This window comes from Akebia trifoliata, chromosome 1, assembly GCF_017979445.1.
Source record: "Akebia trifoliata isolate Shusen 1 chromosome 1, ASM1797944v1, whole genome shotgun sequence".
Lineage (NCBI taxonomy): Eukaryota > Viridiplantae > Streptophyta > Magnoliopsida > Ranunculales > Lardizabalaceae > Akebia > Akebia trifoliata.
Genome location: NC_141375.1, coordinates 28456256 through 28566781, shown reverse-complemented (window position 1 = coordinate 28566781; position 110526 = coordinate 28456256). Strand labels below are relative to the sequence as shown.

Sequence of the window (110526 nt, the reverse complement as noted above, 5' to 3'; positions counted from 1 at the left end):
AATTAAAAACCTAATAATTTCTCCCTAAAATCATTCATCTTCGTTATACAACTAATCATAGTTTGCCCCCACTATAGGAAAATCCTAACTCCACCCCTAACCATAGGGTTGTAGAGGACAAAATACCATGAATTTTGAGAAAAAAATCTAAAAAATAATATTATATTTCATCGTTGCATTTTAATTTTTAATTGAAAAACTTCATGGAGATTCTTTTACCTTCAATTTTCAAATCTTTGGATGAAATTCAAATAATCTGAATTTTTCCATGAAATCTAGAAAGTTGTGATGTTAGATTCCAATGTGATAATCCATTTTAGCAAAACAACCCTAAGTAAGACTTAAAATCATATTGGGTAATGAAACTATTTCTCTCCAGCATACCACAATCCAATAGAATTAAGATGAGTGCGTGGATCGAGAATCTAATTAGGTTGCATATTTTTCAAGATTGATATCGTTATAAATGTGTTGTCATAAATGAAATGAAAGGTTTTCGACATTCTTTTTCAATGAATTGTGAATTCCTCAATCATCTTTGGAGGGCATTGGACAATCAAATTACTGAAGTTACAAAAAAATTAAAAATAAAGTAGTGTAAAAATGAGTTTAGAATTGGGTTTCCATTCTTTGGAAAGCACTTCTCTTTTGTAAATTCTAACTTAGGATGAGATCTTTACCACCAACCTCAAATTCGAGCTCTCTATCCTCATGGGTAGGGAACTCCAAACCCTTACGGTCAAACTCGTTACTCGTGAGGGTAGGAGGTTCGTTTTCTTAGGGTTAAAATCTTTGTTTGTGAGAGTAAAAGATTTACTCATAAGGATGTGATTAAAGAGCTCAAAAATCCTCATCATCGAACTCTCTACCCCTAAGGGTGCGAGTTCAACTTCTTAGAGTCGAAAAATCTCTTCCCGTGTGATAAATGTATAACAATCAAACAAAAAGAAAAAAAAAAGATTTAAAACGATTTTAAGATCAATTATGCTTTATAAAACTATATGTTAGACGATCAACAAGGATCATGTTAATAAATTGAACGTAACAAAGGTGAAAATATGGAGATGGATGAGTGGAAGACTAATAAAGATACATTTACAAATTATTTGAATTCCTCCATTTCACTTTGTCCAAAGTTTTGTCTATTTCTTTTTCTTTTTCTTAAATTACTTATACAAGAAAAAAGAAAAAAAAAAAAAGACTTAAATTGTTCTAAGTAGCAATCTTCGAGTGCTCATTTCAAATTTTATCTTTCTTCCACTCACCTATCCCAACAACAATAACAAAGTCTTATCACAAATATTTTACAATGATCAAAGTCTTGCCTCCTTATCCCAATATTTGTATTTGACCAAATGAATTCTTGTTTATCCGGTCCAACGGTCAAAGTCATGCCTTCTATCACTAAAAGAAGTTTATATTTTCTCCTACTATCTCCAACCATGTCCTGGCCTTCACCACAAACTTTAACCAATTGAGCATATGCTCACAAACCGTCTCAATGGGCTTTTGCGTATTTATTTATTTTTATTTGCTTTAATTATTCATTGAAACATGACCATTTCTTCCTTGATCTTTCCATCCTTCTTTATAATAGGCCCCTATATAGCAAAGACCATAATTATCATCACATCATTGTGAAATGCAATTTTTATTATTTTTTTTGAAGTGTAATCTAGACCTAAAATATAAACAAAAACACTTTCCTTATGGAGTTAGTAAGGAAATTTTCTTAATCGTACCACCTTGTCGCAGCAAAAAACATGATTGGATGCCACAAGGATATAGAGCACAAATTTATGAATTTTCATAAAAAATAATTTTAATATATATATATATATTGAATTTTAATTTTAAATTTAGGAGTTCGATCACTATGTGAAAACTGAAAATTTCGACAAAAAAAATTGACGGGCCAAGGCCCACTTATTTTAGAAACTGAATTTTGATGGTCTAAGACCATCGAAATTCTTGATGTTCCCAGATTTGATGGCTTAGAGCTGTCGAATTTCTCCCATCCTTCATTAATTTTACAGTTTTGACCCGTCGAAAAAAATATTTGACACTGAAAAATTCGATGCCAATTCGATCCCTTGGTTTGTCGAATTTTATGAAATTTAATGGTCTAGGGCCATCAAATTTAGGTTTTTTTTCACATTGTGGATAGTTGTCCATTTTCAAAACCTTGGATCAATTTTTTTATTTATTTTAAATATGAGTTTTACTATGAAATTTAGAGGGCTGGGGAGTTTGATTGCTAATAAATGACGCTTGGTAAGATTTGAAAAATAATCCAATTAGTTTGACTCACATAAAAAACCCAATCTCAATTTTTCTTATATATGGGTAAAAGATTTGCCAACTTACCTTTTTTTTTTTTTTTTTTGCTTTTGGGGGTCGCATGTACCAACCACCCTGCACGTGACAACAGTTAAATATAGTCACTTTTGTGTGAAAGTGCATATAGAAATTTGAAGGTGTGACTTCGGGAGCATACATAGTTGCCTTACCATATCAACTATGTGGAGGGGCATATAGAGATTTGAAAGTGTGATGTGGGGAGCACACTCAGTCGCCCTTACCATATCTACTATGTGGAGGGGTATATAGATATTCAAAAGTGTGACCTAGGGAGCACACTCAATCGCCCTTGCCATATCAGCTAGCCCTCCGTGGTTAAAGATTTGCCACCTTACATCCATTACTATTTACAACAAGATTGGACATGGATCATCAAATCATTACAAAGTTCTTGAGTTCATAAAGAGTATGAAAACCATCCCCTTCTCTCCCACTCTTAGAAGAACTTGATAGTATAGTCAACCGTGGTTTGAAAAATTAATCCAAGCCCACAAAGCAAGAGAACAATCATTTTATTAGAAGACACACACACACACAAACTTCATTTATGACCACCAAAAAGGCCATTAAAGAACTTAAGAGGCAAATACATGAAAAAGGGGAACTCAAACTAGTTTTTAGAAGTGTAAGACGGAAGAGATATGCACCCCTCCTATGCACGCACCCACGTGAAGCTTAAATTTTGATATTTGCACATCCTGTGCGCGCATCGCATGCGCACTAAGGTTTTTCGACGGGTTAACCTCAAACACAATGGATTTCAGTCTCATGGTGCCTTAGGCCCCCATGTGCGTGTGTGAGGCCCACTCTTTTTTCACTCACACTCAAGTAATAGAAAGAGAGGGATCCTATATAAAATGATCACCACTCTTTATTTATCCGATGTGGAACTAAAATTTAGAAAAGTTGTCTTTACAATTCTCACAAACAAGAAAGCTAAGAATACTTTTGACTTATGTTCCAACAATTAAGGAAATCTCTACTCTTTACAAGTAACACTCAAGAGGTCTTGAATTCAAACTTTATCCTCAAAATATATGAATAAACTATGACTTTTACAATATATTAAAACCCCACCCCTTTTTTTGCGTGATAAAGACTTTGAAAATGGATATGCTATTAAACTCCCAAATTAAAAGAGTTTTTATTGCCACACCAACTTCCACTAATGACACCTAAGATGTGTGTTAATTCGTTGGTGATTTACACATGAATTGAGGTGTCATTGGCACCTCAATTGAGGTGATTTCCAAGAGTTTAGAAATCCTATTTAGTTTTACAAAACGGTTTCTTTGTTAAATTAGAAAGTTTTTAATTAGTTAAAGGGTTATTTTTGGATTTTTTTTGTTTTTGCTTTTTTTGTTTGTGATTGCAAAGTGTAGGTGAGATCCATGACTTTTTCGAGGTATGTCACATAGTTGCATGGGAATTCATCAATTTAACAAATTACCATTTTATCCTCAAAAGCAAATTTCAATTTAAAAAATATATATTTTCTAAGGTCTTGGAGTGTTCCAAAATCAGTTTTTTTTTTTTTTGTTGTACAAGGAATTCATTAAAACTATTGTTTTAGATGTTCCAATGTTTTTCAATATGGAAGTTGTGTCATTTTTGGCAAGTTTTGCAACTTTTGTTGAAGTGATTTGTTTTCATAAATTAATGTTGTTTATGTAAGGTAGTATCATTTCATATTTAGAGTGGTGTCTAAATATATTTTGGTGCTAGTGCTATTTTGGTCTTTTTTTTTTTGTGTGTGTGTAGGTTTTACAAATTGTGAGGATTTGAACTTAGATATGTGGTTCCTATGTCTGAAAATGTATTAGGAGCATTGAAAGAGGATTTGAAGCCCTTGAAATAATCAGAATAAGTTGAAAAAGTCTAATGGATCTTCGTTCACTACTAGGAATCAAGCAACATTAGGGCGATGAGTGCAAATTAGGGTGTTTATAGATGCCCCTTTTCGCATAAGATACACGCAATGTGGATAACAATATCCAATGGTGAATAGTGCAGTGTAAGAATGTTAAATTTGGTAACATTTCATTTTACAGTTTGATTTGGCAACGAGCCGAGGTGTCTAGATCTTGAAGTGTGAACTCTCTTTGGACCAAAAAGGTATCCAATCCTAGAGTGAATTCTTATTGACGATGAAAATGTGATATCAAGTCTTAGAGCATGAGTTCTTGCTAACAATGGAAAGGTAATGTCAACTCCTAGAGTTTGAACTCTCACGTATGATGTAAAATGGTGTTAGTCCTTGAGTATGAACTCTCATTGGTGGTGAAAAGTACTCTCAGAACCTATAGCATGAGGCATGAGCTCACATTGACGATAGAAATTAAGTGATGTTAGGCACTAGAGTTTGAACTCTTACTAACGAAAATAAATTAATGTCAGACATGGTTCCAAATCTCGTCTCATAAATGGACAAGACCGAGTGGTCTCATATAAGTCAGTTCGCCTTGGACGAGATAAATTATTTAACATAATTTAAAATTATTTTACTAGTATAGATTTATATATAAATAATTATAATTTTTTATATAAAATAATTAGACTAGAAGATCATTAGTTATAAGATCATATTTAACTTAAATAATAAAAATTATTTTAATTAAAAATATAAAATTCCGACTGACTTGACCGTGTTTTATTGAGTAAGCCGAGATTTTCAAAATATTGTTCAAGTCATCTCAGTTTTCTAATGAGGCAATGTGTGAGGTGATTCATGTACAATATCATATCAATCAAGAATGATATTGAGATGACTCAGATGAATCTTCTTAGTCTCGAATATCAAAACCATGATGTTAGATTTCAGAATTTGAACTCTCGTTGATGATGAAAGTCAAGTCATAAAGTATGAATTCTCGCTAATGATGAAATTTACAAAAACATTAACTACAAATGCGAAATCAAAATTAGGTACAATGTGTTATGAGTGTGTATTGATATGCAATGCATGAAATGGGACTCAAAAGGCTTTTATCTAGATTCAAACATTTTTAATTTGACTCCTAAACGGAACTCACACCAATGATTTGATTGGACTCACACCTACATGGGACTTATATCGACGATTTTCAGTTGAGTAGGAATCCAGAATGGTGTCTCGTTCCTAACCAAGATCAGGTGGCACCCCATTTTATACCACGTTGCATTTTTGGTGACCCACTGACTGTATGGACATGTGGCGCCTCCCTTGGTGAATCTACACACAAAAGATCAGTTTGATTGGTGATGTACATTCTTTGATAATAGTATTGTCTTAAGAATGATTTCTAATCGTTGGATTTAAACTCTGTTTCAAGATCTTAGATGTAGTGGATACAAGTTATCAAACACTTTGATTTTTGGTATGTAGGTTCACCAAGAGATGGACCACATATCCATACGGTTAGTGGGTCCTCAAAAATGTCACGTGTTTGTAACAATCCTTAGGTTAAGACTTAAACTTTCCGCTCCATTGACACCTAGGTATTTTTGGAGCATTGATTTGGATCTTAACATTTGGTATCAAAGCCAACCTCACATTCCAGGTCATGGGGAGGTGACTATGGAGGGAAAAAAGGCTCGATTGTAGTATGGGATATGAAAATGGTTAAAAAAAGGAGGGGAGGCGTCACCATATTATGGGATATGGAAGTGGAAGGGTCCGTCATAGTAGGCCACTGTGATTAGTCTAGGAATGAACAACTTATGGAAAAAATGAAAGGGGTACCTATTACTTGAAAAGAAAGCCAAGGGACTGGAGGGCTTGCCACAAAGTAGGCCAATGAGAGCACCAACCTTGAAGCATGAAGGTATGCTACGATCCTTAGGTTATGACTTTAATTTTCTGCTCCATTTACGCCTAGGTGTTTTTAGAGCATTGGTTTGGATCTTAACAGTGGCATAAAATGGGGTGCCACCTGACCTTAGTTAGGAACGTGACCTCAGTTGGATGCCCACAAGGGACTAATATCAATGATTTGATTGGATGCCTACACATATCACTGAATTGATTGGATGCTAGCAGGGGAATCAAACCAATTATTTTTCTTCGGACGGTTACAAGGGACTCATGCCAATTATTTGATTGGATGCCTATATGAGAATATATTAATTTTTTTTTTTCATTGGATTAGCAAATCACTCGTGCTGACAGGATCATGAATTAACTCTACAATTTGTAAGTTTTTTCTTAGCGACATAAATATAATGATGGAAATAGTTCTCTAAGAGGAGAACCAAACCATGTTTCCTTTGAGAAGTGTTGTATAATACCTTTCCGCACCATGATAGTAGTCTTACATCTCCAATATTATCATTTTTGTGTTTTTTATAGGTAAACATGGTTTTAATTAGGATAGTAACTTGCGATCAACTAAACGATTTCTTATTTCTCCATTCCAATAATCAAATTTGTCATGCCTATCCTTATCCCAAATATTTGTGAATGGTGATTGACTAATTAACGAATTCTTTTTTCTCTGTTTCAATTAATAGTCCAACTCGTGTTTGCTATCACTATATCCATCCAATTTCTTCTAGACCTACACCACATATTATAAGACAGTGGAACATATTCACAAACCATTGAATGGGCTTTTGCTTATTTAATGTGCCTTAATTATAATTATTCAACTTTGAAATGTCGCCATATCTTCCTCAATTTGTTCATATCCTTATTTATAATAGAGCGCAGATTAGAAGCGAAGCCTACTTAAATAACTTAACCAAGCCTAGCTAGTCTACTCAAATAGGGCTACAACAAGCATCCCCTTCAAAGTTGTGGGTTGTACCTCACTGCAGGCACACTGAATGAATGAGTGGTTTCTTCCCTCTTGTTAATTATAAATAACTTCGTTGTCACTAGTGGCAAAAAAAAAACTCTACAATCCCACAAAAAAGGGAAATCGCTACCCTAGGTGCATATGATATCTCCTTTTTTAATTTTCCTTGATTGTGACTTATGTGACTTGTATTGAGGTGTGGGAGAAGGATTTCAATCCTCGACCCTAGGTGCATATGATATGGACTCTTTTATAATAATAACCCATATTTAGCAAAGATCATTATCATCGTCACATCATTGTATAGTGCAATTTAGACATTTTCATACATGGGATGTTGGTAAAAGCCTACTTACATCCATTACCATTTAGACATTTTCATCATCATCACATCATGTAAAATCATTTTTTTTCCAAGTAATCTTGAGCCATCCTCTTCATGAAGAGTATGAAAATCATCCCCATTCTCTTCCTTTTTAACTTTTAGAAGAACATAATAGTATCATGGTTGGGAATTAATCTAAATTCGCAAAACAAGAGAACAATGATTTTAGGCAAATTTACTAAAACAAGCACTACATTTCAACTATTTACCAAAATGGTAAATTGTAGTAATAAATTTACCATTTTCATAATTAATATTTTTTACCAAAACGGTAAAAACAATAATATATAATTTTTTTTTTTACTGAAAATACCCTTTCTTATTTTTTGACTAAAATTATGAAAAAAATCCTCTTTTCTTTCATATTTCTATTTAGTGTTGGGAAAATTAAAAAGAAGAGAAAGGTTTAGTTGGATTTTAATTTATTTTTAAGGTTAAAATGGTAAATACATATGTAAAACAAAAAAGGGTATTTTTGATAAAAAAAAATTACATTTTACTGTTTTTACCGCTTTGGTAAAATATATTAATTCCAAAACTGGTAAAATTATCGTTTTCAAAATTAATTGCTACAGTTTACCATTTTAACAATTAATTTCGAAAACTGTACCGTTTTGATAAATTATTCATGATTTTATTACAACATAAAAACCAGACATATATTTATTTTTTATTTTTATTTTTGTGCATCCACCCAAAAGAGAGACTAGTACACCACATCATTACAGCCAACGAATGCCTTTCAAGAAGAACTTAGAAGCATACACATGAGAAAGGGTAAGAAAACCAAAAGGGAACTAGTTTTCATATATGTATATATGAAGAGAGAGCAGAAGCAGAAGAGCCCAACTAGACTAACCCACCCACTCGAGTGATGACAAGGTGGATTGTAGCCTCATTATTGATGTTGTAATCAGCCAGAGTCTTTGCATCTTCAAGCTTCTTACCAGTGAAGACCAGAACCTGTCGATCCGGACTAATCCCTACCTTATCCTCGATCTTAGCCGTCACGCTATCAATGGTACCGTCGCTCTCCACAAGCAAGATGATTGTTTCTGCGATTAAGCTTTCCACATACATCTGCATCTGAAACCATAGAGAGAAAAAAAATGATCTTAAGTGGGCTCAGGATCTTATACTAAAATTTTGAAAGTTCTATAGCCAAAGCAACATGATCATCAAAATAGGTAAATTTAAACTTAATTTATTACAAGAACTAGAAACAAAGAAGAATCAATTATGAATTGTAAATTGCCATTCCACTTGCGCGCACTGAAAAGTTCCAGATCTGATCAACTATGTTACTTTGCGTAGATCTACGATGAGTATGTGCAGATCTACTATCATTAATAGGATGTAAAGAACACTGAGATCTTCAATCAGGAAAACCATCAAAATGAAAACCGAATCTGTTGTCAAAAAATCACACACATATATAGCAGATTTAGTTTCCTTCCTTAATTACCGTGAAAGAGAAAGAGAATGGGGAACTACTTTCTTTCGCAAATGAGAATAAGAAATCAGATCGATAATATGATGAACACGGAATCAAGAGCTTCTCTTTATAGCTGTGGTTGCAGACTCAACAATGCAATAATGGAAGAAGGGAGCAACAACTTACAGATCACAAGTCATCTCTTCCATCCTAATAATCTTTCAAAAAAAACAAAAAAAAAAACAATTTTTTAGTAATTTTTAAATTTCCACGAGTTGCATGAATAAGGCATAAGAAAAAGCAAGCGTTCACATGCAGACTTATCTCTTTCATCCCAATCTTTGAAAAAAAAAAACAACCAATTTTTTAATTATTTTTAAATTTCCACGAGTTGCATGCATAAGGAAACGCAGTGGACGCCAAATCCTGCAACATCAAACATTAACAAACAGGAAGTTATGTGGAAGCACGAGAGAGTGAGAGAGAGAGAGAGAGAGAGAGAGCAAATATAAAACAGCACTATAAGGGGGCAAAGGAACAAGAATAATGATTTTCTAACTTGGGGATGGGATGTTGTGTATCCCGAGGAAAAAGATCTATGTGTCCGTGTCCATGCCATGTCAGCTGAGTATTGAACGAGTGAAGACTTTCTAATTAGAAAATCAGACATTAAGGAACAAATGCATTGTTAAAGCTTACCTTCGTACCATTGGTTCATCAGCTTAGCACGTAACTTTCAAAACAACAAATCTCTGTTTTTCATGTATTTGTGGCGAAGCCAAAATACCATCATGGAGAACATAGATTTATTTGTTATTTCAAAATTTATATGCTAAGCTGATGAATCAATGACATGACGTCATATGTATTAAAAAAAATCACTAAAATAAAGCAATTAAAATGGTTCAAATCACATGAGTCCACCTGTATTGAATGACATTCCCAATTTACAAAATTGCCTTTGAGCTGTGTGACAAAAAATTCTGTAGCAAAAAATCTCTCGTAGGTAGACTTGACATATACATCAAAATTCTTTTGTTGACACTTTGAAAATTCAGTGGCCATTCATTTTCAAAGTCATAGATCAAACCTAAAAGAAGTTTTGTTGAATTATTATTATTTTTCTTCAAATCTAACCCATGGTCATTATTTAGATGATGTGTTAGTTTCTATTTTTCTACATGATTTGCCCACTGTTGGAAGAGTACTACTACCTATAAGAAACTAGAGGAATAGAGTTCTACAAACACCATGTGAAAAATGGGTTAATTCGACATCAAGATCCATTGAATTTGTTTGAATTTAATCAAATTCAACGGACGTTAGCATGAAATTTACCCTCTTTTTTTTTTCCACATAGTGAGAAAATGGCTTAGATCCATTGCTCATTTCAAGACTCTCCATCAATATGAATGTTGGGATTTGAGGAAAAAAAACAGATTTCCTACAGATTAGTACTTAGGGACACATATTTTTGGGGATTCCCTAACATCATGCTGAGGGATAGTCACAACCCATGAGTTGAAGGATAGCCTCAACATTTTCAAACACAGAATACATGATGAAATTGCCAAAATAGGTCAACCAATTAAATGAATACACATGTAAAGAATTCAGACTTGGCTATTGCATTTTTATTACAAAAGCTCCCTTAGGAGTTTTTTGACAACTCGAACCTTACATTATGGAGATATTATTTATCAAGTTTGTTACCTAGCAAACCTTGGAGTGGGGATCCACGTCATAAATTTCAAATTGATACAGTTCATTTGTTGTAGTTAATGTATTTTTGAATTGATATTAACCACTTCAATTTGTGGCATTTAAAAACAAGATCTGATGTCATAGGTTTATAAAGGACAAAATTCTAAGAATTTTTATTTATTTATTTATTTTTTAAATGTTAATTTTCACAGTTGACTTTTAATTCTAAATATGAGAGTTAAGTAGCCAGCTCTTTTCAACAACTTTGATCAAGCTTAAAATGGATTTTTTTTTTTTAATTGTTTAATTGTTTGTGTATGAATCTTAGTTTTTCCAAGAAATGTACAAGGCTGGATTGTCCATTTTATAATCTATGTGATCCAAACGAGCCTTACTAAGGCTAGAAATCTTACTAAATCATTCAACCCAGATTCATAAAATAAGTTTGAGTTTGGTTGAGTAACAAAATGATAAAAGTAAGGGATTCAACAGCTAAGTACTTAAGTCTGCCCGGTAAATATCTCTTGAAAGGTCTGTGTGCTATAATGAAAAGTTGGTGTGGCAACATATGCAAAGGTACCTTTACAGACCAATGAAACGACATACGACATGTTATCTCCTGTGCAGCTAAACGTCTCTAGCTGTCGCTGCCCACAGGAAAGGAAACTCTCTCTCTCTCTCTCTCTCTCTCTCTCATTCGACGAAAGAAACGAAGCTGGTTTCATTGGTAGGGTTTCTCCTGCTAAATCTACAGGACAAGAAGCTATGGCTGATTCAAGTGTTTTAGGGTTTATCTGAGACGACGAAGAAGAAGATCACCAAGACTTGAGAATTTCAGTCATGGCGGATTCTTCTAAGGAAGAATCAGTTCAGTTGCTCGAAAGATTCGACTCTTATCTTGCCCTCAAGATGTCTAATTTCTTATCGATCTCCCTCGATAATCTGGTTCTCATCTATCCTTCACTTCTTTTCATCTCAATTCGAATATATGTAGCTTTTAGTTACAGATCTGAAAGATTTTACATGTTTCCTTTATTCGGTAATTTGTTTGGGGTCTCTGAATTATCTGGTTCCCATGTTGTTCTGATTTCCATCTGAAAGAATTATCTTTTACCCTTTTAAAGTTTAGATTTTGTAAAATTCTTGCTTAACAATTGAGTAAATGCGATGGTATCAGAATTCTCGTTCTGTTTGGACCGTTATGGGGCTTGCAATTGCGATAATTTTGACTTGGAGATTATTGAGAACGCCAACGAGGCATCAAAGAAGGCGACAGCCTAATCGGGAAGCTTTGACAACAACTAGTGGTTCTGAAAATGCTCATTCAAATCCAACAGTTGAGGTCTCGTCTGGAATAACTTCAGAAGATTCGAAAGCGCAGCACGTAATTGATGAGTTCTTCCAGCCTGTAAAGGTGTCTATAGTGTTTTTATACTTAAATAAATTATATATTTATATTGGGTGAATTTTGACGTCGTGGGTTATCTATATTGCAGCCAACACTTGCGCAAATAGTGAGACAGAAATTGTATGATGGAAGGAAGGTATTGTATTCCCTTTTTATAACATGAAGCTCTTGTGAGTATATGTTAAATTGTTAGCTTCTTCAGTTTTTGGTTTCAGTTCTTTTAGTGTTGCGCAAAACTAAAAAAAGTTAAAAATCAGAATGCTGGGTTCAAACTTTTTTTTAGGTGGATTTAGAGAGGTCTTTGAGGATTAAATTTAAGGTCTGTAGAGATTATTAGAATGGTAACAGTAAGTTGGAGGTTTGGTTTGACTTTATAGAGTTTATAGCCTTCTTGTATGAACAGGATAGAAGAGTTTTAATGGATTTTCTAGGGTTGATGAATTGCAGATAATTAGCATAAAAATAATGAATGATAGGGAGCACTAAAATGAGAGAAAAATTGGGTCTCATTATCCAAATTCATAGTCTTGATAGTGTCAACTTTGAGTAATTCAAGTTTTAATTAAGTCAATTTTGGTGATTAGCATTTGAAATTCCTTGCTGCTTCAGTTTGCTTACTAAATCTGACTCAAATTCTAGCATGTTTTATTATGAGGTTTTGAAACCAGGTTGAACGATAGATGTTGGATACGTTCTTTATTACGATGGACATAAGAAACCAACACTGAATTGTTCCAGTTGCCCATCTGTCTGGGGGATGACTATTGGTTGAGAAGTCGAGACCCAACTAGATAAAAGTGCTCGGTCCAGAATCGTCCTGCGAATCTCAAGTCTTAGTACTTAAACTTTTCAAATTTCCTTTGTTCTCTCTTTTTGAATGGGCTAAGGGGTCATGGTTAGTGACTTAGTGGCTGATGGGTATGTTGGTGAAGACTGGTTTTGAACACATGTCTATGTTATGGATACTAACAATGGAAAATGATTGCCTGCCATGAGGAAATAACACTGTTTGATTTTATGACTGCAGGAAGAAAGAAAAATGAAGGATAGAAACTTTGATTCCTCGTTATTTAGGTATTGATGTTTGTAACTTAGAACAATGGATGACAATGTTTTAACTTGGTTTATGTAATTCTAAAAGGGGCTTCCAGGGATGTTCCTGGTTGTGAGCATGATGAGATATATTATTAGGGTTTCAAGAAGGATTATTAAAAGTGGTTAAAGAATTTTTCTTGGGCTAGAACTAAGGTTAACAGGGATTTAAAGGCTTTTGAATTTGTCACAATGATGGAGGATTTTGGTTGGTTTGTAAGCTGGGTTCTGAAGGCCAGAGCCTCAGTGTAGAATGTTCTCTTAACAAAACATGTGGGTATCCCTCCAGCGTATAGTGACAGCTTTGTGGCATGAAATTTCGCTGGCTTGTGTGACATATCAAAATCAAAAGAGAAGCTAGAGCTATAGGAAGAAAATAAAGTAGAACTTGGGTCTGCACTTTTCCGGGAGATTTTAGAGTGGAGTTGCACCACTATAGGACCACAAGTGGTTGACTCACATGCTCAAACTAGATCAATCGAACCCATTATATTGTGATTTGTTATAGAAGCATAATACGTCCATATCGTTCAATTGAATAGTAAAGTACATGTAAATTTTGTTTAAGAGATCAACAGATAAGAGGGGCTCACTTGGAAATTTTGTTTTTTATTTGATAAGACTTATATACATATGCATGGAAGACACAAACATATAAATGTGCCAAATGCACATTTCTATGTTTGTGTCTTCCATGTATTTTTGTTTTTTGTTTTTTTTGTTTTTTTTGTTTTTTTGAAATAAAAAACTTTTATAAAAAAAAACAAACATATAAATGTGCCAAATGTCCAGACATGATTTTCTAAAGCAAAGTTGTACTAACCAGAAGATACCCTCCATTGGCTTTTGGGTTTTCCCGTTTTTGACCTTTTCTTTGGGCATGAAACCAAATGTTAGCCGGTTTTTTTTTTTTTCTTCTTTTCTGTTCCTTATGTTTGTTGTATGCCAAGTTGTTAACTGTTGTCACACACTCACACTTAATGAAAGCAGACAATTTTCTATTTGGATGACACCCGACATCAACTATAAGTTACTCATCAAAAGAAAAACTATAAGGAAGTTGATTCCATCTGTGGGATAAAGTGCTGCATCTTTACTAAAGAGCTACAGCTTGTCAAATACGTTTTATATGCAAAATTTGATGGCAGAATGGCACCATGTATGATCTCGGTTAAAGTAGGTGACCACTTACATGAATGATTTTATTAGTTTATTCTAATCATATACTGCTCTCCTTGCATCTTCAATGATTTGGCTCAAGCTCACTTTTTTCATTTTGCTACTTATAGAGTGTATTTACCTGCTGCACTGATCTCGGTCCTAACATTTTCTAGTATGTATTATGAAGATAACTGTTACAAAATAGAAGCTTGTAATTTCCAAGTTTCACTAATTTTAAATTATGGTAATAGCACCTAACTGCACGCTGACACATTAATGGTTTTAGGAGTCAAGTTAACATAATGCAACTTTTGGGTCTCTTACGTAGCACTATTCTGTATCTTATGTGAATATTTGTAAAATGTCTTGAGATATTCTTTTCTTCATTCATTGCCATAAAATCTACATTGCAAGTTTCATACTCTAGTGACTTGTTTATAGGTTACATGCCAATTGCTTGGTGTTATCCTCGAGGAGAGCACACCAGAGGAGCTCCAGGTGAGTCAGAGATTCCTTTTCAGCTGTCCTTAATAAATTGGAATGAAAATATGAAAAAAAGTGACATCTTTATCTACTTCTTTGTCTTGGACAGAAACAAGCAACTGTGAAGTCGTCTGTGCTGGAAGTACTGTTGGAGATTACAAAGTTCTGTGATCTTTATCTCATGGAAAGAATTCTGGATGATGAAAGTGGGGTGCGTGCAAAATTTGTTCTTATACTGATCATGATATAACTTTAAAGTCAATAGCATCATTTTCATAAAACAAGAAGAGGGCTTTCCCTTATACGGAATTGCACAATTGCATTTCAGTGGTTAGAAATATTTTGAAAAGTATGAAGCATCCATGAGGCTTTTTACCTTTTGTGAGGTGTGGCATAAGCCTTGGGGCAAGGTATGAGGTTTAGGCCTTATATTTGGATAGAAAATAAAAAGATCAAAACATTTATCAAAGACATTATTAAATATATGAACAACTGCAGAAGTAAAGAAATAAATAAGAAAAAGTACTATGGGCATGTTCAACCTGTTGAGTGGTGGGTCATACCATGGGCATGTTCATCAAATGTAAATTTATGCTGTTGGTAGGCTGTTTCTACATTCTACGAGCCATGTACTCTGTAGTCTGAAGTTCCTCTGATAGTATACTTTTTGATGGGTAAGTTATCTGGAGTTCATTTCATATTTCAAGCAACTGCATAAGCAACCAGACCTAGAATGATGGGTGTGAACTCTACAAACCACTTCTGTTCTCCCACCCCAAAAAGGGAAAAAAGAAAGAAAGAAAAAGATGATCACTTTTGTACCAACACATAATTTTGATCTACCCATAAGGAAAACCTTATTTTGATCTATTTTTTTATCCTTGGTTAGAGAAATATGCTTTTATTCACCTGTTTCATGTAAATGCAACTGAATTTCAGTTCTTTGGGGGTGAATGATTTCATGCCAAAAGCCATGGAGAACTATTTTATTAGCATATCTTTTTCTTCCCAGATTTTATTCTCCAAACTTGAGCAGGAAATTGTGATCCTTATGCCATCCATGTTGTAGAATATTAGATTCCAGTGTTTTGTACAGATTTCTAGTTTCATTTACAAGAGTAAAATGGTGCAGGAGAAGGTTCTTTTGGCATTGGAAGAGGCTGGGGTTTTCACATCTGGTGGCCTGGTCAAAGATAAGGTAAAATTTGTTCTTTACATCGATGGATATAAGTGGTGACAATAAGCAAAACTGCAATGATTCTCTTACGTTCTTTATGGTGGGGTTATGGATGTCGTTACCGCTTTCTACTATAAGATTGCTTTTCCAATATGTAGCCCTTTGGGATATTTTCAATTGTGTAAAAAAAATTCTTTTTGTTTTATATTATCGTTTTTTTATTCTTACTTTTTCCCCCCCAAAAATCAAGACACGGCATTGGCTATATATATTATATTTTGGTAGTGGCATTGAATCCAACAATATTTGAAATCTTAAATCTTCACAATGATTTGCTTGAACTGCTTTACTCTCCATTGATTTTGGTAGAGTAGTGTTTCAGGTTCTATAGAATGATTACTAATCAAAAAGTTTTGTTGATATAAACTTCTATCTGAAGTTTTTGAAATCTTTGCAAAAACTCTTATGGAATGGAGAGACTATCCAATTATTAAGTGTTGGGAGCAGCTTATAAGGTAAAAATGAAACAAGCCTTCTGTGAAGCTGGCAACCAGAAAAGGCTCATTGCAGTAATCCCCACTTTTAATAGGCCTTCACTAGCTGACACTATTCCAAGTTCTACCGGCTAAATTGAGTACCAAGGAGAAGCAAGGGGGACAGTTCACATAGATGGTGAAAATGGCAATTCTTGTGTTTATGGAGGTTATCAGAAAATTCTGGATTAGCAAGATATGTCTTAGGTGGCAGCAGAACTTAACACATCGTCATCTCAAGCGTGTCAAGTGCCACAATGATATATTTGAAATGCTTAGATGTTTGAACCTAATCTCCTCCACCTGTCCAACATATTTAGAGATGGAGATGATCAAAACTGCTCATTTAGTTAGTTTATAATGTTTCATTTTGTCCTTGTAACACTTGTTTTATATATTTGATCTCACATGTCATAAATTCTCATGTGTTCCTACAGGTTCTCTTTTGTAGCACAGAAAATGGACGGTCATCTTTTGTTCGGCAACTGGAACCAGATTGGCATATCGATACAAATCCTGAGATTATTTCTCAATTGGCTGTATATTTCCCTTATACATCTCTATCACTTTCTAACTTGATCTAATATTATGTTCATAATGTTCTATTATTAATGTGTATTTAATTTAGAGTGTATACCCTGAGAGATTTTTTAAAATTCTTTTTTGTTAATTAATGCAGAGGTTTATCAAGTATCAGCTTCACTTATCTCCAAATAGGCCTCAACGTACTTCTTCTAATGTGTTCAGCTCTCCAAGCTTAGAACAGTTTTTCAGAATCCCGGATAGAACTTGAATCGTGAGTAGAAATATTTAATGCTCAAACCAGTGAAAATTGGTGGCCAATTATATTTTATGTTTTAATTTTTATTTTCCAGTTTTAGCTTTCTGAATGTCACTTGTTCATTTATCCTGTTTTCCAGATAAGAACAATTGGTCGGTCTTATACCTATTGTTCTACACTTGTGGTACTTCAATTTCCCGTAGGGAAATGTTACTGTTGTTTTGTTGGTTGTTGAGTTCACCCTCTGTTAGAAGGGAATGGCCTTTTCCATACCCAAAATTTGTGCACTAGATGTACTCATTTAGTTCTGAGAATCTTCTGTAAAGAATTCATAATGGTTAGCAATGGTTAAGATGCATTCGAAGATTGTAAATACTAAGCGTCGGAGTTTATATTAATGTCCCAACTGGTAATCTTCATAATTAAGAAACTCATTGGAAGAGCACAATGTCAATGTTGCATGCCAATTGCTGAATGATTCTAGTTTTGAAAGCAAGAACTGGTTGATCTACTCTTGCTACTTTATATCTGCACTGTAGAATTCTAATAAGATTTAACCTCAATTTGTGAGGTTCTTATCGATTTTTCGTGCTGTGAATTCCAAAATCCCATGATATTTCTGGGAAAAAAAACCAGCTATCTTCTACTGCTAAGATAAAATTTTTACCCTTGTCTTCAACCTAGAGATTTTCTCTCTTAATCCATCAGACCCCAATAACAAAATAGGGTTTTGGGGGAGGTTGAAGACAATTTTGATTGCATGGAAAGTCACTTTCCATGGAATTTGAAATCCATGGAAATTTAGTTGTGGAAAATAGGTAGGGTTGGAAAATCAAATTCCATTGTTTGATTTCACTTGGATTAAATCATGGAAAAATATGAGAAAAAGGAAGAAGAGGAGAATGAGGAAGAAGATGAGGAGGGGGAGAGGAAGAAGAAGATAACGAGGAAGAGGAAGGGGGGAGGATGTGGCGATGAAGGTGGCGGCAGCGACGGAGGTAAGTGAAGAAAATGGGGGGAGAACGTCGTGGTGGTGGTGGCGGAGGAGGTGAGGGATGGAGAAGAAGGAGAAGAAGGAGAAGAAGAGAAAGAAGAAGAGAGAGAGAGAAGGTGGTCGGAGACGGAGCCGACGGCGATGTTGACGACGGCGATGACGACAACGACGAGGTTAGTGTAATGGTGGTGGTGGTGGTAGGGAAGAATTGATGATGGAAAATATTGGTGAATTTCATTTTTCCACTCATATGGACGGGAAAGTGAAATCTATGATTTAGTGGACTTTTTGAATGGAGTGAAAAATGAATTTCCATTTCCATGTGCAATCAAACACTTGAAAAATGTCATTTTCCATGGAAATTGATTTTCCACCCTATTTTCCATGTGCAATCAAACATACCCTTAAAGTTTTCAAGAGAAAAATTGCTTGATTTTTGTGAAGAGGTCAAAACAATAGAAACTATTCTGGGGTTACTTCGAATCTATTCCATTCGTATGTTGATTCGTCGTTACTTGTTCCGGAAGAGTCAATATTTTCATTAGCTGGTTTTTGCTGTACCCACCGCTAGTACAAAGATGGTGTTTTGGTCATTTTATGTGGCTCTCTCATGCAAGACTGAACTCAATAAGCACGAAAACATGGGGGAGGCATTTCTAATCTTCATCAAACCAGGGTACTCGAGAATTATCCTTTCAAAGGTTCTATTATTGTTACTGTGGGGGGTAATATAACAGCCCTAAATGTACAAGGATTACGTATCATTTAGGAAATAGTTACATCATTTAGGAAATAGTTACGCAAACATTCATCTTGAGGTCTTTGTTTGCCACAAATCATGAACTCTAATGTGGAAACAAAACCCAGCCACTATAACGGAATCCTTGAAGAATCCAAAACGGTAGAACCTTTCATGTTAAAAACAAAATTGATAATTATTGTCCGGTAGGTTTATAAAAAGGTACATACAAATACAATGTTTTCCCAAAAGCAATCTGGTTCAATTAAAGCTTCACTTGTTGAAGGTGCTGCAATCTTTTAGTAGTAATGGTTATGGCTCTTCCTCTAGGCACTTGGGACATCGACATCTGAAACCATAATCTGCAAGTAGTGCTTGTCTCTCTTCGAAAGGAAGGTCCTCATCAATATATGAAATTGTTATCTGTAAATTGATGATAATACAAGTCATGTTACTCATGTTCATTTGATTCTGCTAAATCTTAGGCAGCAAAGCTCGTCAAACAGGATAGGAGTCATGACCATGGTTTTAAATCTCATCCAAGACCGAGACGACTTGTCCAATACGTCTCGGTATCGTCCACCAATGATACGGATAGACAAGTCAAATGCATCGGACAAGACTTAAAACCATGATCATGAGATGCTTATTTTGTAAGTTGTAACTGGCTATCAGACCATAAATGCAATAATATTCAAGGTAAAAAATTACCTCCTCTCCCGGGGAAATGGATCTGAGTGCCAGTATTGTTGCCTGGCCATCTCTATCCTGCAATTGGAATCTTCCATGATTTAAAAGGCGCATGATGGAAAAAAGTAAAAGGCCGACTTTTCTCATATTCACCATGAGAGAAAATCTACACTTAAGTTCTTGTGGTTGGGACTTGGCTTTCGATTGGTCCTTATATTCTGTTTACTTAAGTAAAAAAAAAAAAAATTCATTGTTGCACTTGATATCCAAGTGAGGGGGAGATAAGCTTGATGGGTGGAGTACAGTTTTTTTTTTGCCACACAAGCAATGTAGTGGTTAATGACGGTGAAGGTGGGTTCTATGGGATTTGTCTTAATATAAATCACATAAAGGTTGCATTTTGTTGGATGTTTTGATCTTCAAATGGATCAGAATTTTTATGTTTTGGAAAAAAAACATAAACCCCAAAGAGCTAAAAAGAATTCAACTAAACCATTCTTCTTGGAAGAATAAAGCTTCTAATATTTGCAACTCCAATTTTTCGAATTACCTCCTCTCTTTTAAATGCTTTGGCATTAGGACAACAGGAATGGTTCATACAACTCTGTAATGAGAAGAATGCTGAGCCTGGCACAAAATAAAGAAAAACGAGGTTAGATATGTTTATAATTAAATCTGAAACATTTAAGGGAAAAAGAAAAAACAATTATGCATTTTTCTTCCATATGACAATCAATTTGTTCCACAAAAGAAGAAAATAATTGCGTTTCGATATGTGAAACGCATGAACTAAAAAAATTAACTTACTCTCAAGATTCTTATTTTGAAGAGTAATTATATGAAGTAGAAGGACAGTTTACGTTGTTCAGATCCTTATACGAAGACAGCTATGAAATAGGATTACAAATGGAGAAGGAAAGTAACTGAAAGAGACAATATCAATGCATAATACTTAAGCTTTCAAAATTTTATCATTTATTAAGATTACATTGGGTTTTTCTTTACAAAGTGGTCAACAAATTATCTGAAGTGATTACATGGATATTTACCATTTATATCATTGAAACTCTTTGGGTACAAAACAGACTAGAAATCCGCACATTATATTAATGGTAAATCAGTGTTTCTATTAGAGTATTAAATGTGATGTCAAACAATAAGGTGTATTGTGACACACTAAATAATTATTCAAAGGAACAACGATTGTGAGAGGGTACTAGAGTGTTAGATGTGATGTATTATAATACAGTGTATACTGCTACACCAAATCATTATCTTATATTAGGATTGGATTAATCAATTATGATAGTTATACAACTACCTATTATTTATTTATTTAAAGTAATCTCACGGGATATCATCCTTTCTCTTGGTTATTCAGTTCAATCGAAAGTTTATCAGTTTCAACCATGGAATATGATGTCTTACACAGTATACTACAGTGTAAACAATATTGGGAGAGCTAAATGTACCATAAAATAGCTAAAATATGCAAATGCTTCTAAACTCTATTATTATAGTGTTAATGAATTATATCTTGTAGAAGAGAATCCTATCGAGCATTCTATAAAGGAAAGATTCTAAATAATGGAAGTCATCAGTACTTTGTCATAGTGGTGCAGTTTTGTTCGAAACTAAACCTACCTTGACAACAGACTGAATATTCATCTCCAAGAGCATCCAAAAATGGTTGTGTAATTTGCTCCGCTTCTTCCTGCAGTACAATCTCTAGTCAAAAATGATAATAAGGAATGACACCAGTAGACCAATTACAAGGGGGGTGAGAGATTATTGTTCTTACCTTTTCCACTTTTGGAAGATCATCAATATATAAAAAATAATCCTCCACTGGTGATGCTACAACCAAATCACTACATATACAATAAATTATGTTAATTTTTATGAACTAAAGGCTTAAATAATCGTAGACATACAAGAGCCTTCAAATGGGGAACTCTATAATACCTTGTAAGTAATAGATAATTAGATATGTCTTCATACGTATGATTCTTATTTTAAGCAGACTAGGCAAGTAACACGAGTAGAAAAGACCAATTAAAAAAAAGATGAGTAGATATGGGAAAAACATTAGCCTTGAAGGAATTCAGAACTCACAGATTATTTAGCTCAAACATGCCAATAATATGCCCATAGAGGTCGAGTGAAAATACTAGGTGAAGTCAAGGATCTTAACTAAAAGAGAGTAATAATTGCTTTGACAAATGTTTCTGCACTTCAAAGGATACAGGGTGCATATTCCTTGTCAAAGATAGATTCCTTTAGGAGCTGCAGCGACTGGAACATTCAAACTGAGCCATTAAAATAACGACTCTAAAAAACATAGTTGCAGCATAATTCCAAATCTAAATACACCTAACACTAGAGGTTCACCTCAAATATTTCACATGATGAGAATAAATATTAGTAATTAACCTGCTTTTGAAGTTCATGATAATATTATGTTAACAAAATGAGAAAATGAAGAACTGTCCACTTGTGACTTGTATGCTATGCAATAAGTATAGCTTAAATTATTGAGTTCACGATGAACAATTCCATAGATTTCAATAACCTTTAAATTCAGATCGAAGACAGAGCCAAAATGCCAATTATTATTACTATTATTTTTTTCTAAGTTGCAAGAACCTAATGAGTTGAAAGATTTCTTGCAGTCTAGACATACAGTATCCAAAATTGACATGTTAATCAAAGTTGTGGAGTTGAACTTGTGCAATATATCTTGATATCATTGATTAAATACTTAAATGTAACAAAGAAACTTTGCAATGCTCATGTAGGTAAAATTTAAAGATCATATCATCAACGAAAACTAGTCATGTTGTAATGGGTTCTGCAAAACTTTTACCATAGAAGTCTGATTTTTAATTATGAAAGAGAGACTTTTCTTATAGTTCCAAGGTCCTATAGAAACTAGTATCATTAGCAGAAAAGTAAATTAACATAGCATACACCAACCCTTTAAAGAAGCTTACCGTGAATGCTAGTTCCTTTATTTGCATTCTAAACGAAACTTCATTGCAACGATCAATGTCATCTGGCAAAGACACACAGTCCCACCACCTACCAGCAAATCATAAGCACGTGAGCATCCTAATATGCAATGAAAAATAATGAAGACTTCTTCTGTGTGCAGAAAAAAAAAACAATGTATTAAAAGCAATATACGAAGCAAAATAAATAAATAATAGCCGTTGGCACCATTTATTCTATTTCACCATTCAATTAATTATATTAGCCAAGGATGTGTCTTCCTATCTTTAGTTACTATTTTAATAGCAAATTGGCATAGCCAAAAAAATCTGACTATAGTTTCAAACTTGAAAAATGCACAAAAATAAAGAGCAAATATAAGAGAAAATTTAGAAAATAAGAAGATGAAAGGGAAAGTTGTATTGATAAAGAGAGTGGGAACTCGCGTGAATGACAGGGGTTAACAAGAAAATGTGGTGGATGTAGAAAATGACATGATCTGAGATGGTAAGAACATACATGGTGACATTTGAATTAATGATAAAGATGGATTTAGATAGAATTAAGGAACTTAATGATGACGATGATGAATGTAAACATTTTAGTTTTTGTCTTTCCTAATCTTAACACTCATCCATCTCAAAACCCACGAGATTAACTCTCTTGAGACTATCATATGCTTATCTATGTTAATAAAAACCACGTGGAAATTCTTCTATAGGATACAATGGGAAATTATTAAGGACAATGTACTATAATTGTTTGTGTTCACAGATACATTTACGATAGATATTTTTATAACTTGTGTACATCTTGAATAAAGGATTGTAGCTAATTGACAAAAATCTATAGTGGACCATGACACAAAGGTAAAATAAATGGAACCTTCGCTTGTGTCCCATTGATAGTGGCTTCCAAGCTTCCAAAAGAAGAGAAAAACCAGATTTGTCCATTCCCTTTTGTCCAGTGAATGATTCTTGGTCTCCAAGATCAGCTGCTTTCAACTTTTTGTACCTTAAAATGGTGAATGAAATTGCCTGAAAGTTGAGGCCAAAAAAATGTTTATCCAAGATCAGTTGTTTCAGTTTATAATTATTTTATAGGGAACACACCGGGTAGTCACTGTACTAACATCTGATCAAGATGATTTCCAGTCAACTAGGTCTTTCACATGGGACCAACAGATCAGACAGTCCCGATTAACAAAATAAATCAGCTGTGAGATATATAGAGTAATTGACTACCAAATCTACGGTGGTACCGTATTTTATGTACATATCTTACAATCTAAAAAATAGTCCATTTTTGAAAATATTACCTTTGGAGGCATATATAATTTTCAGACCCCAACTGGATAAGACAATCTTAATGATCGAAGGTTGCTATGCCAGAGGTGTATTTCACACATGATTTTATTTTTATTTTTAGATAAGCATGCTGAAGAGCTTGCAACCCTCATCAGTATATAACATATTTGCAAGACATATTGAATTTTTCAGATTTCCCACAAATTAGTGAAAGGTGGACCTCAAGAGGTCAAAACCCCTCATCAGCAAGGTAGTTTTACATGTTTGTGAGCAAGGTTGAATTTTTTCAGACACCAGAAAGTGGTCAAAGGGTGGGCCTCAAGAGGTTGAAAACCCTCATCAGGGAGGTCATACATGCCAAAGCTCCACAAATTTGAACTTGAGATTGTTTTCTTTGAATGAAGTATTTCACCCAACAATACTAGTTTATAAAAGATGGGACTACTAAACGTCCTAGATAAATCATATTTGAACAGTACGTTTGTGATGTAGAATTACTTCATACCAGCACCGTACAACAAGAAAAAAAAAATTCTTATCCATGACTGGTGCAAATAATCATACCTTAGCAGCAAGAAGGAAAATATCATTTGTTTCTGGGAAAAAGAAAAAAAAAAAAACGAACAAGGATAAGTAGAAGTGAAATGAGAAATATGTAATAATAGCATAATAACCTGCTAAATTATACAATTAAATGGATTGTAGCATTGATTTCTTAGTGTTGAAACCTCACCATTAGCATGTTCAACAAACTTTAAAAGTGCCTCCCTGCATAAGGATCCTGATCGCTCCCCAGTACATAGTAAAGAATGAAACAATTCCCAATCTGCCTCTGCGCATATTTTGCTGCAAAAAGGTTGTTAATTCAATATTATTTCAAAGCACCTTAAATATAGACACAGGAAGAACATTGTCTTTATATGGTGTGAATTAAACCGGATACTTCACACAATGTTGTTTGAAAAGAGACTAATTTTGCTAACCTGCAGTAGTGTGCTTCACCACACCCACCACGACAAGGCATTGCTGAAGGCAGAGAGAACTTCTTTGAGTAAGGAAGCACGATGTCGCCATTCATTATTGACTGTAAAACTTCCTTGGGGAGAGGTATCTTCTCTTCCAGACCACTAGAAGAGCATGAACCCAAATTATCAATGTCTGTCATGAGGGAGTTGTCATCTCCATCCGATGAATAAGTTGCACATTCATTGCTCTTCGATAATCCTAAATCTTGCAAATAGAGTTTCCTTCCAATTTGAAGTTCTATTGAGCCAATAAAGCGAAAACAATAGCTACAAACCAAGCAATCAACCTATGACACAAAAGAAGACATACACTTAGAAAAACTTGTAAACACATGGGTAAGGTATCAAATGATAATCCACATAAAGAAATAAAACATAATCAAAGAAAAGTTGATCAAAGATGAGACCTTATTAGAACTATGTTGAGCACCGACAAGCATTTGATCCTTCAAAACAAGTTCCCCTTCTCTGAATTTCGACTCCGCATATACCCCTGTACTTCAACATTTGAATCGGAACACATAATATAATCCAATTAAAATACTAAAGAGAACCCAAACGCATAACAATCTTGGACATGCAGTATCTAGCTTCCTAAACAAATTTCCCGCATCTCAATTTTCATTCATGGTTTGTTCCTTCCGCTCTATATGCAACAACTATACAGGTTTCCTGGCTTAATAAAATAAAATAAAAATCAAATTATATGTTAATGGGTGCATCAATTGAGTCTTGAATTTATTGCCCAATTCAATAATACATCGATTAATGCAAGTAGCAGCGAAATGGGGACATGGTTTGGCTCCAAATCAATAGTTTTTCAATGATATTCACTTATTCAAACCTGACCATAGAATGTACAACATGTGAAAAAAAAAAAAAAAGGATGATATTTACAGACCCTTTCCGAACTCTCCCTCGTTTTTTATTTTGAGACCGTTGCATTGCCTTGCTATTATAAGTTGATCGAAGTATTCCTGTTTAGAAAAAAAGAAAAAAAAAAACATATTTTCTACATCATCACTAGTTAAGGAAAATCAGACAGATAATGAGATCAACAAATCAACCTAACCCAAGTTTAGTTGGGGAAGAAACAATATAAAATACAGTTTTTTTTTTTTTTTTCAGTAATTAAACTATAGTTTTCATATTTAGCCCCATTTGAAGTTCAAGAAGAAAATAGAGATTAACAAATTAAAATATAAATATAAAAGCTTGCCTGAACTTGTTGAGGAGAAGGAGGTTTAAGAAGAGCTGAGATTATTTCAGAGAACTCTGCATCGAGAGGGCAGAATAGAGTATCCATTGAAGAAGACACTTCAAATATAGAACCACCACCACCTCACAGTCGCACACACGGTGGAGGGTTGTACTTTGGAGACTTGGGACTTGGGCGTCATTTGTTCTTCTTTCTAGGGCTGTTAATGGATCTGAGTGTACCCGATGACCTGATCCAACAACACAAGTTCAGACCCGAAATCAATAACTTCTGATCCAGATTGGGGTTATAGCTTAATCATGGATCTCAACTGGGTAGACTTAGTTCCGATTAGGTACCAATCTATACAATTAATTGTACAGTTTAGATTGTCTTGATTTTCGATATTGTATCGGAATCAGGACACACCATATTTTATAGGATTGGATCTGGAACTTAATGTGACCGATCCAATTCGGTCCGGATCTAATTAAGTTCTTATAGGATTTGGTACCAACTTATTATCATTTCGGTTCGATCCTGATCCATTGACAATCCTGGATCCAGTAGATTGTCATTCTGGTTTGATACAGGTATCAGTGAAAAAGTTCCCAAACTACATAGTAATCAGAATGGGATCCTAGGTAGCATTGGTCAATTGAGTACCCATTTATCCAGTTTAGCCCATGATAACAGACTTAAGCAATGCAGCCCCAAGACTGACCTAAGAATAACTGACTGAGTGAGAAGAACCCAAGCCCAATCTAACAATGAGTTGGCCAAAAGCCCATTGGGCCATCCCAGCCCATAAAAGTCACAATTGTTTAATTAGGTCTAAGGGATTAGATCCAAGAAACACAATCAAACAACCTACGTTTTAACTAGGGTGCAACTTGATCTAGTTCAAACCAAGAATTGAACCAAACCGATAACTTTGGGGGTGATTTGGTTTAGTTCTTGGATAAAATTTGTATAGAATATATATATATGTGTATAATAATTATTATGAATTATTTTAGGAGTTAAGACATAGATTAATGATCTTTTATGGATAAACTAATGACTTTTTATGTATAGATTAGTGATTTATTCATGGAACTGATTTTAATTTGGTTTGGGTTGATTTGATTCCAATGAAATTATGTTCAGTTATGGTTCTTATTTAGTGGAACCGACCTATGTCGATTTAGTTCAAATTTGACTTCAAACCAAACCAACTTGCATCCCTAATTTTAACTGACTTATTATAAAACAAAGTACTGTAAACCGAAGTTAAAACTTATATTACTTCTAATCTTATGATTACATATCAATGTTTTGTCACTTCTACTGAAAATTTACAAGTGCCCAATTATCATCAAGAAAATTAAACTTTACGTTATATTTGTTCATGTTATAAAATTACAATTAAAATGCAATGCACTTGTAATTTATTTGGTAGAATTTTTGCTTTGTTATAAATTATGAGTGTTGATAATTTGACTATCCCACATGGCATACTGAATCTCTTGATGTGACATGTGATAGATTCATAGATTTGTATTCCTTGGGATACAAACTGCGCATCCCCAAAAAGTGCAATTGTGTATCTCGAGAAGTACAAAGATACAATTCTAGCACATGTCACATCAAGCAGAGTCGATTGGCATGCTCAGTTGGAGTTCAAAACACCTTGGACTCATAACTAAGTTGTGCACGCAGCCCAATGTGCATATTTTTCAATTCAAACTACCATGTAGACACGTTCTAGATCACTACTCAATTATGAACACTAACAAATGTGTGCAACCAATAGATTAATTTATTAAATTTTTTTCAATGAAAATGTCAAATTAATGTTATTTTTAACACACAAAGCAAGTAAGATTAATATTCAATAAAACTCTCAAACTTCTATGAAAAAAATAATTTTGAATAATAAAAGAAAAAGATCTTAAGAAGTACTAATTATAATTACAGGGTGGGGGTATAAAGAAAGATACAAGAAACTTAAAATTTTTGAATAAGTATCACCATTTAAGAAAAGAAAGAAAAGAATGTATTGTTGGAGTAAAATATATATATATATAATAATTATTTAATATTTCATGTGTAACTCACGTGTAATGTTGAAGTAAGATTAAATAATAATTATTAAAAGGTCGTTTACGTTAAAAATTAAATTAAATTAAATCGAGTCGTTCAGCAACATCAGGTGTCTACGTGGTAATGTTTTATTGGAGTTTGAAGACATTGGGCTGAATGAACGGCTATTAAAAGCCCAAAGTATTTTAATCACCAACTAATCCGTGCCACGTAGAGACCTAACAACGGGACACCGTATTGGATCCTTAGTCAAGTTAAAATACTCTAAAAAGAAACCCCAAATATACCACGTGGTCTTCAATGATTGGTCAAAAGAAAATAAGATGTTGTTTCCTGTAATTTCACTCCACTTCATTTCAACCCAACTGCGCGTCATTGTTATTTAAAGCGAATGTCATTTTCGATGTAGAAACTCTGTTCCGTCAAATTCCTCCCTCCTCCCTCACTTTTCTCTCTTCTTCTGCTCTCCAAACTTCATTTGTAGGCAAAGCGAAGTAATACCATACAACGACACCATCACCCTCTCTTCTAAGTCCCAAGTCCTTTTCCCCACAACAACCTTCATGCCTAGAAAAAATAAAATAAAAAAACAAATAAATAAATGAACTCAGTATCCTTGTATTTCTATTTTCTAGCCTAAATGCTAAGCAAGGTTAGGTAAAAGACAGCAACCTTTACACCAGACATAGCTCCTCCCCCATATGGGTTCTTGGATTTGAAACCATCTTTTCAGCATTCATCCTCAATTGAAGTAGAGAGGGAGACGAAGGAGGGACTCGACGAGTATCATTGTGTGTTTCTTCTTTTAAATTTTTTTTTTTAATCACAAAATGCAGCTTCATATATCACCGAGCTTGAGGCACGTAACTGTTCTTCCTGGGAAAGGAGTTCGAGATTTTATAAAGGTGAAGGTTGGTGCAAGACGGGTTTCGTATCGAATGGTGTTTTATTCGCTTTTAGTTCTTACGTTCTTGCTCCGATTTGTGTTCGTGTTGACGGCCGTGGATACGATCGATGGTGAAACCAAGTGCTCTACCATAGGTACGTGCGTCATGTCATCTCATCACTTAATTTGTTCATGATCATGTATGCTTCTCAAGAACAGCATCAAGTTCTCAAAGCTTCAAGTATATTTATTAAAGAAATCTTTGGTTAGAGCTTGGACTTATCTCCATACATTCTAAGCTATAAATTAAAATTTGTAGTTTAAAGAATAATTATATAGTAGTTTATTTAATGTAGACGTAGTTAACTATGCATTAATCGTATTGTGTCTCTTCTATATTGAAGAAGTCGCCTGGAATTGACCTCTTCCATACATCATCATCTGATAGAGGATTATAATATTTTAAAAGAGAAATTTAAGGTAATCATATTAATGTAGATGATAAAAGACAGTGCAATATTAATTGAAATATGTTTGGATGATCAAATCAATAAAAATTTAATTTTGTAAAGTAAAAATGTTATATTTGAATAAATTTCATAATTTTACTTTCACTTACCACCATTTTATATATATAGAGATGGTATTATATGGACCGAGGGACTATCTCTCTCTATGGATCACATGTCAAGGTGGTGCCCAAATACACCATCGGGGTGGCACGTGTCTGTAGAGCATAAAATTTTATCAACTCTCAAAAAAATAGAATAGAAAAAAGAGAATTTTTTCACCATTGGATTTAAATTTTGAATATAGGAGTTCACGACAACAAATACTTTTTTGAGGGGATTTTTTTTTTCAAGCCAATCTAAACCACAAACAAGAGACCAAGTTGTCATTTGGACAAATGAGACAGTCCATGTCGCTCAAATGTGGACCTCGGTCTATGCAACCTTTTCCCATATATATTTTTTGAATTATCTATCATATCTTATGGCTTCCTGTCAAGATCACCTATGGATGAGATGGTCATTCATTTGTAGAAGATCCAATGTTGTTGTCAATAGAACGGGTTGGTTCGTTAACAGGCCCACCCAACCCGAAAATCAGGGACCAGGGCTTTGATCTTGAGCATGCATACTAGGTCCAAGATATAATTTCAAGCCCATAAAATTTGGATCAGGTTAAGCCTTAACTGCCTACATTTATATTTGAGGTAGTATATGATAATTACTTAGTTCTTACCCGCTTTTATATAACCCATATAGGTATCAAACCCACCAATGAAATGACTACCCTTATAAAATTTTAATCCATGATTATTCTGTTCATAAATTCACTAAATATTGATTTGAAACTAAAACATATTGACTATTTGCTAACTTGTTATTATCGATCAATTTTCTCATGTAAACAACAATATTGCAATGAATTGAGTTTTTTAACGTTAACCATGGTGAGAATGACTCAATATATAGTTGATTGTATGATTTAAAATATCACTTATAAGACCCCAAAAGTTGGACTCGAAACATAGTTGAACTTGGCTCGAGTTTATTTGGGCCTAGGAAGGGCTTGGCCAGTTCAGGCTCTATAGGGCTTTGGAACAAAGGAATGGATTAGCCGAGGTACTAAACATTCTAATTATTGATTTTGTGATTATCATCGTTGTTGGTATATAATCATGAATTTTGATCCCCTTATAGGATGCGTGGGGAAGAGACTAGGACCAAGAATTTGGGGAAGACGGCTAGACTCAATGGTGATCTCCAAAACGCGTATTATCGATACAAAATTTAATTTTTTTTCTTTAATCATATCTATATATTCTATAGAATTTGGAACAAATTTAATTAAATTAGAAAATGAAAACTGCATTTATTTGTTTTGTTGATGATCCAAAAAGGTGCCAGAAGATATGTATCGAATATTAGAAGGAAATGGGAGGGAAGAAGATATGGAAGTGGCAGGATCATCAGATGTCCCACAGACATTAGAGGATTTTGTTGCTGAAATGAAAAGCAACAAGTCAGATTTGAAGACCTTTACTGTGAAGCTCAAGGCCATGGTATGAACTATGAACCCCCTATTGAACTTTTCTTTCACTTTTGTGACAGCTAGCTTTAGCTTATCTTGACAAAGCGTATTTTTTGGTAGGGCTATTGGTTCGGCCCGGCCCGCCTAAAATTTTAGTATTTTCAAGCCCACTAAATCAAGTCAGCTTGAAATTAAATCGAGTCAAGTCAACTTGGTCGAGTTTTGAGTCGACTCAGGGTATCTTAAAACTATGGTTTTAAGTAATGAGTCTACACTATTGAATTTTGAGTTGACTTGAAATTATAACTCGTTGGAACCAGCTCGGCGAGTCAACCAAGAAACTCATCATGACACATGGAGTACTTAAACAAGTCATATTAGAAATTGGACTGAAATATAATGTTATATTTAATAAGTACGATCCTGAATTTTATAATAAAAATATTTTTAAATCTTTATTTAATTTAATTTAATTATATAATTGAAGATCGTATCTTGACTTTGTTAGGTCAAATTCCTTGAACAAAAGACAAGAACAGCTAAAATCCAAGAGTATCTATACCGCCACGTGGCATCAAGCAGCATACCAAAACAGCTCCACTGCCTTGCTCTAAGACTAGCCAACGAATATTCCACCAACGCTGCAGCAAGGCTTCAGCTCCCAGCACCAGAGTGCGTCCCATACCTCGTCGACAACTCTTTCTTTCATTTCGTCCTCGCTTCGGATAATGTCCTCGCCACCTCTGTAGTGGCAACCTCACTTGTTCACAATTCTTTGCGTCCCGAGAAGGTTGTGCTTCATATAATTACGGATCGTAAAACTTACTCTTCAATGCAAGCATGGTTCTCTTTGCACCCTTTAACTCCAGCTATAATTGAGGTCAAGGGGTTGCATCATTTTGATTGGTTTACTAAGGGGAAGGTCCCTGTGTTGGAAGCAATGGAGAAGGATCAAAGGGTTCGGTCGCAGTTTCGTGGAGGTTCATCGGCTATCATTGCAAATACTACTGAGAAGCCCTATGTCATTGCTGCGAAACTACAAGCACTTAGTCCCAAGTATAATTCAATCATGAATCACATACGTATATATCTACCAGAGGTAAGTTAGGATGTTAATTAATGATTCAATTTTTATTGCTTTATTAAGCCTAGATATTAATGAAGTATATTAGGCATAGATGCACATAGATAACGTGGTGTTTGGTATACCATATCATCTTTACATTGAGATTATTATTGTGTTATAAGAGATTTAAAAAAAAAAAAAATTAAAAGATAGGAGATATCCACAGTAGGGTAATTTTTTTTATTTATATAATAATTATTACTGTATTTGCATTTTATTAAACTTTAATTTTGTATAGTTTTCTTGGGCATTTATTTAAAAAAAATGGTGCAAAAGTAAATTTAAGTACAATATATACTATTTTTGATAAACAATTTTCATTACCAAATTCACAAGATCTCTTTTATGCTAAATGTTTTAAACACAGTAATGTTGACTTCTCGGTCCTTTTAGTAAAATACTCATAAAGCTTAGATTAGATTAATTTTATCAGTTAAGAGTATAACTCCAGAGGTTCTTCGAATGGTGCAGCTCTTTCCAACCCTTAATAAGGTAGTCTTCCTGGATGACGATATTGTGGTTCAAACCGATCTTTCACCTCTGTGGGACATCAATCTTAGGGGCAAAGTCAATGGAGCTGTGGAGACGTGTAGAGGAGATGATAAATTCGTTATGTCGAAGAGACTCAAGAGCTATTTGAACTTTTCTCATCCCTTAGTAAAAGAGAATTTCGATCCGAATGAATGTGCATGGGCCTATGGCATGAACATCTTTGATCTAGAGGCATGGAGGAAGACTAACATAAGCCACACCTACCATTACTGGCTTCAGAAGGTAAACTCCATCACAGACAATTTAATAATTTAATAATTTAATGTGCTTGGTATTATAGTGAAGCTGGCTTGACCAAAAATGATCCAACAGGGCCATTGATGGATTGAATCAGACCTGAAATCTGATTCGAAAAACTGGGGTACAATTCAAGGATATGAATCCCATAAGAACCCGATTTGGTAACCTTATTAAATATCATCCCATTCCAAAAATCTACGAGAAAATATATAATTGTATTTGATCAATGTCAATGGCTTGGCGATAACCAGTGAGACCTATTCAAGTATTAACATAAACATGATTTGGTGCATTAATATATTCTTTATTCCTACACCTTATTATAGTGCATCATATTAGTACTCTAATAGCTTCTGGCTAATGACTCCATGAATAGGCATAAAACTCATTCAAAGCAGAATCAATTTTCTATAAAGAAGTGCGACTTTTTTCTCTTCAATTTTTCTATGAAATTGTCTTATAAAATAGTTTTGTGAATTTATTTAATTTCCTTCTTGCAGAACTTGAAATCAGATCTGAGCCTTTGGCAGTTGGGAACGTTACCCCCGGGTCTAATAGCTTTCCATGGTCACGTTCATGTTATCGATCCCTTTTGGCACATGTTAGGGCTTGGTTATCAGGACAACACAACTATGTTTGATGCTGAAAGGGCTGGTGTTATCCATTTTAATGGCCGAGCGAAGCCTTGGCTTGACATAGCGTTCCCACAGCTCCGACCACTATGGGCAAAGTACATTGACTTCTCAGATAAATTTATCAAGTCCTGTCATATAAGGGCTTCTTAGATTGGAATTTGAAGAAGAAAATGCTGTTTCTGTTGTCGTTAAATGTTGATTGATGATGAGAAGAAAATATTGTGCATATAGATGGGAAGGAAAACAAGAGACATAAAGACCTTAAAAGAGTTTATGGTTGGAGAGAATTAAGGCATGATGGAAAGAGCACAGGTTCCTGTCCTATGAAGTATGTAAATTCAAATTCCTTTGATGCTTAGAATTATTTTTTCTGACTTAAAAGAGATGAATTTTAAGGATTTTGAGGCTCCCATTTATATTATATGCGCAAAGTACACTTATGTAGAGATTTAAGTGGCGGGGAAATAACAAAACAGGGCATTTAGAAGCCAAGATGGAGATATCTTTTATATGGTAATGAAATATTTTTTACCAAACAAGGTATCTGTCGTACTTGCATTTATTTAAATTTACTTTTATACCTTTTTTTTCTTCAAGTTTAAATAAAAGAATAATGATTTTTTTTTATGCCCCCTCTAATATACACCCCATCACAAAACCATAGATCATTTACCTCGAGATACATAGAATCATAAATCTTTTTCTTGTGTATCCCGAGGCAAGTGATCTAATTTTTTGTGATGGGGACGTAAGTCAGTGGGTGTCAGATTATCACCACTCTTAAATAAATCATTGTAGTACAGGTATAAAAATAAATCTAAGTTAATATAAATGCAATATGTACCTTGTTTGGTATAGAAATTTTCAATACCAAATATAAAAGTCCCCTACAAGCTAAATATTTTAGAAACATATTTAGCACGACAATATATTTAAGTTGATATAAATGCAATATGTACCTTGTGTGATCTAAGGTTTTGTGATGGGGGCGTAAGTCAGAGGGGTGTCAGATTATCACGACTCTTAAATAAATCATTATATTAAAGGTATAAAAATAAATCTAAGTTAATACAAATGCAATATTTATCTTGTTTGGTATAGAAATTTTCAATACCAAATATAAAAGTCCCCTATAAGCTAAATATTTTAGAAACATATATAGCACGACAATTTTGGCCTTGGCTCACCTATTTGGTAAAACACCCGTTGTTCAATCCTAGTGCCAAGTAGGGTTGTCAATCAATACCCATTTAATTGGAATTGAAAACCCTAGTTACAAATCCCTTTTTATTGGAACCAATTAGAGTCGGGTCTAAAATGGAAGTGAACCGATAGGAACTGGAACCATTAGGTTCTATCCAATAGATACCCACAAGTACCCGGAATCATTTATTTTGTCATTTCTTTTGCTCACTTGTTTGGTAAAACACCCATTGTTTAATCCTAGTGCTACGTAGGGGTATCAATCGGTACCTATTTAACCAAAATAAAAAACCCTACTTGCAGATCCCGACAAGTACCCGAAACCATTTATTTTGTCATTTCTTTCCATACTATAGATGATTTAAGCTATTTTTTATTTTAAAATAAATACATCTTATATAAAATTCTTCAATTTTTCATATAAATTATTGATTGGATTTTAAAATGAATTACTCTTCTAAAATTTAATTTATTATTTTTAACAAAGATGAATTTTATTTTTGAAAAAATTCATTAATTTATACCTGTAGTATATAAATTATAACTAAGTTAATAATTTTGTTGATAATATTTTTTGAAAGGATTTTTATTTATTTATAATGATTTGACATACCTTTTTTCTAATTCAATTCTTGAGAATCGGAATTGATGGGTACCTGTGATTTTTGGCAGATCCAGTTCCGGTTCCATTTATTTTGGAATCGGACCCAGAATCAACAAGAACTGAAATCAAACTAAATATCATGGTTATGGTTCTAAGTTCCTTAGGAACTTACCCATTGACACCCCTAGTGCTGGGTCCAAAAGATGAGTTTCATTCCTAAAATCTTCTCGAAAAAAAAAATGATTAATAAAGAAGATTTAACCAATTAACCAACTAACAAAGCCTTATATTAATGAGAATATGCAAGTGGTTGGAAAAACAAGTAATTCGTATCTCGATTCCAACAACTCTAAATTCCTAACCCAACAAATTCAGTCTTACCAAGGCTTTTGATCGCATCAATTGAAGGGAAAATCAACGATAGCTAATTGTCCCATACTAAGGCTTCTAATTGACCTCATGAAGGAAAACATCATCTATAGCCATTTTCCCTCCATGTGATATGCCCAAAAGCCTTAGTAAGACTACTAGCCTTACTAACATAGTCAGGTTAGAGCTTTCCTACAATACACAATAATTCAATGTTTATTTGAATGGTGAACAACTTTTTTAGACGAGTCTCTAACAACCCCACATGGCATACTTAATCCACTAACTGACGTGACAAGTTTGGAACCATAGGTATGTGCTCCTCGAGATACACTTGTTTATGGGGAAGTGCAACTATGTATCCCAAGAAGCGCAAATATATGATTCTCAAACTTTTTACGTCAAGGTATTCGATTGAGTTTGCCATCTAGGGTAGTCAGATTATCATGATTCTTTTTAGACTTTCCTACCATAACACTTTACTTTTATCTTTAGGGTACATTAAGGTGGATTAAATACACCTTGGAAAGAAGCATTTGAGGGTATTTTTTGTAGAAAAATAAAATTTCAAGGTATGTTTAATGTGCCTTAACGTGTGCCCTTAGGACATAAGCTAACAAAACCCTTATTTTTAAGTGATAAAATATTGTTGTTTTTATGACGTATCTTTTGAGTATCCATATAATAAATATTTTATCCCAACAATATCCATGCATCATCAAATCGTGACTTTCGACAAAATTGCTATTTCGAATAAAATGTACATTATTTTAGTTTGTTTGAATCCTTGATAGGCCTACCTACTAGGGCTGTCAATGGATTGCTTCTGAATCAATTTGAGACCAACCTGATAAGGATCGAATCACCCCTAGAACTGATTTGATAATCATCCAGGTCTCTCAAAGGATCAGGTTTTATTGGATTTCAATACTAAGATCAAAACCCTATCCAATAATTTTTGGTCCAGATCAAACCTGATTTGATCACATCATATCAAAATCTAAATCCTCAATCCAAATATTAATATTAAGTTATTGGATCATAATGGATTGGATTTCGGGTATGATCCAATCTTTCGACATTCCACCAAGAGAAAAAAATTCTTGGTGGACTAATGTACCAAAGTTTTGAAAATCAGCATATTTGATATAAAAAAAATGTCTGTTGAGCTGTTAAATGATCACCAAACTACAAAAGTAGCACACAAGACACTTTTCCACCACACCCATTTTTATTACGTTTTTTCTTATATATTTATAGCAAACTTTCTAAAGAGTGCTTATATTGCCACATCAACTTTTACTAAGAGCACTCAAGAATTGACACACAACTTGAGGTGCTCTAAATAAAAGTTGGTGTGACAATAGAATCTCTTTTTAAAATTGAGATATGTGAGTGTGTGATTTTTTATTTAACAAGTGACAGTCTTTTATATTCCCTTCTAACAGCTTAATATTTTCCGTACTAACAAGTACCCTAGAATGCTTGATTCACGTGTCGTAAGCTTTCGATAATCCCGATAAAAACGACACCACGTTTTTTACTTATTTCTGTTTAATTGTGGGTACGAGACACTACGAGAGCGAGTAAAAGGGCAAGACCGTACGAGTGGGAGGCATACGTCAGCAGTACGAATGGGTTTCGATTACTCTCATCTTGCCACGTGTCCAGCAGTTCTTCCTTGGATAACGTGTGTGAATAAATAAATAGCAAGCCTGACCAACTTAAGGTCCTCCGGTGTTACGTACGTAGATTCACAAAGCTTAGAATTAATCTAAATTAATTTGATTAAATAAAGATAAAGATAGCGGTGAAATTTCTAAGTTCTTCCATGGATGTCCGGTGAGTTCTCTGTTTGATTATTGGAGCTTACGCCCTGCGTTGTACACTACAAATCAGCTGCATTGCAAATGTTTTCAATGCAAACAATTTGCATAGATTATTTCTTTATAACTATTGAGAAATCTCTTATATTATTTTTTACTAATGATAATTTGACACTCTTTTTTCAGACACTCTCATTCGCTTTGTGATTGGTAGTTACCGAATTATAAATCTTTCTTTTATGTATGTTGAAGCAAATGATTTACGATTTTGTGATGGGACGTACAAGGGTGTTTGAAAAAAGAGTGTTAAATTATCACAATCCCTTTTTGTTGTTGTTGTTGGTGGATATTTGCAATAAATTTTTTTTAGTTGTAATTTCTTGCTAAAATAAAAAATAAAATCAATTAATTAATTCAACAACATCAAATAAATTATTAAAATAATAAATATAATCCCAATACTTGCTACATTAAAATACATATGAAGTTACAAAAAAATCTTCATCAAAAGGTATAGCAACCTATATATTAAAATTATAAAAAAAAAATTGTCATTAAAGATACTATTAAAATTTCAAAAATACCTTTATTACTTGTTACAAAAACAAGTGTATGAATTTACAAAAATACCTTCATGAAGAGGGATCTTTTTTTTAAAATAAAATTGACGAAGAATATGATGTAATTTTTATATGCAAATAAATTTTATGATGAGAAGTTTGAATTCATATGTATGTTATTACATTAAGCATTGAGGACTATTCTTATAATTTAGAAGTTGCTTTGATGAGACTATGTTTGTAGTTTTAATAGGCAATTTAATGTATTTAGGAGGTGGGGCATTTTCATAAATTTATATGTCTATTGTTGTACTTAGTGAGGGTATTTTTATAATTTGATAAATAGGTATTTTATTAATTTTGATATGTATAGGTTGGAGTTGAATGATTTTGCAAAGAGCCCCCTAGCCTTTTAAGTGAGGATTTGCACTCACCTCTAGGCATCGAAAAGCATGATCCGATGCATCAAGGTTATAGAGGATGAAATTCTATGAATTTTGAAAAAAAATTCTTAAAAAAAGTTAATTTTCACCATTGAATTTCATTTTTAAGTTTGATAGTTATGTGGAAGTTCGATAGCCATTCATTTTTCAAAACTTTCGATCTTGTTCAAAAGAAATTGTCTTTTGAATATATATATATATATATATGGGTAGCGTTATTTTGCCAACAGTTTGGCAAACATTTTGGCAAACACATTTTTCAAAACATGGGTTAGAGATCTTGGAATGGGCTGATTTTTGGTGAGGATGATCTCTACGGTGAGGAGATCATCATCACTAAAAATCAGCCCATTCCAAAACTTCTAACCCCATCAAAAATGGTTTACAAAAAATGGACGGTTCACGATTTTTCAACTTGTAAACTGGGGCTAGAAGTTTTGGAATGAGCTGATTTTTGGTGAGGATGATCTCCTCACCGTAAAGATCATCCTCACCAAAAATCAGCCCATTCCAAGACTTCTAACCCATGTTTTGAAAAAGTGTTTGCCAAAATGTTGGCCAAATAACGGGACCTTATATATGTATATGGGAAATGTTCAGCAACAAACATTTTGGCAAAATATTTTTCAAAACATGGGTTAGAGATCTTGGAATGGGCTGATTTTTGTTGAGGATGATCTCTACGGCGAGGAGATCATCATCACCAAAAATCAGGCCATTCCAAAACTTCTAACCCCATCAAAAATGGTTAACAAAAAATGGACGGTCCATGATTTTTCAACTTGTAAACTGGGGCTAGAAGTTTTGGAATGGACTGATTTTTGGTGAGGATGATCTCCTTACCGTAGCGATCATCCTCATCAAAAATCAGCTCATTCCAAGACCTCTAACCCATGTTTTGAAAAATGTTTTGCCAAAATGTTTATCAAAATGTTTGTTGCTGAACAGGACCCTATATATATATATATATATATATTATATATGGGAAATGTTCAACACCCTAAGCTTTACCCTACATTTTAACAAACGTTTTTGTCCTACATGGGTTAGAAGTTTTGGAATAGGCTGATTTTTGGTGAGGATGATCTCTATGATTAGAAGATCATCCTCACCAAAAATCAGCCCATTCCAAAAGTTTTAGCCCCATGTTTACAAGTTGAAAAATCGTGGACGGTCCATTTTTTGTAAACTATTTTTGATGGGGCTAGAAGTTTTGGAATGAGCTGATTTTTGGTGAGGATGATCTCCTCTTCATAGTGGAGATCATCCTCACCAAAAATCAGCTCATTCCAAAACTTCTAACCCATGTAGGACAAAACACGTTTGTTAAAGTGTAGGGTAAAGCTTAGGGTGGGGAACGGGACCTTTTATATATATATATATATATAAAATTATAATTATTATATTTTATCGGAGTTTTTTGGTGAAACTTAGAGGACTGAGGTGTTGGATTTCTGATGTGATAATTCATTTGAGCAAAACGACCCTTAGTAAGTCCTAAAATCTTACTATGTTATTAAGGAAAGGTTTCACTTTTGCAAAATTTCTTAAGAATTTAGGTGATTGCAATTTTTTTTGCAATGCAAATGATTTGCATTGCAGAACCAAACACCATAATTTTCGAAATTTATTTGCATTTGCAAATGATTTGCAGCATACCATGCAGGGCCTTAACTGTTTTGATTTAAGTGTAATTGGGATACTATCTCTCTCCAATTTTGCATAAAAAATCATTAATTTCACACATTTGGTTTCATTTAATTTATTCTGCATTACTGACTTTATTTCCTCTGTTCTTCCAAAACAGAGAAAGATTTGTAGTTTGTGATATTAGGAATTAATTTTAGGCTGAATACCTAACACAAGCTTAGTTAAATTTTCAAAGAGTAATCGAGTATTTGCAAGTATGGATCCTATGTGTGAATTCTGTAGAGGGGTGAGGGCGGTGATTTACTGTAGATCAGACAATGTCCGTCTTTGCTTGAAATGTGACGGTCATGTTCACTCTGCAAACCCTATTTCACAACGTCATCTTCGTTACCTCATATGTGATAGATGCAACTCGCAGCCAGCAATTGTTCGATGCTTGGAAGATGACGTATCTCTATGTCAAATCTGTGACAGTAATGGGCATGGATGCTCGGGCCGTGGGCATAAACGACACCCTTTAAATTGCTATTCGGGATGTCCATCTCCCCCAGAGTTCTTCAAGATTTGGTTTTCTGTTCTCGAGGCTACCTCTTCTTTAGAGCTTAGTACTAGGCCGGGCCAACTTGGGATGATGCCAACAAGCGAGAATTGTGTCATCAATTGTTGGGATCCTGGGAAGAACGCGTCGGAACCTTGTGCTAAGTTTGAACATGATATGGGTACATCATCTGCAATTCTACCTAATCCAAATTTGATTCGATACAATGGAGATCAACGACCATTCTTTAAGGAGTTGAACCCATCGGAGGTGATTTATAAACGTAATTACTTACGATAGTGTTCTTAATTTGAAAGAAACCAATCACTAGTGATATTTTTGAAGTCAATTTCTTTCAAATGTGGCCACTTCTTATTGAGAAAATTTTGTATGTGGTTTTATGATTTTTTAAAATCTTTTTTATCCTGAAATGCAGCGATGTTTTTCTCCATTCAAGGATCTCGAGATATGTGATGGAGACAATTTTTGTGAAGGTTTCAACATCAATGATCTTGGTTTAAATTTTTGGGATAGCAATGAGATATTTGGTTGCTCACAGAGTCGTCCTACATACCCTAATGAGAATACGATGGAGGTTGGCTCCAAAATCTCAAACTTCTCAATATCCTCTACTTTTATTTATCCAGATTGATTATTACCTTCTATTTTCAGTTTTATTGTTTCTTCCATTCTTTCATATAAGTTCAAATCTTTACATCTTTTATCCACAATTTTTTTTTTCACATTTTGGCTCTCCTAGACAGTGGTGGAAACAATTATAAAATCCTTGCATTTAATTGGTATCCACACAAGTGACGATAAATGACTCAAGTCTAGTAATTGGAGCTCTTAATTTCATCTCAATTGTTATCCTCTGTTCTGTTTCTTGGACTAAATTAACTTAGTTGCTTTGACACTATAATGATTTAAGTTTCATTAGTGTCTTCCATGATTTAGAAATCCTATTAATGCATCCATGTAGAAATCAACATTAAAGCATAAGAACAAGACATGTATGATATATATTACCTATCAAAAACACGTTTGAAGAATAAATTATTTAAGTTCCATTGCCTACATGTTTTCATTCTTTCCATGTATTTGACTGTCTCCTTTGCTTCTTCATCCAGGCATTATCATCAAGACACCATGATGGCATGGCTCTACAATCTTCTTGCATTGCTGGTTCAGCCAGTGCAGTGCACAGTTCAAATAGTAGTGCAGATCGAGTACTTCTAAACACTAGTGGGAGCGGAAACATTAACTTAAGTTTTTCAACTGGACAAGAACATTCAAGTATGTCACTTTCATTCTCCAATTTAACTGGAGAAAGTAGTGCAACTGATTATCAAGATTGCGTAGTGTCGCCTATGTTTCTGACAAGTGAATCACCATTATGGGATTCAAATTTGGAAACTATTTGCCCTCAAGCCTGGGACAAAGCAAAGATGAGATACAAGGAAAAAAAGAAAACCCGCACGTAAGTATTTCAATAATTTTTTTTCCTTATTGTGTGTATCCCCACCCTTCGGGTGAGACTAGTCCCAAGGTCACATGCACCGCCCCCTCGAAAAGTCCTACGTGCAACTAGTTGAGTCTAGGGTAACTTGACCCTGAAAAGTGGCCCCAAGGAATTCATTGCTCCGTGGGGTTTCCAACTCTTGACCTACTCTTCCTGAGGAGCTTATCAAGGCCCGGCTTGCCACTAGGCCATTCCCTTGGGGTTGTAAGTATTTCGATTCCATATTAATAATTTTTTTTAATACATGTTAAGGAAACGAGCATACTCAAGAAATCTTTGTGCACATTTGTTGGTCTTTACCATTATTTTCATGTTACATAGTTCCTCAACTCTTTGTACATTTGATAAGTTTTTATCTGGTAAATTCTTCTTATTACCTTCTTACGATTTTATACATATGTGATTTGTAGGTTTGGGAAACAAATACGATATGCTTCTCGTAAAGCCAGAGCAGATACTAGAAAACGAGTGAAAGGTAGATTTGTGAAGGCAGGTGAAGCTTATGGCTATGATAATCTAGTGGAGAAAAATTTCTGAGCCAGACCACAAGATTCTCCATTCCTTGAAATTGCAGAGCAAAAGCTAGATACAATTTAACACGCAAACTCAATCCCTGAACTGAAATACATATCAGAAGCTTGTTGAACTCATAAAATATAGCTTATATATAATTTTTATTTTTATTTAAAAAAAGAGAAGAAAAGCAAACGTAAAAAACAAATGAAGATCTCCATGAATATAGTTTAAACTGCTTAAGTTTTGTAGAAGTAATCAAGCAATCTATCCTTAATAGAGAACTTTTTTTTTAAGTGTAAAGTTTGCAATGGCCTTTTCTTTCTTCACTTATATTAAATGTCTTTTGGTTGGTAGAAACTTATGGTTAGACATATTTCAATTTTTTACGTGCACCTTTATATGTAATCAAATATGATTTATATATGTTAAAGAACAAGATGCATCGTATTAAGGTGCAGGAGATACACTGCTTATTATCAATGTATCTCATCACAAATGGAAGGTTGTGATGGAGGATATTCTAGAATATTTATTGACAATTCTTGGATCAATTTTACATAAATGCTAATAGGGTGATTATAGAAATTACATCAACCAAGATGTATGGAAATAGCTTAATATAATATTTTAGAATATCCTAATTGATATATTCTAAATATCAATAAATATTCTAGAATATCCTCCATCACAACCTTCCATTTGTGACGAGATACACTGACAATGATACAGTATAGAAATATGAATTTTGGATGAATATTACATGAATCATGATAGGATATTTACAGGAAATACATCAATCAAGATAAGAAAACTAACCTAACATAAATATTCTAATTTATTAGAAATTCCTAATTGATTTTATTAAATGTATTATTCTCTAACACTACCTTCCTTTTGAGATGAGATACATTGATATGATACAATGTATCTCATGTGTCATAATATGATGCATCATGTTTTCTTTTATCCTCCCTTAATTGCATGGTCTTTTGAAGAAAGAGTATGCAATTGATTTAATTAAATAATTGTTCTTAATCTCATAAAAAAAATTGATGATGGAATGTCTCAAACAACTAATTGAACTTTTTGGTGGTCACTATCTGTTTGTGATGTTCATCATTGTCATATCCCACTCATTTTGAGTCGATCGAAGCCGGTGGCACACTACATCAAGTCCGCTGTGATCTCTCTTAAAAACATATGAATTAGGATTGAGTGGCTTAAATATAAAATATCTCTTTGAAAAGATTTTAAATCAAAATGATAATTGGGATCATGAAACATGAGTTTTTAGACTAGAGAGATTTGTAGAAACACAAATAAAGGTAAAATTTTTATTGAAAGAAACAAAAATAATAGTGAAGAAGAAGGAAAAAAAAAGATTTATGTCCAGACGCCATCTCCGAAAAAGCGACACACCAAGATCTTATTCTCTAATTAACAATATCTATCGGTCTCATGATATGGTTTTCAGATTGAAGAAGGCAAAGTATGGTTGAAAGCAGCCACCTCAATCTCGGATTCATCAATATAAAAATATGTTGGAAATTAACTAAGAGAATCATTTTGAGAATAAAGATTGTGGGACTGCTGCTTCTTTTGAACTAATGATTTAATGGAGCAAACAAAGGAATGGTCTATATCGGTTTAACATAACTAAAAATTTGGTGATTCTTGTGGCCTCCATTACTCTTGAGTGATTCTTTTTGTAAAAACATGGTGTCTATATGTGACGATCCCTTCTGAATTTATTAAAAATTTATTTTTCATTTGGGTTGAGAGATTATATAAAGTGCGAATTATTATCAACACAATGCAAGTGTGCTGAAGATCCTTATAGCCTACCTCCCTGTTTTAGACTGCCCATTCTGTAACGTGGTACATCAAACACCTTATATAGTCTTTGTGAATATGATCATCAATTCTTCCAATTCCAGGGTCGAACAAAAAGTAGGAAGTTTTGACAATAGTGAACGATGATTCCATGCTTCAATAATCTGATCATGAAATCGTGTTTCAATTTTTACTAGATGGTTAAGAAAATTAGAATGAACCTAAGACACTACGTCATAATTCGCCAAAAACGACTGCCCCTACAGTCGCAAATGGAGTCGTTTTAAAAGGAGTGGTTTTTTAAAAACGACTGTACAAGACAGTCGGAAAAAAACGACTGTCAAAGACAGTCGGAAAAAACGACAGTAAAATAAGGATATAGCGACGGTCGCCGACCGTCGCTATAGGGTATTTTAAAAAAAAAAATATATTTTACACCTGCCCCCCCCCCCCCTTCACATGTTGCTAAATATTGGAGATACCCCTATGTTTTGACATTGATGTCCTAGACCCCAACTAGCAATATGAAAAGACCCAAATACCCCTCGTCTTCAAAGTTTCCTCTCAATCCAAGAATGGATATGAGATTTGTGGGCTTAGACTCTCATCCTCTGTTCTCGAAATTGCAGCAGATGCTGGATGTCTCAGACGAAGCAGAGAAATCACTGAGCGCTCCAACACAAACATATGTTCGAGACCCATCTCTAAGATGGCTATTCGTAATAGAATAACGAAATAATCAGATCCGTGATGGTAGATCCAAACTGGTGTATAACCTGTGGAGCAACCAACCAAGGATATGGGATGTTTGCTTAAATTTAACCTATGTTTACTCATTTCTTGAGTAAAAAAATATTTTTACTCTATGTTTACTCATTTCTTGAGTAAATGAACTAGTTTGCTTTCTAAAGATAGTTCTGATATGTAGGATACGGGATGTTTACGTTACTTTGCTACCTCACCCTCAACTATCCATGCCTCGAGCTCATATGTTGAATCAGAAATGAGTCAATGTACTTGCCTTGTAATTCAGACTCGATTAATTGACTCGAATGCTTGGGATTTACTTGAATCCCTAGGTACGATGTGTAGTCTTGCAATATTTCGGAAGTCTCTTGAAGTAAGATCCATCCTTAGGTGATCGAGATGAAACCTTTACATCAACAATATTTTAATGGTGTTAATAAACCAACGAAATAATAATAAAAGAAGGTAGGCAAAGAAAAAAGAAAGAGAGGATTTGCAATTTCTGGTAGTAAGAAGATGAGATCCATCTTTTAAAATGTAACTAACCTTGAAATCTGGAATTTTTACATATACTGGCGAAACAAGAAGTATGTTCTCTGGCTTCAAATCAGTATGGATGAGACGCAAATCATGCATAACTGCAAATTTTATAAATACAATACCAAAACATAAGCACTTGTAGCAGTGAACACATAATTCAACATAACAACCATCTACTGATTAAACAATTTAACTGATAATAGCAAGCATAGGCAGAGAGGACTGCCAATGATAGTCAAACCAGTTCAGTATTTGCACACAACTGCAAAGAATAACCTGCTTAACGGCTTATGTAAAAAAGAAAAAAACCTTGAATCTACTAAAGAACACGGAAAACATTACAAAATATATGATCAATGGGTAAAACGTTTATATAAAAAATAATAATACTCACCGAGACCCACTTTTATCATGCTTTGCAAGATATTGTAGCACATCAATCTCTATCAAAGCTGCTTCACGATACTTCCCAACTCCACGGACAATTTTGATGGCGACCATTTATTTCCTTTCTCTATCCCAGCATTCCAAAACCTGACCGAAGGTACCTGGATAAGAGAATAGAAAGGAATGCATGGATGTGAGTGAAAAGTAGAATTGAACTTGTAAGGCAAACAATAATTCTAAAAAGAATACCTCGACAAGCTTATTAATATTTAAGGCTATATTAACATCACGAGAAAAGACGATAAAATCTATAATCATGTGCATTATGTACTAACCATAATGAGAATCCCTTTAAAATTACATATTTTACCTGACCAAAACCTGCATTCATGAAAGCATTAACGAAGGTTGCTGCTAAGTTCTGCCTTGCTGAATCAACACTTGCACCAGCACTTGCTCAGCCATCAATCAAATGCACCTAAGTAAACAAAATGTAAATAAATCATGCAAAAAATTAAGTTTAAAGCACAGACTGACACAACATCTGCTGGACAACTCAAAGTAGTTGCTGAAAGACCTGACATGATGGATGCCAAGGTGTGAGCATATATATTATCCTCACAAACCTGGTTTTGGATAACAAAACGCTTCGCATGATCATAACAGGCTAACTCTCCCATATTTACCAAAAATGCTCTCTGGACATTGGGGACAACTCCTTGCCATAATCCCCTAAAACCTTCTGTTTTTACAATTTTGTTTAAAGCATCAAATGGACCAGTGTACCTTGGTTGGAGGCCTTGACTCACCAAGCGACCGTCCGCTTGCATCCTCACTTTTACGAGATCAGCAGGGCTTGCCACAACCTGTAATTTTTTTGGTAACCAAAAGAAATTACAAAGTGAACATAGAAAAAACTTTGAAACCAATAAACATTGGGTTTTTAAGAAAATGATAATGGGCAGCCCCATTGAAAAAAATTTCACAAAGCACTTAGAAGTATACTTGTAAATTGCGAAACACAATAATGTTTCTTGAATAGATTAAAGAAACGACATAGTCATAGAATGACAATAGGTAAAATGAGCACGTTGAGAAAGAGAATAGTTGGAAGAAAAATTAGAAACAAATTCATAATTAAGTTAGACAGCATTGAATCCTGAGGAAGGGAATGGTTATCTTCCTAGCCTGTGGTGCACGTTTGAAAGTATTGCAAGAATTCGGTACGGTCAACAAACAATCTGATAAGATGATCATATTACCCAACCCATCACATTCTTTTTAAAGGTCAGTACAAATTAGGTAATGATCCAACAAAAACCCAAGAGATTGGAAAGCTATTGCCCCTTGATAGGCTGATCTTTACTGCAGTAATCTCTTAGACTCTCCAAAACTGCTTGTCTCCTCTGACATTTTCAATTTCTGATTTAGTCAGCCACATACACCAAATGAAGGGCAGCCACATTCATCAGCCATTACTGCAATATCTTTCACAATGTTCAAGGGATTTACATCTCATTTAACCTCCATTTTCACATCTACATCCCTCTTTCCAACTAATGTTCACACACAACCTTCTATAAAAACCCTCCAGCTCTCTTTAACATAGCAGCAGCACATGTGCTACTTTTTGTTTTGCTGCCATGACAACTTTGTTTTGCCACCTCCACCTTTGCTGCCATGTTCTTAATAACCAGCTGTTATTCTCATCTTAAGCCACAGCTGCAGCCCACACAACAGCTCATACTGCCAAGCAAGCACACAGTTACCACCTCTCCAATGACTTGACACCCATCTCATGCTACCAACACCCACTTGCCACTTCATATTGTCATTCCTTTAATAGAAACAACTCTTGACACCTCTGTTTCTCACAAGCTGCAGCCACCATTTGCTTTCTGTCATTTCATTCTTTCCATTTGTTGGCACAACAACTGTTGTCACCTTCTTTTGATATTAGCTGCTACCCTTCCAATTCCATTGCATAGTGTCGAAACTCAACATTGGGTTGGCCAGGTAAGTCAGTCACTAGATCCTGGTCACTTCCCTGTAACTTCACCCCCCTCTCAAATGACCATGTTCCATGTCTAGCACCCACCACAGGTTCCAAAACAAATAGAGAAATAATAACCAACATGAGAGAATCCATTTGTGTAAAGAACTCAAAAGGCATTATAGCTTTATGATATGAGAGAACACACAAAGACCATGCCATTATATACCCATTAGAGTTGCTAGTAGCAGAGGTTCATGTTCAAACAAATTGTATATTAAAATCAGATATGGATGAAGAGTCTTACGTGGCAAATAGTTTCTATTGAAACTAAATAGTTTTAAGCAAGCAATCATAATTTTTTCTGAACCATATATGAATCACAGAAGATGAAGAAAAAGCTAAAAACCCATTTCTACATTATTCTCAAATATAAGAGATAAAAGTTTTCCAAGGTAAGTAACAAAACCTTCAATATGTTTGGGTCCTTCCATGGACCCTTATCAGACCTAAGGCAACCCCCCTGATCTGCACAGGTACACGTACCACTGAGAAATTCTGGCAACTCACTGAAACCAAAGACAATCCAGAAATTTTAAAACATATATGCAAAATTAAAATATGAAATAGAGTCATACTGAGTCTATTCCGATATTTCTAACTTTATAAACACTTCATCTAAAATTAATTAAGATGCCAAATTCTTAATTTCAACAAAACATTTCTCGAGCTTAGAGAAGTTGGAATGAATTAGAACTTCTTTCCGAGGATGGTTGGACTGTCCCAACACAGAATCATGTGGGCTGCACAAACAAACACATACTGAAGAAGCATAAATAAACATCTTTGACCACTGTAGTATACATTTTCATCAATTGGAAGTGTTGGGAGTAAGGAGCCAAACTATTTGATGAAAGCGAAATCTGCATCCTCAAGAACAATGCAAGCATCTTTACCTCCCAACTCCATTTGAAGAGGGATCATACCTGCCTTCTTTGAAATTGCAATTCCAGTGTCTCCACCAGTGAAGCTATACCAAGAAAGGAAATTTGTGAGGCAACAGAAGGTTCTTAGATAAGAGGGAAAGAGGCTTAAGAAGAATTGTAGACATGAAGACGAGTCAAAGATTACCTTATGCAGTTCACCCCGGGGTGCATTGTGAGGAAATCTCCAATTTCAGAACCCTTTCCAGTAACACAGCTGATAAGGCCTTTGGGAAAACCGGCCAAGTGAAAGCAATGCACCATATGAAGGGCAGCTACGGCACCCTGCAAGGAATAAAAGTGAGCTGATGAGATTAACCTCCTCCACGTTATCATCAAAGCCTTATCCCAAGTATCCATGCTCGGCAGAAAATCATGTTCTTCCTTTCTATTGTATCTAAAGTGAGTTATTACAAGATAATATATTACCCAAACTTACTGAAATGGAAGTTGATATCCATCTCCTGTTGATTACCCATAATTGATATAGTCGATATTTTTTCAAGAAAAAAAAAATCTGATCTTGTCAAGCTGATGCATTCTTTCCTCCTTTCTTCATACATGACAGAAATAAAGGTAGGACGACAAGGACCGCGGATAATGCCTAAAGCTCAACTAGAAGAAGGAATTAGAATAAAACAACAATCCAATTTAATTCAAAACAATTAAACCAATGAACACTTTCTAAATCTTATCATTAGTAAAGTAGCATGAGAAGTTTGGTACAAGCGTGTGGAGGATAAATTAGTCAAACAGGTGGCCAAACCAGTGGAATAGGGGATACTATGGATACAACCAAGGTTATGAAGGCTATGGATATGCTCCTCCTCCTCAAGATCCTAACGATTCCCTTTTTGCTTGATCAAATTCCATTCCGAATGCAGGGATAGATTAATGAAATAATGTCTTTCTTCATCCACATAGGTTAGATTGGAAACCTGATCTCACCATTGAATCTTATTTTAATGAAATATGCCTCATTATACACATCCATGTGAACAAACAATTACTTCCATATCAATGGCCTAACTATCTCCTAAGTGCTACAACCCATGGCTGATGTCGATTACATTTTTCACACTACACGTGACCAATAATGGATCGGGAACCAATACTAGGAAGACACCATTTGGATTCACCATAAAAAAAGACTCAAATGAGTCCTTATCCCACATCAAACAATGAGTAGATTTTCCTTCCAGCTAACTAACTCTTGAAGCTTGGTGGAAAAGGTCACCTTGTCCTACTATGACATAATGAGGTAGCTCACATAAAACTGTTGAGAAATCCAAAAATGATTCCTCATCTCATAGTAGGTGGTGGTGTCGCACCAAATAAACTTTAAACGAGGCATGGGATGACAAACATAGATCTAATGAACACGATCATTTCTTGGTTCAGGGTCACCTGCTCCATAATTTTTCAAACCATTTCTTGATCCATCATCTGGATACACATTATATAAGACCTAATGAACACGATCACATCTACAACAATATATGGAGATATTCTATTCTATATGAATCAAAACACCAAAAAACTTAAAATCCTCAACAGAAAACTTATTAAAATAAATCAATGGATCACAGATTTCACACTCAAAGTACTGGAAGAACAATCAAACAAAGAAGAATTATAACAAAACAAGTTAGAATGATTATAACAAAGATATACATCAAATTGTATGCAGAGAACACAGATTAACAAAATCAAAAGTACTCAAAAAGGTCCAAACACTACTAATCAAAGAGATCCAAAAAGAAATCAAAATCAAACAATAGAAAAACACTACTAATCAGAGAGATCCAAAAAGAAATCGACTCAAACAATACAAGTTATTGCATTGCATCTATTGATAATACAAGTTTGCTAAAGATGTTTTCCTCTGCTGAAATTTGTTACTCTCTTTTCAAAACATTTTTCCATTCCACGATCTATACATTTGAGTTGTTTTTCTATTTATGTTTATCTATACATTTGAAACCCTAAATTAATTATGGAAAATCTAAGATTCAATAAAAAACGTTAACATACCTGAAAATTCGATCCCAAACGAAGCAAAGGGAGGCAGATCGAACAAAGCCCTAAAACTTTCGATCAAACGCCGATCGATTCTGCCCTAAAACTTGTAAATCGAATCTGATTGCGTCTTCAAAATCACAGATTCTTTGAGGAAGAGATCGAGCGAAGATCTTTCGATCAAACTCCGATCGATTTGTTTCTAAAAAAAAAATTCCGATCGATTTGTTTTTAGAAAAAGAAAAAAAAAAGAGTGAGAGCGAGAGCGAGAAGAACGAAGGAATCGAGAGAGAGCGAAAAGAGCGACGGTGTAGAAAGGGAAGATCAGTCGAGTGAGAGTGAGAGTGTGTGAATGAGAGGAGAGAAGAACTTCGGCAGTGGCGAAGACGAGTTCTGTAAACAAAAGGTTCTGAATTTTTTTTTTTTGCGTGGCTATTGGCACCCCAACTTTTACTTATTTCCATTAGTGCGTTGAAACGACGGTTTAACGACTGCTTAAAACTGTCGTAATTAACGACTGCCTTTAGCAGTCGTTTTTAGCGCAGGTTTGACGTCGCAAAAACCGCAATATGACGTAGTGAGAAAAGCCTTCCCTCCCTCCCCCCACCCCCTTTTCTTTTTCTTGTTTACGATTCTTTTGCTTTTCTTTTTCTTAGAAATCAAGATATTATGGCCTTTCAAAAAAGAGTGTGATACAGGTGCTGAAAATTCTTTGATGATCACCCCTTTTAAGTAGCTCTATCATGATAGAAACGAGCTACTAGAAAGAAATGTAATTTCGTTTGCGACGTTCTATTGATAATTGTTGAATAACTAGTATGCCTAGAACTCAATCAAATCAAATTCAATACATATAGATTACACCTCATAACAACCTCTAGCACCTCGGCGATGCGGAGTGTGTGTGAGTGAGTGGGTAATTGGGAGTGGTCAAACTTTTGTGGGAAGAAGATGATGGTTGGTAGACATGTTTCTTTATCTTCAAAGGGTTGTGCATGAGTAGTTTTCTCAATCTGGCCATGCTTGATCGATTAAGAATGATGCTTAATTTTTGGTGATGGGCTTGTGAGCTAATATTCTTTGAAGGTTTGGCATTTTTCTCCCTGGGTTTCACACTTGATTGATTGAAAATAATACAGTTTCAAGAAAATGGCTTGAGTGCTTAATCACCTCTTGAGCACTTGAATTGTGTTTGAGATTTTTCTTCTCCATGGACTTTATGCTTAATCAATTGAGAATGTTGCATTATCTCTAGAGGAGGACTTTCAAGCTTGATCTTCTATGGAGGTTTGAAGTCGAAGTCTTATTTTGGAAATGCTTTGCTTTTCCCTAGACACTGGGTTCGACACAAGGTCGAAGTCTTTAAAGAACCATTGATGTTTTTCACTCATATATCGAGAAAAACATCTATGGTTCTTTTTACACGTCCACATCAGGTCAGTATCGAATGCAATGTCGTGAGAAGTCAGTTTAGCATTTTTGAATCCTAAAATTAGAGTGGTTTTTTTACTCACAGTGCTCAAAGATTCCTCGGTGCGTGGGGATTCCATTCAATACACACATGGGTATATGTGATTGGTGAATCCAAGATTTCTGTGAGCAAAATTCTTTTCCTTAAATTGGTTTGAGTCTTGCTAATATGACTCGCCAAGTGGCATACTCAATCAACTCCCTGACATAACAAGTTTGGGAATCATAGATTTGTACGTGTCAGGATACATGATTGCAATTCCTCATAAAAAAGTGTATCCGGAGGGAACCGTGTATCTTGAGGTGTACAAATCTATGGTTCCCGAACTTGTCCATGTTAGGGAGTCAATTGAGTATGCCACTTGGTGAGTCATTATTAGGACTCAATTGGTTTCATTCTAATTTAACGGTTTCATGAATTTGTATGGCTATGACCAAGCTATTTGGTTCTTGGAGTTGGGACTAGCCTTTTTTTTGCTAAGCAAGTAGGAGTTTTTGACTAAGCTCAAGCAACATTTGATCTTTCCATTTAACCTATGGTTGGGATGAGACTGTATTCAACTTCAGGTTTGATTGCCTGCATTGGCCACTAGGTTCAACACAAGCTGACCAGATAGTGCATAGAGAAGCATTGATTTTCTAACTTTTATCTCAAGGAAATAAATCTATGGTTATTTGTGTGGAGTAACATTAAAATTGACATTCATTCTCACATTGTTGATGTAGAGGTGCACACATAGCCATAGATGCATTTGACTCATATCTCAATGAAAAGCATATATCAGCCATGTGAGAATTAATCTCAATTTTATCTAAAAATGCAGTTATTGATTCCAGGAGAAAAACACTGCTCTCTAGGAAATCTGAATTGTTCCCCTTATCTCAACCGTCTCTACAGGTGGAGAAATCTAGAAGCCCATATCAGGTTTGAAAAGTCTTTAGACCTAGTCGGTTATTAATCCATACCTACCTATAAATAATGAAGTGCTATTAATTTTAGGAGATGACCGCAATCCTACCCAAAGCGTGTTGACTCTTCGTTTTGTTGAACAAATGCGTTGAAAAGTCATAATACGATACGTGTGTATAACAAATAGTAGAAGGAAAATGGTTACCTATAACTTGAAAGTCTTCACTTGGCCAATACTGGGCTGACATGTTACGAACACAAACACACGGAACATCTTTTCTTCGAGATACTCAACAGGACATCTCCCTGAATGACTTGCAGTTATGTATTCTTATGTAAAAGATCTATGGTTCGCTGTCCCATGCCACATCAGCCGAGTATTGACAGAGTGAAGACATTTTATGTAGAATATCAGCACCATAAATAGTAATATAATCTTCCATTTCATCATAAAATTATAATTCACAAACAAACAGACAAATTAACAGAGAAACAATGGGTTGGTTTGATATGATCTTCTTAGTTTCAGCCATTCTCTTCGTACAACACCTGAACCTCAACTCAGCCCAACCACGAGCATACCGTTATCACTTCTGTGGGGGAGGTAATTACACTAACACCAGCACATATGCATCAAATGTCAATCTTCTCCTCTCTTCTCTATCCTCGAATGCACCAGGTAATCGTGGGTTCTATAATGAATCCATTGGCCAGAATCGAGATACGGTCAACGGTCTCTTCCTATGTCGAGGTGACGTTAGTCCTCAAGATTGCCAAACTTGTGTCAAGGCTTCAGGTGAAGATCTCAATAGTCGTTGTATCAACACAACAGGGGCAATTATATGGTACGATTTCTGCATGTTACGATACTCCAACGAATCCTTCTTCTCCGTTATGGAGCAGAATCCCGGTGGGGCTCTGATCGGTTCTGATCATGACTCTGACCCGCTTCAGTTTAATCAGACTTTGTGGAGTTTGATGGATATCCTTATTAACAAGGCGGTCTCTACAACTACTACTACTGCTACTACTACTGCTACTGTTTCTGTTACTCCTACTTCTACACCAATGTTCGCCACTGGAGAAGCAAAGTTAACCAACTTTCAAGACTTTATATATGGTTTAGTGCAATGCACTCCTGATATATCTCAAAGTGATTGCCTCAACTGCTTACGAGACGCAGTGAGTAATTTTCGATCGTGCTGTAATGAAAAGAAAGGTGGGTTTGTTTTTCGACCCAGTTGTAATTCGAGGTTCGAGACATATCTTTTCTATCAGTTTGAGACTCCTCCACCCCCACCGTCAATCAACACGAACACTCCAGACGGTATGTATGTATGTTACCTTGAGATTTTGAATTTATTTATATGTTTCAAGTACAATCCTCTAGAGTCTAGCCTCCCTTGTGCTACGAATTCTGAGCTCATCTCTGTAGTTTAATTTACAAATTAAACCAATAATTAATGGTGTTATGCAATGACATTTTTGTAAATAACTTTTTGAGATTATAATATTTACAACAATTCTCATAAAACGTATTTTGCACGCACTAAAAAGTAAAATAAAGAACAACTGTTGGTGGTAGATTATGAAAAATGCTAATAGAGATTTGCTGTTTTGAAATTTATGTACTAAGCTGATGAAATAATGGCATGACCCCATGTATATCGGAAAGAGAAATTTCCCAAAACATGATCAACTTTTGATGAAATTCTGATTCCAGCTTACTATTCATTTTACTATTCAAGTGACTATCTCATAATTATAAAGTACCTAGATTGCTGATATATTTTGCTTTCGAAGTGACAATTTGCTGGTTATAAAAGTGACGATCTGGCAGGTTCACTACTTCTTAGCGAGATCGTCACTATATATACCAGCGAGATTGTCACTTTGAAAAAAAATATCTGCGATTCAACTATGAGTTAGATAGTCACCACTATGTGAAAATTGAAAATTTTGACAAGAAAATTCGACAGGCTAAAACCCACAAATTTTAGAAAGTGAATTTTGCCGGCCTACGGCCATTGAAATATTTTATGATCCCCAATTCAATAGCTTAGAGCCATCAAATTTCTCCCATCCTCCATTAATTTAATAGTTTCGACAATGAAAAATTTGATGCCTTGGCCTGTCAAATTTTATGAAATTCAATGGTCTTGGGCCGTCAAATGTAGGTATTTTTCACGTTGTGCACTTGAAAAACTGCGATATCACTATTCATGTTTTGGGAATTAAAATGAACAGTTAATCGGAATCAGAATTTCTTCATATTCAGCTCACAAAATAGTAACTACCATATTGAAAAATCAAGTAAAATCAAGCACTTAAGCTGCTTGGAAATTTTCTCTTTACTAACCAAGCACTCTTGTTTTTTTAAATACATGTGGCGTCATGCTGTCATCAGCCTAGCACATAAAATTTAAACCAACAAATCTTTGTTCCCAAAAATACATGTTTGCGGATGTTTGTGACGTCTCATTGAAATCTTCGAGGTTAGCATTCCTTTACACACATTGCGTACACATTTTAGGGTTATGTGAGTGAAATCGAAAGAGTCGTGATAATATGATGTCCCCCTTCTGACAAATGCCCCCATCACAAAACCATAGATCATTTGCCTGGGGATACGCAGAATCATAAATCTTTTTCTTGTGTATACCAAGGCAAATGATCTACGGTTCTGTGATGGGGGTGTAGGGGGGTGCTTGTCAGAGTAGAGCATTATATTATCATGGTTCAAATCGAAAAGGAAAACTAGGGGTTTGGGGTTCTTGAAGTCCCAGGTTGTATGTTTTCTAGTAAATCACTCTCATCTCATCATGGTTGTGGGCACACTAATCTTTCTCGAGTACAATCGATACTCTTTTATTTTTATTTCCTTTTGTGATTTTATCTATGGTTTGATGTTCGCATTTTCCTTTGGTGTAGAGCTTACATGAAAATTCTTGTTGCTCATTTAGGAAGTGGTGGGAAGTCATCTTCGAATGTTGTTGTTATCGTTGTTCCGACAATTATTGGAGTGTTGCTCTTATCCGCCTTTTGCGCATATTTGTTAAGGAGGAAAAAAAGGAAAAAACCAGAAACATATACTACTGGTGGGTAGCAGTGGATTATGCTACATAAGTAGTTTCATTCCCAAATTGAGATTCAATTTGAGTAGATAAATAAGTGGTGGGGATTTGATGTATTTATTGTAAAACATGCCTCAAGGACTTATTGGTCACTCTTGTGCAGATAAAGATGAGATCGGAAGTGCAGATTCCTTGCAATTTGACTTGGGTACAATAAGAGCTGCTACGAACAACTTTTCCCATGAAAATAAACTTGGAGAAGGTGGATTTGGCGCAGTATATAAGGTAATAATAATTATCCTTGATTAAAACCTATTACTTATGTGTATCTTAAGGACGATTAAATTTAATTCGTGATAATTTAAGGTTGTGAGGATTTGCTTGAAAAAGTTTATAAGTACATTCGTAATCCTTATGAAGGGTGAGCTTGTCGATGGGCAAGAAATAGCAGTGAAGAGGCTCTCTAGGAATTCAGGACAAGGTTCACAAGAATTCAAGAACGAAGTGGTCTTACTACACAAGCTTCAACATCGCAATCTTGTTAGGCTTTTGGGTTTCTGTCTAGAAGGAGAAGAAAAACTACTCATCTATGAATATGTTCCTAACAGAAGTCTCGACAAATATCTATTCGGTTTGACCCTTTACACATTCTTTTATGCTTATATTAGTTCTCTCATACTAATCTAATTGAAAGCACTGTACATTCCTGTACTATTAGTTTGATAAATTAATCTTCTTATGTTTATAAATGTATAGATCCTAACAAAAGAGCATATTTGGACTGGGAAAGGCGTTACAAAATCATCGGAGGGCTTGCTCGAGGGCTTCTTTATCTTCATGAAGATTCTCGACTTAGGATTATTCATTGTGATCTTAAAGCTGGCAACATTTTATTAGATGGGGAGATGAATGCCAAAATTTCAGATTTTGGCATGGCAAAGCTTTTCGTAGTCGATCAAACTTAAGGCAATACAAATAGAATTGCTGGGACATTGTAAGTATTCGGACCTTTGAACTTGAATTCTTCGGAAGATTTTCATTATTATTTAAGATCAAATTAGGAAAATAAAATCTATTTATTTGAGATCAAAATCACAAATGTCAAATATTATTGGTGTGCAGGGGATACATGGCCCCGGAGTATGCATTGCATGGATTGTTCTCTGTTAAATCAGATGTTTTTAGCTTTGGGGTTTTACTTTTGGAAATTGTAAGCGGTCAGAAGATCAACAGTTTCCATCAGTCAGGTCCTTCACGAGACCTTCTAAGCTATGTAAGTATGATTCTCTAATTATGAATTATTCAATATTTTCAAGAGTCAAAACCAAACCCCATATTTTAAAGTTCAAACTTACGAGGATAAGGGTATGGATAATTATATAACAAGGGAGAGATTTCTTTTCGTGTCAAAAGATTTTCTTTTGAACTTATCAAAAAAGATTTTCTTTTGAATAGAACTGCTCCTAAAGTTTGAAATACATTTTTTTTTTTAAATATTTAAAGGGAGAAACAAGCATGTTTGCAATGAAATTAGAGAAGAGTCTTAGTTTATGAGGTCATCATCAATTGTTTAATTTTTTTTTTTTTAATTTTTAAAATTTTTAAAATTTAAATTCAGTGAAGAATTTTAAAATATTTATTTTGAGGAGATCACATTTTAGGTAGGAGATGATTTGATAAGCTGGTTTTGATTGTTAGGCTTTGCATATGACATGCTTTGTTGCATTTTTTTTCCTTCTCTTTTCACATCTTTCTGGTTAAATTGAATTTACACTTATAAAATAAACGACATGATAAATCTTTACAGACATGGAAACATTGGAGAGAAGGCACTGCTTTAGAATTGATGGATCCAACTTTGGCCGATAATTTTTCGACAAATGAAGTGATGAGATGCATCCATATTGGACTGTTATGTGTTCAGGAAAACATAGATAATAGACCCACCATGTCATCGGTTGTTTTAATGCTCAGCAGCTATTCCCTTACGATCGCTTCTCCTTCACCACCAGCATTTTTCTCAGAGAGTAGAACAGGACCAGATGTGCCTCAAAGAGAGTCGGATTTGGATCTCTTGACAAGTAATTCAATGACATTTTCTGGAAGTGGAGTATCCCTCCCTCGATAGAAGTTCAACTATCATATTTGTTTTCAATATAGATTGTCGTGAAACTATGATTCACATTTTCCTCAATTGATGATTACTTCATGAGTCCTGAAAATGTGATTTTAGCACGTGGCAACTCAATGGACTTATCTGATCTGATGTGATAGGCTTGGGAATTGTTGATGCACTTTCCTCGGGTTACAGCACTATAGTTCCCCATCAAAAAGTGCAGTTTTGTATCACTACATGCTCAAGTCAGATTATCACGACTCTTATTTTATTTGTCTTCTATTTGTTAAGACTCGGAATTTTAATATAAATTTGTTGATTAGTATTTGTTTTTTTCCATTTTGATTTGAAAATTCAGGATGGAAAAAATATTGGGTTAATTTAGACTTGGAAATGAGTAGATACTGTCGGGGTCTTTAAGAAATGGTTCTAGTTCCTAAATATTGCAATTTTTTGTGTAATTGGGGGATTGGAAAAGTAGAATATCGGATCAAAGTCAGCCCTAGAATTTGAATCCGATATTGAACCAAAACAAAGAGTAAAGTGAATGTGGACACGGGATTTTCAATGTTTTAAAAAAACATCCCTCCACTTTGGGGTGTTTTGGAGTCGCCACCATTCAAATTTGACAAAAGGGTGTGAATGGTCACCCGAAGTTGTATTTCTTGAAAAACATGTCACTTTGGACATATGATGACTCTCATTAGATAATGCATGTTTGGTCCAACCTTGATTCAAGGTAAGGGGGTCCATTTATGGAGTAGGGAAGGTGTTAGGCACCCTACTCCATCCACATAATGTGGTAACCTCGGATTCGATTTTTTGAAATAAAATGAAAATGAAGATGAAAATAAAAGAAAATCGGTGTGTGCCCTCAAGTGTGAGGGGCTTCGATGTTGGTTCAAATCATTAAGGGCACCCTTATGAAGAAGGGGCCCTTTGGTGATTTAAACCATAGTGGGGTGTGTGGATGTGTAGAGAAAGGGGAGAGTAGAGGAGGGAAGTTGAGGGGGGTGTTCTTGGTCCAAACCCACCTTGTTCCTCCCTTGACTTCCTTTGACTTTCTTTGATTTCTTTTTCCTTGCTTGACTTGTTTGAGAGAAGGTTGAGAGTTGAGAGTTGGGTGTTGAGAGTAGAGTAAGAGTAGAGAGTTGAGATGAGTTTTGATTTTTTAGAGTTTTTGTCAAATTTTCATTAGGGATTGAGAGTTGAGAATGATGGGGTTTTTATAGAGGTTGTGGGGTTATTTTAAGGGTATAATGGGGTTAAGTGAAGAAAAGAGATAGAATGGTTATGAGTTTGAAAGAGAAGTGGGTGTAATTTAGAGGAGATTGGAGGGTATTTAGGAAAGGGGGGTTAAATGGGTGAGTTTTGACCCAAATGATTTGGATCCAACCCAACCCATTTGGGTTGAGTGTTTGGTGAGGTGAGTTTAAGATGGTGGTTGTGATTAAATGATGTTTGATTTGAGAGAATGGGTGATTTAATGAGGTGGTTGATGATATTTTGGGAGGGTGAGGGAGATGATGACATGTGTCAAAGTGGGTGGAAATGAAGGGTTGAGATGGATTGATATGAAAGGATGGGTGTTTGATTTGAGAGAATGGGTATAGGTGTAGATTGTAGAGATAGGTTTTGTAGGGAATGATGGGAGTAGATTAGGGGGGAGGGGTGATAGGTTATAAGTGTTTTGATTTGCGAGAATGGATAGGATAGGTTAGGGTAGGGTTATGGGTTGATTAATTTTTGGAATGAAGTAATGGAGTTGGTTGGTGATTGAGAGAGGTGGAAGGGAGTAATGACATGTGTCATATTGGGTGATTGGTTGTAATATTGGCTTGGGTAGAGAGTTGGGCTTGGGTCAATGTGTTGGGTTGAATAGGAATGGCTTGGGTTTGTATTGAATGGGCTTGGGTAGTGAGTAGTATAAGAGTGGGTTTGAGAATTGAGTTGAGTGGGCTTGGGTTTGGTTAGAATAAAAATGGGTTTGGGGGTTGAGTTGAGTGGGCTAGTTTTCGGTCCGTGGGCCACGTGAGAAGCCTTGGGCCGTTTATTGAAATTAATATGACAAAAGTTATTGGATTTTTGTAGGTTTGGGCTTCGGAGTCCATTCCAATTTTTGCTATTTTTGGGGCACTTTGCGTTGAGGGCCCGGTCAAATTTGGGTGTCTACAGTGAAGAATAGTATCTTCTTAATTAATTTAACCCAAAAAAAAATAAAAAACAAATAGAGCTGCTATTGGCACCCCAACTTTTACTTATTACATCCCAATTTCTTAAATTATTTATCACGCTCCTATTTTAAATATTAAAATACACTCTTTAAACATTACAAAACATTATAACATTCATTTAAACAATTTCAATAGTTAGTTACAATTATGACTAGGGACATATAAAATCTTAAACTCAAAAATAGAAGTCCAGCAACAAAATAAAAAAAAATTATTGGCACCCAACTATTACTTATTCTCAATCACTCACTTATTCACTTTATTTTTAAATGGGGAAGTAAAAGATGGGCTACCCCATCTTTCTGGGTAGGGTATTTTTGTAAATTAACCTGGATTTTTCCTTTTCAGTAAAATTTTAATTCTATAAAATGGTAATATACAATTTTTTAAATTAAAATAAATAGTGTTCTGAAACTGTTTCACAACTTTTGGCTAAGGTTTTGAAAAGAATCCTGATAATCTGACTTGCACATGTGACATAGTCAATCGACAACCTTGACATGACAGACTCAATAACCGTAGATCTGCTCTCCTTTGGATACAAAACTATGGTTCCTCATAAAAAAAGTGAAGTTTTGTATCCTAAAGAGAGCAGATCAATGATTTCCTAGCCTGTCATGTTAGGGGTGTCAATTGAGTATCCCAAATGGGTAAGTTAGATTATCACGACTCTTTTAATAAAGCAGCCTTAAATATTTGAGGGAACTGGTTCCCTAACCAATATTTTTCTTCCCAACCCTTGGGAAAATAATATCCAACATTTATTTTGGTCCATTAACATTCTATCAAAATAATATTTGGATTTGTTTTGTTTTCCATATAAAGGTTTTCTCATTCAATTAACAACGTTAATATTTTATTTATAATTTTTTGAAATAATGGTTGTCACAGGATTGTAGTAAAGTTAAGGGTGCTCCAAGCATGAAAGTAAAATGTGAATTATTTAAAAGAAAGACCCTAACAATATGAACAAACCTTCTCTTCATTTTCCACAAGAAAACTCATTCTGTAATTGCTAAAAAACATATTCTAAAATGACTTAAATGATAGTGTAATTCCATGGAACAAATATCAATCATTGAACTTGACCTCATAAGGGAAAGCCCAATATTGCTTAAGGGATAGCCCTTAATAAAATAATTATTTAGGGCACATGCAATAGGATTGACTACACAATATTCATCGACCTATCACTTGGAGACTGATCAAAGAAATTGTGGTGCAACTATGGCCATTCTCTATAATTTTGTGTTGTGTATGAAATGTCTTGTATTTTATTGTGTTAGGCATAATTGTGGGGGGTGTAGGGGGACAATGCCCACATAGGGCCAAAGTTTTTAAGGGTACGAAAAGGGTAATTGTGTAATATTTTTCTTAAGGATTTTCTATTTTTGAGGAGATAAACACATTTTAGCAACTCTTGACTTTATAAATAAAGATCTCTAAGACTATTAAACTTAGAGAGAAAATAATTATTGTTCTTGTTCTGATCTATGGATAGAGGCACACTATCAAATCATGTAAATCCTTGCATTTGTGTGATTTCTATAATCTTTGCTATTTTGTTTTTTCACATTTTTTATATATGTAGGAGTTCAATGGGTGTGGATCTTATTGAGTTTGATCTAATTCATTTTCCACAAATGACTATAAAAAGTGGTACATCATCGTGTATGTTTGGTCTTGGAATAAATGACCGAATTCTTAGCAAGATTTTTGAACTTTGATTGTTATTATATAGCTAGGTCTTCTCTTGCTTATTGTGAAACTCTTCCTCAAAAGTTTATAAAAAGATCATTTTAGGCTTATTTATGTTCAAATCAATCTTGGAAGCATGACTTCCACAAACAAGCTTGAAATGAGGTCTTTGCAAATTATGTCTAAAAGCTAAAATCAATGGGGTTCTCACTACGAGAAAACTGGAAAATTCGACAAAAAAAATTGATGGGCCCAAGCCCACAAATTTTAGAAATTGAATTTTGATGGTGTAGGACTGTTGAAATTCTTAATGTTCCCAGATTTGATGGTTTAGAGCTGTCAAATTTCTCACATCCTTCATTAATTTGATAGTTTCAACCCGTCGAAAAAAAAAAAATTTTGAGAATGAAAATTTTGACGCCAATTCGATCTTTTGATCCGTTGAATTTTATAAAATTTGACTGTCCAAGACCATCAAATTTGAGGTTTTTTCACATTGTGTCTTATTGTTATTATCGGTGAGTTGTGGGATTAGACTCCGTTCTTTCCTTTACATCGATGACTCGTCATCATTATCAATCTTTATCCCTTTGAAAATATCCATTATTTCATTCAATGAGCATTTTTTTTGCATTAAAAGAAGTCAATCAAAGATTCCATATAATTAGAGTTAACCAATAATAGGATGTCGCGTGCATTGACCATTGAGAGCATCCTCAATTTACCAAAATACCCTGTCTAAAGGATTCATTTAGACTTATACTATATATTTTAATATAACAACAAACTATTGAGTTTTAGACTTGTTCACAATTAGGGGACTCTCCATCGCAGAATATTGCGTTGAACCACTTGAAGTTCCATTCTTTGATACAAATGCTGGTGGTAAAGGAGATGGGAGAAGAAGGGAAAAACTGCTTAGCATTAGAACCACAGACAACATGGTGGATCTATCGTGTACGTTTTCCTGAACACATAATAATCCAATGTGAATGCATCTCATCAATGCATCTATTGAAAAATTATGGGTGAAATTTTGATCCATCAACTCTGAAGCTGTACCTGCACTCCAATGTCTCCAAGCCTGCAATCATTCACCAAATATTTTTTAGGCAGATTTACCAAAACATGCACAACATTTCAAATATTTATCAAAACGGTACACTGTAGCAATTAATTTCAAAATCGGTAAATTTACCATTTTCGGAATTAATTTTTTTTACCAAAACGGTAAAAACAGTAAAATGTTTTTTTTAATACCGAAAAAATGCCCTTTTTATGTTTTGACTGAAATTACGAAAATAAAATTGATTTCGGTAAAAAAAAAAATTATAAATACATATGATTGTTGGATTACGAAAGAGAGTGAATCTTTTTAGTTGGATTTTCATTTTTTTAAGGTTAAAATTGTAAATATATATGTAAAACAAAAAAATGGTATTTTCGGTATAAAAAAAATATTTTACTGTTTTTACCGTTTTGGTAAAAAATATTAATTCCGAAAACGGTAAATTTACCGTTTTTGGAATTAATTGCTACAGTGTACCGTTTTCGGAATTAATTTCGAAAACTGTACTGTTTTGATAAATTATTCTATTATTTAATCATACATTTGAAGCTTAATTAAGGGTCTGTTTCGATTACCATTGTTACAAGGCCAACGCTTTATGATGGACAGTCGGTTTAGTTAATATACAAGATCATAGAGTGTAATAGATTATTAGATTATGATGTATATTAAAAAGGTACATGTACAATGGTACTCCAAATCATGTTTTGGGTTGATCAATAATCAGAAATCTGACAATAGTTATGATTAAGATCAGTTAGAATGGTTAGGATTTTTGTTTATTTTCTATGTACATCAAATATTTTTTTTGGGTCATTGTATGTAGCCCTTATAATGAAGTTTTTATGTCAAAAGCTGTTAAAACACAATATCTAATGGCCAGGTTTTATCATAGGTATATTTATTATGGGGATATGTATTATAGGACACCCATAATCTGGACTGACTGATTTTTCGTTTTAATGGTTGGACTTGACCCGAAATTTGAAGGATCCAAAATCGTATAGAGTTGATTTGGATCATTAAAGTAAATTAAAAAAATAAAAAAAAGGGTCAAATATTGTTTGGTGTCCCTTGATTCACTTGGATCCGAGTCAAATATAGATCCATTCCTACATCCACCTAGATCCGAATTATATATTGATTTGAAAATTATATTTTTAGATTTTTCAAAATATTTTTTTCTACTACTTTAATTCAAAATTAATTCTTACAAAATGACAGGATTATAATATGATAAAATATAATAATATAACAATGAGCAAAGAAGTAAAGCAAAAAAAAAAAAAAAAAAAATTTAATTAAATGGTCTCAAACTTATTAACTTGACTCAAATCAAGTAAATTGGGTCAGGTTGGATCCGGTTTAAGTGAAAGAAAAATTGTTGGGATATGATTTTATCAAATATGATTAAAGTCGGATTCAAATCCAGATAAAAATTTTTGGATTTGAATATAGATATACTCAGATCAGGCCTCTACCCACTTTGAGCCCTAGTCAATGGGTTGGCATTTGGCCCAGTTCGGTTCGGCCAAGCATCACTGGACCCGTTTGGTTATTGGGCTAAGCGTGGACATAGGTGATTTTTATTTTGCCCATATAGGTCATTAGACACCTTGTTTGGACTAGGATTTTGATGCCAAATTCACACCAGGCCATGGATGGCGCCTGGTCCAAACTTTAATCCTAAAAAGCTTTTATAAAATGGTAGAAAAGATATGTTTGGATTAGGTGATATTGAAATTTCACAATTTTCTTTGAATGCTTAGAGTCCATTTGGATAGAAAATAAAAAGTAACTAGAAAGAAAATAGCTTTGGAAGAAAGTAGAAAGTCATTTGTTTTTTACTTTTTAAGAAGTAAGGATTTTTACTTTCTACAAAGGAAAATACTGGAATGACATAACCGTAGATGCTTTTTACTCGTATCTCATTCAAAAACATCTACGGTAATGTGCACGACATCACATCATTGTGTTATTCCAGCACGACTCAAAAAGAAAAATGCTGGAGCATGATTCTTTTAAAAATAATTTTCTAAAATGAATCCAAACATTTTTTTTTTTTACTTCTTAACTTTTAAAAATCAAAAAATAACTTTTTTGTCTATATCCAAACGGGTTCTTAGATAAATCAGCCTCGAGTCCGACTTTGAAGCAGGCAGGTTGCTTCAAAATTTCGAAGGAACTCTCCTTTCAACATGGTATCATAATTTTTTGTATTCATTTCAAACCCCTTCATTTTCATTAACATTTGGTATACCTCCTTATGGACACTACATGTCATCTAATGGAGTGGGTTTCTTCAAAATTTTGAAGTGACCTAAAGTTTTTTTTGAATATGTCGTCTCGAGATTCATACTTACATGGGTAAGAAGGTGTTCTGTACGACCTGATCGCTGGTAAGTGATAACCTTCCGACCACTTACGATTTCCAAAACCAAAACCCCAAAGCTAAAAACATCGGATTTGACTGAGAATATTCCATGCCAAGCATACTCATAGGCCATGTATCCTCTGCACACCAATAATCAATAACGAGAGACAAGTGGCTCTAACTTATGATTTTGTTCAAATAATCAGATCCTATTTTTCTGATATGATCTTAAAAGAATGAACAACTTTCTAAAGAGTTTATCAACTTTAAAAAGCTTTGCCAAGCCAAAATCTGAAATTTTAGGGCTCATACCTGTATCTAACAAAATGTTGCTAGCTTTGAGATCCCCATGGATAATCCTAAGTCGAGAGTCTTGGTGAAGATAAAGAAGCCCTCGAGCACCGCCTTCTATGATTTTGTAGCTTGTTTCCCAGTCCAAATTCTCCCTTTTGTTTGAATGTATATATATACACTTATAAAAAAAACAGAGGATTAATTAAGAAAGTAATCATCAAACTACTAATATTGTGGTCAAATATGTGGACAAAGAAATATTTTTAACTCAATTAGATCTTTGAATGTGTAATGGGCCACACCGAATAGATATTTGTCAAGACTTCTGTTAGGAACATATTCATAGATGAGTAGTTTTTCATCTCCTTCCAGATAGAAACTCAAAAGCCTAACAAGATTCCGATGTTGGAGCTTATGCAATAACATCACTTCGGTCTTGAACTCTTGTGAACCTTGTCATGAATCCCTAGAGAGCCTTTTCACTGCTATTTTTTACCCACTTACAAACTCACCCTACATATATAAGGCCAACAAATGACTAAGAAACTATATAAACTTGTTCAAGCAAAAAAACTATCCCAAGGTTTGTATTTTGTAAATTTTTTTTCTTTTTGATAAATATGAATTTCATTAAAATAGCAACGCTGGCCGAGGTGACCAGCCAAACAAAGAGAGTTACTCAATAACTAAACTACATACCTTTCTTGCTTAGCAAAAAAAAACGTGTTCAAGCAAATCCTCTCACATCACAATCATCAGTAATAAAAAGAAAAAAAAAAAAAAAACCCCTCAAATTATCACAAAGTAGATTTAATTATCATACATAACTATATAGGTTTTAATCTGAGATATAATTATTATTACCTTATATACTGCACCAAACCCACCGTGTCCAAGTTTATTTTTGTTCATAGCGACTTTGTTCGTAGCGACTTTGATTGTATCCAAATCAATTTGCAAGGAATCGGCATCGAATTCGATCTCCTCTCCATCTGGAAGAGGGTGACAGATTATGGGAATACAATCAGTTTCATTAAAAGGAATTCAGCATGACTACCATGCACCAAAGGTAGTACCAACAAATGGAATTCCTCCGAGGCTGATTTTACAACAAACACATCAAACCCATAACTTTTCTACTCGAAGTGGTTCTCAATTTGGGGAGAACTAAGTTTTCTTAAAATATAGGATAATCTATGGTTACCAACCAATAATAAGTTGTCTTTGTCTTCCTCCTTATTAATAAATATGTGAAAACAACGAACAATGACAACACTCCAATAATTGTTGAAACAACGATAACCACGACTTTTGAAGAAGAATATCCACGACTTCCTGCATGAGGAATAAGAATTTACATATAAGCTCCAGTCTTGAAAGAACATACATACCTTGACTGAAGATATGGTTCGTTATATGGTTAAATAACAAAATTACATGTATAGCCACCATTAATAATTCGGATAGTGTTCTGTCGTGCTACCAAGTAGTAGAGCTAGTTGTTAAAGTTATGAATTAGGATTAAGGATCTTATTAAGGCATGGATGGTAAATTAAATTTGATTTAAGTTTGGATTATTGATTAAATATGACTATAATAATTTAGCTTTGGGAGATTGACCGTGGACTACCTTGAATCAACCTTCCATTTCTCTCATACTCTTTCGTTGTTTTATTTTTATGGGAAGGTTGTAGATGAGGGTATTTATGTCATTTTCCAATATCAGAAGGCTTATATCTTTGATTTGAAAACAATGGATATATTTCTAATATTTACCAAAATGTATGGACAGAGGTCTAAATCATCCATGTTTTTATTCTAAAATCTATATAATAAAATAAGACGGCTCTCATCCAAATCTTTATTTATCCCTCGCCCTCATAAGTAGGGGTTTAATCCCTTCACAAATCTTTATTTATTCCTCTAATTTTATTCTCTTTCCTCTTCTCCCTATTTTTTAATATTATGTACTTTGTCCAATTTTATCGCTCTTACCCTTTTATACGTTTTCCAATAACACCCATCAATTTTATTCCCCTTCCTCTTTTACCCCCTTAGCCTCAAGGACAATGTAAGACTCTTAATACCTTAAATAACCTTATCCAGTGATTTTAGTTAGTGGAAAAATTGATATTCTACTGTACAGGCATTTGAATCAACTGTTTAAAAACAACTTATTTACAAAAATAACAATTTTTTGTTATTCAAATATAAACTCATCCTATGATTTGGTTGTTCGTAGTGTATTTATCTTTACTATTATAATAAGAGGGCAGAGTAGAATTGGTTTGACACTAAAATTTGAGTATCCCAAGGAAAAAGATCTATGATTCCATGTCCGTGCCACATGTTAGCTGAGTATTTATCAAGTGAAGACTTTCTAATTATAAAATCATTATTCTTAAATAAAAAATAAAAAATAAAAACATTAATCTTTACGAACTGCGGTAAGTCAGCTTTAATCTCGGAAATTAAGCCAAACGAAAGTAGCTCAGGAATTCCTCTGAGTCAAATCTTTACTGAATTGTGTTTTTCAAATTAAACAAAACGAAAAAAAAAAAAATTCAAGACAACAAACATACCATCTTTGGTGCTGATTAACGATTGGAGTGGAGGAAGTTTAGACGGACCATAGAAAGGAGCCGGTTCGTACCTGAATGAACAACTGGGTCGAAGAATATGGGCCGCTTCCTTAGTAATGCAACACCCAGGAATACTACTCACAACCTCTTGTAAGCATTTATGACAATCAAGTTGAGATATATCAGGAGTGCACTGAGCTAGCCCATATGTATAGTTTTGAGAAGTTGTATTACTCATCATGACTTCTCTAGTCGCAAACAAACGTATAGCATCGTTAGCAATATAAGTAGAAGAAGAATTACCAAAGGCCGCCTCTTCAACAAGGTAATCTGTCAAAACCTTCAAATCTTTTTCAAACAGATCTCGGTTGATGGTATTATTCAGTCCGGTTTGATAAACATCTGGGTTCTGCTCCAAAATGGAGAACAAGTATCGATTGGAGTATCGTATCATGCACTTATCATACCATATGATTGCTTCTTTCTTTTTGGAAGAACAAAAATTCGTGAGATTATCACCACAAGAGTTGAGACAAGTCTGGCATTCTTGAGAGGAAATGTCCCCTCTACATAGGAAGAGACCATACACCCTATCATCTGGGTTTTGACCAATTGTGGCATTATAGAATCCTTTAACAGCTGTGGCATTATAGGATTGAGGTGAGAGGAGAAGTTTGAGATTTGATTGGTATGTGCTGGTGTTTGTGTAACTAATTCCCATACAATAGTGGTAACGGTAGAAAGGTTTTTCTTGGGCTGTGTTGAGACCCAAGTGTTCGATCAGAATGGTAAAAATGAGGAAGACCATATAATAGCAACCCATCGTTCGATGAGAGAGAGAAGATGTAGGGATGAAATAAAGGAGGTTGCCTAGTCCACAGTTCAAAATCTCTCAATCTTACCCCCTTTCAGAAAATTGAAGCTCTTTTTTTTTTCTAAGAGAAAATTGAAGCTCTTAGTTTTGAAGACCTTCAAACAAGTTTGGCTATGAATTTATACCCCTAAACATAAGGTTACACGGCAGAGGAATTTTTTTTTGAGTGATTTACCCGGCAGACCTAGCTGTTGCATTTTAATTGAAAAACCTCCCTTGGAAGTCTGACAAATCCAAGGAACCTTATTTTATGAAGTTTGTTACCCACCAATCCAAATGCACTCATAAAATTCAAATTAATGCAGTTAATTTGTTACTTAGCATACCTTCGAGAACCATATCAATTTTGGGTATCTAAAAACATGATCTGATGACACAAGGTTATAAAGGACAAACTCACGAGGGTTTTGCTAGATTTCTATTTTACGGATTTAGAATTTTATGAGGCTAATCATAATTATAAACAACAAGTGAAATTGTTTGAATAAGTGTTATAATGTTGATATTATCATTTAAGTCAAACATTGGTAATTTCTGAAGAGTGTGTTTTAATCTTTATTGGGTCTTTAGGATGATAAATAGTTTAGGAAATTGGGAATTAATAAGTAAAAGTAGGGGTGCTGATAGCAGTTTTCTATCTTTATCTTGTGACTTTGACTTTTCAACCAATTTGCGTGTGGAAATTGTTGACGGGCATATTGTTGACCTATAGTGACTGTGCAATCTTATTGGCGGATTGCTTGGAATTTCTTCTTTCAGCAGTTTCTCCTTCTTAATTTTTTTTACAATCCTTATACTATTTATTAATTAAATACAAATTCAAACACTGTCATTTTCAATTGAAATAACAAAACACTTATCTTTTTAATGTGGTAAGATTTTAATCATTACTAAGGGTCTTTTTACTCATATGGATAATTACATTACCAATCCAACACTACCACAACCCTCTAAATTTCATCAAAAACCTCAAATAAAAAAAAAAAAAAAATTCAAAAAATAATTTTTTTTTTAGCTTGATGTAAGTTTTTGAAAATGACCGAACTTCCAAATAGCTTCCAAACTTAAAATTGAAATACAACAGTGAAAAATAACTTTTTTGGGGATTTATTTTTTCAAAGTTCATATACTTTTGTCCTCGACAATATTGAAATATCCGATCATGTTTTTGGATGCCACAAGCTGAGCTCAAAGTTAGTCGAAAACAGTAAAATATTTTAGAGAAGTATTTTTCCTACTAACTTAGTAAGATTTAAAATTTTACTAAGGATCATTAAAGCTCAAATGGATTACCAAATTGGCAATCCAAAATTAAGGTTTATGATTGTGAAAAAAAGAAAAATTAAAAAAAAAAATTATGAATAAAAAAAAAAAACTACAATTTTTTTAATGAAAATCATTTTCTTGAAAAATTCAGATAAAATAATAATAATGAATGAAAAATATTTTTCTAATTAACCTGCAAAAATAAAAGGAGGTCTTTCAACTTTTTACTATGAGAGATATTTTAGGAGAGGGGCTATTGACACCCCCACTTTTACTTATTACATCCCAATTACTTAAATTAATTATCACAACTGAATTAAAATCAAAACACACTCTTCAAATATTGCTAAGTTTGTCTCAAATTACAATCTTATCATAATAAAATATTATAGCACTCATTCAAATAATTTCAATAGTTTTTTACAATTAAAAAAGTTCATATAAAATCCTAAACATAAAACAAAAAGAATCTAAGAAAAAATAAATGAGAGTTTCTATTGACACCCCAACTTTTACTTATTCTCTACCATTAACCTATTTTTATTTATTTATTACTAAGATTTACCTCTAATTACAATCTCAACAGAATAAAATATTATAGCACTCATTCAAATAATTTCATTAATTTTTTACAATTAAAAAGAGTTCATATAAAATCTTAAACCAAAACAAAAGAATCTAAGGAAAAAAAAATGATAGTTTCTATTGGCACCCCAACTTTTACTTATTCTCAACCATTCACCTATTTTCTTTATTTATTATTAAAGTTTGCCTCTAATTACAATCTCAACAGAACAAAATATTATAGAACTTATTCAAACAATTTCAATAGTTTTTTACAATTAAAAATAAGATTCATATAAAATCTTAAACCTAAAACAAAATAATCTAAGAAAAGAAAATGAGAGTTTCTATTGGCACCCCAACTTTTACTTATTCTCAATCATTCACCTTTTTTTTTTTTGTATTACTAAGATTCGACTCAAATTACAATCTTAACATACTAAAATATTATAGCACTTATTCAAATAATTTTAGTAGTTTTTTATTATTAAAAAAAGGTTCATATGAAATCCTAAACCAAAAAAAAAAAATTTAAGCAAAAGAAAAGAAAAAAATGAGAGAGTTTCTATTGACACCTCAACTTTTACTTATTCTCAACCATTCAATTGTTTTCTTTATTTTTAATTGGTGTGTAATAAGCAAAAGTTGGGGCGCCAATAACGCCTATCTTAAAATATCTCTCATAGTAAAATGTCGAAACACCTCCTTTTATTTTTACAGGTTAATTAGAAAAATATTTTTGATTCATTATTATTATTTTTTTTCATTTTTTTATCTGAATTTTCAAGGAAATCATTTTCATTCAAAAAAGCATAATTTGTTTTAAATAAATTAATTTTTTAATTTTTTTTTATAATTGAAAACCTTGGTATTGGATTGCCAATTTGGTAATTCATTTGAGCTCAACGACCCTTAGTAAGATTTCAAATTTTACTAAGTTAGTTGGAAAAGTGTTTCTCTAAAATACTTTATTGTTTCCAAGTAACCTTGGACACTCCTTGTAGCATCCAAAAATATGATCAGATGCTTCAATATTGTAGTGGACAAAAGTATATGAACTTTGAACATACAAATCCCAAAAAAATTGTTATTTTTCACCGTTATATTTCAATTAGTTTGGGAGTTATTTGAAAGTTCAGTAGGCATCAATTTTCAAAAACTTAGATCAAGCTCAAAAAATAATTGTTTCTTGAATTTTATTTTTTTGATCTAAGTTTTTTATGAAAATTAGAGGATCGTGGTTGTCTTGGACCAGTGATGTGATTATCCATATGAGTAAAACGACTTTTAGTAAGGATTAAAATCTTACCACATTAGTATTAGTAAGACAAGTGTTTTGCTATTTCAATTGAAAATGACGGTGTTTGGATTTGTATTTAATTAATAAATAGTATAAAGATTGTAAAAAAAATTAAGATGGTGGAACTACTGAAAATAAATTCCAAGCAATCCTCCAATAGGATTGCGTGGACACTATGCGTCAACAATATGCCAGTCAACAAAATCGTACTTGTGGAAAAGACTTCAAAAATCGGATTTTGACAATAAGGCAAATACACATCTCACGGCAAAAGATTTTCAATTTACGCACCAGATTTGTCTCTCTAGTGACGCATTATTCTTAGGGATTTAACAAGTAAGGGGAGATTTAGGATTTAATAAGTAAAAGTAGGGGTGCCAATAGCAGTTTTCTATTTTTATCTTGTGTCTTTTAGTTTTCAACGAATTTGCGTGTAGAAATTAAGGTATAGCGTGTTTTTGATTGCAAAGAAATCATTTTGGAAAAGACTTCAAAAATCAGTGTTTGACAATAAGGCAAAAGATTTTCCATTTATGTATCAGATTTGTCTCTCAAGTAACGGCAAATCCATTCTCACCCCTGCCCCTTGAAAAATGATTTTCCGCATGAGACCAACATTTGGTTCTCATAAATGCCCCTACAATTTTGAATTTTGGTCAAAGATCAACAAAATTGAAACTCACGATTCTATGATCCCTATAATTAAGGTGGTTAGTTTTCAAAACTAAAAAAATTATCTTTTTTTTTTTTTTTTTTTTACTGCATAATCGTCGAAATTTCCTCTAAGTAGTATTTTAAATTACAAATAATCCCTTTTGACACACGTGCTTTTGCACATACCAACTTCTAGTTCAATTTTTTATTAAAAAAAATGAAAAAAAAAAAACGTAGAAGTTGATATTCTTTAATTAATTTAATTTAAAATAATAATACAATTTGTTTATTTTAGAAAATTTTACAAATATTAATTAATGCTGCATTTTTTAAGTGTTGTCATTTTTTTAAAAAGAGGTGCTATTGGCACCCCAACTTTTACTTATTACACCCCAATTAATAAACAAAATGTATGAATGATTTGAGATTAAGTAAAAGTTGGGATTCCAATATAAGCTATCAAGTTTTTTTTTTTTTTTTTTTGGCTAGATTTATATTTTTCGTGTTTATGATTTTATTTGAGACTAACCATAACTGTAAACAACTACTAAAATTGTTTGAAAGAGTATTATAATGTTATGTGATGTTGAGATTATAATTTGAGTCAAACTTTTGTAATGTTGAAAAGTGTGTTTTAATCTTTAATTGGTGTGATATAAATAATTTAAGAAATTGGTGTGTAGCAAGTGAAAGTTGGGGTGCTAATAGGATCTCCCTTTTTCAAATGTAATTTATTTTTAATAATTTTTAAACGATTTTTTAATTTAGGCGATAAACCTAAATAAAAAAATTATTTAAATAATTCAATATATGAATACGTATATTAACATTCAAAATCACACATAAATTTTATTTCTAGTATTTTTTTTTAAATTTATTTTATCAGGCTTTTAAGAAAATTTATTATCCTTCTGGTGCGACTGGTCATCTTGAATTCCGTGAAAAACCTCTTGTAAACCTCGGCCCTCAAGCATGTGTTTCACGAGCCCAAATTTGATTTATAGAATGATTTGATGCTACAATGCAGTAGAGGACAAAATTCTAACTTTGAAAAGGAAAGCTAAAAAGTTAATTTTCCTCATCTAATTTGACTTTTAAATTTGAGAGTTTCATGGCCGTCCACTTTCAATACCTTGGATCCAACTCAAAAAAGATCATTATTTAAAAAAAACAACTCACTACGAATTTTTCATGAAATCTAGAGGGTTATGGTATTGATTTGCCAACATAGTAATTCATGTGTGCCCAATGAACTCTAGTAAAACTTAAAATCTTATTAAATTAGTCAGCCTAACCTATCTCCACACAAGTTTTGCTTATGTGGATCTGAAGTCTTATTTCTATATAGATTTCACACATTTAAGTAATTCAAATAAGAGAAGTATTTTTCTTATTAACTTAGTAAAGATTTAAGCCTTACTTAGGGTTGTTTTGCTCAAATGGATTATCACACTAACAATCCGACACTACAATCCTCTAAGTTTCATTGAAAAACTCAAATCCAAAAAATAATAATACAAAAATCAATTTTTTTTTAATTTGATCCAAGGTTTTGAAAATGGATGACTATCAAACTTCTACATAATGCCCAAACTTACAATTAGATTAATACCCATTAACCTTATATATATATATGGAAACAGATCAAGGGAAATATGAAAATATATATGTAAAAACAATATAACATTAATAAATTTTCAAAATATAGGTTAGAAGTTTCTGATTGGGCTGATTTTTTGTGAGGATGATTTCTATGATGGGAAGATCATCCAAAAAAAAAAAAAAAAAAATCAGTCCAATGTGAAACTTCTAACCCTATTAAAAGTGATTTAGAATGTGGACTATTGATTTTTTGTCAATTTTTTCCAATAATTTGTAAAGCACTTTTGATGGATGTAGAAGTTTCAAATTAAGCAGATTTTTTGTGAGGATGATCTTCTCATCATAGTGACTATCCTTGCAATGAATCAACTTAATCCAAAACCTCTAACCCATATCTTGGAAGACCATTGTTTCTACATATGTCCCATGAATCACCTCCTATATATGGGAGTGGTTCGGCAGCCCTAAAATTTGTCAAGTTTGGTGCCAAACATTTTTTGTAAATCACTTTTAATGGGGTTAGAAGTTTTGGAATAGGCTGATTTTTAAGTTGAAGAATTGTGGACCGTCCAATTTTTGTAAATCACTTTTGATGGGGTTAGAAGTTTTGGAATAGGCTGATTTTTGGTGAGGATGATATTTACGGCAAAGAAATCATCCTCACCAAAAATCAGCTCATTTTGAAACTTCTAACCCTAGTTTACAACTTGAAGAATCGTGGACCGTCTAATTTTTGTAAATCACTTTTAATGGGGTTAGAAGTTTTGGAATATGCTGATTTTTGGTGAGGATGATCTCCTCATCATAGAGATCATCCTCACAAAAACTCAGCTCATTCCAAAGCTTCTAACCCATGTTTTGAAAAATGTTTAGCAAACTTTAGAGTTGCTGAATCACCCCCTATATATATATAAGTGGCGTTTGGCAGTCAACGTTAGGGAGCCAACAAATTTATCCTATATGACTTAAAAGATTCAAATTGAGCTATATTTTGTGAGGATTATCTCTAGGGTGAGGAGATCATCCTCACTAAAAATCAGTCCAATTAGAAACTTCTAAATCCATCAAAAATGATTTACAAATTATCGATAAAAAATCAACAATTAACAATTCTAAACCACTTTTTATGTTGTTAGAAGTTTTAGATTGGGCTGATGTTTTTGAGGATGACCTCCTCATCATAGAAATTATCCTCACAAAAAATATCCCAATCCGAAACTTTAAAGTCATATAGGACACTTGTGTTGGCTCTCTAACGTTGGGTGCGAAACCTGACCCTATGTATATATGTATAGGGTTGGTTCATGGGACAACAATTGTGACAACATCTATGGAAATTGTTATTGTCTTATATGGGTAAGAAGTTTCAAAGTGGGTGATTTTTGGCGATGATCATTTCCTCACCAAAAATCAGTTTCTTTCGAAACTTCTAACCCCATCAAAAGTAGTTTACAAAAAAAAATGACTGTCCACGATCTTCTACTTGTAAATTGGGATTAAAAATTTTGGAATGGGCTAATTTTTAGTGAGGATGATCTCCAATGTTTTCGGAATGCCCCTAATAACCAACAAATGGTAAGTGTTTTTCCTTGTGTAGATCATATTTCAAAGAGAACTTGATGAGTCGATCCGCCTACACGTCTTGCTTTTTATGCTATATCGAGAGTTGTTCCACGTATTGCTTGATAGCTAGTTTTGGTGAGGATGATCTACCTCACCAAAAATCAACTCATTCTGAAACTTTACAAAAAATCGTTATCATAGATGTTATCAAAATTGTGTCTGTGAAAGAAAATTAGATTTAATTTGTGATAATTTGAGGTTGTGAAAATTTGCTTGAAAAAATTATACGTACAATCTCTTAGTAATTCGTTATTCACAATCATTTTTTAATAAGTTAAATTAAAGTAAATCTTATCAGCTGGTCATCTAAGTATAACCCTTATTAAAATAATGAATATTTTAGATTTAGTCCTTTACTAACCCATATAAATAAGAATCAGGATCAAGTAATATAGAGTTATTATTGTCACACCAATTTAAAATCTCCAATTAACAATATGGGGTGCGAGGAGTAAAAAAAAAAAAAAAAAACTAGTTTATGTGTCTTTCTTTTCATCCCTCATCCGAAGAGAAGAAAGTTGGAACTAGGAACTCTCTCTCTCTCATCTTCACCATGAAAGCTTCTATTTTTCTTCCAAAAATCCGAAGTTTCTTATCAAGATCGGAGATTTGGAGAAACTCCAGTCTATAAAGCCTTTGGAGATGGGAGATCTAATGACCAAAATTAGAGATTTGGAAAATCTCGTGAGGGATCTAAGTACCTTTTCCAAGATCGGACTCCTCCTTCTTCGTCATCAAGGACTCGGTCCTTAATTTCCAAAACTGAGGTATTCTCTCTCTCTTTCTTTCCCTCTATGTATGTATGTATCTATCTGTGTGTGTGTGTGTGTTTTCACTATTGCGATTTGGGGACTAAGTTACCTAAAGGTAAAAAGACTATTCTTTTGCAATAACAACTTATGCAAAATTTTATTTTTCATTTCCAATTTTCGCTCCAATCACTACTCACTAGAGATTCAAAGGTGTTTGATGAATTGTGTAAGAGAATAATGGATGCATATGAATCTCTATTTCATTGTATTGTTTCTCATAGTTTTGAATGATTTTGTTGGACTATTAGTTAAAAATAAATTGACGAGTCACTCTGGAAATTTTCACTTCATCATCTTGCCAAATACTTCTACAGATTTTCACTTTATCTCAGATTTTTGGTATTTTTTTTATTGTTTTAAAACATTGGTGTGTAATACAAAAAAAATACTGTGTGCATTTGTTTTTTCAATAAATGGTGCGCAGATTCCTTTTTATTGGTGTGGCTCATGTAATTTCATTAATTGGTGTGGAATAGTAAAAATTGGCGTGGCAATAACAACGCTCTAAATTAAAGTAAATCTTATCACCTTGTCCTCTAACCAGTATCAAAGTAATGGTGAAGTAATATCTTAGAAAACTTTTCTGACTTTCAATTACGTTTGACGCACAACAACCACCGTACGGCTATGATGATTAACAAGTAACTCAGGCATCCTAGGGATCCGTTTTGTCCCTAGGAATATCTTCCCATCTCAATGACCATAAAAAAAACGTAGTTGGAGACAAAAAAAAATTTCCTTTTAACTTACATTTTCGAAAGTGAGTCGTCTCAACAGATTAATTAGAAGGAAAATCAACTTTACGAAAGAAATAATGACCAATGAAGTCTTTCCGAATCGTGTTGACTCACTGTCTTAGTTGAACAGACACGTTGAAACGTCAAAATAAAATGTGTATAATATATAATACTATAACAGTATGATCTTCCAACCATTTCATCCTAAAATAATTCTCAAACAAACAAACAGAGAAACAATGGGTTGGTTTGATATGATCTTCTTAGTTTCAGCCATTCTCATCGTACAACACCTGAACCTCCACTCAGCCCAACCACGACCCATCTGTGATCACTTCCGTGGGGGAGGTTATTACACTAACACCAGCACATATGCATCAAATGTCAATCTTCTCCTCTCTTCTCTATCATTGAATGCACCTGGTAATCGTGGGTTCTATAATGAATCCATTGGCCAGAATCGAGATACGGTCAATGGTCTCTTCCTATGTCGAGGTGACGTTAGTCCTCAAGATTGCCAAACTTGTGTCAAGGCTTCAGGTGAAGATCTCAATAGTCGTTGTATCAACACAACAGGGGCAATTATATGGCACGATTACTGCATGTTACGATACTCCAACGAATCCTTCTTCTCCGTTATGGAGCTGAATCCTGGTCGAGAGCTGGTCAATAGTAATCATGTCTCTGACCCGCTTCAGTTTAGTCAGACTTTGGGGAGTTTGATGGATATCCTTATTAACAAGGCGGTCTATGGTAGTTCTTCTACTACTACTGCTACTGCTAATGTTTCTGTTACTCCTACTTCTACACCAATGTTTGCCACTGGATAAGCAAAGTTAACCACCTTTCAAGACTTTATATATGGCCTAGTGCAATGCACTCCTGATATATCTCAAAGTGATTGCCTCAAATGCTTACGAGACGTAGTGAGTAATTTTCAGTCGTGCTGTAATGAAAAGAAAGGTGGGTTTGTTTATCAACCCAGTTGTAATTCGAGGTTTGAGACATATCCTTTCTATCAATTTGAGACTCCTGCACCCCCATCTCCTCCACCCCCATCGTCAATCAACATGAACACTCCAGACGGTATGTATGTATGTTACCTCGAAATTTTGAATTTATTTATATGTTTCAAGTACAATCCTCTAGAGTCTAGCATCCCTTATTCTACGAATTCTAAGATTATCTTTAAACCAATAATTAGTGGTGTTGTGCAATGACATTTTTGTAAATAACTTTTTGAGATTATAATATTTAAAACAATTGCCATAAAACGTATTTTGCACGCACTAAAAAGTAAAATAAAAAACTACTTTTGGTGGTAGACTATGAAAAATACTAGTAGAGATTTGCTATTTTGAAATTTATGTACTAAGCTGATGAAACAATGGCATGACCCCATGTATATTGAAAAGAGAGATTTCTCAAAACGCGATCAACTTTTGATGAAATTCCGATTATGACTCACTAATCATTTTAATTCTCAAAACGTGAATAGTGATATCACAGGTTTTTCAAGTGACTATCTTATAGTTATAAAGTACTTAGATTGCTGATATATTTTTTTTCAAAGTGACAATTCGCTGGTTTTAAAAGTGACAATCTGGCAGGTTCACTATTTTTTAGCAAGATCATCACTATATATATTAGCGAAATTGTCACTTTGAAAAAAAATATCTGCGATTCAGCGATGAGTTAGATAGTCACCATTATGTGAAAACTGAAAATTTTGACCAGAAAATTCGATAGGCCAAAACCCACAAATTTTAGAAAGTGAATTTTGATGGCCTATGGTGATTGAAATTTTTTATGATCCCCAATTCGACGGCTTAGAGCCATCAAATTTCTCCCATCCTCCATTAATTTAATAGTTTCAGTCCGTCGAAAAAAAAATTTGACAATGAAAAATTTGACGCCTTGGTCCGTCAAATTTTATGAAATTTGACAGTCTTGGGCCATCAAATATAGGCTTTTTTCACATTGCGCACTTGAAAGACTGTGATATTGCTGTTCACATTTTGGGAATTAAAATGAACAAGTAGCCGGAATCAGAATTTCTTCATATTCAGCTCACAAAATAGTAACTATCATATTGAAAATCCAAGTAAAATCAAGCACTTAAACTGCTTGGAAATTTTCTCCCAACATTTTCTCTTCACTAATCAACCACTCTTGTTTTTTTAATACATGTGGCGTCATGCCATCATCAGCCTAGCACATAAAATTTAAATCAGCAAATCTTTGTTCCCAAAAATACATGTTTGTGGATGTTTGTGACGTCTCATTGAAATCTAGGAGGTTAGCATTCCCCTACGTACGCTGTGTACACATTTCAGGGTTATGAGAGTGAAATTGAAAGAGTCGTGATAATATGACGCCCCCTCCTGACAAATGCCCCCTACGCCTCCATCACAGAACCATAGATCATTTGCCTGGGGATACGCAGAACCATACATCTTTTTCTTGTGTATACCAAGGCAAATGATCTACGGTTCTGTGATGGGGGGGGGTCTGTTTGTCAGAGGAGAGCATCATATTATCATGGTTCAAATCGAAAAGGAAAACTAGGGGTTTGGGGTTCTTGAGGTCTAAAATGGTATTGACTTGAGAGAAATCCTGGGTTGTATGTTTTCTAGCAAATGACTCTCATCTCATCATGGTTGTTGGCATGCTAATCTTTCTTGAGTAAGATTGATGCTCTTTTATTTTTATTTCCTTTTTTGATTTTGTTTATGGTTTGATGTTCACATTTTCCTTTGGTGTAGAGCTTACATGAAAATTCTTGTTGCTCATTCAGGAATTGGTGGAAAGTCATCTTCAAATGTTGTTGTTATCGTTGTTCCGACAATTATTGGAGTGTTGCTCCTATCCGCCTTTTGTGCATATTTGTTAAGGAGGAAAAAAAGGACAAAACCAGAAACACATACTATTGGTGGGTAGAAGTGGATTATGCTATACTTCAAGTAGTTTCATTCCCAAATTGAGATTCAATTTGAGTAGATAAATAAGTAGCGGGGGTTTGATGTATTTATTGTAAAACATGCCTCAAAGACTTATTGGTCACTCTTGTGCAGATAAAGATGAGATCGGAAGTGCAGATTCATTGCAAATTGACTTGGGTACAATAAGTGCTGCTACGAACAACTTTTCTGATGAAAATAAACTTGGAGAAGTGGATTTGGCGCAGTATATAAGGTAATAATAATTATCCTTGATTAAAACCTATTACTTATGTGTATCTTAAGGATGATTAAATTTAATTCGTGATAATTTAAGGTTGTGAGGATTTGCTTGAAAAAGTTTATAAGTACAGTCTCTTAATCATTCGTTTTTCTTATGAAGGGCGAGCTTGTCAATGGGCAAGAAATAGCAGTGAAGAAGCTCTCTAGGAATTCAGGACAAGGTTCACAAGAATTCAAGAACGAAGTGGCCTTACTGCACAAGCTTCAATATCGCAATCTTGTTAGGCTTTTGGGTTTCTGTCTAGAAGTAGAAGAAAAACTACTCATCTATGAATATGTTCCTAACAGAAGTCTCGACAAATATCTATTCGGTACACATTCGATTATATTAGTTCTCTCATACTAATCTAATTGAAAGCACTTTACATTCCTGTACTATTAGTTTGATAAACTTTACATTCCAGTATTATTAGTTTGATAAATTAATCTTCTTATGTATATAAATGTATAGATCCTAACAAAAGAGCATATTTGGACTGGGAAAGGCGTTACAAAATCATCAGAGGGATTGCTCGAGGGCTTCTTTATCTTCATGAAGATTCTCGACTTAGGATTATTCATCGTGATCTTAAAGCTGGAAACATTTTGTTAGATGGGGAGATGAATGCCAAAATTTCAGATTTTGGCATGGCAAAGCTTTTCGTGGTCGACCAAACTCAAGGCAATACAAGTAGAATTGCTGGGACATTGTAAGTATTGGGACCATTGAACTTGAATTCTTCAGAAGATTTTCATTATTATTTAAGATCAAATTAGGAAAACAAAATCTATTTATTTGAGATCAAAATCACAAATATCAAATATTGATGATTGGTGTGCAGTGGATACATGGCCCCCGAGTATGCGTTGCATGGATTGTTCTCTGTTAAATCAGATGTTTTTAGCTTTGGGGTTTTACTTTTGGAAATTGTAAGCGGTCAGAAGATCAACAGTTTCCATCAGTCAGGTCCTTCACGAGACCTTCTAAGCTACGTAAGTATGATTCTCTAATTATGAATTATTCAATATTTTCAAGAGTCAAAACCAGACCCCATATTTTAAAGTTCAAACTTACGAGGATAAGGGTATGGATAATTATATAACAAGGGAGAGATTTCTTTTCGTGTCAAAAGATTTTCTTTTGAACTTATCAAAAAAGATTTTCTTTTGAATAGAACTGCTCCTAAAGTTTGAAATACATTTTTTTTTAAATATTTAAAAGGGAGAAACAAGCGTGTTTGCAATGAAATTAGAGAAGAGTCTTAGTTTATGAGGTCATCATCAATAGTTTTTTTATTTTTTATTTTTATTTTTTATAAATGCAAATTCAGTGAAGAATTTTAAAATATTTATTTTGAGGAGATCACATTTTACGTAGGAGATGATTTGATAAGCTGGTTTTGATTGTTAGGCTTTGCATATGATATGTTTTATTGCATTTTTTTTCCCTTCTCTTTTCATATCTTTCTGGTTAAATTGAATTTACACTTATAAAATAAACTACATGATAAATCTTTACAGACATGGAAACATTGGAGAGAAGGCACAGCTTTAGAATTGATGGATCCAACTATGGCCGATAATTTTTCGACAAATGAATTGATGAGATGCATCCATATTGGACTATTATGTGTTCAGGAAAACATAGATGATAGACCCACCATGTCGTCGGTTGTTTTAATGCTCAGCAGCTATTCCCTTACGATCGCGTCTCCTTCACCACCAGCATTTGTCTCAGAGACTAGAACAGGACCAGATGTGCCTCAAAAGAGAGTCGGAGATGGATCTCTCGGCAAGTAATTCAATGACATTTTCTGGAAATGGAGTGTCCCTCCCTTGATAGAAGTTCAACTATTATATTTGTTTTCAATGTAGATTGTCGTGAAACTATGATACACATTTTCCTCGACTGATGATTACTTTGTGAGTGCTGATAATCTGACTTAGGCACATGGCAACTCAATCAACTTATCTAATGTGACAGGCTTTGGAATTGTTGATGTACCCTCCTTAGGATACAGAGCCATGGTTCCCATAAAAAGTGCAGCTCTGTAGTTTATCTAAGGTTTTCAAACCTGTTATGTCAGATAAGTTGATTGGGTATGCCACATGCCTAAGTCCGATTATCACGACTCTTATTTTATTTGTCTTTTTTTTTTTTGTTAAAACTTGGGATTTTAATATAAATTTGTTGACTAGTATTTGTTTTTTTTTTTCCATTTTGATTTGAATATTCAGGATGGAAAAATTATTGCGTTAATTTAGGCTTGGAAATGAGTAGATTCTGCCGGGGTCTTTAAGAAATGGTTCTAGTTCCTAAATATTGGAATTTTTTGTGTAGTTGGCGATTGGAAAAATAGAATATTGGATCAAAGTCAGCCCTACAATTTGAGTTCGATATTGGACCAAAACAAAGAGTAAAGTGAAGAATGGTATCTTCTTAGTAAATTTAAACCCAAAAGAAAATAGAGCTGTTATTGGCACCCCAACTTTTACTTATTACACCCTAATTTTTAAAATTATTTATCAGTCCAATTTTAAATATTAAAGTTCACTTTTCAAACATTATTACATTTGTTTATATAAGTTCAATAGTTATTTACAATTATGATTGGGTTCATTTAAAATCTTAAACCCAAAAATAGAAATCTAGCGAAAAAAAAAAAAAAAAAAATTATTGGCACCCAACTATTACTTATTCTCAATCATTCACTTATTGACTTTATGTTTAATTGGGGAAGTAAAGGATGGGCTACCAATAGCAGCTATAAACAACGCTTTTCTGGGTAGGGTATTTTAACCTGAAATTAAAATAAATAGTGTGCTGAAACTATTTCACAACTTTCCGCAAAGGTTTTGAAAAGAATTGAGATACTCTAACTTACACATGTGGCATACTCAATGGATACTCTTGATATGACAGACTCGAGAACCATAGATCTCCTTTATTCGGGGTACCAAACTATCGTTCTCCATAAAAAAGTGCAGTTTTGTATTCCAAGAAAAACAGATCAATGATTTCCTAGGCTATCACATCAGGGGTGTTGATTGAGTATCCCATGTGGGTAAGTCACGACTCTTTTACTAAAGCAGCCTTGCATATTTGAGGGAACTGGCTCCCTAACCAATATTTTTCTTCCCAACCCTTGGGAAAATAATAACCAACCTTTATTTTGGTCCATCAACATTCTATAAAAATAATATTTGGATTTGTTTTGTTTTCTTTATACAGGTTTTCTCATTCAATTAACAATGTTAATATTTTATTTATAATTTTTTGAAATAATGGTTGTCACAGGATTGTAGTAAAGTTAAGGGTGCTCCAAGCACGAAAGTAAAATGTGAATTATTTAAAAGAAAGACCCTAACAATATGGACAAACCTTCTCTTCATTTTCCACTAGAATCCTCTTTCTGTAATTGCTAAGAACAAAAATTCTCAAATGACTTAAATGATAGTGTAATTCCATGGAACAAATATCAATAATTGAACTTGACCTCATAAGGGATAGCCCAATATTACTTAAGGGCTAGCCCTTAATAAAATAATTATTTAGGGCACGTGCGATAGGATTGGCTCCACAAAATTCATAGATCTATCACTTGGAGATTGTTCATAGAAATTCTGGTGCAGCTATGGCCATTCTTTATAATTTTGTGTTGTGTATGAGATGTCTTGTATTTTGTTGCACTAGGTGGAAATGCGGGGGGCAACGTTCTCACTGGCTCAAAAATTTTAAGGGTATGAAAAAGACAATTATGTAATATTTTTCTTAAGAATTTTTTATTTTTAAGGAGATAAATGTGTTTTAACAACTCTCAACTTTATAAATAAAGATCTTTAAGATTGTAAAACTTAGAAAGAAAATAGTTATTGTTCTTATTTTGATCCGTAGGCATAGGCACACTATAAAATCATGTAAATCCTTGTGTTTGTGTTATCTATGCTATTTTATTTTTTTACATTTTTAATATCTATAGAATTTCGATGGGTGTGGATCTTATTTAGTTTGAACAATTCATTTTTCACAAATGATCATATAAAGTGGTACGAAAAATGGTTTGCACGTTTGTTGTTTTCAATAGCTGGTATGCAGATTCCTTTTTATTAGCGTGACTCATGTAATTTCATTAATTGGCATGGCAATAATAAAAATTGGCGTGGCAGTAACAACTCTCTAAATTAAAGTAAATCTTATCACCTAGTCCTCTAAGCCGTATTAAAATAAGGAATATTTTAGACCTAGTCCTTTGTTAATCCATATAAATAATATAAATAAGAATCAGCATCAAGTAACGGCGAAGTAATATTTTAGAAAACTTTTCTGATCGACTTTCAATTACGTTTGGTGCAACAACAACTAACGTACGGCCATGATGATTCAGAATTAACTCAGGAATCCTAGGGATCCATTTTATCCCTAGGAATATCTTCCCATCGCAATGACCGTAAAAAAACGTAGTGTCGTCTCAACCGATTAATTAGAATAAATCAACTTTGCAAAAGAAATAATAATCACTAAAGTCTTTGAGAAGCGTGTTGACTCACCGTTCTAGTTGAACAAACACGTTGAAAAGTCAAAATAAAATGTGTATAAATATGATCTTCCAGCCTTTACATCATAAAATTATAATTCACAAACAAACAAACAAACAAACAGAGAAACAATGGGTTGGTTTGATATGATCTTCTTAGTTTCAGCCATTCTCATCGTACAACACCTGAACCTCAACTCAGCCCAACCACAAGCATACCGTTATCACTTCTGTGGGGGAGGTAATTACACTAACACCAGCACATATGCATCAAATGTCAATCTTCTCCTCTCTTCTCTATCCTCGAATGCCCCAGGTAATCGTGGGTTCTATAATGAATCCATTGGCCAGAATCGAGATATGGTCAACGGTCTCTTCCTATGTCGAGGTGACGTTAGTCCTCAAGATTGCCAAACTTGTGTCAAGGCTTCAGGTGAAGATCTCAATAGACGTTGTATCAACACAACAGGGGCAATTATATGGTACGATTACTGCATGTTACGATACTCCAACGAATCCTTCTTCTCCGTTATGGAGCAGAATCCAGGTGGGGCTCTGATCGGTCCTGATCATGACTCTGACCCGCTTCAGTTTAATCAGACTTTGGGGAGTTTGATGGATATCCTTATTAACAAGGCGGTCTATGGTAATTCTTCTACTACTACTACTACTGCTACTGCTACTGTTTCTGTTACTCCTACTTCTACACCAATGTTCGCCATTGGAGAAGCAAAGTTAACCAACTTTCAAGACTATATATATGGTCTAGTGCAATGCACTCCTGATATATCTCAAAGTGATTGCCTCAAATGCTTACGAGACGCAGTGAGTAATTTTCGATCGTGCTGTAATGAAAAGAAAGGCGGGTTTGTTTATCGACCCAGTTGTAATTCGAGGTTCGAGACATATCTTTTCTATCAATTTGAGGCTCTTCCACCCCCAACGAACACCCCAGATGGTATGTTTGTATGTTACCTTGAGATTTTTATTTTATTTACGTGTTTTATCTGTTTGAAACATAATCTTATTGAGTCTAGCATCCCATATGCTATGAGTTCTGAGTTCATTTCCGTGGTTTCCAAATTAAACCAATAATTAGTTGGGTTAAAAACATAAATTCTATTTTTCCATTTAACTCTCATGCACCATATATTTGTTAGGACTTTGTGGCACGGGACACACAATTACAACTGAAGTAGAAAGGAGAAAAATAGAAAATAATAAACACCAAAATTTTACGTGAAAAAATCTCTAAACTAATTAGAACAAAAAATCATGGACAAATTGTAAAAGATTTTCATTATTGTAAAAGGATTACAAAAATTTCTATCTATAATAAGGAGAGTACAATTATAATGAACATTCTATCTTATAATAGGAGAAACACACACTCTAAAAAAGAAAGATGTGATTATATCACAAAGATAGGATTATATCATAAGCTTGAGCTCACATGCATTTATATAGGCACATAAGGCGATTCCAATACAAGGATACATGCATGGTCGTGGTCTTCATGGTGGTAAGCCATCTTGCCAATTTTATTCTCTTATGTCTATATCTATTTTTTTTTTTTTTTGTAATCGAGGGAGTATCCCATCAACACTCTCAAGTAAGCATGACAGACTAATCTCCCTTCGGGGTCTCGCATGACCAACCCCATACGAGTTTTAAGGGGATGAACCCAAACCCAGTTAAGTGCCACACAAGGTGGTGGGAAGGGGATTCGAAGACAAGACCTATGGAGCACACCCAGTCTTACCATCAAGCCCAACCCCGATTGGTTCTTATGTGTATATATATATATATATATATATATATATATTATATTTATTTATTTATTTTATTTTATTTTTTTTTGTAATCGAGGGAGTATCCCATCAACACTATCAAGTAAACCTGAGAGACTAATCTCCCTTGGGGGCTCCGCATGACCAATCCCATACGAATTTTAAGGGGACGAATCCAAACCCATTTAAGTGCCACACAAGGTGGTGGGAAGGGGATCCGAAGAAAACTGGCTTCATTAAATGTAGCCACTATATTTGACTAAAAATGACTTCATTAAATATTGCCATTATATTTGACTTTTCCATCTCTTAACAATTAAGTTGATTTATTCTCTTGCTCTAATATTAAACTCTAGCTCAAGACCCAAAACAAGTCCAAGTTTAATTTGCCTTCCTTAACCGACGTCAACCAATAAAAGTGGTTTTATCTTCAGTTAAAACATGTTCTATGATGATAGATGTCTTGAATCAATTGATGATTATCATCAGGTACACCTATAGCTATCAGAATTTCAGGTCGAAACCTGGGTTTTAGTGACGTCACATTGAAATCTAGGAGGCCGCTTAGCATTCCCCTACATACACGTGCACACATTTTAGGGTTATGTGAGTGAAAGTGAGAAGGAAAACTAGGGTTTCAGGTTCTTGAGGTCTAAAAAGGTATTGAGACTTGAAAGAAATCTTTGGTTGTATGTTTCAAAGTAAATCTCTCTCATCTCATCATGGTCATTGGCATACTAATCTTTATAGTGAACTATCTGTGCTCTTTTATATTCATTTCTTTTTGTGATTTTTTGTCTATGGGTTGGGTTCACATTTTCCTTTGGTGAAGAACTTACATGAAAATTCTTGTTGATCATTCAGGAAGTGGTGGAAATTCATCTTCAAATGTTGTTGTTATCGTTGTTCCGACAATTATTGGAGTGTTGCTCCTATCTGCCTTTTGCGCATATTTATTAAGAAGGAAAAAAAGGACAAAACCAGAAACATATACTATTGGTGGGTAGCAGTGGATTATGCCATACTTCTAGTAGTTTTATTCCCAAGTTGAGATTCAATTTGAGTAGATAAATAAGTAGTGGGGGTTTGATGTATTTATTGTAACACATGCCTCAAAGAATTTTGTTGCAAAATTGCTTTTTGAGAAACCAATTTTATACACATTATTTGTCACTCTTGTGCAGATAAAGATGAGATCCGAAACGAAGATTCCTTGCAATTTGACTTGGGTACAATAAGAGCCGCTACGAACAACTTTTCTGATGAAAATAAACTGGGAGAAGGTGGCTTTGGTGCAGTATATAAGGTAGTAATAATTGTCTTAAATTAGAACCTATCTGTACTTAAGTGCATCTCAAGGATGATTAAATTTAATTTGTGATAATTTGAGGTTTTGAGGATCTGCTGTAAAAGATTCGTATGTACATGCAGTCTCTTAGTCATTCGTTATCCTTATGTAGGGTGAGCTTATTGATGGACAAGAAATAGCAGTGAAGAGGCTGTCTAGGAATTCAGGACAAGGTTCACAAGAATTCAAGAACGAAGTGCTCTTACTGCATAAGCTTCAACACCGGAACCTTGTTAGGCTTTTGGGTTTCTGTCTAGAAGGAGAAGAAAAACTTCTCATTTATGAATATGTTCCTAACAGAAGCCTCGACCAATATATATTCGGTTTGACCCTTTACATACTCTTTTGTGCCTATGTTATTTCTCTCATACTAATCTAATTCAGAGCACTTTACATTCCTGTATTAGTAGTTTGACGATTACTTTCTTAATCCTTTTATGTGTATAAATGTATAGATCCAAACAAAAGAGCATATTTGGACTGGGAAAGACGTTACAAAATCATCGGAGGGATTGCTCGAGGGCTCCTTTATCTACATGAAGATTCTCGACTTAGGATTATTCATCGGGATCTTAAAGCTGGCAACATTTTGTTAGATGGGGAGATGAATGCCAAAATTTCAGATTTTGGCATGGCAAAGCTTTTTGTAGTCGACCAAACTCAAGGGAACACAAGTAGAATTGCTGGGACATTGTAAGCATTCGGACCTTCGAATTTGAATTCTTCAAATGATTTTCATTATTATTTAAGATCAAATTTGGAAAATATAATCTATTTACTTGAGATCAAAATCACAAACATCAAATATTGATGATTGACATGCAGTGGATACATGGCCCCGGAGTACGCATTGCATGGATTATTCTCTATCAAATCCGATGTTTTTAGCTTTGGGGTTTTGCTTTTGGAAATTATAAGCGGTCAGAAGATCAACAGTTTCCATCTGTCTGGTCCTTCACGAGACCTTCTAAGCTACGTAAGTATGATTCTCTAAGTATGACTTATTCAATATTTCCAAGAGTCAAAACCAAACTCCATATTTTAAAGTTCAAACTTATGAAGATAAGGGTAGGGATTTTTATATAACAAGGGAGGAGTTTCTTTTCGCCTCAAAAGCTTTTTTTAAGTTGAAATATATATATATTTTTTAATATTTAAAAGGGAGAAACAAGCATGTTTGCCATGAAAATAAAGAAGAGTCTTAGTTTATGAGGTCATCATCAACATTTAATTTTTTATAGTGCAAATTAAGTGAAGAATTTTGTAATATTCATTTTGAGGATTTTATTTTTTAGGTAGGAGCTGGTTTTGATTGTTAAGCTTTGCATATGATATGCTTTGTTGCAAAAAAAAAAAAAAATTCTTTTCTTTAGGTAGGTCACCTAGACCTCCTTGTGTGGAATTTACACTTATTACCAAAATTTAACATAACAAATCTTTGCAGGCATGGAAACATTGGAGAGAAGGCACAGCTTTAGAATTGATGGATCCAACTTTGGCAGATAGTTTTTCGACAAATGAAGTGATGAGATGCATTCATATTGGACTATTATGTGTTCAGGAAAATGTAGATGATAGACCCACCATGTCGTCGGTTGTTTTAATGCTCAGCAGCTATTCCCTTACAATCGCATCTCCTTCACCACCAGCATTTTTCTCAGAGAGTAGAACAGGACCAGATGTGCCCAGCAGAGAGTTGGAGAGGGATCAATCCACAAGTAATTCAATGCCATTTTCTGCAAATCATGTGGCCCTCCTTCGGTAGAAGTTCAACTATTATATTTGTTTTCAATGTAGATTGTAGTTGATCGATTGTAGATCTTGCTATAGAGATGCAGAGATTAAGATTAAGAAATAGACTTTGGGCAAGTCGAATTCGTTCCACAGGGACAATGAGAATTCAAGGATTCATTCGGATAAAAATGCCAAAACAGAATTTAGAAACAAAAACAGATTAGTTTTAAAAACAAAGCAAAGTTGTAGTAGAAACTAAATTGCAATCTAAACAGAAAATAAAGATTAAAATTCTAAGAGATAGGGATTAGAGAGGTCAAGTAAACCTTTACAAGTAATCCATAGTGTAGATAAATTCTGAAATTAACTCAATCCATGGAGCAAGTCATTGCTCATGGATCGGAAGATGGATCAATTAAATTTTTGAAAGAAATTAGAAGCTATTCATGAAAATCCTAATATGATGGAGATTGCCCAATTTATATTCTGATTATTCACATAGCATAGCCATTCTTGAACTTATCTAAGTAATGGCTATCTAAGTTGGATCAAAATTATAAGTTGGATTACCTTAATCATAATAGAATTTTCGGAATTAAAACATGTAAGCAAGCAAGAATTTAAATCTACACTAGAGGGATTAATTTGCTATGGCTTCCTTAACTTCTCTAATGAGAATTTAGCCAATCATTGCAAGCATTGTAATTGCAGAAAAACAATAAAAGAGAAAAGAGAGAATAGGTGAAGAAGATGAAGATGATGATCGATCCGAATTGCTTCTTTTATAGCTCTCCCAACAATTACACAAACAATGAATGGTTCATCTTGATGTTCTCACTACACTCAAGATCTCACCAAAAGGAAAATTACAGAGAATTCTAAGAAGAAACTAAAGAAAATTATAGAAGATAAGAGCCTAAGAGGGACCCAAGAGGGGACCCCTTCTTTGAAATCAACCCTCAAATTTATAATGTTCTTATTCGGGTAATCGGGGTGATTTGGCGGATAATTCGATTCAAATGACCCAATCAGTTACAACCACCGAAGCTTCTAGAAGCTTCTGTAAAAATCTCGAAGATAAATTCCTCGAAATGACCGCGGCGCGGTCTTGGCTAGCCGCGGCGCGGTGACGTGGCGCCCAAATCGATCGATATTTTTCTAGAAACTTCCTTTCGGCCCGCGTATTGTAACCATAATTGTTATTTCTTTTGTTGGTTTCCAAATGTGCCCTTTTCACCTGAAATTAGTAACAAACTATTGTTAGTCACATTAATTTGGGATTTAATAAAATTTATTATTATTTTAAGGGAACTAGTATTTATATGATGGTAATCTCGGTGAAATTACGGTCCCAAAATGATATTATTGGGACCTTATCAGTAGTGAAACTATGGTACACATTTTCCTCAATTGATGATTACTTTATTTGTCTTCCTTTTGTTAAAACACAGGGTTTATATATAAATTTGTTTCCTAGTATTTGTTTTAATTGTTCTTAAAGTGGGAATTAAATCAGGTTGATTAAGTATGGGCTTTGATCGAATTCATCTTATGAATCGGCAAAAAGTCAAATAAGTCTAACAATGTGAGGTATAGAAGATTTTGCAATAGAATTTTGATTTGAAAATTCAGGATGGAAAAAAATTGGGTTGATTGCTAGGGTCTTTAAGAAAGGTTCAAGTTCTTAAATATTGCAATTTTTGGTGTAGTGGGGGATTGGAAAAGTAGAATATAGGATCAAAGTCAGCCCTAGAATTTTAATCCGACATTGAAGCCTAAAGAAAGAGGGAGGAACAATATCTTCTTTGTAAATTAAAAAAAAAAAAATTACTTAAAAGGATCTTGGTGGAGGGACTTTTTTCTAAATAGTCCCAAAGTTTTGGGCAGTCTCTTAATAATCTATTTAGTACATTTTTTCTTTTCTTAACAATCCCTAGACCTTGTCGTCCCCATTTCTCACGAGTGAATGCCTTTACCATTTGAATCATCGTTTTCATTAAAAAAAATTAGATTTTTTACATATCAATTGAGTTTCAGAAACTCCATTCTGTTGAAAAGATTTAAGAAGGAAGAAGTCATTTTCAAGGATTTTTTTTAAAAGTAAGATTTTATTTTTCACTTTTTTGTTAATTTTTGGATGAAGATCGATCAAGAATGGTTCTTTTGGGTTGAAATCTTCTAAACAAATCATCATCTCAAATTTTTAGTTGATCTTAACATGTATTTTAGTCGAAAAAAACTAGAAAATTGAAAATGGGTGCGGTGTTATTTAAAAGAAAGAGACTATAACAATAGGAACAAACCTCTCTTCATATTCCCAAAAAAAATCCTCTGTTTCTTTACAGTGCTTCCAACTCCTTCTTTCTCCTACTTTTTCTTTAATCCAAAAAATAGGGTTTAAATGACTTAAATAATTGTGTAATTGTATGGAAGAATCATTGAAATTAATCTTATAAGGGATAGCCCAATATTACTTAATGGTTAGCCCTTAATTAAATAATTATTTTGGAACATATGCAGTCCCACATGCGAAGGGGATTGGCTCCACAAAATTCGTCAATCTCTCACTTGGAAATGATCATAGAAATTCTAGTGCAAGATGTCCTTATAGTGAAAATCATACAACCATTCTCTAATAATAGTTGTCAATATCTGTATATCTGTAGGATTTCGATGGGTGTGGACCTTATTTAGTACGAACAATTCATCTTCTGCAAATTACTGTATAAAGTGGTACATTGTCTGTGTATGTTTGGTCTTCGAATTAATGACTGAATTCTTGGCTAGATGAGTTGAACTTTGATTGTCAATTTGTCATTCTATAGCTAAATCTTCCCTTGCTTATTGTGAAATTCTTAAAATTTTATAAACTATCATTTTAGACTCATTTATGCACAAATCGATCTTGGATGCGTGACTTCCATAAACAAGCTCAAAATCAGGCCTTTGCAAATTATGTCCAAAAGCTAAGATCAATGGAGATTTTGTTGTTATTATTGATGAGTTGTGGGATTAGATTCCCTTCTTTCCTTTGCAACAATGACTCATCATCATTATGGATCATTATTCCCTTGTGATCAGTTGAGAAAATCCACTATTTCATTCAATGATTTTTTTTAGTGTAAAAAGGAAATCAATACGGGATTTCACATAATCCAAATTAACAACCGTAGGAGGTCGTGAGTATTTAGAGCATCTTAAATTTACAAAAATACTTACGTTAGAAAAATCCTAAATCTAAGATTCTGTGAAATCTCGGATTGACTTTTTTGTATACAAAAAATTCTGAGACAATTATCTTTAAAATCAAATCACTTTGTCTAAAGACAAGCATTATGCCAATTAAATGTATTTATGTCCACTCTAATTACCTCAGTTAATTTTCCTTTAGGTCTTCCTCCTTCTACTTTAGAATTTTCATCTAAATGGTACCCTTTTATATGGCTAACCATCTTTCCTAAATCCTAACCCATCAAGGCCCTTTCATCCTTAAACCACACTAACTTTCTTAAAGGCACCAAATTGTAAAACATATTCACCACACAACTTTCATTATATTTCAACTTGGTTTTCCTCTTTTTTTTCCCATACATAAACTGAATTGAACCTTATAAATTGGAGCACAATGATCAGGTATGTTCTTATAACTTATCTAGAGATAATTGAATAGAGGAATATGGAGGATTCATTTAGACTTATACAATTTTAACTATAACAACAAACTATTGAGTTTTAGACTTGATCATAAGGGGACTTTCCATCGCTGAATATTGCGTTGAACTGTTGGAAGAGTGATCAGACTCCAACTCTCTTTCGCGCACAATTGAACTAACTGTTCCACTATCTGATAAAAATGCAGGTGGTGAAGGAGATGGGAGATGAACGGAAAAGCCGCTGAACATTGAAACGACAGATGACATGGTGGGTCTATCATCTACGTTTTCCTGAACGCATAATAGCCCAATGTGAATGCATCTCTTCAATGCATCTATCGAAAAACTATGGGTCAAATCTGGATCCATCAACTCTAAAGCTGTACCTGCTCTCCAATGTTTCCAAGCCTGCAATTATTGACTGAATGTTAGGTCTACATTTGAAGCTTAATTAAGGGTCAGATACAAATCAATTCCTATAGCCGCCTAGATCCGAATGATATATTGGTTTCAAAATTATATTTTTAGGTTTTTCCAAATATCTTTTTCTATTACTTTAATACAACTTTAATTCTTATAAAATGAAAGGATTATAATGGTAAAATAGAATAGTATAACAATTAGCAAAGATGACAAGCGAAAAAAGTTAAATGGTCCGGAACTGTCCCGACTTGACTTGAATCAAACAATTTGGGTTAAGTTGGATCCGGTTTAAAGTGAAATTAAAGTCGTTGGGATATGATTTTATCAACTAGGATCTAAGTTGGATTCGGATCCAGATAAAAAAAATTGGATCTGAATATGGATATACTAAGATCAAGCCTACGCCCCTCCCCACTTTGAGCCCTAGTCAATGGGTTGTAATTTGCCCCAGTTCGGTTTGTCCAAGCATTACTAGACCAGTTTCGTTATCGGGCTAAGCTTGGGCAAAGGTATTTTTATTTGTGGCCCACACCATGTTTGGGCTAGGATTTTGAAGCCCAATTAGCACCAGGCCATGACAGCCTTACTTTAATCCTAAAAGGTTTTTATGAAATGTAAGGAAATAAATATTGTATTTCTAACTAAAGAATCATCTCTTTTGAAAAATCTGCCGCCCAAAATTGACTCTTTCATGTAAAACGTGGTGCCTTAGTCGTCAACAACCCTCCCATGCATTGTTGACAGAGCACATTTTTCCTAGCCCACCACTAAGCATACTACATTAAATTCGGTCTAATAGTTAGAATAGTAGCCAACATAGTAAATTTGGGGTTAGGGGAAATTATGAAAAGATAGAAAAAAATTGTGAAATTTCACCAACACTTTTTTCATTTTAAGTTCAAAAATAACAATCTACCATTTTAAAATTAATTTCGTTCAATTTTTATTTAATTTTTTTTTTTTTTTTGATGGGGTCTCAAACCCAAAGGCCCAACTAGTATAAGCAAGTTAATTGGCCTCTCAGAACATCATATCTCATTCAAATCCTCCCGAGTACATGCAATACCTCATGGACTGCATATACCAGGTAAGTAGGGATAGATCCCATGGTTAGTCGACGAAAGGGCTTGAATTCAAAACCTCTCCCTTTTTAAGAGATGCCTTGCCAACTATGCCCAACACTCGTTGGTTTAATTTATTGTTTTCTATAACAATAATAAAACGAAAAACATATTATCTACTTTAGTAAATGATAATAAAAAAATATTCGACTTTATCCATTGAAAAAGATAGAATATTTCGTTTGGAGATTCATACTTACATAGCTAATAAGGTATTCCGAATGACCTGATCGTTCGAAATTAGTAATTCTCTGACCACTAACGATTTCCAAAATCAAAATCCCGAAGCTAAAAACATCTGATTTGACTGAGAATATTCCACGCAAAGCATACTCAGGGGCCATGTATCCACTGCACACAATTAATCAAAAAACAAGGGACAAGTAGCTCTAATTTATGATTTTGTTCAAATGATCAGATTCGATTTTCTAATTTGATCTTAAAAACTTTCTAAAGAATTTTGGTTCGGATTACTCACTGTGTCCCAGCAATCCTCTTTGTATTGCCTTTTGTTTGATCAACATCAAAAAGCTTTGCCATGCCAAAATCTGAAATTTTGGGATTCATGTCTATATCTAACAAAATGTTGCTAGCTTTGAGATCCCGATGAATAATCCTAAGTCGAGAATCTTCGTGAAGATAAAGAAGCCCTCGAGCAATGCCTTCTATGATTTTGCAACGCATTTCCCAGTCCAAATAGTCTTTGTTGTTTGAATCTATATATGCATTTATAAAAAATAAAAAAAAACAAAAAAAAACAGAGGATTAAGAAAGTAATCATCAAACTACTGATATGGTTTTCAAATACTTGGACAAAGAAGATGAAAATTGCATGAATCAATAAGATAATATTTTGCTCAAGAATGTGTAATGAGCCACACCGAATATATATCCGTCAAGGCTCCCGTGAGGAACATATTCATAGATGAGTAATTTTTCTTTTCTTTCCAAACAGAAACCCAAAAGCCTAACAAGATTCCGATGTTGAAGCTTATGTAGTAACACGACTTCGGTCTTGAACTCAAGTGAACCTTGTCCTGAATTCTTAGAGAGCCTTTTCACTGCTATTTGTTGCCCATCTATAAGCTCACCCTACATATATAAGATCAACAACAAATGACTAAGAAACTATATAAACTTGAGCGTTGAAGCGAATCCTCGCATCACAATCATCAGTAATAGAAAGAAAAAAACCCTCAAATTATCACAAAATAGATTAAACTATCATTGAAATATATATACATAAGTAATGGGTTTCAATCCAAGATATAATTATTATTACCCTGTATACTGCACCAAATCCACCTTCTCCAAGTTTATTTTCCTCGGAAAAGTTGTTCGTAGCAACTTTGATTGTACCCAAATCAAATTGCAAGGAATCCGCGCTTCCGATCTCATCACCATCTGCACAAGGGAGACAGATAATGGGAATACAATCAGTTTCATTAAAGGTAACTCTGCATGTCAACCATTAACCAAAGGTAGTACCAACAAATGGAATTCCTCTGAGATTGGTTTTACAACAGAAGTCAACTATTCAAAGTGGTTCTCAATTTGGGGAGAGCTAATTTTTCTTAAATGTATAGGATAATCTATGGTTACCCACCAATATTAGTTGTTCTCGGTTTTGTCCTTCTCTTCCTCCTTAATAAATATGCGCAAACAACGAACAATAGCAACACTCCAATAATTATTGGAACAACGATAACCACAACTTTCGATTTTCCACCACTTCCTGCATGAGCAATAATAATTTTCATATGAGCTCTATATATATGTACCAAGTAGCTAGTATAGTAGTGCTAATTGTTAAAATTTAAGAATATGATTAAGGATTTGATTGTAAATAAAATAAAAAATTCAAGACAACAAACATACCATCTTTCGTGCTGATTGGCGATTGGAGTGGAGGAAGTTTAGACGGACCGTAGAAAGGAGTCGGTTCGTACCTGAATGAACAACTGGGTCGAAGAATATGGGCGGCTTCCTTAGTAATGCAACACCCAGGAATACTCCTCACAACCTCTTGTAAGCATTCTTGACAATCATCTTGAGATACATCAGGAGTGCACTGCGCTAGCCCATATATATGATTTTGAGAAACTGAATTATTCACTTCTGTAGCCGCGAACATTCGTGTAGAAGTCGCAATAGAAGAAGAGTTACCAAAAGCTGCCTCTTGTACAAGGTAATCTGTCAAAAACGTCAAATCTTGTTCAAATACAACTGGGTTGGTGGTATTATTCGTACCGGTTATATAAGCATCCGGGTTCTGCTCCAAAATGGAGGAGAAGTTTCGATTTGAGTACCGAATCATGCACTTATCGTACCATATGATTGCTTCTTTCTTTTTGGAAGAACAACGATTCTTGAGATCTTCACCTGACATCTTGAGACAATCTTCGCATTCTTGAGGGAAAAGGTCCCCTCTGCATAGGAAGAGACCATACACCCTATCTGGTGGGTTGCCAATGGTGGCATTATGGAACCCATTAGGAGCTGCGGCTTTATACGATTGAGAAGAGAGTAGAAGTTGGAGATTTGATTGGTATGCGGTGGTGTTAGTGTAACTAGTTCCTATACAATAGTAGTAACGGTAGAAAGCGTTTTCTTGGGCTCTGTTGAGACCCAAGTGTATGATCAGAATGGTAAAAATGAAGAAGATCATATAATAGCAACCCATGATTCGATGAGAGAGAGAGAGAGAGAGAGAGAGAGAGATTGATTAGATTTAGTGATGTATATGATGAATTAAATGAAGAAAACCGTCAAGAAACAAAGGATTTAATTGATTCAAGAAGATTGCCTATATCCACAGGAGATGATGTCCTTTTAATATTTCTGCAGAATACAGCTTAAAATCTTACTCCCTCTCTATGAGTAAAAGTTTAGGTGTGAATGGCACCATGTTTTTATTTTTATTTTTGTTAGATTTCTATTTATTGAGTTTAGAATTTTATTAGTCTAACTATAATTGCAAACAAATATTAAAATAGTTGGAAGGAGTCTTTCGCTGTTTTGTAATGTTGAAATTATTATACTTTAAATCAAAATTTGTTATTGTTTGATGGGTGAGTTTTTTTAATTTTTAATTGAGATCTAATAAATAATATAAAAATTGTGGTGTAATAATTAAAAGTTGGCTTGCCAAAGCAGCTCTCTGCCTTTTATCTTTGTGACGTTTCAACCAATTTACGTGTGAAAATCAATTTCTTTATGTAATGCGTTTCCAAAGCAGCGTTGAAATTAAGTCACGTGTCATCATCACTCATGACTCATGACGACTAAAGTTAGAAGGGGATTTAGTCATACCCTTGGATTTTGTTAAATATTTGAAATAACCCCTGCATTGCAAACTGATGGCTTACCACCTTTTGACTCAATCTTATCTACTCGAAACGGACGCAAAATGATCCAACCTCTTGTAAAAAAATTCTTAGTCTTTTTCTCTTTAAAATCAATCTTTTACACTCTGAACCTAAAAAATGAATTGCTGAGTAGAACAATTGAAGATTTTCTTCAAGAAATTGATAAATATGATGTATTGAAAAAGAAATTAAATATATTAAAAATAACTTACCCTTGAGATTAAAAAGACCTTTAAAAGGATAAACTTTTCATGAAAAAATTAAGATTTTACCTCGTAGTTAAAGACAATGGTATTTAAGTTATTTTTAAATAACTTCTTGTCACACCAACTTTTATTAAGAGCACCCTAAAGATGCTCGTTAATTATTGAAGTATCTGACCCACTTGGAAGAATGGAGGCGGCTGTGAGACTAAAAATGTAATATTGCAAGCATTGACGTTCAAAGATAGACTGAAGTCCTTAAAAGGCCCAATACGCGTCGATGACACCTTACCTATGTTAAGTTTATGGACTTGGACCCACAAAATCATCGTTATTAGGTCTGTCATGACTGACCTGGACCAGATCAGTTTTATTTTTTTCTATAATGAGCTTGATCCTACTTTTGCTGGCTCAAGATCAAAAACCTAACCCTTCATTTTTTTCATAGCGGAAAGGTCTAATAAGCTCAATTGACACCCCTAGAAACTAGTCATACTCTCTTGAGTCTTGATAAAATGTAGAAAAGAACAAGGATGAATGCATGCTGTCTTAATATGCACTTAGGAACGTAACGGATGTGGCAAGGGCACATAATCGCACATCTTTTTTTTTTTTTGTGTATCCCAATGGGTATGATTTATAATTCTGTGCCCTTACAACATCAATCACGTACCCAACAGCATACTCAGTCCATGTGCATTCATCATAACTATAATAAATTAGGTCCCATTTGAATTTGTTGTGGGCCTCTTCATCTGATAAGCACATGCAAAAGCAAACTAAAAGTAGCAGGGGAGGGTGCACTGAGCATAAATGGTGGGTGCAAATGGAAAGGTCCCTGCACAAATTGTCATTTGATGGCCCTGTTTTTGGAAAATCATTTCTTAGAGATTTTGATGGTTATATTAAAAGATTTAATCTTATCAAACATTAATTTGATGTTCTTTAACATTCTAAGGGATATATTAGTCTCTAAATAAAAGTAACAAAGATATTTTCTTCCAAAAATATTGTAAATTTTACATTTTGTTAGATTTTTGCAAATGTCAAAAGTGAGAAAGAAGATTTGATACTCAGAAAAGACAAAGAATCGTGATAACATGACTCGCCAGGTGGTATAATCAATCTCCTTGACGTGACAAATTTGGGAACCGTAGATTGATACGCCTCGAGATACACAATTGTATTTTTCCGCAAAAAAGTGTATCCCGAGGGAACCGTGTATCCAAGGTGTATAGATCCACAGTTTCAAAACTTGTCCACAATCGAGAGTCAATTGAGTATGCCACTTGACAAGTCATATTATCACGACTCAAAAACAAATACAAGCTCTCCAAAAGGTATTCAAACAACCACAAATACTTGCTAAAATCTAGCAACGGTTTGAGGAGAGTCAAATATCTATTAGGAATTTAATTCATAGTAGCAAAAGAATTCCTTTAAAGAAAACAATACACCGTCTATAAAAACTTTAATAACAAAAATTACAAATGTTCTAATTATTATATAAGTTAACTTAAAAAAATTTAAATTTATCTTTTTAACTATTAACAAACTTATAGGAAAGATAGATATTTTAAATTAGAATACATAATTTATATGAAAATTGTGGACAATTGAAAAAAAATCTACTCCCTCATTCAATTATGTCTAAAGCCCAGCATTATGTTAAAGAGCGGACTCCTATTTTTTGTGTACTCACTTTGACCCCCCTTTCACATCATCAGACAAATCCATAAATATTTGTAGGACTGCAACTTGGGTGGACTAACCTGAATTCAACCCGATTGATGGGTGAGATTGGGTTGGGTTATATGGAAAATGAGTTAAGCCTGAGTTAGGAAATCTCAACCCAAATTGAATTCGGGTTGAGACTCTAGGTAATCCAACTCGATCCGATACTATAAATTTATTTTATTTTAAAATATTAATTTTCTCTTCCTAAATATATTTGTAAAACTAAAGAAAAAAAAAAATTTAAAATTAATGGATTCGGTGGTTTTGTGCAAATTTATCTACTAGTGATTTTTTTATTTTTTTATTTTTTTTATATTGTATTAATTTTTTTTTAAATATAAAATAAAATTTATGTGTTAATCAAAATAAAATTAAGCTTGCTCAATGAGCCCAACTTGTTCAAAATTACCTAACTTGGGCTAACCCAAGCTTAACCCGATTTTAGAAGCTTAATCTCAGGTTGAACTTGCGTTAATGAGCTCTAAAGTGAGTCAGATTATTACGACTATGCTTAATTCAAATGCGTTTGCGTCCATTCTCACTATCTCTATTAATTCTCCTTTCATTTGAAAATTTTCGGCTTGCACATAGTTGAGCAGAAGCCTAACAAGAGGAAAAGAAAAAATGAAACAATCACAAGCAAAGAATACGGGATTTACGTTATTGAACAAATTACCTACCTACATCTAGGGAGGAGATGGAAAGCAATGCACTATATATCAATGATAAAGATTACAAGCTTGCAAACCTCTGCAACTCTCCTAATGGCAAGAAACCTCACAGAGCAATCAAAAGAACAAAAACCTCTCAAGCAAAACCCTAGGCTGAAGATACATATAAATACCCAGAAATTTTCCCCTTGGGGGTACTGCCCCCACTCTGCTTCAGGAAAAGGTCCCCTTTGATATTACCTCCTGAATGTTGTGGCATGTTTGATTAATATAGCACACAGTTTTAGTAACTAGACCAGACATAATTGAATAGAGGACTAGGATTCATTTAAACTTATACTACTTGAATTTAATAACAAACTATCAAGTTTAAGTCTAGACAAGGGAATCTTCATTTGCAGAATATAGCATTGAACTACTTGCAGTCTGATCCAAGTCCAACTCTTTTCTATCTGCATTTGGAGCCGTTCCACTCTCCGACAAATATGCAGGTGGTGAAGGAGATGGTAGAGAAAGTGAATTGCCGTTGAGCATTAAAACGACAGACGACATGGTGGGTCTATCGTCTATGTCTTCCTGAACACATAATAGCCCAATGTGGATGCAGTTCATCACTTCATTTGTGGAAAAACTACGTTTCAAAGTTGGATCCATCAACTCTAAAGCTGTACCTGCTCTCCAATATTTCCATGCCTGCAATGATTCACTGAACATTAAGTGTACATTTGAAGCTTAACTGAACATTACCGTTGGGATGTGAAGAATTCCCAAGAAAATGTATACCTAGGAATAGTGTATTAATCCATAGAAAATCGAAACTGACCTATGGGAAATCTGTGTTTTCTCCTCAAATCCTACTGTGAATATATATATAATATATGGAAAAGGTGAATGGACCAAAGGATCATGTAGAGCCTGGACCAAGGTCATCGTTTGGGCCATGTGGATGCCACATCTCAGTCCTCTAGATTTTGTGGACGGCAACTGAATTCTCAACATTTAAAATTTATGTCCAAGGTTGAAAAAATCTCTTTTTTCAAATTTTGTTTTAGGGGGAGTTCATCTATGTATATGTGGTACCTGATCGTGTATGCCACATGGACATGTGGTCGATAGAGATAGGTGGTCCTTTGGTCCACACAACCGCAATTTGCTATAATAGCGATCCCAACTTAGTGAAAAAGATAGAATATTTTGTCTGGAAATTCACACTTACATCACTGAGAAGGTATCCTGAAGAACCTGATTGAAGAAAATTGTTGATCTTCTGACCACTCACAATTTCCAAAACCAAAACCCCAAAGCTATAAACATCTGATTTGGCTGAGAATAATCCGTGCAAAGCATACTCAGGGGCCATGTATCCACTACACACCAATAATCAAATGCTAAATATCCACAATTTGGTCAATTACAAGAAACAAGTAACTCTTTTTTATTTTGTTCAAATAATCAGAATCTATTTTCAAATTTTATCTCATATAAAAAAATATTTCCTAAGGAATTTAAGTTTGATGGGTCAGATACTTACAATTTCTCAGCAGTCCTACTTGTATTGCTTTGCGTTTGATCAACTTTAAAAAGCTTTGCCATGCCAAAATCTGAAATTTTTGGGCTCATCTCATTATCTAACAAAATGTTGCCAGCTTTGAGATTCCGATGAATCATCCCAAGTCGAGAATCTTTGTGAAGATAAAGAAGCCCTTGAGCAATCCCTTTTATGATTTTGTAACGTGTTTCCCAGTCCAAATTCTCTCTTTTGTTTGGATCTATATAACATTTACACAAAAAACAGAGGATTGAGAAAGTAATCATCAAACTGCATGCATGGATCAATAAATAAATTCTGCTCAATTAGATATGATAACGTATAATGGATCAAACCGAATATATATTTGTCGAGGCTTTTGTTAGGAACATATTCATAGATGAGTAATTCTTCTTCTCCTTCCAGACAGAAACCCAAAAGCCTAACAAGATTTTGATGTTGAAGATTAGGCAGCAACTTCATTTCATTCTTGAATTCTTGTGAACGTTGTCCTGAATTCCTAAAGAGCCTCTTCACTGCTATTCCTTGCCCATCTACAAGCTCACCCTGCATGAGGTTAACAACAAATGACTAAGAGACTCTGTAAACTTGTTCAGCATTTGCTCCTATGTTCTTGACCATGTTTTCTTAGGCTATTTGGCACCTTTGGCAAGAAAGAAATAACATAATTTTTGAAGAAAAAAAAAATGCATAGAAGAATGCTTTTGTTTCGTATTCTTGACAATATCAAGGACGTTTTTTTTTTAAAGAAAAACTTTTGGATGGGAATATATCACTGGAAAATCAGGAAGTAGCAGCAGAGAGATTGGGTGTTTCAATCATTCAAAGGGAAGTTATTGTAATTCCTTGCTAATGGGATCCTCCTGAATCAGTTTTTTTTTTTTTTTCTAAATTAGATTCAAGAACATAAATGAGGTCGAGAAATGATATAAATGAGGTCGAATTGTATGCTATCATGGATGGACTACAATACATTCAAGGAGAAAACATTCAAAGGCTGGAAATGTCTTCAGATTCAGAGATAGCTAGTTAATGCTTATCAAAAGAGATACAGGTGCCTTGGAGAGATATAAGCTTGCAATTGGTTATTACGATTGAACAATTAACTAAGAAGTTTGAAAAAGTGATTTTCAAGTATCATTGGAGAGAAACCAATCGATGTGCGAATTATTTATCTAAGTTGGCTTTATAGTCATCTATTGTAATTAGATGGGATTACTCTGAGGATGTTTCTTTAGAGTTAAAATCTCTCATTGATGATTGTATTTTTGAAAGAATTCTAATATAGGGTGAAGGCCCAACAAACTCAATGTTTACCCATCTAAAAAAAGACCCTCAAATCATCACAAATTATATTCAATTATCCTCAAAATATATGCATAAGTAAAAGGTTTCAATCCAAGATCGTTATTATTACCCTATATACTGCACCAAATCCACCTTCTCCAAGTTTATTTTCCTCGGAAAAGTTGTTCATAGCGACTTTGATTGTACTCAAATCAATTTGCGTACCCAAAACAATTTGAGAACCCAAATCAAATTGCAAGGAATCTGCGCGTCGAATCTCTTCATTATCTACACAAGATTGACAAATAATGGGTATATAATCAGTTCTATTAAAAGGAACTCTGTATGTTTACCATGCACAGAAGGAACTAAAAAAAAAAATACAATACCACCTCTGAGGCTGATTTTACACAAAAATACATCAAACCCAGAGCTTATCTATTCAAATTGGTTCTCAATTTGGGGAGAACTAATTTTTCTTGAAAGTATAGGATAATCTATGATTAATTACTAACCAGTAATAATTGTTTCCAATTTTGTCCTTGTCTTCTTCTTCCTTAATAAATAGGCGCAAGCAACGAACAATAACAACACTCCAATAATTGTTGGAACAACGATAATCACAACATTTTTTGAAGACGATTTTTTACCACTTCCTGCATGAGCAATGAGAATTTTCAAAATATCAGGTGAATGATCATTTTTAATCTTGAATGAGTCAATGTGATGGATGATTCACATTGACTTTCTTCTTCTCTTTTTTTTTTTTTTTAGGATTAATTGTAGCAAACTAAGAAGGAAAAAAGAAATAAAAAATCTGAATTAGATAACAAGCATACCGTTTGGGGTTGAGGTGTTGATTGAAGGTAGACTGATGAGCGGAGGAAGTATATATTGATGATAGAAAGGACTCACTTCATACCTCAATGAACAACTAGCTCGAAGAATATGTGCACCTTCCATACCATAGCAACAAGTTTGAATATTTTTCACAGTATCCTGTAAGCATGCTTGACAATCAGGTTGAGATATATCAGGAGTGCACTGTGCTAGCCCATATATATAATTTTGGTTCTCTGAAATATTCACTTCTCTAGTAGCTAATAAACGTGTAGCATCGGTAGCAATAGGAGTAGAAGAAGAAGAATCACCAAAAGCTGACTCTTTCACAAGGAATTCTGTCAAAACCCCCAAAGACTGATTAAACATAACCGGCTCGGGGCTTTTTGTCTCACCGTTTACAAAATGACCATTCAGGTCCCTAATGGAGAAGAAGTATTTGTTGGAGTACCGAATCATGCACTTATCATACCATATAATTGCCTCAGAGTTGTTTGAACAGCGGTCCTTGAGATCTTTACCAGAACTATTGAGACAATTGAGACAATCTTGAGAGGAAATGTCCCCTCTACATAGGAAGAGACCATACACCGTATCTGGGTTTGGGCCAATGGTGTTATTATAGAAACCATTAGGAACTGTGGCGTTATAGGATTGATTAGAGACGAGAAGATTGAGATTTGATTGGTATCGGCCACTGGTTTCTGGGGTTCCCAAACAGGAGTGGTAACGATAGAAAGGTACTTCTTGGGCTGTGTTGAGACCCAAGTGTATGATGAGAATGACAGAAATGAAGAAGAGCATTTCAGAGCAACCCATCGTTTGATACTTTGATATTAGACACAGAGACCTTAATCTTGTGAAACTCTTTTTCTTAGAGACCTAACAAGTTAAAACTTAAATCTACTTGGCCTGGTCTGCCTGGCTGGCCATGCCGGTACCTTGTGACTTTTTTTTTTTTTTGATAAATAGCAATTCATTCATTAAAACAAAACCAAGTCAGTCGAGATGACCAACCTAGCAAGTCCTTACAGTAAGAAATTACTCATGAGTAATACAGCAAATCCCATCCCAATTGAAAATAAAATCCTCGAAAAAGACTCTCCTAAATTCTTTAAAGACTTTGGACCAACAGAAAATAAGTCCCATAATGGATAAAATCGTATTGCTACAATCTTCCATTTTTCCTTCAAAGATGCGCTTGTTTCTCTCTAACCACACTCCCCAGCATATTGCGAACGGTGTAATACTCCACAACAGCCTCTTAGCGCCGCCAAACGAGTAACCAATCGACGACCAACAAGTAAAAAGCTCCTTTATTGTTTGTGGTAAGCATGTTATAACTCCATATAATTTCAAAAAATGAGTCCAAATGCCATAAGCGAACTTACAATGTATAAGAAGGTGGTCCGATGATTCTCCATTCTCCATGCATAGCACACAACAACTCGCCCCGCACAAACCTCGTCGCATCAAGAAATCCACTGTTTGAATCCTTCCTAAGGAAGCCGTCCATGTGAAAAATGCAACTTTATTCGGAACTCTTGGCCCCCAAATCGAGACATGAGGAAAGGACCTATCTCCATTACTACACAAGGAATGGTAAAATGAGTGCACCGAAAACCTCCCATCCTTACTCGCCATCCACACTCTCTCATCTTCCCTTCCTGGATGTATCTCGATACGCGAAGCTCTATCAAGTAATCTGCCAACTTCTTGAAGTTCCAAGTTGTCAAGGCCTCTCCGAAAGCCAAAGTCCCATGCCCATTCTCCGCCTATGGAATGACGGAAAGATACGATTGGGTACCCTTTTTTTGTGACTTTTCAACCATTTTACGTGTGGAAATTAAGTTTTTTTTTTTTTATTTTTAATTTATTTATTATTTTAAGAGTAGGGCTCAAGAACGGTGTCCCGTACCTAATCAAGGTCAGGTGACACCCCATTTTATATCACGAGGAGTTTTTAAGGGGACCCACTGATCGTATTAAAATGTGGTACCTCTCTTGATAAACCTACACGGTCAGGTGACACCCCATTTTATGCCACGTGGAGTTTTAGGGGACCCACTGATCGTATTGGTACCTCTCTTGATGAACCTACACACAAACTATCAGTTTGATTGGTGATGTGCATCCATTGATTTTATAGTATTGTCTTAAGAATGATTTCTAATCGTTAGATTTAGACTCTTATTCAATAACTTAGATCTAGTGGATACAAATTATCAAACATTATGATTCTTGATATATAGGTTCATCAAGGGTTATCACATGTCCATGAGGTCAGTGGGTCCCAAAATTTCCATGTGGGATAAAATGGGGGTGCCACCTCACCTTGATTAGGTACGGGATACCGTTCTCGATCCCTACTCTTATTTTATTGTTTTTCCACCTTCGGGTCTTCTTCACAAAGTCTAAAAGACTTCTCCGTTGGTTCCCAACTTAAAAGTTGGTGGTTTAGTCATACCCTCGGATTTTGATAAATATTTGAGAAAACCCCTGCATTTTAAACTGATGACATACCACCTTTTGACTTAGTTTTATCTACTAGATTATCTAGGTACCCTCGGATTTTGGTAAATATTTGAGAAAACCCCTGCATTTTAAACTGATGACATACCACCTTTTGACTTAGTCTTATCTACCGATTATCTAGATACCCTCATTTTCAACCTTTTCTCAAAAATTTTTAATCTTTTCTCTCTTTAAAATCAATCTTTAACAGGTAAAATGAATTGTACGCTCGTCTACAATCTCAAGAGTGACTTACTATATACTTCAACCTTCAAACATAAAAAATGAATTATTGGGTAGAAAAATTGAGGATTTTCTAATACAAGAGTTTAGAAGATGATGTATTGAAATGAGACTATTAAATTAATTAAAAAAACTTACAGTTAAATTAAAAAGCTTTAAGAGGATAAGACTGTTGGGAGAAAAATCGAGACTTTGTCTATAGGTTGAATATTAAAAATAAATATAGTTTGTATTTATTTTGTATCAATTCAAATAAAAATTAATTTCATTTATTTTAAATAGTAATTTGGAAATTACTTTAAGTTTGGTGTGTTTTTGTCGTTAAAGTAAAATATATAAAAAAAAAGTAAGTATTTTGGTTTGGACCAATCCTATTAGTTGGCATCTTTTGACATGGATTTATGTTTATGAAAATTTTGTTCGGATTCTTTCTCAAATATTTTTGTAAATCCCACATTACCTTTTAAAACTTTTGAAGAAGTTTTTGATAAGATCTTTTGCTTACTTCTTTCTTCATTCCAAAGACTCTTTCCTAATGACTTTTTGACTATATGAAAAAATTAAAATATTTTTTTTTATTATATATATATATAGGGTCCCATTTAGGTGCTAATTATTTGGCCAATACGTTTTGTCCTACAAGTGTTAGAAGTTTCAGAATGGATAGATTTTTGGTGAAGATGATCTCTATGATGTGGAGATAGTTAGTCCATTCCAAAATTTCTAACCCCATATTTATGAGTTGAAGAATTGTGGATTATCTATTTTTTGTAGACCCCTTTTGATGAGGTTAGAAGTTTTAGAATTCAATGATTTTTAGTGTAGATGATCTTCTCATCATAGAGATCATCCTCACAAAAACTCGGTCCATTTTGAAACTTCTAACCCATGTGAAATAAAACGTGATGGCCAAATAATTGGCACTCGAATAAAATGTTTGTCTTATGTGCATAAAAGTTTTAGATTAAGCTGATTTTTTTTTTTTTTTTGAGGATGATCTCTATGGCGAGGAGATCATCCTCACAAAAAATTAGCCGAATATGAAATGTTTAAGTCCATCATAAGTAGTTTACAAATTATTTATAAAAAATCGACTGTTCATAATTCTAAATCACTTTTGATGGACTTACAAGTTTCATATTCAACTAATTTTTTGTGAGGGTGATCTCCTCACCATAGAGATTATCCTGGCCAAAAATCAACTTAATCTTGAACTTTTAAACCACATAGCATGTTGGCTCTTTAATATTGGCTCCCAAACGCCACCCTATATATATAAAAGAGATAAAAACAGAGAGAGAAATAAATAGAGGGGGCATGTCCAACTTTGGATGGACTTACAAGTTTCAGATTCAACTGGTTTTTAAGGGTTTTTGAGAGAGATGGACTTATAGATGTGATTTGAAGTGGTTTGATCAGTGGCACTGATGAGTGAGTTTCAATTGTTAGGGTTTTTTTTACTTAAGCTCTAATTTCTTTTTCAATTTGAGTTCTGAGAGATTA

The 110526-nt window shown here is 34.1% G+C and overlaps 11 protein-coding genes and 1 long non-coding RNA gene across 20 annotated transcripts; 7 read left to right on the top strand and 5 right to left on the bottom strand.

Moving 5' to 3' along the window:
- Nucleotides 1-11293: 11293 nt before the first annotated feature.
- PEX22 (peroxin 22) lies at nucleotides 11294-17668 on the top strand. Its single transcript, XM_086449055.1, has 9 exons — nucleotides 11294-11605; nucleotides 11838-12074; nucleotides 12157-12204; nucleotides 14763-14819; nucleotides 14914-15015; nucleotides 15937-16002; nucleotides 16952-17053; nucleotides 17194-17310; nucleotides 17435-17668. Exons 1-8 carry the CDS (start codon nucleotides 11501-11503, stop codon nucleotides 17305-17307), a joined length of 831 nt encoding a protein of 276 aa, XP_086305181.1. The 5' UTR covers nucleotides 11294-11500; the 3' UTR covers nucleotides 17308-17310; nucleotides 17435-17668.
- Nucleotides 17669-19178: 1510 nt separating this feature from the next.
- Nucleotides 19179-26430, bottom strand: ATXR2 (histone-lysine N-methyltransferase ATXR2). Its single transcript, XM_086449054.1, has 15 exons — nucleotides 26261-26430; nucleotides 25943-26018; nucleotides 25449-25534; nucleotides 25000-25328; nucleotides 24750-24862; nucleotides 24581-24612; nucleotides 23595-23746; nucleotides 22712-22799; nucleotides 21965-22013; nucleotides 21834-21888; nucleotides 21520-21589; nucleotides 21363-21432; nucleotides 20269-20345; nucleotides 19740-19796; nucleotides 19179-19451 (listed from the first exon to the last, which is right to left on the bottom strand). The coding sequence occupies exons 1-15, from the start codon at nucleotides 26345-26347 to the stop codon at nucleotides 19341-19343; spliced, it is 1452 nt and encodes a 483-aa protein (XP_086305180.1). The 5' UTR covers nucleotides 26348-26430; the 3' UTR covers nucleotides 19179-19340.
- Nucleotides 26431-29018: 2588 nt separating this feature from the next.
- GAUT12 (galacturonosyltransferase 12) lies at nucleotides 29019-34198 on the top strand. The gene is made up of 6 exons (XM_086449053.1): nucleotides 29019-29365; nucleotides 30917-30972; nucleotides 31117-31278; nucleotides 31756-32346; nucleotides 32845-33147; nucleotides 33666-34198. The coding sequence occupies exons 1-6, from the start codon at nucleotides 29155-29157 to the stop codon at nucleotides 33948-33950; spliced, it is 1608 nt and encodes a 535-aa protein (XP_086305179.1). The 5' UTR covers nucleotides 29019-29154; the 3' UTR covers nucleotides 33951-34198.
- Nucleotides 34199-40253: 6055 nt separating this feature from the next.
- Nucleotides 40254-43242, top strand: BBX10 (B-box type zinc finger protein with CCT domain-containing protein). The gene is made up of 4 exons (XM_086452810.1): nucleotides 40254-41263; nucleotides 41430-41588; nucleotides 42124-42473; nucleotides 42926-43242. The coding sequence occupies exons 1-4, from the start codon at nucleotides 40712-40714 to the stop codon at nucleotides 43050-43052; spliced, it is 1188 nt and encodes a 395-aa protein (XP_086308936.1). The 5' UTR covers nucleotides 40254-40711; the 3' UTR covers nucleotides 43053-43242.
- A 2327-nt stretch (nucleotides 43243-45569) lies between these two features.
- LOC147411481 (NADP-dependent glyceraldehyde-3-phosphate dehydrogenase-like) lies at nucleotides 45570-51911 on the bottom strand. 9 transcript variants are annotated; one of them, XR_015180197.1, is made up of 7 exons: nucleotides 51549-51911; nucleotides 49663-49799; nucleotides 49396-49561; nucleotides 49001-49100; nucleotides 46546-46699; nucleotides 46158-46249; nucleotides 45604-46017 (listed from the first exon to the last, which is right to left on the bottom strand). XR_015180197.1 is itself a non-coding variant. In XM_086448999.1 (7 exons), exons 2-7 carry the CDS (start codon nucleotides 49776-49778, stop codon nucleotides 47007-47009), a joined length of 348 nt encoding a protein of 115 aa, XP_086305125.1. In that variant the 5' UTR covers nucleotides 49779-49799; nucleotides 51549-51911; the 3' UTR covers nucleotides 46867-47006. The 9 variants fall into 9 exon arrangements, 7 of the variants coding, with proteins under 7 accessions (XP_086305170.1, XP_086305155.1, XP_086305125.1 ...); XM_086448999.1 differs by lacking the exons at nucleotides 45604-46017; nucleotides 46158-46249; nucleotides 46546-46699 and adding exons at nucleotides 46867-47016; nucleotides 47325-47404 and having other exon boundaries at nucleotides 49488-49511; nucleotides 49544-49561; XM_086449044.1 differs by having other exon boundaries at nucleotides 45570-46017; nucleotides 46556-46699; nucleotides 49001-49561.
- Nucleotides 51912-54357: 2446 nt separating this feature from the next.
- LOC147411480 (cysteine-rich receptor-like protein kinase 10) lies at nucleotides 54358-58251 on the top strand. Its single transcript, XM_086448976.1, has 6 exons — nucleotides 54358-55240; nucleotides 56877-57011; nucleotides 57151-57272; nucleotides 57408-57618; nucleotides 57744-57981; nucleotides 58110-58251. Exons 1-5 carry the CDS (start codon nucleotides 54409-54411, stop codon nucleotides 57950-57952), a joined length of 1509 nt encoding a protein of 502 aa, XP_086305102.1. The 5' UTR covers nucleotides 54358-54408; the 3' UTR covers nucleotides 57953-57981; nucleotides 58110-58251.
- On the top strand, nucleotides 58117-59429 carry LOC147411479 (cysteine-rich receptor-like protein kinase 10). The gene is made up of 2 exons (XM_086448963.1): nucleotides 58117-58260; nucleotides 58795-59429. Exons 1-2 carry the CDS (start codon nucleotides 58117-58119, stop codon nucleotides 59113-59115), a joined length of 465 nt encoding a protein of 154 aa, XP_086305089.1. The 3' UTR covers nucleotides 59116-59429.
- Nucleotides 59430-63782: 4353 nt separating this feature from the next.
- Nucleotides 63783-67488, bottom strand: LOC147411478 (uncharacterized). The gene is made up of 3 exons (XR_015180184.1): nucleotides 66791-67488; nucleotides 66468-66618; nucleotides 63783-64119 (listed from the first exon to the last, which is right to left on the bottom strand). It is a non-coding gene; the product is annotated as an uncharacterized LOC147411478 (long non-coding RNA).
- An 11537-nt stretch (nucleotides 67489-79025) lies between these two features.
- LOC147411477 (antimicrobial ginkbilobin-2-like protein) lies at nucleotides 79026-81985 on the top strand. The gene is made up of 3 exons (XM_086432135.1): nucleotides 79026-79600; nucleotides 81552-81718; nucleotides 81861-81985. Exons 1-3 carry the CDS (start codon nucleotides 79026-79028, stop codon nucleotides 81983-81985), a joined length of 867 nt encoding a protein of 288 aa, XP_086288261.1.
- A 143-nt stretch (nucleotides 81986-82128) lies between these two features.
- On the top strand, nucleotides 82129-91491 carry LOC147411476 (putative cysteine-rich receptor-like protein kinase 20). Its single transcript, XM_086432128.1, has 11 exons — nucleotides 82129-82339; nucleotides 82480-82717; nucleotides 82850-83000; nucleotides 83529-83803; nucleotides 86650-87500; nucleotides 89197-89331; nucleotides 89517-89638; nucleotides 89793-90003; nucleotides 90136-90373; nucleotides 90506-90656; nucleotides 91125-91491. Exons 2-11 carry the CDS (start codon nucleotides 82629-82631, stop codon nucleotides 91443-91445), a joined length of 2544 nt encoding a protein of 847 aa, XP_086288254.1. The 5' UTR covers nucleotides 82129-82339; nucleotides 82480-82628; the 3' UTR covers nucleotides 91446-91491.
- A 3445-nt stretch (nucleotides 91492-94936) lies between these two features.
- Nucleotides 94937-99481, bottom strand: LOC147411475 (putative cysteine-rich receptor-like protein kinase 20). Its single transcript, XM_086448971.1, has 7 exons — nucleotides 98490-99481; nucleotides 98218-98346; nucleotides 97894-98015; nucleotides 97493-97703; nucleotides 97090-97327; nucleotides 96812-96962; nucleotides 94937-95475 (listed from the first exon to the last, which is right to left on the bottom strand). The coding sequence occupies exons 1-7, from the start codon at nucleotides 99292-99294 to the stop codon at nucleotides 95137-95139; spliced, it is 1995 nt and encodes a 664-aa protein (XP_086305097.1). The 5' UTR covers nucleotides 99295-99481; the 3' UTR covers nucleotides 94937-95136.
- Nucleotides 99482-102617: 3136 nt separating this feature from the next.
- On the bottom strand, nucleotides 102618-107179 carry LOC147411474 (cysteine-rich receptor-like protein kinase 10). The gene is made up of 7 exons (XM_086448957.1): nucleotides 106266-107179; nucleotides 105942-106082; nucleotides 105557-105714; nucleotides 104475-104685; nucleotides 104122-104359; nucleotides 103807-103957; nucleotides 102618-103283 (listed from the first exon to the last, which is right to left on the bottom strand). Exons 1-7 carry the CDS (start codon nucleotides 107083-107085, stop codon nucleotides 102966-102968), a joined length of 2037 nt encoding a protein of 678 aa, XP_086305083.1. The 5' UTR covers nucleotides 107086-107179; the 3' UTR covers nucleotides 102618-102965.
- Nucleotides 107180-110526: the final 3347 nt, after the last annotated feature.

Coding starts and splice junctions, on each gene's coding strand:
- LOC147411476 (XM_086432128.1), top strand. CDS start 82,629: ATGAATGCCAAAATTTCAGATTTTGGCATGGCAAAGCTTTTCGTGGTC. Junction 82,718..82,849: donor AGTAGAATTGCTGGGACATT/GTAAGTATTGGG, acceptor ATTGGTGTGCAG/TGGATACATGGCCCCCGAGT. Junction 89,639..89,792: donor GCTTTGGTGCAGTATATAAG/GTAGTAATAATT, acceptor ATCCTTATGTAG/GGTGAGCTTATTGATGGACA.
- GAUT12 (XM_086449053.1), top strand. CDS start 29,155: ATGCAGCTTCATATATCACCGAGCTTGAGGCACGTAACTGTTCTTCCT. Junction 29,366..30,916: donor AACCAAGTGCTCTACCATAG/GTACGTGCGTCA, acceptor ATCCCCTTATAG/GATGCGTGGGGAAGAGACTA. Junction 31,279..31,755: donor CTGTGAAGCTCAAGGCCATG/GTATGAACTATG, acceptor TGACTTTGTTAG/GTCAAATTCCTTGAACAAAA.
- LOC147411481 (XM_086448999.1), bottom strand. CDS start 49,778: ATGGTGCATTGCTTTCACTTGGCCGGTTTTCCCAAAGGCCTTATCAGC. Junction 49,101..49,487: donor TCTTCAAATGGAGTTGGGAG/GTAAAGATGCTT, acceptor CTTTGGTTTCAG/TGAGTTGCCAGAATTTCTCA. Junction 47,405..49,000: donor AGGACCCAAACATATTGAAG/GTTTTGTTACTT, acceptor AAAAAATTACAG/GTTGTGGCAAGCCCTGCTGA.
- LOC147411479 (XM_086448963.1), top strand. CDS start 58,117: ATGGCCCCGGAGTATGCATTGCATGGATTGTTCTCTGTTAAATCAGAT. Junction 58,261..58,794: donor CACGAGACCTTCTAAGCTAT/GTAAGTATGATT, acceptor AAATCTTTACAG/ACATGGAAACATTGGAGAGA.
- BBX10 (XM_086452810.1), top strand. CDS start 40,712: ATGGATCCTATGTGTGAATTCTGTAGAGGGGTGAGGGCGGTGATTTAC. Junction 41,264..41,429: donor AGGAGTTGAACCCATCGGAG/GTGATTTATAAA, acceptor CCTGAAATGCAG/CGATGTTTTTCTCCATTCAA. Junction 42,474..42,925: donor GAAAAAAAGAAAACCCGCAC/GTAAGTATTTCA, acceptor TGTGATTTGTAG/GTTTGGGAAACAAATACGAT.
- PEX22 (XM_086449055.1), top strand. CDS start 11,501: ATGGCGGATTCTTCTAAGGAAGAATCAGTTCAGTTGCTCGAAAGATTC. Junction 14,820..14,913: donor GCACACCAGAGGAGCTCCAG/GTGAGTCAGAGA, acceptor TGTCTTGGACAG/AAACAAGCAACTGTGAAGTC. Junction 16,003..16,951: donor GTGGCCTGGTCAAAGATAAG/GTAAAATTTGTT, acceptor GTGTTCCTACAG/GTTCTCTTTTGTAGCACAGA.
- LOC147411477 (XM_086432135.1), top strand. CDS start 79,026: ATGGGTTGGTTTGATATGATCTTCTTAGTTTCAGCCATTCTCATCGTA. Junction 79,601..81,551: donor ACTCCTACTTCTACACCAAT/GTTTGCCACTGG, acceptor CCTTTGGTGTAG/AGCTTACATGAAAATTCTTG. Junction 81,719..81,860: donor ACCAGAAACACATACTATTG/GTGGGTAGAAGT, acceptor ACTCTTGTGCAG/ATAAAGATGAGATCGGAAGT.
- LOC147411480 (XM_086448976.1), top strand. CDS start 54,409: ATGGGTTGGTTTGATATGATCTTCTTAGTTTCAGCCATTCTCTTCGTA. Junction 57,273..57,407: donor GATTTGGCGCAGTATATAAG/GTAATAATAATT, acceptor ATCCTTATGAAG/GGTGAGCTTGTCGATGGGCA. Junction 57,619..57,743: donor TCTCGACAAATATCTATTCG/GTTTGACCCTTT, acceptor ATAAATGTATAG/ATCCTAACAAAAGAGCATAT.
- LOC147411474 (XM_086448957.1), bottom strand. CDS start 107,085: ATGGGTTGCTCTGAAATGCTCTTCTTCATTTCTGTCATTCTCATCATA. Junction 106,083..106,265: donor CAACACCTCAACCCCAAACG/GTATGCTTGTTA, acceptor TTGCTCATGCAG/GAAGTGGTAAAAAATCGTCT. Junction 103,284..103,806: donor CAGGATACCTTCTCAGTGAT/GTAAGTGTGAAT, acceptor GAATCATTGCAG/GCATGGAAATATTGGAGAGC.
- ATXR2 (XM_086449054.1), bottom strand. CDS start 26,347: ATGGATACTCTATTCTGCCCTCTCGATGCAGAGTTCTCTGAAATAATC. Junction 21,889..21,964: donor TGACAAGGAATATGCACCCT/GTATCCTTTGAA, acceptor GACTTCACCTAG/TATTTTCACTCGACCTCTAT. Junction 19,452..19,739: donor CCATTTCCCCGGGAGAGGAG/GTAATTTTTTAC, acceptor ATCAATTTACAG/ATAACAATTTCATATATTGA.
- LOC147411475 (XM_086448971.1), bottom strand. CDS start 99,294: ATGGGTTGCTATTATATGATCTTCTTCATTTTTACCATTCTGATCATA. Junction 97,704..97,893: donor GATTTGGTGCAGTATACAGG/GTAATAATAATT, acceptor TTATATATGTAG/GGTGAGCTTATAGATGGGCA. Junction 95,476..96,811: donor CGGAATACCTTATTAGCTAT/GTAAGTATGAAT, acceptor CAATAATTGCAG/GCTTGGAAACATTGGAGAGC.